This window comes from Bos taurus, chromosome 2 (genome assembly GCF_002263795.3).
Source record: "Bos taurus isolate L1 Dominette 01449 registration number 42190680 breed Hereford chromosome 2, ARS-UCD2.0, whole genome shotgun sequence".
In the NCBI taxonomy this organism is placed as follows: Eukaryota; Metazoa; Chordata; class Mammalia; order Artiodactyla; family Bovidae; genus Bos; species Bos taurus.
Genome location: NC_037329.1, coordinates 4451097 through 4594806, shown reverse-complemented (window position 1 = coordinate 4594806; position 143710 = coordinate 4451097). Strand labels below are relative to the sequence as shown.

The 143710-nt window shown below is 41.8% G+C and overlaps 1 protein-coding gene across 12 annotated transcripts; it reads right to left on the bottom strand.

Moving 5' to 3' along the window:
- Positions 1 to 41891: 41891 nt before the first annotated feature.
- Positions 41892 to 141687, bottom strand: SAP130 (Sin3A associated protein 130). 12 transcript variants are annotated; one of them, XM_024979521.2, is made up of 21 exons: positions 141567 to 141687; positions 139816 to 139933; positions 130527 to 130762; positions 129656 to 129814; positions 128335 to 128446; positions 127188 to 127312; positions 125388 to 125512; positions 117227 to 117386; positions 116982 to 117072; positions 116673 to 116777; positions 112100 to 112241; positions 109823 to 109944; positions 104471 to 104773; positions 103486 to 103663; positions 96662 to 96766; positions 84268 to 84626; positions 77681 to 77929; positions 77372 to 77497; positions 66296 to 66399; positions 65098 to 65211; positions 41892 to 64871 (listed from the first exon to the last, which is right to left on the bottom strand). In XM_024979521.2, the coding sequence occupies exons 2-21, from the start codon at positions 139925 to 139927 to the stop codon at positions 64713 to 64715; spliced, it is 3186 nt and encodes a 1061-aa protein (XP_024835289.1). In that variant the 5' UTR covers positions 139928 to 139933; positions 141567 to 141687; the 3' UTR covers positions 41892 to 64712. The 12 variants fall into 12 exon arrangements, with proteins under 12 accessions (XP_024835289.1, XP_024835291.1, XP_024835297.1 ...); XM_024979523.2 differs by having other exon boundaries at positions 103486 to 103660; XM_024979529.2 differs by having other exon boundaries at positions 117239 to 117386.
- Positions 141688 to 143710: the final 2023 nt, after the last annotated feature.

Below are 143710 nucleotides of genomic sequence, written 5' to 3'. Positions count from 1 at the left end.
AAAGTGGAAGCAGTGACAGATTTTATCTTCTTGGACTCCAGAATCACTGTGGACAGTGACTGCAGGCATGAAATTAAAAGATGCTTGCTCCTTGAAAGGAAAGCTACAACAAACCTAGACAGCATATTAAAAAGCAGAGACCTCACTTTGGCAACAAAGGTCCATATAGTCAAAGCTACGGTTTTCCCAGTAGTCATGTACAGTATGAGAATTGGACCATAAAGAAGGCTGAGTGCTGAAGACTTGACGCTTCTGAATTGTGGTGCTGGAGAAAACTCTTGAGAGTCCCTTAGAATGCAAGGAGATCAAACCAGTCAATCCTAAAGGAAATCAATCCTGAATATTCATTGGAAGGATTGCTGCTGCAGATGAAGCTCCCGTACTTTGGCCAACTGATACGAAGAGCCAATTCATTGGAAAAGACTCTGATTCTGGGAAAGATTGAACGCAAAAAGAGAAGAGGGCAGCAGAAGATGAGATGGTTAGTTAGATAGCATCACTGACTCACTGGACATGAATTTGAGCAAACTCTGGGAGATAGAGAAGGACGGGGAAGCCTGACGTGCTTATGTTCATGGGGTCCCAAAGAGTTGGAAACGACTCAGCGACTGAACAACAGTTATAGATTTCATTTGTCCCATTTTCCAGACTGACATGAGACTGGTCTTGGTAGTAGATACAGAATCTGCATCTGTGCTCTGGCCTCCACAAACGTGTCTGTGTATCTTCTGTATACTCTTGTGTATCCTTCGAAGGGTGAGTTCTTTTGGGTACTTAAGAGCAATGTTGAGGGGGCTTTCCTGGTGGTCCAGTGGTTAGGACTCTGTGCTTTCATTGCAGGGGGTATGAGTTCCATCCCTGGTTGAGTAACTGGAATCCTGCATGCTGCAGCTTGGCAAAAAAATTTTTTTTAATTTTTACTAAATAAGAAAACTTGAGAGATGTGACCACTAAATATAACCTGATCCTAGACTGAATCCTGGAGCAGGAAAAAAGTTTAAAAAAAAAAAAAAAAAGAGCCCCACAGCAAGAGAAGCCCCCACAGTGAGAAGTCTGCACACCACAACTGGACGGTATCCCCTGCTTGCTGCAACCAGAGAAAGCCCATGCACAGCAATGGAGATCCAGCACAACCAAAGGTAAAAATTAACCAAAGGTAAAAAATTAAATTACTTTTTTAAAAAGATGAATACTTACATGATTCAAATAAATCTTTATATATACAAGTGTGTATGTGAGTTGAATATTTTCAGATATATGAAGTAGTGTAAATAAACTAAGTCCCACAGTGTTTTCTTTGTGTTAGAATTAAATCACATTACTCTTGAGAAGATAAGCTTTTAAACTTTAATGTGTCACTTTGGTACAGGGCTTCCCTGGTGGCTCAGAGGTTAAAGCATCTGCCTGCAATGCAGGAGACCTGGGTTTGATCCCTGGGTTGGGAAGATACCCTGGAGAAGGAAATGGCAACCCACTCCAGTGTTCCTGCCCGAAGAATCCCATGGAGAGAGGAGCCTGGTAGGCTATAGTCCATGGAGTCTGAAAGAGTTGGACATGACTGAGCGACTTCACTTTCTTTCACTTTCACTTTGATACAGTTCATCAAAGACTTCCTAAACTTCTACTAATATTATTGATGAAATAAATGAAACTAGGTTGGAAAGCTCAAGTTGTTCTTGTTGTTCAGTCCCCTGTGACCCGTTGGACTGCAGCATGCCAGGCCTCCCTGTCCCTCACCATCTCCCAGAGTTTGCCCAAGTTCACGTTCATTGCATTGGTGATGTGGTGGAGCCATCCCTCCTCTGACGCCCTCTTTTCTTCCTGCCCTCAATCTTTCCCAGCATTAGGGACTTTTCCAATGAGTCATCTGTTCACATCAGATGACCAAAATACTGGAGCTTCAGCATCAGTCCTTCCAGTGAGTATTCAGGGTTGATCTCCCTTAAGATCGACTGGTTTGATCTCCTTGCCATCCGAGGGATTTTCAGAAGTCTTCTCCAGCACCACAGTTCAAAGGCATCAATTCTTCGGCACTCTGCCTTTTTTATGGTCCAGCTCTCACAACTGTATGTGACCACTGGGAAGACCATAGCCTTGACTATACAGACCTTTGTTGGCAGAGTAATATCTCTGCTTTTCAACACCCTGTCTAGGTTTGTCATTGCTTTCCTGCCAAGAAGCAATCGTCTTCTGGTTTCATAGCTGCAGTCACTGTCAGCTGTGATTTTGGAGCCCAAGAAGAGGAAATCTGTCACTACTTCCACCTTTTCCCCTTCTGTTTACCATGCAGTAGCTCAAGTTACACATCTGTTTATTTTATAAATACTTTTAATGTCTTATCTGTACTGAGAGTTTTGTATTGCTTTTTTATTGAGAGATACACATGTAGAATGTGCAACTCATAAGTGTACAGCTCAGCAAATTCTTACTGGATGTAAATTCTCAGTACACATCCATGTAACAACCATCCTAATTAAGACGTAGAAATTTCCAGCAGCTCAGAACGCTTCTATGTGTCTCCACCCGTATTAATCTCTCTTCAAAAGCTAACCATTATTCTGACTGCTATCACCTTGGAATAGTTTTCCTTGTTCTTGAATGTTGTAAAAATTGCTTCATACAGTGAATTCTTTTGTGTCTGGTTTCTTTTGCTCAGTGTTATGTCCTAGGAGTTCATCTCTGGTTCTCTGCAGCTAGAGTTCACTATTTTTCTTTGCTTCATAAACTACTATGTCATTCAATACATATTGGATGAATATGCCACAGTTTGTCTATCCAGGTTTATTTTAAAACAATTTTCTGTCACGTGGTGCTACCAAAAAAATAGGAAAAAAGAAAAATCATTCCTTTCTCTGAATCTAGAGATTTTAAGATTTTCCCCCAAAATATCCTGTTTTTTTGGCAGCCTCAGCATAGTTCATCCTCAAATGCATATCCTAAAAAGGGCTGCTGTATCATCAGGACCCAGGCAGGAAGGAGGTGTGGCAGCAATAGATCTTCAGTTGTCTAGCCTCAGGCTTATGTCACCTCTCCTTCCCACTGCCGTCACTGTGCCAGCAGAGAGCTGAATCTTCCTGACGTTCCCCAGAACATCACCCTGATCATTACGTTCATGACATCTTCCTGCATAGACCGAGGAACAGGAAGGGCAGGTACCTCAGATGCATTAGAAAGTTGAATATGTTCCAGGAGGTCGAAAATAACTCCTGATCTTGGTAGCACGTATCCTATCAGCTAAGATCTAGGAAATAGAAACTTTTGTTTGAAATGCAGGAGGTGTTTCAGACGAAATGGATGGGCCACCACAGGCTGGTGCTGGATTGAGAGACTTGCATGTCTGGTGCTGAGATCTCTAAGAGAGTCTGTAGGGAGCCCTTGAGGAGAGCCACAGGAGCCGAAGATGAGAGGGGCTGCCTTCTTTACCATCTTCCAGTCTCCCACCAGCACTTCTCATTGGCAGAACCTGAAAAGAAATTAGATGGCAAGGGCTTCTAGGAAATATAGTCTACAGATTCCAGTCCTAGCATCAAAGAGCAGAATAGAGAAAGGTAGGCTTGGCCTGAGCAGTAAAAGGTAAATAATGGTACAGCCATCAGCTCAAGGTTCCTCCAAAGTAAGATTGCCCTCTGTGTTAATAGGAATATGCCAGTAGCATATCCTTCAGGTTTGGGTTGAAATCTTTGAAGTTTGAGGCCTTATTCCAATAATGTTGAAAGCTGGCACCATCCCTGAACTGTCTAGCACCTTAAGGCTTGCTGACTTCCTGAACTTCTAGCTCCTAAAGCTGCATTGTTCAGATACACATGAGGGGAAGGAAAGGCCCAGAGGTCAGACACACTTTCCTTTCTTTGCCCTCTCTGAGGTCAGTGGGCACATTACAAAAATCCAGCCTTACATGGAACTTCCTAGGTAGTCCAGTGGCTAAGACTCTGCACTCCCAATGCAGGGGGCCTGGGTTCGATTCCTGATCAGGGAACTAAATCCTGCATGCCATAACTAAGATCCAGCACAGCCACAGAAATTAATTTTAAAAAGTAAATGCCTTACAAATATAAGAAGGAGTCTTTTAATATAATTACTTTGTGTTTCTCAGAGGTGGAAACCAAAAAGAGTAATTGAAGACATCTATTTTTCCTTCACTGTTCTGTTTTGAGATCTTTATGTGCAGACATGATGGGGGGAAATAAGACTGAATAAGCAGCTAATGTCTAACCAATACAGAAGGAAGGGCAGGAGACAGGGCCCCAGAAGGAAGGAGCTAGTGAGAAGCCACAAACCCAGAGATTTATTCATGTTCAGGAGGATTACAATTAGCTTGGGGATTGCTCAGGAAAACAGAAGTAACCACGTTGAACAGAAATCACTGAACAGACAGAGAACAACAGAAAACATTGAATCACTGAGAGTACACACCAAGGCAGAGTAAAAGCAGCTCAATATGCCTGAAAACGTCTTTGCTCACTGACCTCTGTCATGAAGGCTTTCCAGTTGAATTCATGAAGGCTTTCCAGTTGAAGCCACGCAATTCGTATGTTGAATACGTCAAAGCATGAAATACCACATAACTACAGCACTGGGCACACAAACATGTCCGTCCAAAAGAGGGAATATGTGAGTGAATTTCAAAGGCTAGGAGTATTTTCTTACTTCTCAGGGCAAGGATCTTAACTGATGGAAAAGCTCTAAGCTTTAGAGCCTTAGAACCATGGCACACATTTCTCCAGAGAAGCAGAGAGCCCAGACATCTCAATCTCATGATTATTTTTCTTCCAACCACAAAGCTGTAGGAAGGAGGATGCGAAGAGAACAAGCAGAAAGGGCCCAGGATGGGGAGGGGAAGCACGTCTCTGCTCGGGGAGGCAGAAGAGGGCAGACCTGTGAACAGGTGGACATGCCGCTAGGCCTCTGCTCCCTGTGTCGACTGGAGAGTGAATCTGGGTATTTTTGACGCTGTACCTTGACAGGACGACAACAGCTGCACTTCTGCCAGCAGCTCAGTTTAGACACAAGACCTCCGCTATATAGTTCTATCTCTTGCCTACTCAGAGAGGACTTAAAAATCCCCCTTGAGAACTGAATTTTCTCCTTTTCATTTTCTTTATACAGCTGGAACCTTAAAGAAGTGAGGTTTTGGATCTTCTGGATTGCATTATCCACTGTGCTGGGAGGAAGAGCTGCTCCCAAGCTGGGTGCTGGGAATGACTGGGGCCTCTCCCCGGGTTTCCATGCCCCCCAGTCCCCCTTGCCCAGACTAGCAGGGGGGCAGAGGTGGAGGAGACACAGGCTCCTTTGAACAACCGCTGTGCCTGTACCTGTAGCTTTCCTCACCCTCTCGGATGCCGGTCCCTCCCAGGAGGTTTACTGGTATCTCCTTGTCTTTTTCTCTCTCTGGAATGAGAGCTTTTCCAAAACAGAACTGGCTACTTTTCACTTCTATCTCCTTAGCTTGCAGCATACAGGTGGGCACATAGCGTGTGCACAATAAATATTCAACAGGTGGATTAAAAATAAACACGCTGAAGATGGCTTAGGAGAAGAAAAACTATTGTTAGCCAAAAACAGGGTTTTAAAAAGTGAAGTATATATTTACACAGTGCTGGAAATTTTAAGCAGCACAATATAGCAAGAAAGGGAAATAAAAGGATACAGGTTGGAAGGCAATAAAGAAAACTGCCTCCATTTGTAGATGACATGATTGTCTATGTAGAACATCCCTAGGGGACTACGAAAAACTACTAGAACTAATAAATGAGTTAAGCAAGGCCACAGGATAAAAGAAATCAATACACAAAAATCAATCATACTTCCATATCCGAGCAATAAAAGCTGAAATTAAAAATATATACCAGTTAGGGATTTCCATGGTGGTCAGTGGTTAAGACTGCATACTCTCACTTCAGGGGGCCTGGGTTTGACCTCTCGTCAGGGATCTAGGTCCCATATGCCATGACTAAGCGCCTGTATGCTTCAAGGAAGAGCCTGCGTCTAGTAACTGACTCGACACAGCCAAATATTAATAAAATATATAATATATAAAAATTATATGTTGTAAAAACATATATATATTTTGTATATGTATATATCAGTTACAATTCCCCCCCCCCAAAATCAAACACTTAGGTATAAATCTAATAAAATATGTAAAGGCTTGTATCAATATAATGAAAACTATAAAATGCTTATGAAAGAAGTAAAAAAAAAATCTAAAAAAACAAAAAGACATAGTGTGTTCATGGATTGGAAGAATCAATATAATAAAGATATTGATTCTCCCCAAGTTAATCTATATAAATAAAGATTAAATGCAATTCCTTTAAAAATTCTACCAAGGGTTTTTGTAGACATAGAAAATCTTAATTTGAAATTTATATGGAAAGGAATAGGAACTAGAATATCTATAGCAATTTTGAAAAAGAAAGGTAAAATGGGATGACTCAGTCTACCTGATACTAAGCCTTCCTTATATAGCTACAGTAATCAAGGGCTGTGGTATTGAATAGACATTTTTCCAAAGAAAATATATGGAAGGCCAACAGTTATTGAAAAGATACTCAGCATCACTAGTTGTTAGGGAAATGCAAATTAAAATCACAGTGATGACTTCCCTGCTGCAGTGGTCTGATGCAAAGATCCCACATGCCTTGGAGCAACGAACCCAACACACCACAATCATGCACCACTGAAAACTACCCTGCTCAGTGCAGCTGGAGAAAGCCCATGTGCAGCCAACAAATAAATAGGTAAATTTAAAAACCATAATAGCTAAAAAAAAATAAACTCCACAATGAGTTAACATACCCGTTAGAATGGCCATCATAACAACCCTAAAAAAAAAAAAAAAGAGAAAACAATTGCTAAGGAGGATGGAGAAGAGAACCTTTGTGAACTAAGGATTGGATTATAAATGGGTCCTTAGCTGCTATGGAAAACAATATGGAAGGTCCTCAAAAAAATTAAAAATAGAATTACCATTGTTTAGTCACTAACTTGTGTCCAACTCTTTTCGATCCCCTTGACTGTAGCCTGCCAGGCTCCTCTGTCCATGGGATTTCCCAAGCTAGAATGCTGGAATGGGTTACCATTTTCTTTTCCAGGTAGTCTTCCTGACCCAGGGATCAAACCCATGTCTCCTGCATTGGCAGGCAGATTCTTTCCCAGAGCTACCATAGAAGCCCAGAATTACCATATGATCCAGCAATTCCATTCATGAGACTGTATCTAAAGGAACCAAAAACACTAACTTGAAAATATGTCTGTACCCCCATGTTTATAGCAGTGTTATTTATAGTAGCCAAGACATGAAAACAATCTAAGTATCCATAGATGGATAATTGAATAAAGCAGTTCTGTTGTATGTAGACAACGGAATATTATTCAGTCATAAAATATGAAGAAATCCTACCACTTGGGACAACACCAGTGAACCTTGAGAGCATTATGCTAAGTAAAGCAAGTCAGACAGAGAAAGACAAACCCTGTATAATCTCACTGATACGTGGAAGTTAAAAATAAGCAAACAAAAGAACTCATAGAAAAATAGACCAGACTTGTGGTTACCAGAGGCAAAGGGTATGAGAAGGGGGAATTGGAGGAAGGTGGTCAAAAAGTATAAACCTCCAGCTATACGACAAATAAGTACTAGAGATATTATGCACAGTGTGGTGACTATAGTTAACACTTTATACATGGTTGACATAAAGGAACAATGTTAAAAGTAAGTCCTAAGAGCGCTCATCTCAAAGAGAACCTCTTTTCCCTTTTTACCCCTCTTTTTATTGTATCTATATGAGATGATGAGTGTTAGCTGAACCTATTGTGGTGGTCATTTCACAATATATGCAAATCAAACCATCTGCTCTGTACCTTAAACTTATACAATGATGTATGTCAGTTATTTCTCAGTGAAACTGGGAGAAAAGAGACCGTGGTATTGGCTAAGAGACAAACAAATAGATTACAGAATAGAGAAAGCAGAGATGGCCTACAGAAGTACAGCCAACTGTTTTCTTTCAAAAAGATGAGAAAGCAGTTCAGTGGAAGAAAAGAGAATCTTTTTAACAAATGGTGCTAGAGTAATTAGACATCCTTAGGCAAACAAAACAAAAACAAGAAAAGAAAAAGAAAAACAAATCTTGGCATAAGCTCGCAAATTTTACCTGACATGAAGGCTTTTTCACTTGATGTTTACTCAAGATGAATCATAGACTTTACAATGTAGAACTATAAAACTTTTAGAAAAAAAAAAACAGCAGAAAATCTTCAGAATCTAAGGCTTGGCAAACAGTTCTCAGACATGACAAAAATACCATCCATAAGAGAATAAAAGTGATAGATTTCACAAAATTTTTTTCTCTCTGTGAAAGACCTTCTCAAAAAGGATAAAAAGACAAACTACAGAAAGGAAGAAAAATTTTGCAGGTTACATATTCAATGAAGGACTCATATCTAGAATACAGAAAGAACTCTCAGAACTGCACGGTAAAGAACATACTATCCAATTAGGAAATGGTCAAAATGAAATTAATAAACATTTCATTGAAGATGATATATGGAAGGAAAATAAGCACATGAAAAGATATTCAGTATCACTGGGCAAATTAAGACCGTACTGGAATGTTCTTACATAACTGTCAGAAGAGCTGAAGTAAAAAGTAGTAGTTATACAAAATACTGGTAAAGATCCAGAGACAGTGGGTCCCTCATACAGTGTTGATGTGAATGTAAAATGGTACAATCATTTTGAAAATTGTTCAACAGTTTCTTAAAAACTAAATGTATACTTTCCATAGTGGTGGTGGTTTAGTTGCTAAGTCATGTCCAACTCTTTGCAACCCCATGGACTGTAGCACATCAGGCTCCTCAGTCCGTGGGATTTCCCAGGTGAGAATATTGGAGTGGGTAGTCATTTCCTTCTCCAGGGGATCTTCCCAACCCACGGATCAAACCTGTGTCTCCTGCATTGGCAGGCAGATCATCACTGAGCCACCTGGAAGCCCAATAGGACCCAACAATTGCACCAGCGGATATTTATTGTAGAGAAATGAAAAGTTATGTCTTCACAAAAACCTTTATATAACTGTCACAGCAGCTTCATTTGTACTAGTCTAAAACTAGAATACTGCTCAGTCAAAAAATGAACCAACTCTTGCTGACCTGGCCAGAGGGAGCTCAAGGGTGAAGACTAGGGTAGTGTATTGTGAGATCCCCAGGAACGTACCTTTACCACACTTTTGCCCAGCCCTCAGGTTGGCTCAGCTTTGTTCTTCACTGTAAGGACAGGCTGGGACAAGGTCTGACATCTCATCCTTCTCATCCTAGTGAGTGGTCAGGCCTGACTCCATGACCTATTTCAGGCCAAAGACAGTTGCTAAGCAAGAGTGGCAGCTTACCTTTCTCTTGGCACTGCTGGCTGGGGTCATGGCACCTTGTAGCTCATGACCTTGGAGGAGCTGGAGAGAAACCATGTTGACTGTATTGTTTGAAACAGTTCATGCCTGGAGGTAGGAGCTACCTCCAGACTCATCATTTATGTGTGCCAATAGATGATGTCTTCTATTAAAAGAAATAACAAGGGGCTTCCCTGGTGGCTCAGCGGTAGAATCCACCTTCCAGTGCAGGAGACACAGGTTCATTAGATCCCTGGTCTGGAAAGATTTCACATACAGCAGAGCAACTAAGCCCATCCATCACAGCTATTGAACCTGTCCTCTAAAGCCCAAGAACTGCAACTATTGAGCCCACATGCTGCAGCTACTGAAGCCCACCCACCCTAGAACCTGTGTTTTGCAACAAGAGAAGCCACTGCAATGAAAAGACCACAAACTGCAACAATGGGTAGCCCCCCCGCCCCCCGCCAACTCTGAAACTAAAGAAAAGCCTGCACAGCAACGAAAAAGCCAAAAATAAATAAATAAAATTATTATTATTTTTTAAAAGGACACTATAAAGTGTCCTTGGAACAGTTCAAATGACAGCAGGCAACAAAAATGCCTCTGAGAGAGTTGCTGAAACCCTAAAGTCTACAGAAAGAGGGAGTGTGCTAGGGAAGAATTATTCTGTCTTCCCTGAGCCCCATCTTCCATCCTCACAAAAACAGAAGATCCTAAAGAAATCAGATTTCTGCAGGAGCAGTCACCCAGTTTTCTGATCCTGTTTTGTATCAATCTCATTAAGGAATAACTCTCCAGTTCCATCTATGGAGCCAGAACCAGATTCTTTTGATTCTAAAGCTGCTGCTACTAAGTCACTTCAGTCCTGTACAACTCTGTGTGGCCCCGTGGACTGTAGCCCGTCAGGCTCCTCTGTCAATGGGGATTCTCCAGGCAAGAGTACTGGAGTGGGTTGTCCTGCCCTCCTCCAGGGCATCTTCCCGACCCAGGGATCCAACCTGCATCTCTTATGTCTCCTGCTTTGGCAGTCAGGTTCTTTACCACTAGCACCACCTGGGAAACCCCTTGACTCTAAAGAGAAAGACTCAAAATACAGGTGACCCAACAAGCAAGGTGTAATGTTTTCTTTGTTCCTGAGAGCCAGGACTGGGGCATGGCGGGGTGGGTGTCAGTTTCCCACATCCCAGACTTCGTGGAGAAGGGACATGAATGCAGTTTTAGCAGCTTCAAGGAAACTGGTCCTTCTTTGTTAGCCTTCATTTCTCTTGGCAGGTGCAAAGGAGGCAGCAGGTTTCAGGGGCCTGGTTATTGTTCCTGTTTCTCTGAAGGGTGAGCGATTGTGTCTTCCCTGGGACAGGTCCCTGATCTGATCCTGATATTTAGCAAGAAGAATGAGACATTGAGGAGGTGGGGCCAGGTTAAGGTATAAGTAACACATCAATCATCCAAGCTCAAAGTCAGTCACCTCACCCATGGGAAACTTAGTACTGGCTCTGAATTTCACATCATGGTATATTATGTGAGTGTGTGCTAAGTTGCTTCAGTCTGTCCGACTCTTTGTGACCCTATGCACCATAGTCTGCCAGGCTCTCAGGTCCATGGGATTCTCCACGCAAGAATACTGGAATGGGTTGCCATGCCCTCCTCCTGGGAATCTTCCCATCCCAGGGATCCAAGCTGCCTCTCTTAAGTCTATTGCATTGGCAAGCAAGTTCTTTACCACTAGCGCCACCTGGGAAACCCCAAGGTATTATAACTAGCTGTATTAGCCAATTTTATCATTAAGGCCCAGAGACTTCAACTATTTTGATGGAAAATTACTCCCAAATTCTCATCACAAAGTGACACTTTTTGTGAGATATTTCAAGAATCTTGGCAGGAAGCAAGGACTGCCTCAAGATATCCAAACTAAACACCTTTTCAAATAATTGTGAAGGCAGTGATGTTTAAAAATAAATTACCATACAAGAGGTGTGGTAGAGTGACTGTGTCTCTCCAAAATCCATTCATGGAAGCTCTGCTCATGCATTCCCTCATGCATTGCCCTTTGCACTTTCCATCTGGCTGTCCCTTAGATGTAGCCTTTTTAATAAACCAGTAAATGTGAGTAAAGTGTTTTCCTGAGTTCTGTAAGTCATTCTCAGTTCAGCTCAGTTCAGTTGCTCAGTTGTGCCTGACTCTTTGCAACCCCATGGACTGCAGCATGCCAGGTTTCCCTGTCCATTACCAACTCCCAGAACTTGCTCAAACTCATGTCCATTGAGTCAGTGATGCCATCCAACCACCTCATCCTCTGTCATCCCCTTCTCCTCCTGCCTTCGGTTTTTTCCAGCATCAGGGTCTTTTCCAGTGAGTCAGTTCTTCGCATCAGATGGCCAAAGTATTAGAGCTTCAGCTTCAGCATCAGTCCTTCCAATGAATATTCAGGACTGATTTCCTTTAAGATGGACTGGTTGGATCTCCTTGCAGTTCTAGTGAATTACTAAAACTGAGGAGGAGGTGGGGGAACCCTTAATCTGTAGCTGATCTGTCAGAATTAGGGGTGGACCCCCCAGGACTTGCAATTTATATCTGAAGTTGGGGTTGTCTTGTGGAAATGACTTCATAAACCTGTGGGGTCTGCCCCTAACCATGAGTAGGTAGTGTCCAAACTGGATTGAATTGAATTTTTGGACATCTAGTTGGTGTCAGAACCACCATTACAGGACTTCCCTGGTGGTACAGTGGGTAAGAATCTGCCTGCCAATGCAGGTGACATGGGTTTGATCCCCAGTCTGGGAAGATTCCACATAATGCAGAGCAACTAAGTCAGTGGTCCACAGCTACTGAGCCCAAGTGCTCCAACTACTGAAGACCACGCATGGACAGCCTGTGCTCTGCAACAAGAGAAGTCACTAAAGTGAGAATCCTGTGCACCACAATGAAGACCCAGCACAACCAGAAATAAAGGAAATAAATAATTTAAAAAAGAACCACAATTATAGGTGGCCTTTCCTCTGGCTCCAAAAGGAACCATCCATGGGAATGGAGCCAGTGTGGACAGGCCTGATTGTGTATCTGGTACATATCAGATGCTCAATACCTGTAAAAGAAATGTGGATTTAAAATAAGTATTGGTGGGTCTTCCCTGGTGGTCCCATGGCTAAGACTTTGCATTCCCAGTACAGGGGGCCTGGGTTCTATCCCTGGTGGAGGGACTAGATCCCAAGACTGTGCTGCAACTAGAAGATCCTGCGTGTCGCAACTAGGACCTGGTGCAGCCAAATCAATAAATAAAATACTAAAGTAAATAAAATAAGTACTGCTGAAATGCCTTGCAATATGGGACACTCAAGGTATTTTAGTAAAAGTAGTAGGACGTTTACCAAAGAGTCTCATTTGAAATTATGATCTGTGCCTTTCACTTTGAAGTTAGTCCTATGTGACAGGAGAGGCCTAACTTGCCGATTTCATTCTGAGTTTATAAGATACAAAACCTGTCCTTTTTTTTTTTAGTGCCATTTCCTTAATTATTTGCAACCCTCTATGAATCAGACCCCCAAATCCTCATTTGAGCTGCACGGAGATGCATGTGTTAGCCAGAAAGAGAGTGGACTGGCAGGAGGGAGGAAGGGAGGAAAGACATATTGTTCTGATTCTTGATCAGCCATGATTACACAAGTGTGTTCATTTTGTGAAAATCACTGGGCTGTGTACTTCAGATGTGTGCACTTTTCTATATTGACTTGCTACTTAAAAAATAAATGATAATATTCAAACAAAAAGTTCAAAGGTAATTACTTCTTAGAACTGTGAAGTTTAAGCGATCATATGTGTAGGGCACCTGACAATTTCTAGCATACAGGACACACTTGTCAGATTTATGAGCCAACTCAGCTCATCAGATGAAAGGCCAGGTAAGTATGCAGATGAACTGAGTGGGTGAGGAAAGGATCGCCAGTCCATGACTAAGAGTAGGATGCTGCACGGAGCAAACTGCACAGATTTGTGGTTTGAATTCAGCTCCTCCACCTACCAGGCAGGTCACTTTACCTCTCTGAGCCTTAGCTTTTCATCTGATTAGTAACTGTCCAACAGTGGCCAGGTTAAATGACATACATAAAGGCCTTGTCCTAGAGCTCGATCTGTGCACACATAGTCACACTCAGTAAGCGGTAAGCATGATGGTGATTGCTACCAACTCCAAGCGCATACTGCTGCCTGCACAACAGGCCAAAAAATTGAGATTCAGGTTGTTGGGGCCAGGAAGGGAGACTTTGCGAGCCAGGAGACAGAGAAGATGATAGACTCATGTCCCAGAGAATCATCTTTCCTGGGTTAGAATTCAGACTCCTTTTATACTAAAAGGGGAGAAATTAAAGTCAGACACTTCCTGGTTCCCATCAGCCTCTGGAGGGGATGTGTTAATTGCTTCCTCTCTCCAGTCATCATGTCACAGGAGTGGGCCTGATCCTGTGAGCAAAACAAAGATATTTTAGCTAATTACCTGGGAGGTAGGGTTCTCAAAGATGGGCCATTATGTACAATTTAAGCTTATGGAAACATTTCTTTAGTGATTAATTTGTCATAGGGATAAAAGGTTCCTCCCTATTACATGATGAATAGGAAACCTTGCCCAGCCAAGCCCTCACACTACTGCAGTCTACAAAATGAATGAACAGGCAGCTTGAGATACAGATTCTCCAGTGGCCATGAACCCCTAAGCTTTTCTATTTTAAAAAATACTTTATTTGTTTATTTGGCTGCATCAGGTCTTACTTGTGGCCTGTGGGCTTAATTTAATGGCTCCACAGCATGGGGGATCTTAGTTCCTCAACCAGGGATCAAACCCATGTCCCCTGCAGAGCAAGCCGGATTCTTAACCACTGGACCACCAGGGAAGTCCCCATCCTAAGCTTTTATTAGCTGAAGCTTTCAACTTTGCTCTGGAAAGTGAAGCTTTCCAAGAAAAGCTGTTCACAATCTACCTTCAAGGAAATCATTTGCAGGTCCAGTTGCCATGTCCTCACATTAAGCTTCTTGCTGACAATAACTGTGCCAAGACTGTTGTGCCAAATACAGTCTTCCTGAGTGACCTTAAAAAATTAAGCTAATGGCAATTTATTGTTTTACGGAAGCTCTTTCTGTCTATTCATTGCCAACAAGAGACAACCCTGGCCTTTCCTACATCTCAGCCTGGACATTTTAGGAAACTCGGTAAGAAATTGTATCAGTGCATATTAAAATTGTGCTTGGCTATATTGTGAATTTCAGGAGGTAAAGTCATATAACTAAGTTTCTATGGAAACATGATGTTAACTGTATACTGACATGCACAGTATTAATTGCCACCACTTGCTCAGGCCCTGCTATAAGACACATGATGGTAGGCATATCCACATGTTATGCCCATAACGGCAATTTCCAGGATTTATTTAACACTGCCGGGAGAAATATCAATAACCTCAGATATGCAGATGCCACCACCCTTATGGCAGAAAGTGAAGAGGAACTCAAAAGCCTCTTGATGAAAGTGAAGAGGACAGTGAAGAAGTTCGCTTAAAGCTCAACATTCAGAAAACGAAGATCATGGCATCTGGTCCCATCACTTCATGGGAAATAGATGGGGAAACAGTGGAAACAGTGTCAGACTTTATTTTTTGGGCTCCAAAATCACTGCAGATGGTGACTGCAAGCCATGAAATTAAAAGATGCTTACTCCTTGGAAGAAAAGTTATGACCAACCTAGATAGCATATTGAAAAGCAGAGACATTACTTTGCCAACAAAGGTCCGTCTAGTCAAGGCTATGGTTTTTCCAGTGGTCATGTATGCATGTGAGAGTTGGACTGTGAAGAAGGCTGAGTGCTGAAGAATTGATGCTTTTGAACTGTGGTGTTGGAGAAGACTCTTGAGAGTCCCTTGGGCTGCAAGGAGATCCAACCAGTCCATTCTGAAGGAGATCAGCCCTGGGATTTCTTTGGAAGGAATGATGCTAAAGCTGAAACTCCAGTACTTTGGCCACCTCATGCAAAGAGTTGGCTCATTGGAAAAGACTCTGATGCTGGGAGGGATTGGGGGCAGGAGGAAAAGGGGGCGACAGAGGATGAGATGGCTGGATGGCATCACTGACTCGGTGGACGTGAGTCTGAGTGAACTCCGGGAGTTGGTGATGGACAGGGAGGCCTGGCGTTCTGTGATTCATAGGGTCGCAAAGAGTCAGACATGACCGATCAACTGAACTGAACTGAACTGAAGGTGAAATGGGCTTCCCTGGTAGCTCAGCTGGTAAAGAATCTGCTTGCAATGTGGGAAACCTGGGTTCAATCCCTGGGATGGGAATATCCCCTGGAAGAGGGTATGGCAACCCACTCCAGCATTCTTGCCTGAAGAATCCCCAAGGATAGAAGTGCCTGGTGAGCTGCAGTCCATGGGGTTACACAGAGTCAGACACAACTGAGCAACTAAGCACACAGCACAGCACACTGGTGAGACGAAATCTCATCTCCTATAGCCCCCCTTGGGGCTTTCCTTGGTGGCTCAGTTGGTAAAGAATCTGCCTGCAATGCAAGAAACCCAGGTTCGATCCCTAGGTCGGGAAGATCCCCCTGGAGAAAGAAATGGCAACCCACTCCAGTATTCCTGCCTGAGAAATCCTGTGGACTGAGGAGCCTGGTGGGCTATATAGTCCATGGGGTCACAAGAGTTGGACACAACTTAGCAACTAAACCACTATAGCCCCAATTCTCTCCCATGTCACTTTGGCCCTGCATGGACTAAAATACCACACATCATTGTGTCCTAGGTATAAGAGGTTGACATAGCACACTCATAGCATCTATACATCAAAGATATCAAGAATAAGCAGATGTGTCTAAGGCTAAGAGCTAGACAAATGCTTTGTAGAGAGTGCAATCTGAGTGCTGCCTATGGATGCCTGCATTCTGTCTTTGCAGACCTGCTCTTTGGTTTTTTATTTATTTGTTTTTTGGCTGTGCCTGGTCTTTGTTGTGGTGCTTGGGCACATGGACTCAGTAGTTGCAGTGCGAGGGCTTCTCTAGTTGCAGATGTGGGTTCTCTAGTTGAGGTGCACAGGTTTAGTTGCCTCATAGCATGTAGGATCTTAGTTCCCTAAGTAAGGGATCAAAACCACATCCTCTGCACTGGGAGGTGGATTCTTAATCACTGGACCACCAGGGAAGTCCCCAGAGCTGTTCTTTGAAAGGTAGAGGATCTGCAGACTGGGAAGTTCAGAATAAATGTTCCTGAATGATCAAGGAGAAAAGATTGTCTGGTTAACTTCCTAGCCAAGCCAATGTTAACTTGCATGAATGTTTCACATCCAGGCATAAGAGAACTTAGTGTAGAAAAGAGGGCAAATGAGAAGCTTAGTTTTTGTTTGTTTTGTTTTATCTTATACAGAGATGGTAACATCAAGGCATTAGTAAATGCTTACTAACACGATGGTGAATGAAAGGAAATGAGTAAAGTTGTTAGACAAATAAAGCTAAAGAGAAAGTTTTATACTAAGAAAAACACTTTCAACATTCTTCATGTCAAAAAGTTAATACCTGGGAATAGAAGGACATGCAATGGTATCTTCTCCTGTGAGAGCACCAAAATCACGACAGTTGACAGGAGGATGCTGGAACCTACCAAAAAAAGATACCCCACATTCAAAAACAAAGAAGCTGAATCGAGGTGGTAGGAGGGACACAATCATGATAGAATCAAATCCAATACCCACTGGGTGGGTGACCCACAAACTGGAAAACAATAATACCAAAGAAGTTCTCCCACTATTGTGAAGGTTCTGAACCCCACTTCAGGCTTCCCAGCCTAGGGATCTGACAAAGGGACTGGGAATCCCCAGGGAACCTGATCTCAAAGGCCAGTAGGATTTGATTACAAGACTTCTACAGGACTGGGGGAAAGAGAGACTCTAAACAGAAGCAGTCTTGGAGGACACAAACAAAACCTTGCACACTCCAAGACCCAGAGGAAGGAGCAGTGACCTCACAAGAGACTGAACCAAAACCACCTGCTGGTGTTGGAGGGCCTCCTGTGGAGGTGTGAGTCAGCAGGCTATGGTGGCTTAGCAGTAAGTCATGTCCGACTCTTGCGACCCCATGGACTATAATCCACCAGGCTCTGCTGTCCTCTATCCATGGGATTTCCCAGAGATGGGGGCAATGGCAGCAGCAGTCTGGGAAGGTCCCCCTTGGAGTAAACCCTCTTGGAAGTTACCATTAACCCTATCATAGAGCCTGTAGACTGGCAGGCTGGTTTGCCTCAGGCTGAAAAACTACCAGGGAGTGAGTGCAACCCTACCCAATAGCAGATAATTGGATTAAAGCTTTATTGAGCAAGGCCCTGCCCACCAGAGCAAGACTCAGTTTTTCTCACTACCAGTCCCTCCCATCAGAAAGCTTACACAAGCTTCTTAGCCTCATCCATCAGAAGGCAGAAACAAGAAGCAAGAAGAAGTAAAGTCTTACAGCAGCTAAAACAAAAACCATATTACAGAAAGTTAATCAGCATGAAAAAGCAGAAAGTTATGTCCCAGATGAAGGGACAAGATAAAATCCCAGAAAACCAACTAAATAATGTTGAGACAGGCGACCTTCCAGAAAGAGAATTCAGAATAATGATAGTGAAGATGATCCAGGATCTTGGGAAAAGAATGGAGGCAAAGATTGAAAAGATGCAAGAAATGTTAACCAAAGATCTAGAAGAACTAAAAAACAAACAAACAAACAGATGGTACACTAGAAGGTATCAATAGCAAAATAACTGAGGCAGAAGGAAGGATAAATGACCTGGAGGACAGAATGGTGGAAATCACTGCCACAGAATAGAATATAGAGAAAAGAATGAAAAGAAATGAAGACAGCCTTAGAGACCTCAGGAGGGCCGAGAGGAGCTACTCCACGTTCAAGGTCAGAAGGGGCGGCAGGGAGGAGATACCCCTCATCCAAGGTAAGGAGCAGTGGCTGCACTTTGCTGGAGCAGCCGTGAAGAGATATCCCATGCCCAAGGTAAGAGAAACCCAAGTAAGACAGTAGGTGTTGCAAGAGGGCATCAGAGGGCAGACACACTGAAACCATACTCACAGAAAACTAGTCAATCTAGTCACACAGACCACAGCCTTGTCTAACTCAATGAAACTAAGCCATGCCATGTGGGGCCACCCAAGACGGGCGGGTCATGGTGGAGAGATCTGACAGAATGTGGTCCACTGGAGAAGGGAATGGCAAACCACTTCAGTATTCTTGCCTTGAGAACCCCATGAACAGTATGAAAAGGCAAAATGATAATGATACTGAAAGAGGAACTCCCCAGGTCAGTAGGTGCCCAATATGCTACTGGAGATCAGTGGAGAAATAACTCCAGAAAGAATGAAGGGATGGACCCAAAGCAAAAACAACACCCAGCTGTGGATGTGACTGGTGATAGAAGCAAGGTCTGATGCTGTAAAGAGCAATACTGCATAGGAACCTGGAATGTTAGGTCCATGAATCAAGGCAAATTGGAAGTGGTCAAACAGAAGATGGCAAGAGTGAACATTGACATTCTAGGAATCAGCGAACTAAAATGGACTGGAATGGGTGAATTTAACTCAGATGACCATTATATCTACTACTGTGGGCAAGAATCCCTTCAAAGAAATGGAGTAGCCATCATGGTCAACAAAAGAGTCTGAAATGCAGTACTTGGATGCAATCTCAAAAACGACAGAATGCTCTCTGTTTGTTTCCAAGGCAAACCATTCAATATCACAGTAATCCAAGTCTATGTTGAACGGTTCTATGAAGACCTATAAGACCTTTTAGAACTAACACCCAAAAAAGATGTCCTTTTCATTATAGGGGACTGGAATGCAAAAGTAGGAAGTCAAGAAACACCTGGGGTAACAGGCAAATTTGGCCTTGGAATACAGAATGAAGCAGGGCAAAAGCTAATAGAGTTTTGCTAAGAGAACGCACTGGTCATAGCAAACACCCTCTTCCAACAACACAAGAGAAGACTCTACACATGGACATCACCAGATGGTCAACACCGAAATCAGATTGATTATATTCTTTGCAGCCAAAATTGGAAAAGCTCTATACAGTCAGCAAAAACAAGACCGGGAGCTGACTGTGGCTCAGATCATGAACTCCTTATTGCCAAATTCAGACTTAAATTGAATTTAAGTCGGCAGCAACTTGAGAGGAATCCCGACGGGCCCCTCGCAACTCGAAAAGAGACCTGACTTCTCTGAGGCAACACGAGCCGGTCCCTGAGATCCCCGTTGCAACTCAAGAGGAGCCCCGAGGCAACCACCATCCCTCCCACCACCCTCCCATTTATCTTCCCACCACCTTCCCAACCACCTTCCCATCCATCCTCCCATCCATCCACTCACATCCTCTCACATCCTCTCATTCATCCTCCCATCTACCTTCCCACCATCCTCCCACCACCCTCCACCACCCTCCCACCATCCTCCCATCCACCCTCCCATCCACCCCCCATCCACCCTCCCACCATCCTCTCACCCATCCTCCCATCTCTCCTATCCACCCACACTCTCATCATCCCTCTCATCTACTTTGCTTCCCTCCCTTCTTGTCTTTCCTTCCATGTAGTATTTATTGAGGGTCTACTGTGGGATGCAGTAGACCCTGGTGATGCAATAATGAACACGGCACAGTGACCCTTTTTCCAGAGGGGTGCAGATAGGGAAGCCATATGGTGTCCCTCTATCTTTCTTTGGATGAAATCTCACCCAGAATCACAACACAGAAAGCCAATAAATCCTAGATACCCTAGAGCTCCAAAAGGTCAAGTTTATAAACCACAGATGAGCTAGATCCTCCCATTTTATGTATAAGAAAACTGGTTCATCCTACTCCATCCTCCTCCACAGGGGTGGGAAAATGAATGGGAGGGTGGATTAGAGGCTGGGAGGGTGCTGGGAGGCTGATGGGAGGGTGCTGGGAGGATGATGGGAAGGTGGTGGGAAAAATGAAGAAAGTAGGGAAAACCACTAGACCACTCAGGTATGACCTAAATCAAATCCCTTATGATTATACAGTGGAAGTGAGAAATAGATTTAAGGGACTAGATCTGATAGAGTGCCTGATGAACTATGGAAGGAGGTTCATGACACTGTACAGGAGACAGGGATCAAGACCATCCCCATGGAAAAGAAATACAAAAAAGCAAAATGGCTGTCTGGGGAGGCCTTACAAATAGCTGTAAAAAGAAGAGAAGCAAAAAGCAAAGGAGAAAAGGAAAGATATAAGCATCTGAATGCAGAGTTCCAAAGAATAGCAAGAAGAGATAAGAAAGCATTCCTCAGCAATCAATGCAAAGAAACAGAGGAAAACAACAGAATGGGAAAGACTAGAGATCTCTTCAAGAAAATTAGAGAAACCAAGGGAACATTTCATGCAAAGATGGGCTTGATAAAGGACAGAAATGGTATGGACCTAACAGAAGCAGAAGATATTAAGAAGAGGTGGCAAGAATACACAGAAGAACTGTACAAAAAAGATCTTCATGACCCAGATAATCACTATGGTGTGATCACTGACCCAGAGCCAGACATCCTGGAATGTGAAGTCAAGTGGGCCTTAGAAAGCATCACTACAAACAAAGCTAGTGGAGGTGATGGAATTCCAGTTGAGCTATTTCAAATCCTGAAAGATGATGCTGTGAAAGTGCTGCACTCAATATGCCAGCACATTTGGAAAAGTCAGCAGTGGCCACAGGACTGGAAAAGGTCAGTTTTCATTCCAATCCCAAAGAAAGGCAATGCCAAAGAATGCTCAAACTACCGCACAATTGCACTCATCTCACACGCTAGTAAAGTAATGCTCAAAATTCTCCAAGCCAGGCTTCAGCAATATGTGAACCGTGAACTTCCAGATGTTCAAGCAGGTTTTAGAAAAGGCAGAGGAACCAGAGATCAAATTGCCAACATCCGCTGGATCATAGAAAAAGGAAGAGAGTCTCAGAAAAATATCTATTTCTGTTTTATTGACTATGCCGAAGCCTTTGACTGTGTGGATCACAATAAACTATGGAAAATTCTGAAAGAGATGGGAATACCAGAGCACCTGACCTGCCTCTTGAGAAACCTATATGCAGGTCAGGAAACAACAGTTAGAACTGGATATGGAACAACAGACTGGCTCCAAATAGGAAAAGGAGAATGTCAAGGCTGTATATTGTCACCCTGCTTATTTAACTTCTATGCAGAGTACATCATGAGAAACTCTGGGCTGGAAGAAGCACAAGCTGGAATCAAGATTGCTGGGAGGAATATCAATAACCTCAGATATGCAGATGATACCACCCTTATGGCAGAAAGTGAGAGGAACTAAAGAGCCTCTTGATGACGGTGAAAGATGAGAGTGAAAAAGTTGGCTTAAAGCTCAACATTCAGAAAATGAAGATCATGGCATCTGGTCCCATCACTTCATGGGAAACAGTGTCAGACTTTATTTTGGGGGGCTCCAAAATCACTGCAGATGGTGACTGTAGCCATGAAATTCAAAGACGCTTACTCCTTAGAAGGAAAGTTATGACCAACCTAGATAGCATATTGAAAAGCAGAGACATTACTTTGCCAACAAAGGTCCGTCTAGTCAAGGCTATGTTTTCTCCAGTGGTCATGTACAGATGTGAGAGTAGGACTGTGAAGAAAGCTGAGCGCCGAAGAATTGATGCTTTTGAACTGTGGTGTTGGAGATGACTCTTGAGAGTCTCTTAGACTGCAAGGAGATCCAACCAGTCCATCATAAAGGAGATCGGTCCTGGGTGTTCTTTGGAAGGAATGATGCTAAAGCTGAAACTCCAGCACTTTGGCCACCTCATGTGAAGAGTTAACTCATTGGAAAAGACTGATGCTGGGAGGGATTGGGGGCAGGAGGAGAAGGGGACAACAGAGGATGAGATGGCTGGATGGCATAACCGACTCAATGGATGTGAGTCTGAGGGAACTCCGGGAGTTGGTGATGGACAGGGAGGCCTGGCGTGCTGCGATTCATGGGGTCATAAAAACTCGGACACGACTGAGCGACTGAACTGACTGAACTCAGTGACTGATTATAGACTGGTACAATATAGTACTATTGCCACTTGTCAGTGTTGGGGAGTGTGGATAAGTGGGGAGTTGTGTTGTAGCCTTTTGGGAAACTGATTTGGCAGTGGTCTCGGGGCATGGGGGTGATGTGGCTGAAAGCCAGACCTTGGTCCTTATCTTCTTTCTTTTTTAATATTTGTTAAATGTAGATCATTTTAAAAGTCTTTATTGAATTTGGTACAGTATTGCTTCTGTTTTATGTTTCGGTTTTTGTTTTTTGGCTGTGAGGCACATAGGATCTTAGCTCCTCAACCAGGTATCGAACCTGCACCCCCTGCAGTGGAAAGCAAGTCTTAACCATTGGACAGCCAGGGAAATCCTGGTCCTTGTCTTCTTTGAAGAAAGAATTCAGCAGACACAGATTATGAACTAGATTACAGTCTGAGTATGTGTGGAAGAGCACACAGCAAGCTCAGGGTGAGTTGTATGTAACAGGGGTGCTTAGACTGCTTATACATGGATAGTCTTCTGGGTGGTCTCTGGCCAATCATCCTGCTTGTGTCCGTATTTGCTTTGAGTCAGTGTCCTTCCTGGTGGTACATGTGCATCTCTCAGTCAAGATGGATTCCAGCATGAAAGTTTCTGGGGTTGGCAGGACATATTATGGGCTGGTGGTTCCTGTCTTCCTTGTTCTCTCCCCTAGAGTGAAGACCATCTCTGTACACGTCAGGCTGGGAAATCCACTTGACCGCAAGAATGAGGAAAATGTGGTCGCTTTGTCTTCCACTCACTCAGGGCCCAGCGCTCCTGCTAGTATCTTATCTTGAAGCGTCAACAGGAGGTTGGTTGCAGCTGTTCATCTGTCTCTCTCCTACCTCAGCAGCACACACCAAAATCCAACCTTAGTCCTGTTTTCATTAACATACAGACTCTGTGATATATTTCTATATATGCATGTATTTCTCCGTATGCTTGTTTATTTGCATGCCACTGCCTGGAAAACAAGACTAAAAGGATATATAGCAACTGTTAGCAGTTTCCTCTGGCTAACTATGTTTTGTCACAAAATGCTTTCCAAGAGTTCGTCAAATCCTGAAGCACAGATTTTTATGCTGCAGGAATAAACAAACTTATTTCTCGTTGGCAAAAATGTGTTGATTGTAATGGCTCCTATTTTAATTAACATGTGTTTAAGTCTAGTTATAATGATTTAAAATTCACAGTTTGAAACCGCAATTATTCTGCAATTATTCTGCACCAACTTATTCTTAATTCCTGGGAATTCCTAGGCAGTCCAGTGGTTAGGACTCTGTGCTTCTACTGCCAGGGGCCCAGGTTAAACCTCTCATTGGGGAGTTAAGATCCCACAAATCATATAGCCAAAAAAAAGTATTACTAATATAAGTTAATATGAAAAAGTTAATATAAGTTAATTGATATCAATTGGAATTGATATTAATGTTTATTAAAATAAGGAAATAGAAATATTTATAAAGGAGAGAAGGAAATGCAATGTTTGAATATTGGTCTTATTAGCTACTGGTGTCTATTCCAGAAAAGAAATGTAACCCAAGAGTTAGAAATTATACAGTCCAAACATTTCACTTTACAGACAAGGAAGCTGAGGCCCCAAAGGCAGAGCAACCTGTCCTGCCACAACAGAGCTGCCAGCCCCATTAGGAGTACCATTAAAATCTCCACACCACCAGGCCAGTGCTGTTCCAAGGTATGAGAAGCTGTCTTTGCTAAAAAGCAGCATCTTTTAGCCATAGGCAGTCCGCCCAACCACGTGGAATGGCTGTGATATGATACATTGCAGAGACCTTGCTGCGAGTTGAGATTAGACCCTTCAGCAGAGCCTTCAGAAAATCCCATGGATGGAGGAGCCTGGTAGGCTCCAATCCATGGGGTTGCTAAGAGTCGGGCACGACTGAGCGACTTCACTTTCACTTTTCACTTTCATGCATTGGAGAAGGAAATGGCAACCCACTCTAGTGTTCTTGACTGGAGAATCCCAGGGACAGAGGAGCCTAGTGGGCTGCCGTCTACGGGGTCGCACAGAGTTGGGACACGACTGAAGTGACTTAGCAGCAGCAGCAGAGCCTTCAGAGTTGGTGGGGAGAAGGGAGCCCTGAGGGCATGTGCCCCTCCCATCACATCCTGAAACTGCAGGTCACACGGGGGCAGTGGTTGCACGGGGGTTTGAGGTCCCTGGACACATTTGTAGGTCAGCGTGCTTAGGCTCTCACTTCGGTCTTTGGAAAATGCTTCTTCGAGAGAGAGACAGACCTGGGCAGGGCAGTGAAGCACTGAATCAGTTTAATAGGATTTAGGCTCGAATAGGGATTCCCAGGGGGCTCAGATGGTAAAATGTCTGTCTGCAAGGCAGGAGACCTGGGTTCGATCCCTGGGTTGGGAAGATCCCCTGGAGAAGGAAAAGGCACCCCACTCCAGTACTCTTGCCTGGAAAATCCCATGGGCGGAGGAGCCTGGTAGGCTACAGTCCATGGGGCCGCCAACTGTCGGACACGACTGAGCGACTTCACTTTTCACTTAGGCTCCAATGTTATTCCCCAAGGCAAAACTTAACTACCTGTTACTGGCAAGAGGGTGATCTCTTTTCTTCCCACACGGTCACTTTCAATAACTGAAAATGAGATTAATAAACTTGTTCAAATCTTTAAAAAAATTTGAGCGAAATAGTTGTTTGTTTTATGTGTACTTTAAAAAAATAAGTTTTAAAGAGATATAATTCATAGGCCACAAAACTGACTTTTTTACAGTGTACAATCTCATGGTTACTAGTATATTCAGCATTGTACACACATAAAAATTCACTTTAGGACCTTTTCACCACCCAAGCAAACTCCACATCCTTTACTACCACTTCCCATTCTTTCCCCACCCACCCAAACTCCCCACCCCAAGGTCCTGGTAACCACTGAGCGACTTTCTGTCACTATAGAGTTGCCTCTTCTGGATGGGACAATTTATATGAACAGAATTATACAATCTGTAGTCTTTGTGATCAACTTCTTTCATTTTGCCTGATGTTCTCAGGGTCCCTCCCTGTATCAGTACTCTGTTCTTTTCTTCAGTCGAATAATAATCCATTGTATGGATATACTGCATTCTGTTTATCCACTCACCAGTTGATGGACATCTGAATAATTTCCCCCTCCTGGCTATTATGAGTAAGGATGCTGTGAACAGTTGCGTGCCAGTATTTTTGTGGACATGTGTTTTCATTTCTCCTGGCTATATACCTGGAGAGGAATTGCTGTTTCATATGGTAACTCTTAGGTTTAGCATTTTGAGGAGCTGCCAGACTGTTTTCCAGAATGGCTGCACCGTTTTATACTCTCGCAAACAATGTATGAGCCCTGCAATTAATCCACATCCTCAACGATACTTGTTATTGTCTCTATTTTTAAATGACAGGCATCCTACTTGGGTGTGAAGTGGTATCTTACTGTGGTTTTGATTTGCATTCCTGTAATATTTTTAATGTGTATATTTTTGATTTGCAGATCTTTTTCGGAGAAATATCTATACAGATCTTTTGCCCGTATTTTAATTGAGTTGTCTTTCTTATTGTGAGTTGTAAGTATTCTTTATATACCCTGGATACAAGTCAGATATGTGATTTGCAAATATTCTCTCCCAGTCTGTGGGTTGTAGACACCCTTTTTATAGCGAGAAACTGCTTGGCACCTCACTTTCTTTCACAAAATTGTTTGGCAGTTATCTGTAGTTTAGTACTCGAGAAGCTATTCCTATCTTTCAGCCTGAAGTGCTGGCAGAGCTACAGGTGGTGCTCAATTACGGATAGAAGAAACAGCCCAAGTCCTCAGTTTTGAGAAAGAAATGGGGCTTGTGTGGATGTGTCCTTACGTATTTGCTGCTGCTGCTGCTAAGTCGCTTCTTTCGTGTCCAACTCTGTGCGACCCCATAGACGGCAGCCCACCAGGCTCCCCCGTCCCTGGGATTCTCCAGGCAAGAACACTGGAGTGGGTTGCCATTTCCTCCTCCAATGCAATAAAGTGCAAGTGAAGTCGCTCAGTCGTGTCCGACTCTTAGGATGCATTATTTCTTTTAAAGGAAATAGAGGTCTCAGAAAAGCCAGACTATCAGGGGTAATTCTGGCAGGGGATCCATTTGGGGGCTGGGGGTGAAATCTTTTATGCCCAGCCCAGAAATCAGGCTTTTCTATCATGGGACTTACCCATTCGACACAGAACAAGTTGATGAGAATGGGCCGTTTTCCCAGACATCTAACTGCCATCTCCATAACAGTACCCTGTCAGTAAGTGCTCTCTATTTCAAGCAACAAAAATCCACCCGGGCTGCTTTGAGAAAGTGAAAATTTTGTCGAAAGACATGGATTTCTTTGGAAAGGAGCAGCTGGGTTTCCCAGGCTGTGCAGGGAACACCACAGTCATATAGCTTCTTACAGGGTCTGAGAGGATGGCAAGGCTGCCACTGACTGGTCCGAGACCCCAAGGCTCACCCAGGGTCAGGGCTTCAGGAGCTGGCACCCCAGGAAAGGGAAGACTTCCAAAAACACCAGAGGTGCAAGACAATTTGAACGGCGCTTGAAACTTCTAGTCCAATTCTGAGACTATAAAGAAATACAATGTTGTAAAAAACAAAAACAGGAAGTTAACAAGTGATACAGTAGTTAATAAAATATAGATTTTGTTCAAATTTCACAAACTTTTATGCTAATGTCCCTAATTTGTTTTCATCCCTTATTCAAGACTCCACATTGTAGTTAATTGCATTGAGCAACTTTAGCTGCATGCAACAATTCTGGCAAATTCTCTTTTCTGTTTTATTCTATTACAGATATTTTCTAATTTCCCATGTTATGTCATGTTAGATACATCAATCATTTAAAAGTGGATATTTAATTTCCAAATACATGGGATTTTGTTTAAAGTATTTTTTCATGTTAATCTCTCATTTTGATACTAACTTTTCATTTAAATGCTTTTTTCTCTGAAATCTCTCTGTGTGTTTTTTTTTTTTTTTAGTCTAACTTTATTAAGGCTTTCGGTGACTAAGTTGAAGATCTCTCTTGGTAAATGGCTCACTGCCCTTGAAAATACGTGAGTTATTTTCAAATATCTTTTGATACTGATTTCTAACATAATTCCACAATGATAAGAGAACAGACTCTGTGATTTCAGCACTTTTAGGCCATGAAATTTTTGCACCTTGTTTAATGTCCCTGGATATGTTCTAGAATCTCCTAGTTTTTTATTTATTTATTTATTTTTGGCTATGCTGGGTCTTCATTGCTGCGCAGGTTTTCTCTAGTTGTGGCCAGTGGGAGCTACTCTCCAGTTTCAATGCTCAGACTTCTCACTTCAGTAGCTTCTTCTTGTGGTTCCCAGGCTCCAGAGCACAGGCTCTGTTGCAGTGTGGGGGCTTAGTTGCCCTGTTGGCTGTGGAATTTCCCAGACGAGGGATCAAACCCACGTGCCCTGCACTGGCAGGCAGATTCATAACCACTGAATCACTAGGAAAGCCCTTAGTGTCTCCTAGTTTACAGTCTATGGGAACGTGAATGGAATTTGTGTCCTACAGTTGTATAAAAACTGTATAAATCTTAATTATGCTGAATTGGTTCACAGTGCTTTTCAGGTCTGTTATATTCTACTTCTCTGTATATTCATTCTATTAATTTTTGAGGGTTAATATTGAAACGCCAACTAAAAGTCTTTTACAGTGGAACTATAAGTAACCTTGTTCTATATTTTCCAAGTCTCCTGTAAATGTGTTATCTTACTTTCATAATTAAAAAACAAGAACACTAGAGATGCAGGAGTCTCTGCCACCCCTGACTCTTTGCATCTCAGTGATATCTTCAAGGCCACAGATGACCCTTCTAGAGCCTGCCTGAATCCAGTCTGAATCCTGAATCCTGCCTGAATCCTCTCTGCCAGGAACATCTGAAATTATGCCCTCCTGGGAGTCAAAGTGATAGGGGTCACTTCTGGTGAATTTCATTAAGTTTCAGAGCCTGTGTGAGCCTCACTCGGCAGCGTACTCCCTGGAGTGTTGACAGTTAGGGCCAGGTGTCCCCAGTGCTGAGGCTACAGGACAGTGACCCTCGGTTAGTCTGTGTCTCTAGGTGACAGTGTGAAGCCAAGCCCCAGGACAACAAGTGTTGGGTGTGGAAAGTCCGCACCTCTGCATACCTGCATCGCTGAGCCATTAAAATGACACAGTTGTTTGTTTCTGAAAGACAGTCCAACCTAGAGGCTCTGCTCACCACCTTAGAAATACATACACATTAATAAAGTCAAATCTGCCTGCATGCAGGGGATTCAGGTTCGATCCCTGGGTGGGAAGATCCCCTGGAGTAGACCATGGGATAGCAGAGTTGGACATGACTGAGGTGACTGAGCATGCTCACATGCAGTAATGTCAAAAGGCAGAAGGAGGGGAAGAGGAAGGAAGTTTAACATTTTTCTCATCATCTCTAAAAGACAGGAGTCCATGATCTTCCTTTGTTTGGGACCTGGGACCCTTTGCTGCAGTGCTTGCACCTGTACAAACCTCTGCAAGAGCAAAGAAATACAAAGAAACTCTAAGGGACTAAAAATAACCGCATGCATACACAGCCGGGACAAATTCTGAACAATGAGCTACAGAGAGCAAATATCCCCACTGCCACTTCTGAGGATCCGGGAGCAAAAGCAGAGTACTGAGCATGCCCCGTGCATCTAACACTATTTAATGGTGTTATAAGCCACCTAAGCCACCCCTCCAGTCTGACCCCTGGACACATCCTAACATCACCCCATATTAGGATGAAGTTTGAACTTCACTCCCTCCCCAAGTGAGCAAGCAAGCAGGGGAAGCTGTTAACTTGTTTTCGCTCCTCTTGCTGCAGCAGAGCCCTCCATAAAGCCTTGCCTGAACTTCTTGTATGACCTGTAATCAGTTTCTACTGATTGAGTAGGCCAAGAACTCTGGTTGGTGACATTTATGTTTTATTTCAAATCATGCTTTCCACATTGTTTAATCTTGGTCCTGTATTTTCCCAGCCTGATTTACTTCTATACTTTTTTGTGTGGAGGATAATTGCTTTCATGTTTTGTTGGTTTCCGCCCTACAACAATGCAAATTAGCTCTAAGCATATATGTATATAAATGGGTTTCCCAGGTGGTGCTGGTGGTAAAGAACCCGCCAGATAGTGCAGGAGACATAAGAGATGCAAGTTCGATCCCTGGGTGGGGAAGATTCCCTGGAGGAGGGCATGGCAACCCACTCCAGTATTCTTGCCTGGAGAATCCCATGGACAGAGGAGACTGGTGGGCTACAGTCCAGAGAGTCACAAAGAGTTGGACAGGACTGAAGTGACTGAGCATGTATGCATGCAATATATATATCCTTTCCTTCTTGAGCCTCCCTCCTGCCCCCATTCCCCATGCCAGTCTTTGGTTCTATATTTAACTTGATTCCATTTTCACCTCCAATATTTTTACCTTGACTTCTCTGTTGTTGAATTCTTTCACTTGAATCTTTCTTATTTGGGTAGATTTCGTTTTGGGTAGCTTTTCCAGCAGCCTTTCTGTTGCTTTTGTATTTGAAGAGATATCTTAGCTGTGTATACTATTCACATGTCAATCTTTCCCTTAGACTTTTGTAGACATTGCCCTATAGTTTTCTGTTATCAAATTTGGCATGGAGAAGTCTTTGTTTTATTTTTTGGCCATTCGGCTTGTGAGATCTTAATTCCCCAGCAGGGTTCGAACCTGTGCCCCCTGCAGTCGAAGCACTAGAGAAGTCCTGAAACTTGCTTTTTTTTTTCTTTTTCTTGGGGAAAAAAAAAAAACCAAACCTGCTTTATTGAGATATAGTTTACATGCCATACAATTCACCTGTTTAAAGTGTACAATTTAATGGATTTTAATATTTACAGAGTTTTGCAACCATTACCGTAATCTGCTTTCAGAACATTTTTATTGCTCCAAAGAGAAACCTCCCATCCATTCGGAGTCACTCATTTCCTTCTCCCCTAGGTCCTGTGGCAACTGTTTATCTATGGTGGATTTGTCTATTCTGGACACTTCATATGTATTAATACATGGACTCATGCAGTGTGTGGGCTTTTGTCTCTGCCTTCTTTCATGTCGCATGATCTTTTGAAGGTTCATCAATGTGTGGCATGTGTCAGTCCCACTTTAAATTCAAATAATATTTCACTGTATGAACGGCTGTATCACATTCTGTTCATCTATTCATCAGTTGATGGATATGTGGGTTGTTTCAACTTTCAGGTTATTATGAATATGCTGCTATGAACTTTCACTTGCAAGGTTTTGTGTGGACATGTATTTCAATCCTTCAGAGTATGCACCTAGAATTGGAATTGCTGGGTCACATGGTGGCTGGTGGTTTTGTCACCAAGTCATGTCCTCCTCGTAATGGAATAATGTCCAGAACTATGATCACCATAAGTTAACACTGATTTTTTTCCTAAGTGGTAGAATTTCAGGAGAGTCACTAATTTCTTCTTTGTACCTCTTTGAGTTTGAATATTTTTTAAATAATGAGAATATATAATTTTATATTAAATTCATTATGGCTTTAACAAGTTTTCACTTTCAGTTTTTCAAATACTTTTAAACACGTTTAAAAGTGACTTCATTCCTTAATATCGTTCGAGAACACTTGACCAAAACCACCTGCCTCGGCCAGACCCTGGCGCCTGAGTTGTCTTACAACAGGAGGTCCCAACAGGGAACGTGGTGCTGTTGCCAAAAACTAACTAGGAGAATTCGGGAGGGGCCAAAAGACGGAGGAGATGACCAACCTCCCAGAACCCTTCACGCTGGAATCCATCTTGACGGATAGATGAGCCAGGAAGGACTTTGGGTCAGACTATGGGCCAAGCAAGGTCACTGGCCAGAGACGGCCCAGAAACTAACCCCATCGCCATAAAACCCGAGACCGCAAGCCACAGGGCAGAGCAGTCTCCCTGGGTGCCCTCACCCTGCTGCTCTCTGCCCAGTCAGCCCTTCCCAGTGCAGTCTCATGCTTTGTCAGCACGTGTGTCTCCCCTGACAACTCATTTCCGAATGTTAGACGAGAATCTACGTAGCCTCAGGCCCTGGAAGGGGTCTCCCTCCCTGCAAAAACATCACTGCAATGTTACACTTTACTATTTTTTCCTCCAGCTTTGTTGAAATGTAATTGACATGTAATATTGCAGGAGTTTCAGGTGTACAGCATAATGATTAGATATATGTAAATATTACAAAATGAACACTACAAAAGGTCTAGTAAACATCCATCACCATAGGCAGTTACATTTTTTCCCTTGTGATGAGAATTTTTAAAATCTACTTTCTTAGCAACTTTCAAATATATTAAGCAGTATTGTTAACTATAGTCACCATGCTGTAAAGTTACATCCCCAGGACTTATCTCTTTTTTTTTTTTTTAATTCTTGACTGCAGTGGGTCTTTGCTGCAAAGCACAGGCTCTCGGCATGCGCCCTTCAGCAGTTGTGGCTCACGGGCTCTACAGCATGGGCTCAGTAATTGTAGTGAGCAGGCTTAACTGCCCCATGTCATGCGGGATCTTACCCCATCTTCCACCAGGGATCCAACCTGTGTCCCCTACACTGGCGGGCGGATTCTTAACCACTAGACTACCAGGGAAGTCCCAGGACTTAATGGATGTTTATACCTTTTAACCCTCTTCACCCAATTTCCCCTCTCCCAACACTTTACTAATTTTTGACCTAAAGATTCTTCATCTATGACCAAAGTAGCTAAATACTCATCGCTGTCAGAATATTGGCCTTTTGGAACTATCAAGGCTTTGCACAGAATATTCCATTAATTGTCTCATCAACACCTCAGTAATAGAAACTACTATTATCCCAGCTAAACAGATGTGACAACTGAGGCTTAGAGACATTAATCGGCCTTCCCAGGGGTAATTGAAGAAAAATGCAGGAAACAAAATCATGCTTTGTGCCTTTATTGCTCTCCACTTCCTCTCCAAGCCCCTTGAAGAATTCCCATGACTCTTATGGATAAGTGAAAATTAAGTAGCAAGGTGCACAAGACCCCGAGGCTTGGTCTTCTCTCTCGTCACTCCTTCTCCTTGCACCCTGCCCCTTCAGCTTTGCCATTTCTTGTTTCTCCCCTTTTCTGCAGACTATCCTTGACAATTTATGGGGTTTCTCCCCTATGTATTCTACCTCGAGTCTACCAATTTTTAACCTGCCCACTCTCATTTGGTTCAATATTTGTCTCTCCCTCCAGGCTACATATTCCTGGAAGGCAGAGACTGTCTGATTCATCTTTCTACCCTCATACAGTCACTCAGGGCTTAATAAATATTTGTTCAATTCAATTTCAAGATCTAGTTCAAGTGTTAACCTCATTCTGTCACTTCTATCCTGTGTTGACTTCCTTCTCTAAACCCTGAAAGCACTTTTATTTTATACACCTGATCTACTGCTTAGCATATGCTGCTGTCTGTTGCTGCTTTTCTTTTTGATATACATAGTCTGCGATAAAACAGCCAGAAAATACAAACACACTTTGCTCTATCTGTCCTCAGACTTAGTCCTTAGACCTTGTTCACATTAGAAACTCAAGACCAAAGAAAGCAACATATTTTCCAAAATGCAGTTTGGTTATATACTTAAATTTTTTTTTAAAGTCAACTTGTGGGACTTCCCTAGTAATCCAGCAGCTAAGATTCCCAGCTACCAATGCAGAGGGCCTGGGTTTGATCCCTGGTCAGGGAACTAGATACCACATGCCTCAACTAAGACTCAGCACAAATTAATTAATTAATTTAAAAAATCAACTTGTGTTAGGTAGAAGTCTAGGATGGCCCCCAAGTTTCCTTCCCCTTGGTGTGTATGCCCCTTATAATCTTCTCCCCATAAGTGTGGCTGGGATTTGTGTATATGATGGGATTTTACGTTCATAATTTTTTTTTTTTACATTCATAATTTGATTTCATCATATGGCAAACGTAAAGGGCTTTGCTGATGTGATTCAGTTCAGTTCAGTTCATTTCAGTTCAGGCGCTCAGTCGTGTCCGACTCTTTGCAACCCCATGAATCGCAGCATGCCAGGCCTCCCTGTCCATCACCAACTCCCGAAGTTCACTCAGACTCACGTCCATCGAATCAGTGATGCCATCCAGCCATCTCATCCTTTGTCGTCCCCTTCTCCTCCTGCCTACAATCCCTCCCAGCATCAGAGTCTTTTCCAATGAGCCAACTCTTGGCATCAGGTGGCCAAAGTATTGGAGTTTCAGCTTTAGCATCATTCCTTCCAAAGAATACCCAGGGCTGATCTCCTTTAGAATGGACTGGTTGGATCTCCTTGCAGTCCAAGGGACTCTCAAGAGTCTTTTCCAACACCACAGTTCAAAAGCATCAATTCTTCAGCACTCAGCTTTCTTCACAGTCCAACTCTCACATCCATACATGACCACTGGAAAAACCATAGCCTTGACTAGACGAACCTTTGTTGGCAAAGTAATGTCTCTGCTTTTGAATATGCTATCTAGGTTGGTCATAACTTTTTTTCCAAGGAGTAAGCGTCTTTTAATTTCATGGCTACAGTCACCATCTTCAGTGATTTTGGAGCCCCCCAAAATAAAGTCTGACACTGTTTCCCCTGTTTCCCCATCTATTTCCCATGAAGTGATGGGACCAGATACCATGATCTTTGTTTTCTGAATGTTGAGCTTTAAGCCAACTTTTTCACTCTCGTCTTTCACCTTCATCAAGAGGCTCTTTAGTTCCTCTTCACTTTCTGCCATAAGGGTGGTATCATCTGCATATCTGAGGTTATTGATATTTCTCCCGGCAATCTTGATTCCAGCTTGTGCTTCTTCCAGCCCAGGGTTTCTCATGATGTACTCTACATAGAAGTTAAATAAGCAGGGTGACAATATACAGCCTTGACATGCTCCTTTTCCTATTTGGAACCAGTCTGTTGTTCCACGTCCAGTTCTAACTGACCTGCATATAGGTTTCTCAAGAGGCAGGTCAGGTGCTCTGGTATTCCCATCTCTTTCAGAATTTTCCACAGTTTATTGTGATCCATACAGTCAAAGGCTTTGGCATAGTCAATAAAGCAGAAATAGATGTTTTTCTGGACCTCTCTTGCTTTTTCGATGATCCAGCAGATGTTGACAATTTGGTCTCTGGTTCCTCTGCCTTTTCTAAAACCAGCTTGAACATCTGGAAGTTCACGGTTCACGTATTGCTGAAGCCTAGCTTGCAGAATTTTCAGCATTACTTTACTAGCATGTGAGATGAGTGCAATTGTGCAGTAGTTTGAGCCTTCTCTGGCATTGCCTTTCTTTGGAATTGGAATGAAAACTGACCTTTTCCAGTCCTGTGGCCACTGCTGACTTTTCCAAATGTGCTGGCATATTGAGTGCAGCACTTTCACAGCATCATCTTTCAGGATTTGAAATAGCTCAACTGGAATTCCATCACCTCCACTAACTTTTTTCGTAGTGATGCTTTCTAAGGCCCACTTGAATTCACATTCCAGGATGTCTGGCTCTAGGTGAGTGAGCACACCATTGTGATTATCTGGGTCGTGAAGATCTTTTTTGTACAGTTCTTCTGTGTATTCTTGCCACCTCTTCTTAATATCTTCTGCTTCTGTTAGGTCCATACCATTTCTGTCCTTTATCGAGCCCATCTTTGCATGAAATGTTCCCTTGGTATCTCTAATTTTCTTGAAGAGATCTCTAGTCTTTCCCATTCTGTTGTTTTCCTCTATTTCTTTGCATTGATTGCTGAAGAAGGCTTTCTTATCTCTCCTTGCTATTCTTTGGAACTCTGCATTCAGATGCTTATATCTTTCCTTTTCTCCTTTGCTTTTCGCGTCTCTTGATTGATTAAGGTCCTTAAACAATCAACTTTAGGTTAATGAAAAGGGGGATCATCCTGGGTGGTCCTAACCTAATCAGGGAGCCCTTTAAGACAAGGGTCTGCAACCCCTGGGCCACCAACAAGTACCAGTCTGTGGCCTGTTAGGAACTGGGCTGCACAGCAAGAGGTGAGCGGTGGGTGAGTGAGTGAAGCTTCGTCTGTATTTACAGCCACTCCCTGTTGCTTGCATTACTGCCTGAGCTCTGCCTCCTGTCAGATCAGTGGCAGCATCGGATTCTCATAGGAGCGAGAGCCCTACTGTGCTTGCATCATCCTGAAACCACCCCCCACCTTTTGTCTGTGGGAAAACTGTCTTCCACGAAACCAGCCCCTGGTGCTGAAACAGCTGGAGACCAGCACTTTACGAGGGGCTCAGGAGACAGCTTTGGGCCTCGAAGAGACAAATCACCGGGAGGTCAGTCCCTGGTGCCAGAACGGCTGGAGACCCGTGCTTTAGGAGGCTCAGGACACGCCTTTCGGCCTCGAAGAGACAAGTCACCGGGAGTTCAGCAGGGATGAATTCTGCCCAAAAAAGGGAGCCTGGCAGAGGACTCAGAGGAGATCCCAGCCCTGGATGATAGCATGATTGTTGCCTTTGAGACTCTGATCAGGCTCCCAGTTATGCGTCCTGAGCTCCTCAATCATGGAAACTGTATGTATCAGTACTTGTATGTGTGTGGTTGTAGAAGGTATTTATAGCTGCCTTCTTCTACGATCCATTCTGTATTCACTTTGCCTTCAGTGAGAACCTCAGCTGGTCCTGGTTCTTTACCTGTTGAGGTGACTCAAACCTTCATTCCTGAAGGGTCTGGGCCATAAGTAGTCATGCCTGGATTGAGTTATAGTTTTCCATTGACCTTAATCACAAGGCATGGAAATACTGAGATGTCCTAAGAGGACTCCTGTATTCCAGATACATAATTCCTTACCTCCGTCATGGAGTAGTAGTCCGATTTCCTCTGGGCTGTTAGGATCAATCCGTACAGTAACTTTCTGCCTCGCCAGTTGATTCAGAGTAACGAGGAATGCAGAGATCAGGTGGCAGTCTTCACTTTCAGTTCAGTGGAGCCATTGCTGTCTCTCCTGACGTAAGCATTCCTCCTGCTGAAACCAAGACCTCTAAGCCAGCAGGGCAAAGTCACAGGAATTGAAAGCAAAAGCATTGCTAGCAGGTCACTAAGGGTAGCAGTGAGTGGGGCCACTTCCATTTCTACCCCTTGACCCCTAGGCCTGTGAGTCTGAGCTGTCAGAGAGATAGCATCATATACTGGACACTAATTCAGGGAAGACTGACACAGTCTTTGGAGAACCTGGACCTAGCCCTGAAAAGTATTGCCATAGCCAGGGCTGTAACTGAGTCTTCAAACAGCCATTCCAAATGCAACTAGAGATGATCACACTAAATGAAGTTAGTCAGAAAGAGAAAGACACATCCCGTATGATATCACTTATGTGTGGGATCTAAAATATGACACAAATAAATCTATTTACAAAACAGAAACAGACTCACAGGCATAGAGAACAGACTTCTGGTTGCCAAGGGGGAGGGAGTTGGGGAAGGGATGAACTGGGAGATTGGGGTTAGCAGGTGTAGGCGATTACATATAGAATGGATAAACAACAGGTCCTACTGTAAGGCACAGGAAATTATATTCAATATCCTATCATAAACCATAATGGAAAAGGATATTAAAAAAGAATGTGTGTGTTTGTATATATATATATATATATATATAACTGAATCACTTTGTTAGGTGGCAGAAATTAACACATGGCAAGTCAACTATGCTTCAATTTAAAAAAAAATATAAATAAAAGGGCATTCCACCATTCTATCAAGCTAGCTGCTTCAGGTTAGTGGAAGATTTGGTAAGACTGGTGACTTATGGAAGCATGGGCCCATTGCCACACTTACTTTGCCATAAAGTGAATTACTTGATCTGAAGCAATGCTGTATAGAACATGGTAACAGTGTACAAGGCCTTCTGTAAGCCCACGGATGGCAGTTTTGGCAGAAGCATTGCATACAGGAAAGGCAAATCTGTATCCAGAATATCTACTACAGTAAGAACAAAATGCTACTCCTTCCACTGTACAGTCTAATGTAATCAACCTGTCACCACGTGGCTGGCCAGTCATCCCAGGGGATGGTGCCACTTGGGGGCTCAATGTTGATCCCTGATGCTAGGAGCAGAGCGAGGTCGGCCTTGATGAGTGGAAGCCCATGCACAAAGTTCATCCCTGCCATCATGGCCACTTTGTTCATGAGCTCGTTGGGAGACAATAGTCTCCCCAGTCTCATTGGGGAGAGAGACTGACTGGTATCCATAAAACAGATCTCCCCAGTCTCACTGGGGAGAGAGACTGACTGGTATCCATAAAACAGATCTGCTGCTGCTGCTGCTCGGTCACTTCAGTCCTGTCCGACTCTGTGCGACACCATAGACGGCAGCCCACCAGGCTCCCCCATCCCTGGGATTCTCCAGGCAAGAACACTGGAGTGGGTTGCCATTTCCTTCTCCAATGCATGAAAGTAAAAAGTGAAAGTGAAGTCGCTCAGTCGTGTCCGACTCTTAGCAACCCCATGGACTACAGCCTACCAGGCTCCTCCGTCCATGGATTTTCCAGGCAAGAGTACTGGAGTGGGATGCCATTGCCTTCTCCGAAAACAGATCTATAGAAGTCTGTTTACATACATCCTCCCCAAATTTCTTAGTCACCAATTTTCTAATCATATGCCTTCCAAGTCCCTGATATCCAACCGAATCATTGGCCACAGCCATAAGTGGGTATGTAATCACACATCTGGCCGTTTCTCCTCCCAGGCAAAGTGGAGCAGCCAGGTGCACTATCTGAAGTTCTGGGAGGATTTACCATCCCCACTGTCCTCCAGGGATGTTCCATAAAGGGACTATCATACATCTGTCCACTTTCAGGTGGTGCCTGCAAGTCATATAGAACCATCTTTAGCTCAGGCCTGAGACTTTTTCCTGTCAACTGATTGTAGGAAACAGTTCATGAGGCCAAGAGAGAGGTGGCCGTGAAAGGGAAGGCAATGTAAGAGGGGTGGGGACCATTGGCATTTGGGCGACTTATTCATGCAACTTATTTTTGCCTTCAGGGTCTACCCAGGCCCAATCACATAGATACAGCACTTTCATTTGATGATGGAGTGCTGTGTGCACACCCAACTTTATGGTTTGGTGTGTCAGATAACACTCAGTTCATGAGGTGTAGCTCAGGTCATATAGTAATTTGGTGACCCATGATCAAGCATTCAGTTTCTACTAAGGCCCACCAGGCAGGCCAAGAGCTATGTCTCAAAAGGAGTGTTTTTATCCATGGAGGATGGGAGGGTCTTGCTCCAAAATCCTAAAGGCCTATGATGTATTTCACATACTAGTGCCTGCCAAAGGCTCCAGACAGCATCCCTGTCCACTTTTGACATTCGAGCATCACTGGTTGTGATGGATCATAGGCCAAGTGGCAGAGTAGCTTAGCAGCCTGGACCTGTTGTAGAACTTTCTCTTGTTCTGGGCCCCACTCAAAGCCAGCAGCTTTGGGGTCACTCAGTAAATGGGTTAGAGGAAAAGACCCCGATGCTGGGAAAGGTTGAAGGCAAAAGGAGAAGAGGGCAACAGAGGAAGAGATGGTTAGATATTATCATCAACTCAATGGACATGAATTTGAGCAAACTCTGGGAGATGATGGAGGACAGAGGATTCTGGCATGCTACAGTTCATGGGGTCACAAAGAGTCAGACATGACTTAGTGACTAGTCATCAAAAACAACAGACCCAAATGAGAACTACGTTGCTTCCGAAGGCTAACTGGTCATTGCCTCTTTCTTGGTTATAGCAGAGGCTTTATTCTTTAATGTAGAAAGGGTATCTTGACATTCTGCATGCAACTGGATTCCTAACAATGTCACTGAGGTAGAAGGATACTGGATTTTAATTGGCTATATTTATCCTCTGACACACGTCTCACCAATACGTCTAGAGTAGTGCCTACACCTGTGCATGTGTTCTCAGTTGCATCCAACTCTTTGCAACCCCATGGACTGCAGCCTGCCAGGCTCCTCTGTTCAGGGGAATCTCCAGGCAAAAATATTGGAGTGGGTTGCCACTTCTTCCTCCAGGGAATCTTCCCAACCCAAGGACTGAACCCGTGTCTCATGTGTTACAGGAGGATTCTTTACCACTGAGCCACCTGAGAAGTCTGAATAGTGCCTACTTCCTACTTACTAGGTCTAAAGAGCACAGTGTTGTCAATGTAATGGCCCAGTGTGATATCATCTGGAAGGGAAAGGTGATCAAGATCCCTTGGACTAAACTGTGACACAGGGCAAAGAATTGATATACCCCTGCGGTAGGACAGTGGAGGCTGAAAGCAAGCTGCTCTGACAAGCATTATGGACAGAGGGAGAGAAAAAGGCATCTGCCAGGCCACAAGTTTCATATCAGGTACCAAGGGACGTGTTAATTTGCTCAAGCAATGTGACCACATCCACTGTGCAGCTTCAGTTTGAGTCATCACTTAGTTAAGCTTGTGATAATCCTCTTTCATTCTCCAAGATGCATCTGTCTTCAGCACAGGCCACATGGGAGAACTGAATGGGGATATAGTGGGAGTCATCACCCCTTCAACTTTCAAGTCCTTAGTCATGGTACAGATCTCTGCAATCCCTGCTCGGATGTGGCATTGTTTTAATTTACCATTTTCTTAGGGTGAAAGTGAAAGTGAAAGTTGCTCAGTCATGTCCGACTCTTTGCAACCTCATAGACTATACAGTCCATGGGATTCTCCAGGCCAGAATACTGGAGTGGGTAGCCTTTCCCTTCTCTAGGGGATCTTCCCAATCCAGGGATCGAACCCAGGTCTCCCACATTACAGGTGGATTCTTTAGCAGCTGAGCCACAAGGGAAGCTTCCTAGGATGAGGCAGTTCTAATTTGGCCTTTCCTACTATAATAGCCCTCACTCTGAAGGTCAGGGAACCAAAGTGGGTATTCTGCCAGCTGCTAAGTATGTCTATTCCAATTCTGCATTCTGGAGCTGAGTAAGTAACCACAGGATGGGCTTAAGGACTTACCGGGCCCACTGTGAGATGGACCTGAGTTAAAACTCCATTGATGTCCAGAACCCCATAAGCTTCTAATTTGGCTGGAGGGCACATGACATTTTGGGTCTCTTGAAATCAATGCCTATTCATAGCCAGTGTCCCTGAAAGGTCTGATTATTTCCTTTTCGTCAATGCATAGATGATCTGGTAAAAGACTGTAGGTCCCTTTGGGAAAGCTGGGAGTAAGATTAACAGTATATGTTTTTGGTGGTGTACTGGGGTTCTTCCTCAAGGGGTCTTGCTTCACCTTCATTCAAAAGATTCTGGGTCTGTCAACTGGCTCATTTGGGAATTGATTAAGTGGGTGTGACTCTACTTTATGACTTGAGCTAGACCTTCTTTCACTTGACTTAGAACTTTTCTTTTTAATTAAAAATTTTATTTATTTTTGGCTGTGCTAGGTCTTTGTTGCTGTACGCAGGCTTTCTCTAGTTGCAGTGAATGGGCTTCTCATTACGGTGGTTTCTCTTGTTGCTGAGCATGGGCTCGAGGGCACTAGGGTTTCAAGCAGCACACAGGCTCAGTGGTTGCAGCTTGAAGGCTCTAGAACTCGGGCTCAGTAGCTCTAGCACTCAGCTTTGTTGCTCAGGAACACGTGGGATCTTCCTGCACCCAGGACTGAACTGCATCCCCTGCGCTGGCAGGTGTATTTCTAACCACTGGACTACTGGGGAAGTCCAGAACTTTCCTGCTTATACAGATCAATTAAGAATGTAGTAGGTTTCCTACCTATTTCAATGTTCAGTAACCCCATGATTAACAAGCAAATGCCACAGATTTGTGCACTAGAGTGAGTCAAACTATAAAGATTGTTTCTTTGTCTCTGTTGTCTACTGAGGTAACTATGCCTACCTGGCTTCTGGAGTTATGAGGCCAGAAAAGCCCGCCTTTGGAGCAAGCCATCGTGAGTTCAGTAGAAAACGAATTTTACCAAAAAACCACATGAGACTGAAAGAGGACTCAGATGATATCTACCCCTGGTGGATACCATGACTACAGCCTCATGAGGCCCTAACCAGGCCCTATAGGGTTGCAGCTATATACTCTGCTGGGTCCCTGAGCATGGACACTGAAATAATACTGCTTTTAAATGTTTGTGGCAATTTATCATGCGCCATGAAAAACTATGAAAGTGTGTACAAATGTAATGAGAAGAAAAAGCAGGGATGATTCACATCCTGAATGCAATAACTGTAGCACCCTGATAGCCACACATCCCTGAGAACACTTTAAAAGCACCAATCACATGCTATTAAAATGGTAGAAGTTAACTGATAAGTAAGCCTTTTAAAACACTTTTATGCTAGTTTGAATGAAAAGACTATATACGCGTTCCTTGTAAAGTTTCCATTTCCCCTTTGTAAAACAAAAAGGCAAGCTGTATGTGAATCAAGAATTTTATTAAAATCAGTCAGACCAACAGTCAATCACAAAAGGTGTGGACAAAATTACTGATATACACAAAACTGAAGGAATATTGTACCTTGAGTCCTTCCTGAGGAACTCATTAGAGAACAAGTTTCAGACAACAAAATGAAAAAAGACGTTGACATAAGGACTGGAGGTAAGCACTAAATGCATAGTTACTGAACTAATACTGATGTTTACAGGGAGAGTGTAGTATGCCCCCTGCTGTTGATGTGCTCTGACAAGGCAGGAAGAGCACAGCTATTTAAAAAATGAGGGGAGACCCCTCAAGGAGCTGGAGCTTAGTCCCTCATCCCTTGAATGTGGGCTATACTTAGGGACTTGTTTCCAAAAAGTGGCTAATGAAAAGGAGGTGGGGCTAACTTTACAATTACACACTACACATAAAACATGTGTTTGTATACCTGTCTACTTAAAAAGTCCTAAAGACAATCACATACTCAATAGCAATAATCACCCCACTGCCTAGATTGTGATGTTTAAGCACCACTTTCCAGAAACTGAAACCAGGGACTCAGAGAAATGACCAGTTTGAGAAGCAGGAAATATACAAGATGTATTGGGAATATTTTGCCATACCAGAGAGCAAAATGATAACAAAGAGTTAGGAGTCAACCTGAAGATACTCCTACTGCCTGCTAACATTATAAAAAGAGATAAAATTAGGCAGTAAGTAACTCCTATGGAGAGAATACAACACTGCACATAGTCCTACCAAAATAAAAATTCAAATATGATGTGACCAAGATTCTGGATCCAGAAAATAGAGAATCATGTCTTACTATACTATTAAGCATAACTGGCAAAAATTAGACTATGGAAAACTAAAAATTAAAGAATTGAGTCCCTTAAACAAATTGTAAGAAAAAAAGAACAGAAAGCCCATCTATAGATTGAAGATTTAAAAGGCATTTCAAAGACAATAAGAATATAAGCAAGATAAACTGTAATGTTTAGATAGACAAAATTTATTAAAACCATAAACAAATGCAAAACTGTGATTAGTATAAATGTCAAGATAGAGGAGTCCATTAATAGCAGAGTTGATTTACTAAGATAAATCACATTCTGGGCCATAAAACACATGTTAGCAAATGTAACAGAACAGAAACCATATAAAGAACATTTTCAAACTACAGTAAAATTAAAATAGAAATCAATAACGGAAAGTGAAAGTCACTCAGTCATGTCTGACTCTGTGACACCATGGACTATACAGTCCATGGACTTCTCTAGGGCAGAATACTGGAGTGGGTAGCCTTTCCCTTCTCCAGGGGATCTTCCCAACCCAGCGATCAAACCCAGGTCTCCCGCATTGCAGGATTCTTTACCAGCTGAGCCACAAGGGAAGCCCAAGAATACTGAAAATTCCAAAATATTTTGAGATTAAACAATGTACTTCTAAACAACACATGGGTCAAAGAAATTTCAAGAGAAGTTAAATATTTTTGAACTAAATGAAAATGAAATACAAATTTTCAAAATTTGCAAGATTAAATGAAAATGGTGTTTAGAAGGAAATGTATGGCTCTAAATACATGTAGTAAAAAAAGAAAAGAAAGATTGAAGATCAATAATCTAAGTTTCCACTTTAAGGAACCAGAGAAAGAAAAGCTATTTAAACCTAAATTAAGCAGTAGAAATTATAAAAATAACAACAGAAATCAATGAAATTGAAAACAAGAAATCAACAGGGAAAAACCAACAAAACCAAAAATTGTTTAAGAATAGATATGTAAGAAATAAAATTTGAATTAACAATCAAAGAACTTTCCTCAAAGAAAATCACAGGACCAGATGACTTCACTGGTGTATTTTAAAAAATGTTAAGGAAGAATAAATAGAAGTCCTTTACAAATTCTTCCACAAGGAAGGAGAGTGGGGAACAACTTCCCAACTCATTCTGAGGCCTCTATTTCCCTGATACCAAAATAGACAAACAAAAAAAGTACAGAACAATATCTTTAATGAATATATAATAAAAACCTTAAAAAATTAATAAATCACATCATGATCATCTCAATAAATGTAGAAAGAGAATTTGACAAAATGTAACACCCTTTCATGATTAAAAAAAAAAACTCAACAAACTTAGAAGGGAACTTAATTTTTTAAATGGCATCTATGAAAAATCCACATTAAACACCATACATAATGGTAAAAGACTAAACGCTTTACCCCTAAGATCAGGAACAAGACAAGGATGTTCTCTCTCACCACATTTATTCAATAGTTACTGAAAGTTATAGCTAGGACAATCAGACAAAAAAATAAAAAATAAAAAAAGAAAGAAAGGTGTCCATTGGAAAAGGAAGGAAAATGATCTTTCTTTGGATATGACATGATCTTGTATATATAAAATCCTAAGGAAACCAAGGAGAAGGCAATGGCACCCCACTCCAGTACTGTTGCCTGGAAAATCCCATGGATGGAGGAGCCTGGTAGGCTGCAGTCCATGGGGTCGCTAAGAGTCGGACACGACTGAGCTACTTCACTTTCACTTTCCACTTTCATGCATTGAGAAGGAAACGGCAACCCACTCCAGTGTTCTTGCCTGGAGAATCCCATGGACGGAGAAGCCTGGTGGGCTGCAGTCCATGGGGTCGCACAGAGTCGGACACAACTGAAGCGACTTAGCAGCAGCAAGGAAAGCAATGAAAATTGTTAAGACAAATAAACAAGTTTAGTAAGTTCGTAGGACACAAGATCAATATACAAACTGTATATAGATAAATACAAATTGTGTTGTGGGTGATATTCAGGAAGACGGCAGAGTAGGAAGCTCTAGGAATCTATCCCTCCACTGACCCAACCATCAAATTGCCAGGAACTGTCTGAAGCAACTCCCTTATAGAGTTGCTGCAAGTACAGCACTTGTAGCATCCAAGAGAGAGCTGGATGAAGAGGCTGGTAGTTTTTGTCAATTTCAGCTTTAATGACATGGTGGCTACTATTACTCATTCTTAAGCCCTGGAGTAGGCAGTGATGGAAAATAGCCCACCCAAACTCCTGGTATGGCTTGCTGGACCCAGAGTGGGTAATAAAGGCTTTGTCCTCCAAAACTTGGAGTTGTCGGTTCTGACTGTTGTTTTTGATCAGTGATTGGCAGCCATGGAGGCTGAATGTTGTTTCAACCCTCAGGCTGAAGTGCCTCCCCGACATGAGAGAATCTGAAGAAACATTTTCTCTCTCTTTCTCTCTGAGAATCATTTAAGGAAATCTTTGTCAGGACACTGGCTGACTGTAGAGACAACAGAAGGGAAACTGCAGTGAACACACACAACAAAGGATATATACTTTGCAAAATATAGTATGGAAAAGCTACAAAAGGATGGCTCCAGCCATGAATGAAGGAAACTCCAGCAAATCACTGGTGAGTGGGAAAATCAGATTTCCAGAAAGTTACCACAGCATGACGCTCAGAGTATCTACTTCTCAGCAAAAACTAGAAAATGTATGAAGAAATAGATCAGTATGTTCCAGTCTTGGGAAATAAAGAGCTTGACAGAAACTATTCCTGGGGAAGTCCAGATATTAGAACTATTAGTCAAAGATGTTACAGTGACTGTCTTAAATGTTAATCAGCTACAGGAAACCATGAACAAAGAACCAAAGGAAATTAGTAAGGTGATATCTGAACAAAATGAGAGTATCAATAAAGAGATGGAAACTATACAGGGTAGTCAAAAAGAAATTCCGAAGCTGAAAAGTACAATAAGTGAAAAACTCACAGAGGGATTCAACAGTAGATCTGAGCAAGTAAAAGAAAAATCAATGAATTTCAAGGTAAGACATTAAGAAATTACCTAATCCGAGAAGAAAGAAAAAAAGGAATGAAGAAAAGTGAACATAGTCTAAGGGACCTGTGGATACTAGCAACAGAACAATATATACATTATAGGAATTCCAGAAAGAGAAGATACAAATGGGCAGAAGAAATATTTGAAGAAATAATGGCCAAAACTTCCTAAATCAGATGAAAGACATGAATACATACATCCAAGAAGCTCAACAAACCCCAAACAGGGTAAATTTAATGAAATGCGTACCTTTGTAAGGGATACATTATAGTCAAATTGCTAAAACTCAAAAACAAAGAGAGAATCTTGAAAGCGGCAAGACAGAAGTGACTCCTAATGTACAAAGCATCTTCAATAAGGTTAACAGCAGATTTCTCGCCTGAAGCCATAAAGGTGAAAAGGCAATGAGAAGACATTCTTTAAGTGCTGAAATAAAAACCTGTCACCTAAGAATTCTATATCTGGCCAAACTATCCTTCAAGAATGAAGGAGAAAATAAGGCATTATCAGATTAAAAAAAAAGCCGAGGATGTTCATTACCAGTAATTTGCCCTACAAGAAATTCTAAAATGAATTATTCAGACTGAAATGAAAGAACACTAGAGAGTAACTCAAAGACATAAGAAAATATTAAAAAACACCAGTGAAGGTAAAACTTCATAGGTAAAGAAAGAAAGCCAGCGTTATTGTACTTTTGGTTTAGTTTATATTTACAGTGTCTCCATTTTCATGTGATTTAAAAGAAACATGCATAAAATAATTATAAATACATGACAATGGGTATATAATATATAAAGATGTAATCTGTGACAATAGCAACATAGCAACATAGAGAGGGAGGAGAGGAGATGTATAGGAGCAGAGTGTATACTATTATAATAGAACTATTATTCAAAACATATTACAATTTATGTTAATTGTAATCCCCATGGCAATTCCTAAGAAAATAACTTTAACAATATGCAGAAAAAGAAAGAAGGGAATCAAAATCGAACACTGAAAAAAACTTACTACAAAAAAGGCAGTAATGGAGGAAATGATGAACAAAAAACATAGAAGAAACACAGAAAACAGTAAACCCTTTATATCAGTAATCATCAGAGAAGGCAATGGCACCCCACTCCAGTACTCTTGCCTGGAAAATCCATGGATGGAGGAGCCTGGTAGGCTGCAGTCCATGGGGTCGCTAAGAGTCAGACACGACTGAGCAACTTCACTTTCACTTTTCACTTTCATGCATTGGAAAAGGAAATGGCAACCCACTCCAGTGTTCTTGCCTTGAGAATCCCGGGACGGGGGAGCCTGGTGGGCTGCTGTCTATGGGGTCGCACAGAATCGGACATGACTGAAGCGACTTAGCAGCATATTAAATGTAAGAGCTTTAGATTGGATGTTTGTGTCCTCCCCAAACTTGTATGTTGAAATTCTACCCTCTAATGTGATGGAGAAGGAAATGGCAACCCGATCCAGCGTTCTTGCCGGGAGAATCCCAGGGACGGGGGAGCCTAGTGGGCTGCCGTCTATGGGGTCACACAGAGTTGGACACGACTGAAGTGACTTAGCAAGCAAGCAAGCAATGTGATGGTATTAGGAGGTAGGGCCTTTCAGAGGTAATTAGGTCATAAAGTGGAGTCCTCATGAATGGGATTAGTGTCCTTATCTCCATGAGAGAGAGCTTGCTTCCTCTTTCTCTGCTTTCCCCCATGTGAGGATAGAACAAGAAGTCATCGGCAAGCCAGGAAGAGTGGTCTCACCAAGACATCAGGCATGCTGGCACCCTGATCTTGGACTCAGCCTTCAGAACTATGAGAAATAAAAGTTTGTTGTTTAAGCCATCCAGTTTAGGGTATGTGTTACAGCAGCCCAAATTAAGATAGCATGTAAGTGGTGAGGAGACTGAATTAGTAATGAAAAACCTCACAACAAAGAAAATCCCAGAAACAGATGACTTTACTGGAAAATTATACCAAATGTTTAAAGAAGACTCAATATCGATTATTCACAAATTCTTCAAACAAATTGAAGAAGAGGAAACATTTCTGAAACTCACTCTACGAGGCTAGCATTACTTTGATACTAGAACTATACAGAGGCACTACAGGAAAGAAACAACAGATGAAAATCTTTATGAATACAGATGCAAATATCCAACAAAATACTAGCAAGCCAAATTCAGCAGCATTTGAAAAGGATCATCCCAGGATCAAGTGGAATTTATTTCTGAAATGAAAGTATGGTTTGATATATTAAAATTAACCAATACAGTAAATCACACGATTAGAAAGAAGGAACAAACCCACATGATCGTCCTGGTTGTTGCAGAAACAGCATTTAATAAAACTTAATGTAAAAACAATAAACGAGGAATAGTAGGGAAATTCCTCAACATGATAAAAGCCATATGTGGAAAACTCACAGATAACATCATACTCAACTGTGAAAGACTGAGAGCTTTCCCTCCAAGATCACGGACAAAGCAACAGTGCCAAGTTTCACCACTTTGATTCAACACAGTTCTGGAAGTTCAAACCAGAACGACTAGTCAAGAAAAACAAATAAAAGGTATGGAAAGGATGAAGTAAAGTTCTCTCTCATATCATGTCATACAAATGACATGATATGACATATTGAAAAACCTAATGACTTCACAAAAATCTGTTAGAGCTAATACTAATAAATTAAGCAAATCTCTAGGATACAAAACTAACACACAAAAATCAGTTTTGTTTCTATATACTTGCAACGAACAAGTCAAAAGTAAATTGTAAAAGCAATTCCATTTACAATAGCTTCAAAAAGAATAAAATACTTAGTTAATAATGTAAAATGATACAGCCACTGTGGAAACTAGTTTAGTGGTTCCTCAGAAAGCTAATGCCAGAATCATCATACAATTCATAAATTCCTCTCCTAAATAAATATCCAGAGGAACTGCAACCAGGCATTGAACAGAGACTTTTACATCAATTTTCATTACAGCATTATTTATAACAGGCAAAATTTGTAAATGATTCAAGTGTTCACCAATAGACAAGTGGACAGAATAAAATGTGTTATGTATATTTAACAGAATATTTTACAGACATAAAAAGGAAAGAACTTCTGATGCCTGCTACAACCTTGATGACCCTTGAAAAACTCATGTTAAGCAAAATAATGCAGACACAAAAAGACAAATATTTTACAGTTCCATTTATATGATGGCTTCCCCAGTGGCTTAGGGATAAAGAATCTGCCTGCCAGTACAGGAGACACAGGAGATGTGGGCTCAATCCCTGGGTCAGGAAGATCATGTTGGGGAGGAAATGGCAACCCACTCCAGTATTCTTGTCTGGAAAATCTCAAGGACAGACGAGCCTGGAGGACTCCATGGGGTTGCAGAGTCGGATACGACTGAGCATGCAAGCACACACTTAAAACAGGCAAAACCACAAAGACAGAAAATACTTTAGGGATTACCAGGGGCTGGGGAAGGGGGACTGAAGAGTTATCACTTAAGGCTGACAAAAGGGTAAAGAAAATATTTTGGAAATAGGGGTGAAGTTTGCATAACATTGTGAATGTAATTAATGCCACTGAATTGTATCTTAAAATGGCAAGTTTTATGCTATATATTACTTACTACAATTTAAAAATTAATAATTTAATATATAAACAATGAATTATACACTGAGTGAATTGTATGGTATGTGAATTATATTTGTCAAGCTGTTCCAAACTAAATAAGTAAGTACAATATCTAAAAATCAATTGTATCTGTATAGCAGCAATGAGCAATCAAAAAATGAAATTAAGGAAGTAGTTCTAACTATTCCCATTTGCAACAACATGGATGGACTTGGAGGGTATCATGTGTATTGAAATATGCCAGACAGAGAAAGATAAAAACCGTATGATACAACTTACATGTGGAACCTAAAAATTAAAACTAGTAAATACGACAACAAAAAAGACACACTCACAGATATAGAGAGCAAACTAGTGGTTACCACTGGGGAGAGGGAAGAAGAGGCAAGATAGAAGCGGGGGGTTAGGAAACAGAAACTATTATTTATAAAATAAATAAGTTACCAGGATATATTGTACAACACAGGAATATAGCAAGTGTTTTATAACTATAAATTAAGAATAACTTCTAAAATTGTGAATCATAATACAGTATACCTAAAACATATAATATTGTAAATCAACTATACCTAAATAAAAATGATAAAATAAAAAAAATGTTGTTGTTACTGTTCAGTCACTCAGCTGTGTCCAACTTTTTGTGACCCAATGGACTGCAGCAAGCCAGGCTTCCCTGTCCTTCACCATCTCCGGGACCTTGCTCAAACTCATGTTGACTGAGTCGGTGATGCCATCCAACCATCTCGTCCTCTGTAATCCCCTTCACCTCCTGCGTTCAATCTTTCCCAGCATCAGGGTCTTTTCAAATGAGTCAGTTCTTTGCATCAGATGGCCAAAGTACTGGAGCTTCAGCTTCAGCATCAGTCCTTCTGATGAATATTCAGGACTGATTTCCTTTAGGATTGACTGGTTGGATTTCCTTGTGGTCCAAGGGACTCTCAAGAGTCTTCTCCAACACCACAGTTTAAAAGCATCAATTCTTCAGAACTCAGCCTTCTTTATGGTCCAACTCTTACATCCATACATGACTACTGAAAAAACCATAGCTTTGACTCTATGGACTTTTGTTGTAAAAGTAACATCTCTGCTTTTTAATATGCTGTCTAGGTTTGTCACAGCTTTTCTTCCAAAGAACGAGTCTTTTAACTTCATGGCTGCAGTCATCATCTGTGGTGATTTTGGAGCCCAAGAAAATAAAGTCTGTCACTGTTTTTATTGTTTCTCCACCTATTTGCCATGAAGTGATGGGACCGGATGCCGTGATCTTCTTCATTTTAATGTTGAGTTTTAAACCAGCTTTTTCACTCTCCTCTTTCACCTTCATCAAGGGGCTCTTTAGTTCCTCTTCACTTTCTGCCATAAGGATGGTGTCATCTGCATATCTGAGGTTATTGATATTACTCACAGCAATCTTGATTCCAGCTCGTGTTTCATCCAGCTGGCGTTTCTCATGATGTACTCTGCATATAAGTTAAACGAGCAGGGTGACATTATATAGTCTTGACGTACTCCTTTCCCATTTTGGAACCAGTCCTTTTTTCCATGTCTAACTGTTACTTCTTGACCTGCATACAGATTTCTCAGGAGGCAAGTAAGGTGTTCTGAAGAATTTTCCACAGTTTGTTGTGATCCACACAGTCAAAGGCTTTAGCATAGTCAGTGAAGCAGAAGTAGAGGTTTTACTGGAATTCTCTTGCTTTTTCTATGATCCGACAGATGTTGGCAATTTGATTTCTGGTTCCTCTGCCTTTTCTACTCCACCATCTTTAAGTCATAAAATAAAAAAATAAAACTAATTGAAGGGGCCTGCCACAAATATTTCTGCTATATGGAACAGATCACATTTTTCCTATACTTACTGATGTCAGCAATTATATGTCAGGGCAGAAAGCTGCAATGATATGAAGTCTCCTATGAAAAGGATTGTATCTTAGACTATAATTTCATCTGAATGTGTTAAATGAGTTGTATAATAAGTAGTTAACATTTTTTAAAAAAGCTATTCCATTTATAGTAGGATGAAAAGAATATGTTAGGAATGAGTTTGACAACTGAAAAACTTTTACTCTGAACGTTACAGAACTGAAAGAAATTAAATTAGAACTAAATAAATGGAAAAACAGTCCATGTTCATAGATTGAAAGGCTTAATATGAAGGGGAAAATTTTTCCAAATTTATCTATAGATTCAATACAATACCTACCAAAATCCTAGATGATTTCCTTGTAGAAATTGACAGTCTGTTTCTAAATTCACCTGGGAATTCAAGGGACTCAGGACAGCCAGGACAATCTTAAAAAATAATTGCTAAATGTAGAACGCACGCTTTCCAATTTCAAAACTTATTGTAAAGTTTTAGTAAATCAGACACATGTGCTAGTGGCCTAAGGCTAGATCAGTGGAATAGACTCAAGTGTCAAGAAATAAGCCTTTACAAATACAACTCACTTACCTTTGACATATTTCCAGGACAATTCAAAGAAGTTCGGTTCAGTTCAGCCACTCAGTTGTGTCCATCTCTTTGTGACCGTACGGACTACAGCATGCGAAGCTTCCCAGTCCATCACCAACTTTCAGAGCTTGCTCAAACTCCTGTCCATCGAGACGATGATGCCATTCAACCATATCATCCTCTGTCATCATCTTTTCCTCCTGCCTTCAATCTTTCCCAGCATCGGTCATTTCCAATGAGTCAGTTATTCTCATCAGATGACCAAAATATTGGAGCTTCAGCTTCAGTATCTGTCCTTCCAATGAATATTCAGGACTGATTTCCTTTAGGATTGACTGGTTTGATCTTGCAGTCCAAGGGACTCTCAACAGTCTTCTCCAACATCACAGTTCAAAAGCATCAATTCTTCAGAACTCAGCTATCTTTATGGTCCAACTCTTACATCCATACATGACTACTGGAAAAACCATAGCTTTGATATGAACCTTTGTCAGCAAAGTAATGTCTCTGTTTTTTGTCATACTATCTAGGTTTGTCATAAGATTTTCTTCCAAAGAGCAAGTGTCTTTTAATTTCATGGCTGCAGTCACCATCGGCAGTGATTTTGCCCAGGAAAATAAAGTCTGTGACTTTTTCCTTTGTTTCCCATCTATTTGCCATGAAGTGATGGGACCAGATGCCATGATCTTATTTGTTTTTTTAATGTTGAGTTTTAAACCAGCATTTTCACTCTCCTCTTTCATCAAGAGGCTTTTTAGTTCCTCTTCACTTTCTGCCATAAGGGTGGTGTCATCTGCATATCTGAGGTTATTGATATTTCTCCCTGCAATCTTGATTCCAGCTTGTGCTTCATCCAGCCCAGTGTTTCTCATGATGTACTCTGCATATAAGTTAAATAACCAGGCTGACAATATATGTCCTTGATATATAAAGGAGTACAATATATGTACTCCGTTCCTAATTATGAACCAGTCTGTTGTTCCATGTCCAGTTCTAACTGTTGCTTCCTGACCTGCATACAGACTTCTCAGGAAGCAAGTAAGGTGGTCTGGTATTCTCACCTCTAAGAATTTTCCACAGTGTGATCACAGTCAAAGGCTTTGGCATAGTCAATAAAGCAGAAGTAGATGTTTTTCTGGAACTCTCTTGCTTTTTCAATGATCCAACAGATGTTGGCAATTTGATTTCTGGTTCCTCTGCCTTTTTTAAATCCAGCTATGTGAACACCTGGAAGTTCTCGGTTCACGTACTACTGAAGTCTGGCTTGGAGAATTTTGAGCATTACTTTGCTAGCGTGTGAGATGAATGCAATTGTGCAGTAGTTTGAACATTCTTTGGCACTGCCTTTCTTTGGGATTGGAATGAAAACTGAACTGTTCCAGTCCTGTGGCCACTGCTGAGTTTTCCAAATTTGCTGGCATACTGAGTGCAGCACTTTCACAGCATCATCTTTTAGGATTTGAAAGAGCTCAACTGGAATTCCATCACCTCTACTAGCTTTGTTCATAGTGATGCTTCCTAAGGATCACTTGACTTTGCATTCCAGGATGTCTGGTTCTAGGTGAGTGATCACAGCCTGTTGGTTATCTGGGTCATGAAGATCTTTTTTGTCTAGTCCTTCTCTGTATTCTTGCCACCTCTTCTAAATATCTTCTGCTTCTGTTAAATCCATACCATTTCTGTCCTTTATCGAGCCCATCTTTGCATGAAATGTTCCCTTGGTATCTCTAATTTTCTTGAAGAGATCTCTAGTCTTTCCCATTCTATTGTTTTCCTCTATTTCTCTGCATTGATCACCAAGGAAGGCTTTCTTGTCTCTTTTTGTTCTTTGGAACTCTGCATTTAAATGGGTATTCCTTTCCTTTTCTAGTTTGCCTTTCACTTCTTTTCTCAGCTATTTGTAAGCCCTCCTCAGAGAATCATTTTGCCTTTTTGCATTTCTCTTTCTTGGGGATGGTTTTGATTATCATCTCCTGTACAATGTCACAAACCTTTGTCCATAGTTCTTTAGGCACTCTAACAGATCTAATCCCTTGAATCTATGTGTCACTTCCACTGTATAATCATAAGGGATTTGACTTAGGTCATACCTGAATGGTCTAGTGGTTTTCCCTACTTTCTTCAATGTAAGTCTGAATTTGGCAGTAAGGAGTTCATGATCTGAGCCACAGTCAGCTTCCAGCCTTGTTTTTGCTGATTGTATAGAGCCTTCTTCATCTTCAGCTGCAAAGAATATAATCAATCTGATTTTGGTATTGACCATCTGGTGATGTCCACATGTAGTCTTCTCTTATGTTGTTGGAAGAGGGTGTTTGCTATGACCAGTGTCAAAACTCCGTTAGCCTTTGTCCTGCTTCATTTTGTACTCCAAGGCAAACTTGCTTGTTACTCCAGGTTATCTCTTGACTTCCTACTTTTGCATTCCAGTCCCTTATAATGAAAAGGACATCTTTTCGGTGTTAGTTCTAGAAGGTCTTGTAGGTTTTCATAGAACCATTCAACTTTAGCTTCTTCCACATTAGTGGTTGGGACACAGACTTGCATTACTGTGATATTGAATGGTTTGCCTTGGAAACAAACAGAAATCATTCTGTTGTTTTGGAGATTCCACTCAAGTACTGCATTTTGGACTCTTTTGACTGTGAGGGCTAATCCATTTCTTCTAAGGGATTCTTGCCTGCAGTAGTAGATATAATGTCATCTGAATTAAATTCTCCCATTCCAGTCCATTTTAGTTTGCTGATTCCTAAAATGGTGATGTTTACTCTTGACATCTCCTGTTTGACCACTTCCAATTTACCTTGATTCATGGACATTGCATTCCAGGTTCCCATGCAATATTGCTCTTTACAGCATCTGACTTCACTTCCATCACCAGTCACATCCACTACTGGGTGTTGTTTTCACTTTGGCTCTGTCTCTTCATTCTTTCTGGAGTTATTTCTCCACTGATCTCCAGCAGCATATTGGGCACCTACTGATCTGTGGAGTTCATCTTTCAGTGTCATATCTTTTTGCCTTTTCATACTGTTCATGGGGTTCTCAAGGCAGGAATACTGAGGTGGTCTGTCATTCCCTTCTCCAGTGGACCATGTTTTGTCAGAACTCTCTAATGGTGAATGAATAGTCTTTTTGGAGGGTGGGGGAGGGATAAATAGGGAGATTGGGATTGACATATGCACACTAACATATAAAATGGATAACTAATTAGGACCTATGGTATAGCATAGGGAATTCTTCTCAATTCTCTGTAATGACCTCTATGGACAGGGAAATAAGGAAAGGAACCTAAGAAAGAGGGAAAGGATTTTCCTGATGGTTCAGTGGTTAAGATTCTGCACTTCCACTGCTGGGGGCACAAGTTTGAACCCTGGTTGGAGAACTAAGGTCCCACATGCCATGTGGTGTGACCAAAACAAACAAAAAAGAGTGGATATAGGTATATAGAGAACTGATTCACTTTAGTGTACAGCAGAAAGTAACACATTACAAATCAATTATACTCCAATAAAAAGTTAAAATATGACAAATAAATCCTCCATAAATTAACCTAAAAAAAAGAAAAGAATAGTCTTTTCAACAAATGGCAGTGGGACAACTGGCTGGGTATGTGCAAAAGAATAAAGTTCGATAAAATCCCTAGAAGAGAATAGAGGCAAAACATTCTCCAACATAAATGGTACCAGTGTTTTCTTAGGTCAGTCTTCGAAAGCAACAGAAATAAAAGCAAAAATAAACCAATAAGATCTAATCAAACTTCTTTGTACAGCAAAAGAAACCATAAACAAAATGAAAAGACAACCTATGGACTAGGAGAAAATATTTGTGAATGAAGCCACTGACAAGGACTTAATTTCCAAAATATACAAACAGCTCATACAATTCAATAATAATAAAAAAAAAACTCTATCAAAAAATGGGCAAAAGACCTAAATAGGCATTTCTCCAAAGCAGACATACAGATGGCCATTAGGCGCATAAAAAGATGATCAACATCACTAATTATTGTGTGTGTGCCAAGTCACTTCAGTACTGTCTGACTCTTGGCAACCTTTATGGACTGTAGACCGCCAGGCTCCTCTGTCGGTGTGATTCTCCAGGCAAGAATACTGGAGTGGGTTGCCGTGCCCTCCTCCAGGGGATCTGCCTGACCTGGAGATCAAACCCATGTCTCTTATGTCTCCTGTATTGGCAGGCGAGTTCTTTACCATTAGCACCATCTGGGAAGCCCCACTAATTATTAGAGAAATTAACATCAAAACTACAGTGAGGTACCACCTCACACTGCTCAGAATGGCCATCATTACAAAGTCTACAAATAACAAATACTGGAAAGGATGTGGAGGGTGTGGGTGTGTATACTTTTGGGAGAGAATGTAAATTGGTGTAGCCACTATGGATAATAGTATGGAAGTCCTCAAAAAAGTAGAGTCACCATATGATCCTGAAATCCCACTCCTGGGCATACTGGAGGAAACTATAATTCAAAAAGATATATACACTCCAATGTTCACAGCAGCACTGTTTACAAAATCTGAGACCTGGAAATGACCTAGATGTCCACTGACAGATGAATGGATAAAAATGATTTGGTATACATATACAATGGAATGGACTTCTCTGGTGGCTCAGATGGTAAAGAGTCTGTCTGCAGTACAGAAGACCTGAGTTCAATACTTGGGTCAGGAAGATCCCCTGCAGAAGGGAATGGCAATGCACTCCAGTATTCTTGCCAGGAGAATTCCATGGAAAGATGAGCCTGGTGGGTTACAGTCCATGGAGTCGCAAAGGGTCGGTCACAACCGAGCAATTTTCACTCATCCAGTGGAATATTCCTCAGCCCTCAAAAAGAATGAAATAATGTCATTTGCAGCAACATGAATAGACCTAGACATTATCATACTAAGTCAGAAAGAGAAAGCCAAATACCACGTGACATCACTTATATGTGGAATGTAAGATATGACACAAATGAACTTATCTATGAAAGAGAAACAGATTAACAGTCATAGAGAACAGAATTGTGGTTGCCAAGGGGGAGGGGGTTGGAGGAAAAATGAATTGGGAGTTTGGGGATTAGCAGATGCAAATTACTATATACAGTATAATATACAGTATACTTGAATAAACAAGTCCTACAGTATAACACAGGGAACTGTATTCAATATTCTGTGACAGGAATATGAAAAAGAGTATATATAAATGAATCACTTTCCTCTACAGAAGAAATTAACATATCATTGTAACTTAATTAACATAATACTATAAATCAACTATACTTCAATTTTAAAAAAAGGAATGAAGCTGGACCCCCTACTTCATTTCATACATAAAAATTAACTCCAAACAGATTAAACACCTCAATAGGAGTAATGGTTACAGGCTGCAGGGCTTGTTTGGGGGGCAATGAAAATATTCTAAAACTGATTATGGTGATGCCTGCACAACTCTGTGAATATAGCAAAAGTCACTGTATTTCACACTTCAAGTAGGTGAATTGCATGTTATGTGAGTTTTATCTTAATACACATTTTAAAAAATGAAACCAAAGATTATCACTACTGTTCCCATAGACAAGGAAAGAATAATTAAGGAATACCAGGAACACCTCTATGCCCACAAATTTAATAACTTAGATGCAATGCTCCAATTCCTGGAAAGATAGAAACTACCAAAGCTCACACAAGGAGAGATGATCTGAATAGGCCTATGTCTATTTTAAAAATTGGATCAATAATTAACAAATTCCCCCCAAAGAGAGTATACCAGGGCCAGATGCTTTCACTGCTGAGTTTGACCAAACATTTGAGGAAGAAATTGTATCAATTCTCTGCAATCCTCTCCTGAAAACAGAAGAGAGAGAACATTCCCTAACTCATTCTATTACCAAGACATTAATATAAGACTAAGACGTACAAAAAAGAAGCACAAACCAGTCCTTCTCGTGAACACAGATGCAATGAATTGTTGGCAAATTGAATCTAACTATGTATAAAAAGAATTATACACCATAACCAAGTGGGATTTATTTCAAGTATGCCAGTTTGGCTGGTTCAATAGTAAAAAATTAATTAATGTAATCTAAGATACCAACATGATAAAGAAGATAACTCATATGATCATATTAGTGATGCAGAAAAGAATGACAAAATCCAACATTCATTTTATAACTGAAAACTTTCAGCAAACTAGGAACAGGGAATAACTTCAACCTGATAAAGAACATCTACTAAAAAACCCTACAGCTAATCTTATACTTAGTGGTGAGAAACTGGACCTTTACCCTATGACTGAGAACAAGGCAAGCATATCCCCTTTTACCACTCCTACTCAAGACCTCACTGGAAGACCTCCTGGAAGGAGGGCATGGCAACCCATCCAGTATTCTTGTCTAGAGAATCCCCATGAACAGAGGAGCCTGGAAGGTTCATAGGGTCACAGAGTTGGACATGACTGAAGCGAACTAGCACAGCACAGCAGAGTATAATGAAATAAAAACTATACAAACAGAGAAAGAAGAAATAAAGCTGTATTTGTTCAGAGACAGAATCACTGTTTATGTAGAAAGTTCTGAAGAATCAACAAAAAAAATCTGTGAACATAGCAACATCACAGCACACAAGGTTGCTGCCACTGCTAAGTCGCTTCAGTCCTGTCCGACTCTGTGTGACCCCATAGACGACAGCCCACCAGGCTCCCCCGTCCCTGGGATTCTCCAGGCAATAACACTGAAGTGGGTTGCCATTTCCTTCTCTAATGCATGAAAGTGAAAAGTGAAAGTGAAGTCGCTCAATCGTGTCTGACTCTTAGCAATCCCATGGACCGCAGCCTTCCAGGCTCCTCCATCCATGGGATTTTCCAGGCACGAGTACTGGAGTGAGGTGCCATTGCCTTCTCCGGCACACAAGGTTAATAGTAGATAAATGTGGACCGCTCTCGCATATACCACCAGAGAACAATTAAAATCTGAAACAGAGAATTCCCTGGAGGCCAAATGTTTAGGACTCTGTGCTTTTACTGCCAAGGGCCTGGGTTCAATCCTAAGCTGGGGAACTAACATCCCACAAGCCATCCCACTGATATCCCACAAGTGTGGCATAGCCCCCCCCCCCAAAAAAAAGTGAAATAAAAAATACAGCACCATTTACAAAAGCACACACACAAATGAAATACTTAGGTATAAATCTAATGAAATATGTACAGGCTGTACATGAGGAAAACTACAAAAGTGATTAAAGAAATCAAAGATCTAAATAAATGAGGAGATAGCCCAAGTTCACGGACCAGAACATTCAACATTATTAAGACAGCAATTCCTTCCCAACTTGATCTATAGAGTCATGTAATACTAGTCACAATTTCAGCAAGCTTTTTGTAGGTATTAACAGATTCTAAGGTTTATACGCAAAGACAAAAGACCTAGAATAGCCAATGCGATACTGAAGAACAAAGTTGGAGAACTGATATTTCCCACTTTAAAACTAACTGTAAAGCTACAGTAATCAAAACAGAGTGGCACTGGCAAAGGAACAGACACATAGGCCAATGGGACCGAATACAGAACCGAGGAAAAACCTCCACAGTTACAGTCAACTGACCTCTGGCAAAGGAACAGGGGCAATTTAATTAAGAACAGTCTTTTCAAGAAATGGTTATGGAACAATTGGACATCCATGTGCACCCCCCATACCCAAACCAAAAAACTCCACACAGATCTTACAAATTTCACAAAAATTATCTCAAAATGGATCATGATAGCCTAAATGTAAAACACAAAACTATAAAACTACTATATCAAAACACAGGAGAAAATCTAGGTGACTGTGGGTTTGGCGATGAGTCTAGATATAACCCAAAAGCACAATTCATAAAAGAAAAAACTGATGTTGTACAGCATTAACATTAAAAACTGCTCTTCAAAAGGTACTATTAAGTAAATGGCAACATAAGCCACAGACAGGGAGAAAATACTTGCAAAACACTTACCTGAAAGAGGACTGGTATCCAAAATACACAAAAAAACCCCTTAGAATTCCATCAGAAAACAAAGAAGCTAGTTAAAATACAGGTAAAGATGTGAACAAATACTTCATCAAAAATGATATAAAGGTGGAAAATGAGCATTTGAAAAAAATGCTCAACATCATGTCATGAGAGATCACTACACACCTGTTCGAATGGCTAAAATGCAAACAGTGACAACACTAAACGTTGGTGAGGACGTGAAACAACAGCAACTCTTACTCTGCTGCTGGGAATGTAAAGTGGTACAGCTCCTTCAGAAGATAGTTTGGCAGTTTCTTATAAAACTAAACATAGTTTTACTTTATGACCCAGCAATCACATTTCTAGGTTTTTACCCAACTGATCTGAACACTTATTTCCACATGAGAACCTGAATTTGAATGCTCACAGCAGCTTTACTCATAATAGTCAAGAGCTTGAAGCACCAAGACGTCCTTCAGTGGGATAACAGGTAAACAGACTGCGGCCTAGTCACACAGCAAACAACTCAGGATACACTTAGCAGATGGAAGAACCTCAAATTATGTTGATCAAATTAGCCAGATACAAATAAGTACATGCTGTATGATACCATTTACATGAAGTTCAAGAACAGACAAAACCAATATATGACAAGGGGCAGCAGATCAGTGTTTACCTTGGGGGTTGGGGGTGGGTGCAGAAGTGCATGGACTACAAAGGAGCACTCTTTCTACAGTTATACAGTAATGCCATGGCTCTTTATTTGGATCTTTGCCATGGTTTAATGTATGTGTCAAAATACACAAAACTGTAAATTTAAGATGCGGGTATTTAACTCTCTGTAATTATACCACAATAAAGTTGATTATTTTGGAGTAAAAGTTAAGATGGTTATTTTAGAGGGAAGAAGAGGGCTGTGATTGGGATACAGCAGTTTGTGACTAGCAAACTTATATTTCTTACCCTGGGGGATCATTTCAAAGTTGTTGATCTTACAAGGCTATATATTTGTTTCCCGTACTTTTATCTATGCTGTCAAAGTGAAAATGAAGTCGCTCAGTCGTGTCCGACTCTTTGCGACCCCATGGACTGCAGCCTACCAGGCTCCTCCATACATGGGATTTTCCAGGCAAGAATACTGGAGTGCATTGCCATTTCCTTGTCCAGGGAATCTTCCAGACCCAGGGATCGAACCCAGGTCTCCTGCATTGTAGGCAGACACTTTACTGTCAGCCACCAGGGAGAATTTTATAATAAAAAAGTACATCCTTTCAAAGGTGTCCCTTTCATCACAGATTAGGTTGGACTATATAACCTCTAAAGTAACTTTAAACTCTCAAACTGTGACTTTTAATTACTATGATTAAAAAAATAAGGTATTCTCTAGTTAAAGATCTTTTTTAATACTCAGGTTTTAAAAAATAATATGATAAACTTGTGAGTAATAGTTTTCTCGACCATGAGCCACTGGGTGTCTGGACTTATCAGCACCATCTCTTGGTCATAAATCCCTGGAAAATACAACTGAGATAAAATCACCAGTTAAGTTGTATACCAAAATTTGTTCATACATCTGTAATAATGAAAATCTAACAACCTGAATGTCTTTCTACAGATGGACAGAGAAGCAACTTGTGGAAGGAATATACATATTCAGATGACAAAATGCTTGCCCTTTAGCAATAAAAAGCAACGAACTATTGAAATAAGCCATAGGAGTAAATTTCAGCATAAATTTCCACCATACTAAGTAAAAGAAGCCAGACTCCCTCCCTCAAAAAATAATGTATGATTTCACTCATATAAAATAACAGAAAATGCACACTAGAATGGCAGAAAGCAGATTAGTGTTTGCCTGGAGAGGGGTGGAGGGCAGGTAGGGGTGAGAGGCAAGATGTCACAGAGGCACAAGAAAACTTTTGGGTCTGATTTCTTCCCTCTCTTGACTGTGGTGAATGTTTCATGGGTATTTACATAGACTAAATCTTATCAAGTTGTATCCTTTAAGGTGCTTAGTATGTCAATCGGTGCTCCATAAAGCTGTTTTTAAGTAAGTGTATACATAGATGATTCACTCCCTCCTCCATCCCTTTCCACTTTCTGATCACAGTCCTCATCAGGTGAGGGAAGACAGAAAACACCACTGTTCTCATCTGCCCTGACATCAAAGCTTGCACTGACAAGCTTCCTTTGACCAGGGTTATTGAATTATTGAAGTTTTGTTTAAACAGAAGTTAACATTCCAGCCATGAAATTAAAAGACACTTATTCCTTGGAAGGGAAGTTACGACCAATCTAGATAGCATATTCAAAAGCAGAGACATTACTTTGCCAACAAAGGTCCGTCTAGTCAAGGCTATGGTTTTTCCTGTGGTCATGTATGGATGGGAGAGTTGGACTGTGAAGAAGGCTGAGCGCCGAAGAATTGATGCTTTTGAACCGTGGTGTTGGAGAAGACTCTTGAGAGTCCCTTGGACTGCAAGGAGATCCAACCAGTCCATCCTAAAGGAGATCAGTCCTGGGTGTTCATTGGAAGGACTGATGCTGAGGCTGAAACTCCAATACTTTGGCCACCTCATGTGAAGAGTTGAGTCATTGGAAAAGACCCTGATGCTGGGAGGGATTGGGGGCAGGAGAAGGGGACAGAGGATGAGATCGCTGGATGGCATCACCGACTCGATGCACATGAGTTTGGGTGAACTCTGGGAGTTGGTGATGGAGAGGGAGGCCTGGTGTGCTGCGACTCATGGGGTCGCAGAGTCGGATACGACTGAGCGACTGAACTCAACTGAAATGAACAAGTCCTTGGGGTGGCAAAGAATCGGACACAACTGAGTGATTGAGCACACACACAATACTTGTAGAGAGACGAGATCTCTGATATAGGATCCCAAATACCTGGGTCCTGTCCTTCACAAGCCAGTGCACCAAGCATCGCTAGGCAACATATACAATGAGAAACAGAGGCAAAGAAGCCCTGTTCTAACATCGTCACTGGATTACATAGAACACTACTCTGGAGTCTAGCACACATCAGCAACGGCTTCAGGTCAGAACACTCTAGTGAAGCAGCCTTGACTGTTCTGAGGACCTCGTTAGCCTAGACTATGCAGACCATGCGGCCACACCGGAAGAAGGCAGAAAGCCTGCTTCGTTTCTCTTCCCCAGTCCTATACCAGATGAGAGTTTACCACTCCAGTTCAAGGAAAGGCTGTCTCAGGAGAGCCAGACTCCAGTTGTGGTGCACAGGCTTAGCTGCCCTGTGATAGGTGGGATCTTAGTTCCCCTGCCAGGGTTCTAGAGATTGTGCATCTCAATGAAGATCCCCCGTGCTACAAGCAAGACCTGACTCAGCCAAAAAAAGAAGCAAGCAAGCCTAGGCTACCTTCCCACTCCAGCGAGTTCACAGAAGGTAACCTCGTAAAGAAAATCCACTCTCCTGTAAGTCCTTCCCCCATTACCACAGCCTTAACTCCTATAATATGACCAATTTATAACATTGGTTCCAAAGACTGGATCAAATTTGGCATAGACTCTCAGATTTGTTTAGGACAAGGCAAAAAGCCAGCCTGGGGACTTTACTGGTGGTCTAGTGATTAGGAGTCTGCCTTCCACTCCAGGGGATGCAGGTCAGGTCCCTGGCTGGGGAACTAAGATCCCACATGCCACAGGGCAACTAAGCCTGTGCACCACGACTAGACTCTGTGTACGACAACTAGAGATCCCCCGTAACAGAGCCCCCGTGCTACAACTCAGACCCGACGCAGACGAAAAAGGGGAAAGCAAGCCTGGGCTACCTTCCCACTCCAGCGAGGTCACAGAAGGCAACCTCGCAAAGAAAATCCACTCTCCTGGAAGTCCTTCCCCCGTCACCACAGCCGTATTTTTTGTACTATAAAATGACCAATGTATATTTGCAATGAGGTACAATGTAGTCTCATATTTAAGATAATCAAAAGCCCACAGGCTTCACCATCTGCGACATCTTCAAGATACCAAGGTAAGTGGAACCTGTGTGGAGCAACCAAACTGTCAGAGTAGACTCAACAACGTGAGAGAAAGGCCAGAAGGGTAAACACTCAAGTGATGTGCAGTGCAGCACAATGAGCTTCATAAAATGATGCAAACTGCTTATGTACAAAACCTCTTTGAGTCCTTTATTAACATTTGGGGATGTGCCATACGTATAATTAACAGCATCACACCAGCTACAGAAGTACAGATAACCAAGAATGTACTTCGGAACAAGGATCTCAGAGCAACTTACGGTGTTGCCTGCTCTGCACCTCCACAAAAACCCAACTCTGACACACGCAGGACAGACAATATAACAATTTCACTTTGAAATGGTTCTTTAGAAAATGACAAGAATTGGCAGTTCAAACCCTTTAGAGTGAGATGTGGCAGGTCTTTCAAGTGCCATGGCACTGCTTTAGAAGGCCAGCGTGGGCATCTGAAGGTCAGACAGAGTAAGAACCGACTAGGGCGAGGGGAAGAGGTTTGATTTTCAGTGTACAGAGAGAACAGATGGTCCAAGTGGATACTTTCAGTTCAGGCTCAGTATGGGTCCTGCAGGAATCCATCAGATAAATAGTTTATCAACTGGAAGGCTGAAAAACGCCAGCCTGTCACCTGTGTCACTGATTCCAACCGGGAGACCCTGTTGCAACAGAAGTCAGGCACGATGCAGTAAGCATAAGAGGGAGACGCCTGAAAGAAGACTGGAGTCCACTGTCGGATCAGTTCTGACCCTTCCACATCACTGGATGTTCTGTGTCCCTCTGCTTTCACGTGTGAACTAAGGAACGCTTTCCTTCATCTCAATGTTCCACTTTGAAAATAACCAACCCTTCCCCCACCCCCAACATCATTCTCCATAAATTCTTTTTCCAAAGTCCTGATTCGGGGTCTAGACTTTTTCCTTTCGCTTCAATTTTGACACCTTCTTGACAGTCCCATTCTTGTTTAGAAGCTTCAGGACACGATCTTTATGATCTAAAACTTTAAGCATGGAGTCTCTGGCCTCACTGATTTGATCCATCACAAGTTTACACCTCTGCATATTTCCCTGAAACAAAAGACATGACACCATCCATCAGCAATCTTCAAGACAGCGTGGCTTTTAAAGAGCTTCTCACCTTTGAACTGAGCCATTTTGAGGCTTTCACATAGGGAAAAAAACACTTTACTGTTTCTGGATAATGCAGGCTGAAGAAAATAATCGGTTTTTACCAAAGATATTAGTGGAGAGAGGGGAAGGGAGAAATAAGGGGAGGGAAAGGGCTCTTTCAAACCTGTATTAGTTCATTTATTCGGTGTAAATCATCATCAGTTGCTGCTTTTTTCTTTGGGATAATCCCTTCCTGCAGGTTGGTGAGTCTTTCGTAAACATCATGTTCTAGATTTGTCTGCAACAAACAAGAAGGAGGGAATCATGACCTCAGAAATACTTTTCTTCATCAAACGCAGGCAAAAAACCCACCTTGAATCACCTGTGTAAACTGGTATCAGGTCTGTCTGGGTTATAAAATCATTTCTCCCAATGACTAAGATACAGTACAGTAAGGAAAGTTAATCAACAATTTACATCACAATTGGCCATAATTCAGAGTATCTTCTAGGATAACTCTTTTTTTGGCTGCACCACGCAGCATGTGGGATCTTAGTTCCCTAATATATCCAACCTGACCTCCTTGCAGTGGAAGCTCAGAGTCTTAACCACTGCACCACCACGGAAGTCCAAGGATGGCTTTTAAATTCTCCCCTAAATTCCCAATTTCTCTGAAAAACATGTCCATAAGTTCCATAAAAATATGCTTTTATGCTAAATTTAAACCTAGCCATGGCACTACTTAAAAAAAAAAAAAGACCATGTTCTTCAGATCATGGCTACTCCAAAGACAGAAAGACTTCGTGAGATTATTTTGCTCGGCTCCTCTTTACCTTGCTGAAGGAAGGAGTCTTGCCCAGGGGTTATGGAAAGGGCTGAACACAGAGCGCACTGGACAGATGAGATCAACAGCAGTTTACTCTTCAGTATGCTCGCGGCCCAGGGGAGGAGGACACTGCATGTCATGCTGAACCACAGTGGGGTGCCCTCCATGACAGAGAGAGCAAGAGGGAACAGGTAGGGGCTGCAGGAGGCAGGCTCCGTAGTGCAAGAGTACGTGGCGCCCCCTGGTGCCCCCAGGAGGACATCACTGGCTTATCTGAGTGTCTCGAGCTGGAGGAGAACTGAAGCCCACTGCTTAGGGAGAAGTGCTAATATGCCTTACTCCCACAGTGAGGAGCAGTCAGAACGGGTTGACAGGCCCCCTCTGTTTCAGATGTCACAGCAACACATAATATGAACCTTAACTGTAGGTCTTGCACGCATAAAAACTCCACCATGATCCATGTTAACTGGGAACGCTTCACAATCACCCCTAAAGAAAATGCTCTATGAACTCAGATGTCCTCAGCAGGACTAACAACTGCTAGAGTGCCACCTACCAGCTGTAGCAACTGGGCTGCACAGAGGTGAACCTTCCAGCCTTGAGCACGACACGATACTCCTTTCTGATTAGCTATTTCCTGCAGCATAGCTTTCTTCTCCTCTGGAACCATAAAAAAATAAATAAATAAAAGTCACTGAGAATGTAAGTCACAATATCAATAAAAGCTCTTTTGGTTCACTCCAGCAAAATAAGACTTACTTTGCTAATCTAATGAGTTCAAAAGAGAGTAAGCTAATACTCTAAGGTTTTAAGTGAGGGAAACAGTTTTTAGTGGGTTGGAGCCTTGCTCATGCGTGATGTCTCCAAGCATGTGGAGAGTCTGGGCATTAAGCTTAAAAGCTCTGTGGTGTTATCTAGATCTTGGAAGAAATCATAGGACTCCAACTTGAGTAACATTTAAATTCAGGTGAAAAAGTCCACAAATCAGCACTGTAGTAAAATAAATATGAACTTTATCATTTAGACTGGGGAAAGACAAACTAGGACTGAGGGGCACCTGTCAGAGGTGAGTTTAGACATATCTGTGAAGTTTTAACATTACTGCTCACCAGGACTTAAAATGGATTTACACATTACATGGATAATCACAAACTATTTTTAAAAAAATTACCTTATTGAAAAAATCAATATTGTTTTCTGTTTAAAATTTTGGCTGCACTGGATCTTTGCTGTGGCACTCAGACTTTCTCTAGTCGCAGAGCATGGGCTCTAGAATGCGTGGGCTCGGCTGTCGTGCTATGTGGGATCTCAGTTCCCCACTAGGGACTGAACCCTCATCCCCTGCATTGGAAGGTAGATTCTTGACCGCTGGTCCACCAGGGAAGTCCCTAAAAAATTAATCTTGACAAAATCCTATCTATATATTTGTCAAATGCATAAGACCAAGACTGAACCTTAATGTAAATGATAAACTCCGGGTGATGATTATTTCAGTGTAGGCTCACCAAATGTGCCACTGCGGTGAGGGACGCTGAGAGTGAGGGAGGCTGTGCGTGTGTGGGGACAGGGGATGGGGGGCAGACACGGGACATCTCTTTACCTCCCGTTCAATTCTGCTGTGAACCTAAAACTGATTAACTTTACTTCCTAGAATAATTAACAACAACACAAAACCCCCAAACTTATCTGGTAGGCAAAGATTAGCAAGAAAGTAATTTAAAAATCTTAAACTTTTTGAGATAATTATTGATTCATATGCAATTGTAAGAAATAATACAGAGAGGTCCTATGTATTCTTTATCTGGTTTCCCTCAGTGGTAGTATCTGGCAAAACCGCAGTGTAACATCACAACCATGCTACTGACAAAGTCCACTGACTCTCTTCAGCTTTCATCAGTTTTACATGGTCTTGTGTCTGTTGTTACGAGCATTATAAAAAAACTTTTCAGCTCAAAATAATTAGATTCACAGAAGCTGCAAAGATAGTATAGAGATATATCTGGTAAGAGACCTGTATTTAGAACATAGGAAGAATTCTTACCACTCAACAATAAAGACAAATGAATTAAAAAGGACAAAATATCTAAACACACATTTTTCCAAAAAACATATACAAATTGCCAACAAACATGAAGATATTCAACATCATGAGGCATTGCTGCTGCTGGTGCTAAGTCACTTCAGTTGTGTCCGACTCTGTGCAACCCCATAGACGGCAGCCCACCAGGCTTCCCGGTCCGTGGGATTCTCCAGGCAAGAACACTGGAGTGGGTTGCCATTTCCTGTTTCAATGCATTTAAGTGAAAAGTGAAAGTGAAGTCGCTCAGTCATGTCCGACTCTTAGCGACCCCATGGACTGCAGCCTATCAGGCTCCTCCGTCCATGGATTTTCCAGGCAAGAGTACTGGAGTGGGGTGCCATCGCCTTCTCCGTCATTAGGCGTTAGGGAAATGCAAATAAAAACTGCAGTAAGTACCATTTCAAACCCCTTAAGATGCCATAATAATAATAAAAAAAGAGTAAGTGTTGGTGAGGATGTGGAAAAATCAGAAGTCGTATGCATTCCTGGTGGGAAAGTAAAATGTATTTGCTTTGGAAAATACTCTCAGAGTTCCTAGAATGTTAAACATAGTTACCAAACAGCCCAGAAATTCCATTCTTAGGTGTATGTACAAGAGAAATGAAAACAAATGTTCCCACAAAAATGTAGACACAGATGACCATAGGAACAGTATTCATGATCAAAAAGTGGAAACAACCCAAATGCCTACTGAGTGATGAATGGATAAATAATATGTGGTATACATCCATAAAATAGAGTATTATTTGGCAGGAAAATTGACTGAAGTCCTGATACATACCATACGGATGACTCTTGAAAACATTAAATTAAGTGAAATAAACCTGTCACAGAAGACTGCATGGTATATGATTCTGTTCATAGGAAATGTCCAGCAACGGGAAATTTAAAGAGATGGCAAGTAGATAAAAGAGGTTCCTAGGGTTGGGGGTAGAGAGGAGTGAAGACGGCAGGACTGGTGATGACAGCTAAGGGTTGTACTAATAGTTAAGGGTTATACTTGTTGGGCTAATGAAAATGTTTTAAAATTAAATGTAGAGATAAACACGCAACTTTGTGAATACACTAAGAATCACTGAATTGTACATTTTAATAGGTTAATTGCATGCTACATGAATTATAGCTCACTAAAGCTTTTGTTGGGGAAAAAAGATAGTAACAAGAGGTCCAGTATTCCCCTTTACCCAGTTTTCCCTCACTGTTTACATCTTAGTAACTGTAGTACAGTTATCACACCCAGGAAATTGCCACTGATGTAAAGTGAGTATATGTCATATATCACGTGTACATTTATGTAACTGCTATGTCAATCGAGGTTTAGAGCTACTCACCACCACGAGAGACCTCCTGTGCCACACCTTCATGGTCACACCACCCCTTGCTTACGATTAACCCTTGATCCACTCATTTCTTCTCTATGTGTATAACTTTGTCACTCTGAGATTATATAAACAGAGTCGCACGGTATGTGTCTTTTTTCCGGGGAAGGGAGAGGGTGCATGTTTTGAAAATTGATTTCCCCGTAAGCCTAAGCACAATGCCTAAGCTGCTGCATAATCAATAGTTCTTTCCTGTCCATTGCTGACAAGAGTCAACGGCTCGTTTGTTTAACTGTTTGATACTATCTGTGTTGTTTCCAGCTCTTGGCTATTACCAGAGATGCTGCTATGAACACCTCTATCCAGATTTCTGTGTGGACAGAGGGTTTTCATTTTTCTGGGATAAATGCCCAGGAGGGCAACTGTCGGGTTATATGGTAAGTGTATGTTTAGTTTTTATGAAACTGCCAAACTGTTTTCCAGGGTAGCTCAGTAATGTGTAAAAGACAGCTGAATTGCAATACGACAATGTTCTGCTAAGCAGCTTCCCCAGTGGAACTGGAGAAATTAAAAAAAACCCTTTAAACCTCTGGAAAAAGGTCCTAAGGGCAAACAGCAAGGCAGAAACATCTATTCAAACAAATCTACTAAAAGGTGAAAGACCAGTAGGTCTGTGGCATTTGAACCAAGACTGATCCCTATCTCCTTCTCCCTCTAGCTTGGAAGGTGGAGACTCTGTTCCAGATTGCTATAGCCCCAAGCACAGGGTTCCCTCTTCCCCAGTTCCCAAAAGGAACAGGGCATTTCCCATCCTGCTCCCTGTTGCTGAGGCTAAGTCTCAGGTCCTGAGTCTAGTCGACATGTGGGGGTTCCCTTCTTTTGCTTAATCCCCACTTGTAGAAGGGAGACTGTACCTTAGGCAAGGTGAGCTGAGAACACTGGGGCCCAGGAGCCCTTCTCCTGGCTTGTGAAGTGGTGCATCACCCTAGGAGAGGCAGGCCACGTGGAAGACAGGCTGCTCCCCATCTCCCCTCCAACGAGCACTCACCTGCTAAGTTGCCATTGGCCCACCCCCACCTCCAGAACCCTAGGCTCAGACATTCTGCCTGGAGAAACAAACAGGCCATAAAACAGGAAGCTTCTAATCTCTTCCCAAAGGAGCTGGCTCCAATTTCAACAGAGTGTGAAGTTCAAACCTAAAGGTGCTCCCATGAGCAGTGGAGGGTGTAGGTAAGGCAAGTGGGAGGAAATGTGCAGACACAGTGAAGACACAGCCTAGACTGTGGGCTGACCCATTTGCAGGAGAGAACAAAGAGCAAGAGAGCTGGCAGGAGCTCTCCTTGGGGTCAGAATGATTATCAAACACTGACCTCAGAAACCATTCTGGCAAGGAGCTACAATACGACTGGATTAGTTTGCAGAGGAATTTGTGTTTAAGGGCAAATTCCAGCACTGTGTTCTTAATAGACCAAATGGCAAGCAATAAGTGGGGTTATCAGTTGAACGTGGTCAGGGGAACAGGAGGAGAGAAGCCTGCCCATGCCACTGTCCTCCCACGGTGGCTGTGGGTATACTCAAAGCTCTGTCTCCCAAGGAGTAACATCAGAGGCTTACCACTTGGTGGTGCTGGTGGGGTGGAGCTGATCAGACTTCACTAAAAGAATCCAGCCAGTCACTAAACAGCTAAAAATGCAAATAACTATAGCGGGTCTTTGAGGAGGCAGCGAGACCAGTACCTGGAGTCGCTACATTATCTAAAATGTCCAGTTTCCAACAAAAATTATGAGGCATTCAAACAAACAGGGAAGTATGACCCATACATGGGGAAAAAGAAATAGGCAGCAGAAAATGCTCGATAAGAGTGACCAGATGTCATATTTAAAAGATTTCAAAGTAGCCATTATGAATAAATTCACAGAATGAAAAGAAAGTATGAGTGAAGAAGTAAAAGAAGGGATGATAATCATGTCACATTAAACAGAGTATCAACATAGAGACAGAAATTGTACACCGTTAAGAGCACCAACAGACTGGTTCCAAATAGGAAAAGGAGTACATCAAGGCTGTATATTGTCACCCTGCTTATTTAACTTCTGTGCAGAGTACATCATGAGAAACGCTGGGCTGGAAGAAGCACAAGCTGGAATCAAGATTCCCAGGAGAAATATCAATAACCTGAGATATGAAGATGACACCATCCTTATGGCAGAAAGTGAAGAGGAACTAAAAAGCCTTTTGATGAAAGTGAAAGTGGAGAGTGAAAAAGTTGGCTTAAAGCTCAACATTCAGAAAACGAAGATCATGGCATCCGGTCCCATCACTTCATGGGAAATAGATGGGGAAACAGTGGAAACAGTGTCAGACTTTATTTTTTTGGGCTCCCAAATCACTGCAGATGGTGACTGCAGCCATGAAATTAAAAGACGCTTACTCCTTGGAAGGAAAGCTATGACCAACCTAGATAGCATATTCAAAAGCAGAGACTTTACTTTGCCAACAAAGGTCTGTCTAGTCAAGGCTATGGTTTTTCCTGTGGTCATGTATGGATGTGAGTTGGACTGTGAAGGCGGCTGAGCGCTGAAGAACTGATGCTTTTGAACTGTGGTGTTGGAGAAGACTCTTGAGAGTCCCTTGGACTGCGAGGAGATCCAACCAGTCCATTCTGAAGGAGATGAGCCCTGGGATTTCTTTGGAGGGAATGATGCTGAAGCTGAAACTCCAGTACTTTGGCCACCTCACCTCATGCGAAGAGTCGACTCATTGGAAAAGACTCTGATGCTGGGAGGGATTGGGGGCAAGAGAAGGGGACGACAGAGGATGAGATGGCTGGATGGCATCACTGACTGGATAGACATGAGTTTGAGTGAACTTCGGGAGTTGGTGATGGACAGGGAGGCCTGGCGTGCTGCGATTCATGGGGTCGCAAAGAGTCAGACACGACTGCGTGACTGAACTGAACTGAACTGAAGAGCACCAATGCATGTATAATGGGGTACCAAAAGGAAAAGAGATAAAGGAGAAGAAATATTCAAAGAAAAAATGACTTAAGATTTCTCACATTTACTGAAAAACAGTAATGTATATATCAGGAAGCTCAAGGCTAACTCCAAAGAAGATACATGCATACAGATGTATCAAAGTAAAAATGTTGAAAGTCAAAGCTAAAAATATCTTCAAAGAAGTAAGATAAAACATGATGCATCACTTACAATATAATCCCATTAAAATCAACAGCTGACTTCTCAGGAGAATCAGTGGAGTCTAGAAGGCAGTGGCGTAACAATCAAAATGCTCAAAGGAATGTATAAGAAATTTAGTTTCTCTACATCCTCAGCAGCATGTGGCATTATTAGTATTTCTAATACTGTATTTCCTTATTGATTTTGTCTGGATGATCTGTCCATTGATGAAAGATGAGTGTTAAAGTCTCCCACTATTATTGTGTTCCTGTCAATTTCTCCCTTTATGGCTGTTAGTATTTGCCTTATATATTGAGGTGTTCTATGTCGGGTGCATGTATCATTTACAATTGTTACACCTTCTTGGATTGATCCTTTGATGATTATGTAGTGTCCTTTGTTTTCTGTAAGTCTAATTTTGCCTGGTATGAGTACTGGTACTCCAGCTTTCTTTTGATTTCCATTTGCACAGAATACCTTTTTCCATTCTTTCACTTTCAGTCTGTATGTGTCCCTAGATCTGAAGTGGTTCTCTTACAGACAGCAAACTCAGGGGCCTTGTTTTTGTATCCATTCACCAGTCTACGTCTTTTGGTTGAAGCATTTAACCCGTTTACATTTAAGGTAATCATTGATATGTATGTTCTTACTGCCACTTTGTTGTTTTGGATTGTTTTCCTAGTCTTTTTTCTTCACAGGTCTTCTCGCAGGTCTTCTTTTGTTCTCTTGTCATTTAGTGACTAGCGTTGTGTTTGGATCCCTCTTCTAAGCGTGTATCTACTGTCGACTTTGTGGTTATCCTGAGGTTTTGATACAGCAGTCTATATACAGACAAGATTGTTAATAAGCTGCTGGTTTTTAAATTTCAAATGCATTTCCAATATCCTGTATTTGTGGTCTCCTCACAACTGCTGGTTGTGATATAATATTTGTGTGGATGTGATTTCCTACCTTTATTGTACATTTGCCTTTGCCAGTGAACTTTTCCATTAGCAATTTTCTTATTTTTAGTTGTGGTCTTTTCCACTTAGAGAAGTTCCTTTAGAATTCGTTGCAAAGCTAGTCTGGTGGTGCTGAATTTTCTCAGCCTTTACCTGTATGTAAAGCTTTTGATTTCTCCATTGAATCTGAATGAAAGCCTTGCTGGGTAGAGTATTCTTGGTTGTAGGTTCTTTCCTCCTACACTTTAAATATATTGCACCATTCCCTTCTGGCCTGCAAAGTTTCTGCTGAGAAATCAGCTGATAACTTTATGGGAATTCCCATGTATGTTACCTGTTGTTTTCCCCTTGTTGCTTTTAATGTTTTATTTTTGTCTTTTTGACAAAAATTACTATGTCTTGGTGTGTTCCTCCTTGGGTTTTTCTTGCCTGGGACTCTGCTTTCTGGAGTTGGGTGACTATTTCCCTTCCCATGTTAGGGCAGTTCTCAGCTATTATGTCTTCAAGTATCTTCTCAGGTCCTTTCCCTCTCTCTTCTGGGACCCCTCTAATGTGAGTGTTGGTACATTTAATGTTGTCTTGAGCTCTCTCAGATTGTTTTAATTTCTCTTCACTCGGTTTTCTTTCTCCTGTTTTACGGCAGTGATTCCCACCGTTCTGTCTTCTAGATCACTCATATGTTTTCCTGCTTCAGTTATTCTGCTATTGATTCCTTCTAGTGTAGTTTTCATTTTAGTTACTGTGTTGTTCATCTTTGTTCTTTAGTTCTTCTAGGTCTTTGTAAAACATCTCTTGTATCTTCTTAATCTATGCCTCTGTATTTTTTCTGTGCTGGATCTTCTTTACTATCATTATTTCAAACTCTTTTTCTGGTAGGCTGCCTGTCTCCACTTCACTTGGTTGTTCTGGGGTTTTATCTTGTTCCTCCGTCTGGGACATGTCCCTCTGCTGTCTCATTTTGTCTAGCTTCCTGTGATTGTGGTTTCCATTCTGCAGGCTGCAGTACTGTGGTTGTTGCTTCTGCTATGTGCTCGCTGGTGGATGAGGCTAAGAGGTTTGTGCAGATTTCCTAATGGGAGGGCCTGGTTCCTGCCAAGGGGTGGGTGGAGCTGGGTTCTGTCTCTCTGGTGGTCAGGGCAGTGCTCAGAGACTTAAGCTGTCTGCTGGTTGGCACTAGTGGTAAAGAACCTGCCTGCCAATGCAGAAGATGCAAGAGAGTCAGGTTTGATTCCTGGGTCAGGAAGATCCTCTGGAGTAGGAAATGGCAACCAAATTTAGCATTCTTGCCTTGAGAATCCCATGGACAGAAGAGCTTGGAGGGCTATACTCCATCAGATCACAGACAGGACTGAAATGACTTAGCACAAGCATGAGCTGGTGGGTGGAGCTGTGTTCCTGCCCTGTTGGTTATCTGGCTTGAGGCATTCCAGCACTGGAGCCTAGAGGTTGCTGGGGGTAGCTAATGGCAGCTTCTGGGAGGGCTATCCCAATGAGTACTCCCCAGAACTGCTGCCGCCAGTATCTTTGTCCCTATAGTGAACCACGGCCATCCCCATGTTTAATTCCCATGGGTTGAAGGTTTTTCTGTTATCTGTTATTGGTTTCTAGTTTGAGTCTATCATGGCCAATGAAGATACTCTGCTGCTGCTGCTGCCAAGTTGCTTCAGTCATGTCTGACTCTGGGCAACCCCATAGATGGCAGCCCACTAGGCTCTGCCGTCCCTGGGATTCTCCAGGCAAGAACACCAGAGTGGGTTGCCATTTCCTTCTCCAATACATGAAAGTGAAAAGTGAAAGTAAAGTCACTCAGTCGTGTCCGACTTTTCACAACCGCATGGACTGCAGCCTACCAGGCTCCTCCATCCATGGGATTTTCCAGGCAAGAGTACTGGAGTGGGGTGCCATTGCCTTCACTGAAGATGCTCTACATGATTTCAACTCTCTCCAAATTGTTGAGGTTTATGATCCTAAATGGAGAAGGCAGTGGCACCCCACTCCAGTACTCTTGCCTGGAAAATCCCATGGATGGAGGAGCCTGGTGGGCTGCAGTCCATGGGGTCCCAAAGAGTCGTACATGACTGAGTGACTTCATTTTCACTTTTCACTTTCATGCATTGGAGAAGGAAATGGCAACCCACTCCGGTGTTCTTGCCTGGAGAATCCCAGGGATGGCGGGGCCTGGTGGGCTGCCGTCTCTGGGGTCGCACAGAGTCGGACACGACTGAAGTGACTTAGCAGCGGCAGCAGCAGCATGATCCTAAATAAGGTCTATGTGCATCTTGAGAGAATATGTATTCTGCTGCAGTTCAAGTGTCCTATAAATGTCTACTAAATGTTGGTTTGTGGTATTCACTTCTTGCATATTCTTGCTGATTCTCTATCAAGTGCTTCTATCAATTGCTGAGACGAGTATGTTGATGTTCTAACTATAACCACATATTTGCCTACTATTTCTTTCAGCTGTTTTTGCTTCATATTTCTGAAGCTCTTGGGTTTTGCTGACTATTTTTTAAATCAGTATGTAATGCCTTTCTTCATTTCTGGTAATTTTCTTTCCTCTGAAGTCTATTTTATTCGATATTAATATAACCACTCTTTTAAAATCAACGTTTGCAACGTTTGGTCTTCCATCCTTTTACTGTCACTCTATGATACACTGTATCTGAAGCTTCTTACGGACAGAATATGGTTGCATCTTTTTTTCATTCTCTCTGCCAATCTGTGTGTTAATTGATATGTTAGATTATTTACACTTAAGATAATTACTGATATGTAAGGCTAAGTCTGCCAGGTTATTATTTGTTTTCTGTTTGCTTCCTGTGCTTCTTGCCATTTCTTTTTTTCCTTTTCTTCAAGTGAATTACCTGTTTTCAGTATTCTGTCTTTACTTGTTTATACGAATATGACTTTACAGCTTAGGCAAAACAGTTCAATTAAAGTTTAATAGTCAAGAGACTTGGCACAAAATGATTAATACATACATATTTGAACAGCAGATTTAGGAATCATCAATATTTTCAGCTGTCAAATTACCTTGAGATAGCTTATGAAGAGTGAATTCCAATAAGCAATAGGTATTTTCTTATAAGCCTTAAAATGTTACTAGGGAAACTGTAAATATTTTCCTGCTACAATATGGAATTCTGTGATGTGAAGAAATGTTTGGTGGCTCATATCCTACTTTCACCAAAGGCCCACAGCCTCTGATTTCTCTTTGGAAGTCTCACCCTCTTTTCTAAACTCAGGGTACACTCACGAGGAAGAAAAGCAGGGCAGTGCAGCCACCTCTGTGCTCCCATTCAGAGACTGAACTGTCAGGATCTTCACTCCTGCTCATGGGCTTTAGTCTGCACCATCTAACTTGGACTCATCTTGAGGCTTCAAGGGAACCCTCGGAGAAGCTTCTAAATACAATTTATTTGAGGGAATAGGAAATATGGCCAATTCTCTGAAAACTCACACTTCTCTATGCAATGATTATATTTGAGACTAATAACACTTAAAGTCTATCCACAGAAATATTTGCAGATTCAAGCAAACTGCTATCATCCATTTTCACTGTAAGTGTGTTTATTAGAATGTTATTCTCAAGTTCAACAACCACAAAAACATTTACTGTGTGCTCACACTAGATCATCCCACATATGTTTGAACAAATGTTGAACAAAAGATCTTTTGTTTCACATATGTTAAACAAAAGGCCTTTTGGAAAATACACTTTCTAGGGCTTATGCTGAATGTACATCTGAGCAGCCCGGGACTACTGTGGTCTATGTCCCATAACAATCTAGTATAGCTCCTCCTCAACTACTTTAGGGGCTAAGGAGGTCATCTGTCACTACCTGGGGAGTGGCAACACAGTAGTCTTATTCATTAGACTGTGTTCTCAGTAAAGTACATATAACTTTCTACAGCAAAGGATAATTCTCCAAATTTTATGCTCAACTGTATATTATGCTTAAGAGTAAACAATAAATTTATAACAAAACTGACGGGGTTCTTTTTGAAGCTGGAAAACTGTGATTCTGTCTTTTCATTCTACTGTGACTTTAACACAGCTGAATGAAAAACCAACTGCATGAGTCAACACTAACCATTTCTGGCAAAACTGACCTTTGACCCGGACATCACTGTACCGCTGAAAGTGGTGGTAAGCAGCTTTCCAGGGGTTCCGATAGTGACGGAGCAAAGTAATGGGAGGTCTTGGACGCACTGGGACATACCTTACACCTTCTTCATCTATTTAAACGAGAAGAAAAAGAAAACATTATATAGCTTACTATATATTTGCAACAATATTTCCTGGTACAATTTCTGCAGATGAGCTGTAAGTGAAATAGTTACTGTAAACAGCCTCAGGGATAAACTCCTAGCTTAAGTGGGAAGCTTTCCATGACCAAAGTTAACTCAAGTGAGCATTACCAATATACTCCTTGGGAGGAGACTTGCGCTTCTCTGCCTTCACCAGAAGACTCTTGGCAGTGGACTTCTCGTCATCAGTGCTGTTTGTCTCCATCATATCCCCTTCTTCTGTTGAAATCACATGCTGCTGCTTCCGAGGCTTTTTCCTTGGCGAAGCACCAGGGGGTAAGTCACTTGTAGGCATGGACAGGTTGTTAGCCAGCAATGCAAGAGACGGAGACATGGTGTTGGTAGCCAGAGGAGGAACTGCTGTCATAGGAAACAGGGTGCACGTGTATGAGAACCCAAACACGGTGGAGAGTGTCAGCTGACTTCCATCAGAGAGAGCGTTAACAAAGACAGAAAAGACAGCCAATATCTACACGTGCCCAGGACGCTGCTAAAGCACGCTAACTGCGGCAGAGGTTGCCCGCTGCTCTCTGACGCCTCACACCTTCATCTCCCTTAGTACAAGGTGCTCCTCACCCTGAAATGGGCACACTGCCACTCAGCTGAAAGACTATATTTACTAGTTTCTCTTACGGTATGGTATGGCTATTTGAAATGAAAATTCTAGTGCTTTGCAGAAATTTTAAGAACTTTCCTTAAAAGAACGAAGGCTTTACCCACTCCGTGTCTTCTTCCTGTGACCCTGGAACTCAGATGGGATAGCTAGAGTTCCAGCAGCTATCTTGAGTCAAGAGCATTAGGGTCAAATTCTAGGGGTGGTAGAAGGCTGGATCCCTAAAGATTTTATGGAATCCACATAACATGGCTGGACTGTCTGCCCCAGGATTCACTTCAAGAGAAACAATAAAAACTTACATGTTCAAGCCACTATTTTTCAAGTCTTTCAACAGTAATTTCTAGGAGATAACCCATCACCTCATATAGGCTTCAATAATAATCTGGGTAAGCGGACAGTATTGCCCCTCAACTTAATGATGGGAAATGCGGCACACACCGCACAGAGAGTGATGGAGAGCTGGGTGGTGAGAGAGGCGGTCTGGCTTCAGAGCACAGCCAGTCCAGTGCCTCCAGACAAAGAGCATGCTAAGCACAAAGCCAACAGCGTTTGTTTGGGCTTGTATGGGTCATATATCTGGTGACTTGCAATTCATGATAAAAGCTCACCTCAACTCTTCTACTGTATCCTTGGTCCGTCCTTTCCTTCTACCATTCCTCAGCCATCCATTCCCAACAGTCACAGCTTCAACTCTGTCATCTAATCTCAATCTCTAACATCTGACTTTCCAGTCAAAAGCAACTCTCTTTCCAGGTCATTTCTCTTAGCAACTCACCTCCAACAATTCTTATACACCATTAAGAACTATTTTCCATTAACCATAGTAGTTTTTTTGCTGTCATTCATCCCTGTAATATCTTCTCTTTCTGATCATCGGGTTTTAGCTCTCCTATCAATTTTATTTATTCACTTACTGTCCCTTCTCATGCTATACTGCACTCACTGAACAAAAAGCACAGCAGGTTAAACCCAACTCTCCAACTAAGTCTACACCTATGCAGCTGAGGGCAGCCAGAGGAAAACACACAGCAATGCAAACAGGCCTCCTGACAGCAGGCCGGCACTGCTGCTGGAAGATCCTCCCGCATCTGCCAGGTCCATTTGCCCTCCACACTTCCCATACTGCCCTTTCCCTCAGCTAATGCCTATGCTTTCTATTTGACAGAAAAACACAGAAATCATCAGAAGGAAACGTCCATAAATTCCCACCACATATACCCACTCACTTGCACGGTGACCAGGCACTTCCTTTCTCTCTGTGCTTTCAGGAAAGGCAGATTCCTTCACTTTCAAGGTAGGTCCCACCCACTCTCATCTCCTCAGACATCGCCGCAAGAATTCATCTTTTTCCTGCATCATCAGTTCTTTCCTCTTTATTGGCTCATTCCCATTAACATACAAAACTCATTTGTCCTGTCTTAAAAATAACTTTGGGGCTTCCCTGGTGGCCCAGTGGTTAAGAATCCACCTGCCAATGCAGGGGACATGAATTCGATCCCTGGTCTGGGAAAATCCCACCTGCCACAACTACTGAAGCATACACGCTTAAAGCCTGTGCTCCACAAGAGAAACCACCACAGTGAGAAGTCTGGGCACCATAATGAAGAACAGCAACCAGAGAAAGCCCACGTGCAGCAACGAAGACCCAGTGTAGCCAAAAAGAAAACTTGGCATCATTTCCCTTCAGTTATTGGCCTTCCTTTTTCTGGTGCTTTATAACAAGTGCCTCAAGTGCTGTTTATACTCAATGTCTCTCACAGTTATCTCCCAGCTTTCTCCTGAACCCACACCCCACCATGCTGTGGCCCAATATGATTACGTGGCAAATGCTCTTCTCAAGATCTGCATGACCTTCATGTTGTTATACCCAATGGTCGCTGCTCAGTGCTTACCTTACTCTCTCTCTCAGCAGCTGTAACCCTTGTCCTGGCTTTCCAGGACATCACACACTCCACGTTTTATTCCTATCACTCCAGCCTGTCCATTTAGTCTTCTTTGCTGGTTTTGGACTCCTCCCTTCTGAAAATGGTGCAGTGCCCCAGGGTTCAATTTACAACTACTTCTGTTTCTTATCAGCACTCATTCCTCAGATGATCCTATCCATTACCCAGCCAGGCTCATGGCTTTAAACATAATTCATACATATAATGGCAACTCCCCAATTTACACCGGCAACTTAATTTTCTTCTAAAAGCTAGGCTTACAGATCAGACTACTTGATGTCCACTTGAAAGTCTAACTCAAACTCACCAGAGCAAAAACTAACTCCTAATCTCTCCCTACACAATGGAGTCCCCCTGCTGTACTGAAAATGAGGGTTTCCAGTTTTGTGTTTGTACTCGGTCTCTCAGTCATGTCTGACTCTTTTGAGACTCCACGGACTGCAGCCTGCCAGGCTCCTTTGACCATGGAATTTTCCACACAAGAATACTGGAGTGGGGTGCCATTTCCTACTCCAGGGGATCTTCCTGACCCAGGGATCGAACCTGTGTCTCTTGCGCTTCCTGCAGTGGCATGTGGATTCTTCACCACTGTGCCATCTGGGAAGTCCTATGCTTCTAGTTACTAAGATCAAATCTTTAGTTTCCTCTGATGCTGTTCCTCATGCACAATATCCCTATTTAAAGAAATCCTCTCAGTTCTTCAATAAAATATCTATACTCTCACCACGTCACACCACTGGTACTGCTACTTCCTTGGCTGAAACCTTCACTGGTCCCTGCTGTTAAAGCAGTAGCCTCTAAACACATCTCCCTAATTCTAATCTTGTTCCCAGTCTTTTTTTCTACAGAGTAACCAGAGTGGTCTATTAAAAACAGAAGTGAACTCAAGTTCCTCCTCTCCTCAGAACCCTCTCATAGCTCCCAGCTCCCTCAGCAAAGTTAAAGTCCTTCCAGAGGCTCCTAAGCTCTCACAGTCCTGACCCGTATCTCTGGCCTTCTCTCTCCCACTGCCCTCGCTTACTCAGCTCCATCTGTCAATGCCTCTGTGCTGTGTTGAGCACAAGAGGCACATTACTATCTTAGGCTTTTACATTTACTGCTTTCTTAGTCTGAAATGCTTTTTTTCCAGATACTCTCATGGCCAGCACTTCATCTCTTCAATGTCTCTACTCAAAGATCATTTCTTCAGTAAAGCTTTCCCTTTAAAACTCTTAAAAAAAATCACACCTCCAGCCCTAACTTTCCCTTACATTTTGTCCTTTATTTTACTTTTTACCACAATAAACTGTGGAAAATTCTGAAAGAGATGAGAATACCAGACCACCTGATCTGCCTCTTGAGAAACCTGTATACAGGTCAGAAGCAATAGTTAGAACTGGATGTGGAACAACAGACTGGTTCCAAATAGGAAAAGGAGTACGTCAAGGCTGTATATTGTCACCCTGCTTATTTAACTTATATGCAGAGTACATCATGAGAAATGCTGGGCTGGAAGAAGCACAAGCTGGAATCAAGATTGCCGGGAGAAATATCAATAACCTCAGATATGTAGATGACATCACCCTTATGGCAGAAAATGAAGAAGAACTAAAGAGCCTCTTGGTAAAAGTGAAAGAAGAGAGTGAAAAAGTTGGCTTAAAGCTCAACATTCAGAAAACGAAGATCATGGCATCTGGTCCCATCACTTCATGGCAGATAGACGGGGAAACAGTGGAAACAGTGGCTGACTTTATTTTTCTGGGCTCCAAAATCACTGCGGATAGTGATTGCAGCCATGACATTAAAAGATGCTTGCTCCTTGGAAGCAAAGTTATGACCAACCTAGATAGCATATTCAAAAGCAAAGACATTACTTTGCCAACACAGGTCTGTCTAGTCAAGGCTATGGTTTTTCCAGTGGTCATGTATCGATGTGAGAGTTGGACTGTAAAGAAAGCTGAGTGCAGAAGAATTGATGCTTCTGAACTGTGGTGTTGGAGAAGACTCTTGAGAGTCCCTTGGACTGCAAGGAGATCCAACCAGTCCACACTAAAGGAGATCAGTCCTGGGTGTTCATTGGAAGGACTGATGTTGAAGCTGAGGCCACCTGATGCGGAGAGCTGATTCATTTGAGAAGACCCTGATCTGGGAAAGACTGAAGGCAGAAGGAGAAGGGGACGACAGAGAATGAGATGCTGGATGGCATCATTGACTCGATGGACAGGAGTTTGAGTGAACTCCGGGAGTTGGTGATGGACAGGGACACCTGGTTTGCTGCAGTCCGTGGGATCGCAAAGAGTTGGACGTGACTGAGCGACTGAACTGAACTCTTACTAGAATGTAATCTTCAAGAAGATGGGAGATGTGCATGATCTGTACAAAGTGCTTGGTGAAAAGCCTGACAGAACCAAGGCTGGTGCTGAGCCCTACAATTTGAGGAAGAACTAGGGTCAGATTCCTAGTATGGGAAGGTAAGAGGAACTGTCTAGAAGGGTGACAGAGCAGATGAACAGCATTTCATTTCCCCTCCGGGGTGACCCATAGCATCTTTCAACAGAAGTGCTGAAGTATCATAGGGTGTTACCATAGGATGTTTCATGGCATTATAAATGAAAATAAATAAGCAAATAAATACACAGCAGATTTACAAACTGTAGGCACAGTATGACTACGCCTCTTAACTGAATGAATGTTATGGGAGGTGGGGGCCTTCATGCCAAAATGGTAGAGGGTAATAGTAGGTAACTACAGCACAAAGTGACTTGCTTTTCACTTTGGCTTTGTCTGTATTACATAAATTTCATACACTGAATGTTACTTTTATAGTCAGGAAAAATAAGACTCCACAATAAATTATGAAAAAAACAGAAAACAGGGACTTCCCTGGTGGTCCAGTGGTTAAGAACCTGCCTTCCAATGCAGGGGACATGGGTTTGGTTCCCTTGGCAAGGAGCTAAGAGTCCACATGTCACGGGGCAACTAGGCCATGTGCTTTAATGAAAGATCTGGCAGGCAACAATGAAGACCCTGAGTGCCACAACAGAGATCTCATATGCCTAACCAAGGGTCACAGCCAAAAACCCGCCCCAAAACAACAAAGAACCCAACAAACAAACAAATGCCTGGAAAATCAAGCAAACAGAAAGCAAGCCTCTCAAGTGACCTGCCTTTCTACAAACTGGAAGTTTAGAGTTGAGAAGAAAACAAAAAGGGATAGTGGTACTTTTGAGATTTTACTAATCATAAATGTTTATCAAGAGACTAATTTTAACAATGCAAATCTTACTTTATTGCATAAACAAAGGCAAAGCATACTGGGAGGTAATCAATCATAAATTAACCAGCATTTAGCTATAATCACACTGAGAAATGGAGTATCATCTGCCTTATCAATCAACAAGGATGTCACACTCACCTAGCTCTCCAAGATAACCAGGAAGGAGAACTGTATCTGTGGTTTGGCAGCCGTTAGGCTGCAGCCACTCCCTGTGGTGAGCACTGAGGAAAAATGAAGGATCCTGGCCAGAGAGAGCTGAGATACGTATGAAAGGAACGATTTCAGTGAGCCCAGACTCTCTGATCTTCCTACACATAGAAAAGCGCTAAATTCCTTAACTTGAGATATCTGGTTTTCTTCAATTCACAAAAATATTTTCACAGTTCAGACCACCTGTCCCGTGTTGCAAACTTCTATATAACCCGATTCCTCCCCCTGCCTCCTTAGAGCAGTTCTTTAAGGGTCACTTGAGATGCTGTCTCCCAGGCTAAAAGTCCTAAAAATTTCCACTGAATAAAACATAACTCTCAATTTTTAGATTATGACTATTTTTTAAGTTGACAGTATTGTGATCCTCTTTATATGGTAATACTTCCTTAATGAATATAAGAAGCTATGTTTAAAAATACTCTTGGGGAAACAATCTTTTCATTGATTTGGGTGAGGAATAAAATTAGTTACAAAAATGGCAGCAATATGGTTTTAAGTTTGGAAAAGGATGCTTTCTTCTATTTATTAAAAACTAATGAAATGGAAATTTCAAGTGGGAATCTAGGAGTCAGGCTTCCAGACTGAGGGTCATACAAGAGTTTGGACTCTCGAGGAGAGTAAGAAAAGGGGAAGAAGCAATTGCCAGCAAAGAGTATCCTACAAATGAACTTACCAGAAACTGGCCTCATGATGTCCATTGGTTCCACTTCTTCTTTAACTTTTATCTCTGGTACAGGAGGGCCCAAAACAGAAGATAGACTGCCACCCACGGCTGCTGACGGTGGAGGGGCAGCGGCAATGGTAGTGATGGGTGGAGTGATGGGAACTGCTCCAGGAATGGTTGGAAGGGCGACCGCTGGTTGTGACGGGGGACTAGCTGCTGCAATCATAGTTGGAATGGCTGGTGGAGGCTGCTGAGTGGTGGGTGGGACTGCAATGGTGGGCTGATCACTATTTTGACTGGACATGGTCTCCATAGACACAGTGACTGGAGTGGCCATTGATACGTGGATTTCTGACTTGGGTTTGGCACTGAAAAATAAAAGCAAAGATGATGTAGCAAACAACAGAAAATTTACTTAACCTGGATTATCTCAGACGTGAATATTTGTCCAACACACAGTACAACTAAAACTCTATTCCTTGATTTTAGAAGTTGAACTTTAAGGTAACTTTTACAGGGAATTCAAGTTTTAGAACCATTGCCATCAAGTTTTTATAGGCAGTAATAAAATTAACTTAGAAAACAAAGAGCAGTTTAAACAAATTACTGAAAGTCACTTCACTGAAAGGCATTCAGTTTTCATCAAGGTAGTGTATTTTTCCCTCCAAGAATTTGTTACTGTGTATGTTGCCTTGGGAGCTTCAAAAATTGAGTAGATGCAAAACAATACAAATTGAGAATAACTTCCCTCCACTTTGCATACCCAGCCCTCTACCCACAGGCACCACTCTTATAACCTTCCAGTATATGTTTCATCAGAGATACTTCAGACATCTACAAATATACTGTTCAAAAATGTATTGATTTTTGTCAGCTTTATACGACAAAATTAATGTCCTTACAAATTCTTCTCAAACATTTTTTTAAGTCAAATATTTCATTTAACAGCTGTAAAAGTTTGCCTATTTATATTACTACTACTGAAAATGCAAAAGTATCAAAAGCAACACAAGATAATACACTCAAGCTCAAGGCCAAAAACAATTGGACTTGTATAGGCAAAAAATTCAATATTGACTGAGACCTCAAAAAATGAACTAAACAGGAATCAGAAATCTAAATGCAAAAATGTAAAACCATGAAACTTTCATGATCAGAGTTCTTAGACATGATACTAAAAGCATAATTCATAGAAGAAAAAAAAACCAGATAAATTGGGCATCATCAAAATTCAAAAAGTCTGCTATGCTAAAGACCATTACAAAAGGTTGAAAAAACTAGGCACAGATTGAAAAAAAAAAATACCAAAAAACCATCTGAGGGGTGCATTTCAGGACACTGCATTAAGTACAATAAGCCAATCACAAAGACAAAGACAGTTGGCACTCTATATACCTGGCAGGCTCCACATCTGCGGACTCAACCAGCAGGAAATGGAAAATATTCAGGGAAAAAAAATTCCACAAAGCAAAACTTGAACTTGCTGCATACTCGCTATGACTTACGCAGCAACGACACTGTATGTATTTAAGTAATCCAGAGATGCATAGGTTACATGCAAAGACTGTGCCATTTTATATAAGGGGCTTGAGCTTCTATGGATTTTGGTATCTGCAGTGGTGTGGGTTATGGAAACAATGCCCCAGGGATATCGAGGGGTGATTGTACTGTAGGACTCCATTTATATGAGGTACCTAGAGTAGTCAAATTCATTGTAAAAGAAAGCAGAATGGTGATTTCCAAATGTGCACTCATCTCCTGGGGGAACACCAAAATCACAACTAGCTGCTGAACAACCACTGACAAGAGGACGTTTGCATCAAAAAAACGATACCCCATGTCCAAGGACAAAGGAGAAGCTGCAGCGAGACGACAGGAGGGGCGCAATCATGATAAAATCAAATCCCATACCTGCTGGGTGGGTGACCCACAGACTGGAGACCCACAATACCAAAGAAGTTCTCCCACTGCAAAGGATCTAGGCCCCACGTCAGACTTCCCAACCTGGGAATTTGGCAAAGGGATGGAATCCCCAGGGAATCCGACTTTGAAGGAAAGTGGGATTTGATTACACAACTTCCATAGGACTGGTGAAAACGGAGATGCTTGTAGGGCACAAACAAAACAATGTGCGCACCAGGACCCAGGGGAAAGGAACAGTGACCCCACAGGAGACTCGAGTCAGACCTGCCTGTGAGTATCTGAGGGTCTCCTGCAGAGGCATGCATTGGCAGTGGCCTGCCGCAGGGACAGGGCACTGGCAGCAGCAGTCCTGGGAGGTATATGTTGGGGCAGATCCTTTGGAAGGTAGCCTTTAGCCTTACCATAGAGCCTGTCTGACTCCAGGACTGGCCCGCCTCAGGCCAAACAACTAACAGGAAGGGAGCACAGCCCCACCCACTAGCAGACATTGGATTAAAGATTTAATGAGCATTGTCTTGCCCATCAGAGTAAGACCTAGTTTTCAGGAAGGTTGCACAAGCCTCTTATCCTTATCCATCAGAGGGCAGACAGAAGAATCAAGTGCCACAATACCACACCTTGCAGAACAAAAACCACATCACAAAAAGCTAACAAAAATGATCACAAAGATCACAGCGTTGTCTAACCCAATGAAGCAATGAGCCATGACATCCATGCAGGGCCAACCAAGGTGGAGAGGTCATGGTGGAGAGTTCTGACAAAACATAGTCCACTGGAGAAGGCAACAGCAAACTACTTCAGTATTCTTGCTTCGAGAACCCAATGAACAGTATGTAAAGGCAAAAAGATACGACACAGGAAGATGTGTGTGTGTGTATATATATATATACACCCCAGGTTGGTAGGTGTCCAATATGCTACTGTGGAAGAGCAGAGAAACAGCTCCAGAGAGAATGAAGAGGCTTGGCCAAAACAGAAATGGCACTCAGTTGTGGATGTGTTTGGTGGTGAAAGTAAAGTCTGATGCTGTAAAGAACTATACTGCATAGGAACCTGGAATGTCAGGGTCATAAATCAAGGTAAACTGGACATGTCAAGCAGGAGATGGACCAGAATGGGCAAATTTAATTCAGATGACCATGATATCTATTACTGTGGGAAAGAATCCCTTAGAAGAAATGAAGTAGCCCTCATAGTCAATAAGAATCTGAAATTCAGTACTTGGGTGCAATCTCAAAAATGACAGAATGATCTTGTCTAATATCCTTGGTTATATCACTGCTGGTGCTTTAATTTTGCTTCTCATAATCATTCTTCCTTGTATTGTCAGGATTCTTCGGCAGAACATTCAGAAGCTCATGACTGAGCTGCATCTGGCTGTTTTAAAAAATAAAAAAGGGGGAAATGCCGGTGGAGCTGGCGGTGAGGAGCTCCACTCATGGCAATGGTCATGAGGAAGGAGGCTCGGCATATGCAAAGGCGGGATCAAGCCTCAGGAGTTCCCCCCTGGAAATTCTCGAGCATCTACCCCCCAAAACCAGAGTCTGCCTACTTTCTGCTTTGTGCTCTCACCTACACCTCTGACTTTATGGGGGGCTGTCCCCCACTACCTCTCTCTGAGGTCAACTTATAGCTCCAGTTAATAAAGTTCCTGGGTGTGATAGTGTTTCAACCTATAAACTCCTTTGGAAGTCCTCTAGCCTGCATGAATAGGTTTTTCTGGCCACATGTGATTGTTCGGAGCCTCCCAACTGTGAGAGGCATGAGATGTTCTAAACTGTCTAAATACAGATTCCTTTGAGCAGTTAAAAGATTGATTAGAAATTGTATTGGTGAAGGGTTTTTCACTTGTTGGGCCAATGTTTGCTGCTAAGTTTCCATATCCCTTACCTGCTGTGTCCCTGGCAGTGTATTGATTTTGGTGTAAGTAGTAGCTTTAATGTTTGTGACCTTGGACCCTTGAGTTAATTCTTTTCTTGTTATAGCCCACCACACCTTTGCCCTGTTATAGCCCACCACACCAATGCTTTTGGAGGGTGGTGCTTGAATTAGTCAAGCACCTTTAGAGAAAAATAAGTTTTCTGAAGAAAGGGTCTTAAAATCTTAACAGGCCTCTGGGCCAGAAGATGATGCAAATCACCTAAACTTGTGCATATGTTAAGTTTGCAGGAAGAAAGCCTGGCATACTGCATGACTCTACCCCTTCCCCCATTATCCTCTATGCATAACTTAAGGTATAAAAACTACTTTGGAAAATAAAGTGCGGGCCTTGTTCACCGAAACTTGGTCTCCCCATGTCGTTCTTTCTCTCACCTTCTGGCAGAATTATTCAGCCTCTTTTCTCCACTGAATTTCCTCACTGAGCTATCCTTATTTAACCACTCTTTATATCTTTAATTAACATTTAAGTAAGCTATTGTTTCCTGATTGCCGAAGCCGTCTCCCCTTCGAAACCCCTGGATCCACCGGGGCTGGACCCCGGCAGTAAACCATTCAATATCACAGTAATCCAAGTCTATGCCCCAAATACTAATGCTGAAGAAGTGAAGCTGTACAGTTCTACAAAGATCTACAAGACCTTTTAGAACTAACACCCCCCCAAAAGTCTTTTCATTGTAGGGGATTTGAATGCAAAAGGAGGTAGCCAAGAGATACCTGGAATAACAGGAGCTTGGCCCTGGAGTATAAAATGAGGCAGGGCAAAGGCTAACAGAGTTTTGCCAAGAAAAAACACTGGTCATAACAAACACCCTCTTCCGTCAACACAAGAGGTGACTACACATGGACATCACCAGATGGTCAATACTGAAATTAGACTGATAATATTCTTTGCAGTCAAAGATGGAGAAACTCTATACACTCAGCAAAAACAAGACATGGAGCTGTCTGTGGTTCCAATCATGAGCTCCTTATTGAACAATTCAGGTTTAAATTGAAGAAAGTAGGGAAAAACCACTAAACCATTCAGTTCAGTTCAGTTTCAGTTCAGTCGCTCAGTCGTGTCTGACTCCTTGTGACCCCACGAATCACAGCATGCCAGGCCTCCCTGTCCATCACTAACTCCCGGAGTTCACTCAGACTCACGTCCATCGAGTCAATGATGCCATCCAGCCATCTCATCCTCTGTCATCCCCTTCTCCTCTTGCCCCCAATCCATCCCAGCATCAGAGTCTTTTCCAATGAGTCAACTCTTCACATGAGGTGGCCAAAGTACTGGAGTTTCAGCTTTAGCATCATTCCTTCCAAAGAAATCCCAGGGCTGATCTCCTTTAGAATGGACTGGTTGGATATCCTTGCAGTCCAAGGGACTCTCAAGAGTCTTCTCCAACACCACAGTTCAAAAGCATCAATTCTTTGGCGTATGACCTAAATCAAATCCCTTATGATTATACAATGGAGGTGACAAAGAGATTCAAGGGATTAGACTTGACAGACAGACTGCCTGAAGGACAGACTGCCTGAAGAACTATTGATGGAGGTTTGTAACCAGGTACAATAGGTGGCGACCAAACCATCCCAAAGAAAAAGAAGTACAAGAAGGCAAACTGGTTGAGGTCTTATAAATAGCTGAAAATAGAAGAGAAGTGAAAGGTAAAGGGGAAAGTGAAAGATACACCCAACTGAATGCAGAGTTCCAGAGAATAGCAAAGAGAGATAAGAAAGCCTTAAGTGAACAATGCAAAGAAACAGAGGAAAACAATAGAATGGGAAAGACTAGAGATCTCTTCAAGAAAATTAGAGATAGCAAGGGAACATTTCATATAAAGATGGGCACAATAAAGGACAGAAAGGCAAGGACCTAACAGAAGCAAAGAGATTAAGAAAAGGTGGCACAAATACACAGAAGAACTATACAAAAAAGGTCTTTAATGACCTGGATAACCATGATGGTGTGATCACTCACCTAGATCTAGGCATCTTGAAGTGTGAAGTCAAGTGAGTCTTAGGAAGCATTACTATGAACAAAGCTAGTTCAGGTGATGAAATTTCAGCTGAGCTATTTTAAATCCTAAAATACCATGCTGTTAAAAAGTGTTGCACTCAATATACCAGCAGATTTGGAAAACTCAGCAGTGGTCACAGGACTGGAAAAGATCAGTTTTCATTCTAATCCCAAAGAAAGAAAATGCCAAAAATGTTCAAACCACCATACAATTGCACTCATTTCACATGCTAGCAAAGTAATACTCAAAATCCTTCAAGCTAGGCGTCAACACCACATAAATCAAGAATTTCCAGATGTACAAGCTAGATTTAGAAAAGATAGAGGAACCAGAGATCAAATTGGCAACATATGCTGGATCACAGAAAATGCAAGGGAATTCCAAAAAAAAGTACTTCTGCTTCACTGACAATGCTAAAGCCTTTGGCTGTGTGGATCACAACAAACTATGGAAAATTCTTAAAGAATACCAGACCACTACACTTGTCTCCTGAGAAACCTATTTGCAGGTCAAGAAGCAACACTTAGAAATGGACATGGAACAATGGACGTTCAAATTTGGGAAATGAGTACATAAAGGATGTATAATGTCACCCTGCTATTTAACTTATAGGCAGAGTACATCGTGCAAAATGCTGGGCTGGATGAATACCAAGCTGGAATCAAGATCGCTGGGAGAAATACCTCACATATGCAGATAATATCACTCCAATGGCAGAAAGTGAAGAAGAACTAAAGACCCTCTTGATGGAGGTGAAAGAAGAGAGTGAAAGAGCTGGCTTAAAACTCAACATTCAAAATATTAAGATCATGGCATCAGGTCCCATCACTTCATGGCAAACAGAGGGGGAGAAAGTGGAAAATAGTGGCACAGTTTATTTTCCTGGGCTCCCAAAATCACTGAGGACAGTGACTGCAGCCACAAAATTTAAAGACACTTGTTCTTAGAAGGACAGCTGTGACAAACCTAGACAGTATATTAAAAAGCAAAGGCATCACTTTGCCGACAAAGGTCAGTATAGGCAAAGCTATGGTTTTTCCAGTAGTTATGTATGGATTTAAGAGTTGGACCATACAGAAGGCTGACACCGAAGAACTGATGCCTTCAAAATATGGTGCTGGAGAAGATTCCTGAGAGTTCCTTGGACTGCAAGGAGATCAAACCAGTGAATCCTAAAGGAAATCAACCCTGAATATTCACTGGAGGGACTGGTGCTGAAGCTGAAGCTCCAATGCTTTGGCCACCGGATGCAAAGAACTGACTCATTTGAAAAGACCCTGACGCTGGGAAAGACTGAAGGTGGGAGGAGAAGGGGATGACAGAGGATGAGATGGTTGGATGGCATCACCGACTCAATGGGACATGAATCTGAGTAAACTCTGGGAGTTGGTGATGGACAGGGAGGCCTGGAATGTTGCATTCCATCGTGTTTCAAGAAGTCAGACAAGACTTAGCTACTGAACCAACAATAGAATCATATATATTGATAATTGCCTTAGAGTAAATGGATTAAATGCACCAACCAAAAGACAAAAGCCTGGTTGGATGAAAATAAAAACAAGACCCATGTGAGACCTAGGGACACTTACAGACTGAAATTAAGGAGATGGCAAAAAGTATTCCATGCAAATGGGAATCATAAGAAAGGTGGAGTAACAATATTTGTATCAGACAAACTTTAAAACAAATATTGTTATAAGAGAAAAAGAAGGACACTGCATAATGTTCAAGGGTTCAGTCCAAGAAGACAATAGAACAACTATAAATACATATGCACTCAACATAGGAACACCTCAGTATGTAAGGCAAATACCAACAACTATAAAAGGGATAAATCGACAGTAACACAACAATAGTGGGGTAGTTTAAAACCCCACTTTCAACAACGGACAGATTATCTGGTAGAAAATTAATAAAGAAACTCAGGCTTTAAACGACACGTTAGATCAGATGGACTTAATTAATATTCATAGAACATTCCAACCAAAAGCAGCAGATACACATTCTTCTCAAGTGCACATGGAACATTCTTCAGGACTGACCACTTGCTGGATCACAAGGTGAGCCTTGGTAAATTTATGAAAACTGAAATCATATCAAACATCTTTTCTGATCACAACTGCTATGAAATCAGAAATAAAGTACAAGAAAAGAACTATAAAAAACACAAACACATGGCAGCTAAACAACATGCTACTAAACAAGCAATGGGATCACTGAGGAAATTTAGAGAAAATAAAATAATACTTAGAGACAAATGCAAACTAAAGCATAAAACTTACGGGATGCAGCAAAAGGAGCTCTAAGAGGGAAGTTTATAGCAGTATAATGTTACCTCACAAAAAAAGAATAATCTCAAATAAACTACATAACCTTACACCTAAAACCCCTAGAGAAAGAAGAACAAACAAAATCTGAAGTTAGCAGAAGGAAAAAATCATAAAGATCATAGCAGAAATAAATGAAATAGAGACAAAACAATCGCAAACATCAATGAAATTAAAAGTTGGTTCTTTGAAAAGATAAAATCGATAAACTTTTAGTAGGACTCATGAAGATAAAAAGGGAGAGGACTTACATTAATAAAATTAGAAATGAAAAAGGAGACTTTACAACTGACTCCACAGAAATACCGAGAATCATGAGACTACTATGAGAAACAGTGTGCCAACAAAACGGACAACCTGGAAGAAAAGGACAAACCAATCAAAAGCAACGAAATTGAAATTGTGATTAAAAACCCCCCAATAAATGAAAGTTCAGGACCTGATTGCTTCACAGGCAAATTTAATCAAACATTTAGAGAAAAGTTAACATCTATCCTTCTGAAACTGTTTCCAAAAACTGCAGAGGAAGGAACACTTTCAAACTCATTTTTGAGGTCACCATCACACCCTAATACCAAAACCAGAAAGTGGGCAAAGAGGGTACATATCTTAACATGCTGCTGCTGCTAAGTCACTTCAGTCATGTCCGACTCTGTGTGACCCCATAGACGGCAGCCCACCAGGCTCCCCGTCCCTGGGATTCTCCAGGCAAGAACACTGGAGTGGGCTGCCATTTCCTTCTCCAATGCACAAAAGTGAAAAGTAAAAGTGAAAAGTGAAAGTGAAGTCGCTCAGTCGTGTCTGACCCTCAGCGACCCCATGGACTGCAGCCTATCAGGCTCCTCCGTCCATGGGATTTTCCAGGCAAGAGTACTGGAGTGGGGTGCCATTGCCTTCTCCGATATCTTAACATAATAAAGGCCATATACGACAAACCTACAGCTAGCATCATATTCAGTGGTGAAAAGCTGAAAGCATTCCCTCTAAAACCAGGAATAAGACAAGGATTCTACTCTCACTTCTTTTATTCAACATAATTTTGGGAGTCTTAGCTACAGTAATCAGGAAAGAAAAGGAAGTAAAGGGAATCCAAATTGGAAAAGAGGTTGTTAAACTGTCACTGTTGACAAAATGACATGATACTATACACAGAAGATCCTAAAGATGCTACCAGAAAACTACTAGAACTCATCAATGAATCTGGTAAACTTGCAGGTTACAAAATTAACACGCAGCAATCTGCTGCATTTCTATACACTAACAACAAAAGATTAGAAAGAGAAAATTCAGGAAACAATTCCATTTACCACCACCTCATAAAGAATGAAATACCTATGAATAAACCCACCTAAGGAAACAAAAGTATAAGTACTCGGAAAAGTATAAGATGTTGAGGAAAGAAACTGAAGAAGACATAAACAGATGGAAAGATATACCATGATCGTGGATTGGAAGAATCAATATCGTCAAAATGACTGAACTACTCTAGGCAATTTACAGATTCAATGCAATCCCTATCAAATTAGCAATGGCATTTTTCACAGAACTAGAACAAAAATCTCAAAATTTGTTTGGAGACACAAAAGACCCCGAATAGCCAAAGCAATCTTGAGAAAGAAAATGGAGCCAGAGGAATCAAACTCCCGACTTCAGATTATACTACAAAACTAGTCATCCAAACAGTAAGGTCCTGGCACAAAAACAGAATTACAGATCAATGGATCAGGACAGAAACCCAAAAATAAGGTCACGCACCTGTGGTCAATTAACCTATGACAAAGGAGGCAAGAGTGCACAACGTTGGAAAGACAGTCTCTTCAACAAACGGTGCTGGGAAAACAGTGACACACATGTTTAAAACATGAAATTAGATCATTCCTTAACTCCATACACAAAAATAAGCTCAAAATAGGTTAAAGACCTAAATGTGAAACTGGACACTATGTAACTCCTAGAGGAAAACATAGGCAGAACACTCTCTGACATAAATCACAGCATTATCTTATTTGATCTGTCTCCCACAGTAATGGAAGTAAAAACAAAAATATACAAATGGGATCTACTTAAACCCAAAAGTTTCTGCACAGCAAAGGAAACAACAAACAAAATGAAAAGACAACCCTCAGACTGGGAGAAAATATTTGCAAACGATGCGACTGATACATCGCAAAATTTACTAACAGCTCAAAACACCTAACAGCCTAAATACACATTTCTCCAAAGAGAAATCTTTATCTGCACTAGCAAGGATAAAGATGCTACTATGAAATGTGCACAAAGATTCCAAGGATTAGTTAAGGTAGATAAGCTATCCCTGTAAGTGATACTGGCAAAAACCTCACATTAAAGGAACTCATGGAGAAAATTTACAATAATGAAAATACAAAAGATAAAATGTCAGGGCAGATCCAAATTTAGAAAGCAATATGACAATTCACTAAAGCATAGGACTCTTGCACAAATTATATAATGTGAATAAGGCAAGCACTGTTCCAATTAAGTTGAGTTCCAATTAAGTCCCTTAGTACTCATCCCCCAGGGGATATGAAAATCCAGATACCAAACTTGTGGATGCTCAGCATGTGTTTATACCCTCGGATACAGAGGGTGAACTCTTGATGAGTTTTTACAAAGAAATAAAACATTTTAATGTTCTAATGTCTCAGTGCTTCTGATGTTCAAATTACAGTGTACTAAGTAAATTTTAGTTTTATTATTATTTTTTTTTCTATTTCCCTATATATTATAGGCTTCTCTGGATGGCATCACTGACTCGATGGACATGAGTCTGAGTGAACTCCGGGAGTTGGTGACGGACAGGGAGGCCTGGCGTGCTGCGATTCACGGGGTCGCAAAGAGCTGGACACGACTGAGCAACTGAACTGAACTGAACTGAACCAGTGGCTCAGATGGTAAAGAAGCTGCCTGCAACACAAGAGACCCAGGTTTGATCCCTAGGCCACAGAGATTCCCTAGAGAAATAGGAAGAGCGTTTTTAATATTTTCACAAATGTTTTTAAGGTCACAAAAAAATTATAAGTAACCATGTACAGTTTCTGATTACATGGTTATTTGTACATTTTTGCACTAATGTACAAAATGGTGACTGCAAGTACTCCTACATCAAAGACCAGGTCTCGGCTCTTTCCTCTGCCCAACACAGTCTTACATCAGGGAACACGTGGCTCTTAAAACCTATGCTCAGAGAAGCCTTCCTGTAAGTCATCACCCCTTCTCCCATCACTTATATTCCTTTTACATTGGTTTCTTTTTCTTCACATATTTATTACTTCTCTACATTCACTAGACGGCAAGCTTAAGGAATGGACCCTTTGTTTCAGTCACTTTTACTTCCCTGGATTCTGAAATGATACTTAGTACACACACGGCATTCATAATTTTTTGAATGAGTTTTATGAAGAAGTAGATCTAAATATATTAACACAGTAAGATATTACTGATATAAGTAAAAAATGCCATATAATAAACAATCAATAAAATCTTATTTTTAAGAACTTATCAGCCTATCTACACACGTATGTGGAAAGATACTTAACAAAACTTTAACCAATTAATATTACTCTGGGGGTGCTTTCCAGGTGGCTCAGTGTTAAAGAATCTGCCTGCCAATGCAGGAGATGCAGGTTCAATCCCTGGGATGGGAAGATCCCCTGGAGAAGGAAATGGCAACCCCACTCCACTATTCCTGCCTGGAAAATCCCACGGACAGAGGAACCTGGCAGGCTATATAGTCCATGGGGTTGCAAAGACTCAGAGGCTAAAACAGTAACAAATTACTCTGGGGAGTGGGACTAGAGAGGTGAGTGGAGAATGGGACAAAGATTTTTACTTTATACTTAATTTTTATATTGTCTCATTTTCTTTTCCAAAATACTACTTTTAGAATTAAGAAGATAAATAAAATAGCATGTATTAACTGTCGTCTTAATGCCATTTTTGATAGCAACAGGAACTGGGTGCTTACTATGAGGCAGGCTCTATTCTAAGTGCTGTGAATACACAGGAATCCTATGAGGAAGATGTTATAAGTATGCCCATTTCATAAATAAGGAAATTAAGGACCAGAGAGGTTGAGAAATGTGTCCAGATCACACAGCTTAGAAAATGGGTTTTTCAGATGCACACAGACAAATTATGTGAAGTTTGTCGCATGTTACTAGACTGTCCTGTCCTCAATTATGTGCTCACCCTGCAGGCCTGGGCGACCCAGACGTACTCCGCATAGAGCTCTCCACGCGAGGGCTGGCCACGTCAGGAGGCTGAGGGGGAATGAGGGTTTTCCGCACTGCCATTCTAGAAGAGACAAGAGACAAACCCAGAATACAAGAGTCTGAGGGCATTCGAAGGATAAGAATGACACATCTGCTACATGGATCTACGGTAAAATTAAAGCACTATGTTGTCAGGTACTTTTTAATGGATTGAAAAGTTTTGTCAATGTAGTAAAGGCACATTATTTAAAAAGTCAAATAGTACTAAAGAGCTTTTAACAAAACACAGCCGATCTCTTTCCCATCCTTCATCACTTCCTGCCTGTCTCTCTTCAGGAAGCAACTATTTTGATTCTTACCTACTTCTTCTACTTTCTACCTACACATTTCCTTTGTACTTAAAATTTAAATTCGTTTAGTATTCACAATCATTATTACACCTATGTATTCATACTGACCTAAGCAAGTTAATGGAAGCTGAGTGAAAAAAGTCAATTAAGATAGTTAGTGATCAAATGTGTAATGTAGTAGAGAGGCCACATGCGGCTCAGACCAGAGCTTAGTGCTATGGAAATCATCAATGATCCTGATGTGTAATTCTGGCAGAGTGGTAGAAGCAAATGCTAGAAGAGAATTGGTTTGAGAGAACACGTCTAGAATGAGAACATACCATTCTGCAATGCAATGAATTCAGATAATGATCATCAAGACTGTTAATATCTCAAAAAAGGGTGAACGGCAGACAGCATATTTCTCCTGGTATAATACTAACACCAGGCTTCCCAGGTGGCCAGGGACAAAGATCCACCTGTACACAGGATATGTGGATTTCATTCCTGGGTCGGGAAGATCCTCTGGAGAAGGAAATGGCAACCTATTCCAGTATTTTTGCTTAGGAAAATCCATGGACAGAGGAGCCTGGTGGGCAACAGTCCATTGGGTTACAAAAATAGTTGGATGTGACTTAGCAACTAAACAACAAAACACTAAACTGCCAACTTATAAAGGAATTTTGCTAAACGGGGGGAAAAACCAAGCCTTTAGATTAAAGTAACAACTTGGAAAACGCGGAGGAGAATAAGTGAAACTAGCGATGGGAGAGGGGGGCATGGACTGTGTTCCCTAAAATGAGCCACTGGAGTCCTAATTCCTGGTGCTTGTGAATATAAAAACATAGGGTCTTTGCAAATGTAACTAAGTTAGGGATCTTGACATAAGATCATTCTAGACTTAGAGTCTTTTAGAAAAGACCCTGATGCTGGGTAAGACTGTAGGTCAAAGGAGAAGGGGGAACAGAGGATGGGATGGTTAGGTGGCATCACCTACTCAATGGACATGAATTTGAGCAAACTCCGGGAGACAGTGGATGTCAGAGGAGTCTTGCGTGCTGCAGTCCACAGGGTCACAAACAGTAGGACACAACTTGGCGACTGAACAACAAAAAAGTTATAGGGCTGGTCCTAAATCCAATGACTGATGTAACAGAAAGGAGATGGAGATCTGAGACAGACAAAGGCAAGGGCATGTGAATATGGAAACAGAGACTGGAGTGGTGCATCCACAGGCAAAGCAACGCAGAGGCCTGCCAACCGCCAGCAGACAATGGGAAGAGGCAGAGTGGATTTCCCTGAGAAGGGACTTCTAGGCATCGTGCTGTGAGAATAAACTTGCGTTGTTTCAAACCACCAAACTTGTGATAATTTGTTATAGCAGCCCTAAGGAAACTAATACAATGGGGATACAACTGACAAATTCAGGGAAAGAGATGGCGGGGGAAAGGGAAAACTCCATGGGACAAAAGAGCCGGTAAAAAAGGGAGTGGATAGGCATACAGATGAAACACGGACTAAGTTAATAACTGAAGCTGGATTATGGGAATAAATTCTTATGTTCAAATTTGTATTATGTTTAAACTTTCCACATAAAAATAAAAAAGCAAGACCAACTCCACTCACCCCAGAAAACAAACAACTCCCCCTGCAAACCCATAAAGAGATATACTATAAATGTACAGAATGCCCAAACTTACAAAGGGTGCCAAATAACAAGTGTTGGTGATGACAAAGGCAATGATTCCACTGCTAGTGAGAGTGCAAATGGGTATAAAACCTCAACAAACTGCTGGCGTTACCTGTTAGATCTGAACATGAGCACAGACTGCTGCTGCTACTGCTGCTAAGTCGCTCCAGTTGTGTCTGACTCTGTGCGACCCATAGACGGCAACCTACCAGGCTCCCCCGTCCCTGGGATTCTCCAGGCAAGAACACTGGAGTGGGTTGCCATTTCCTTCTCCAATACATGCAAGTAAAAAGTGAAAGTGAAGTCGCTCAGTTGTGTCCGACCCTCAGCGACCCCACGGACTGCAGCCTTCCAGGCTCCTCTGCCCATGGGATTTTCCAGGCAAGAGTACTGGAGTGGGGTGCCATTGCCTTCTACATCCCAGCAAATCCCTTCTGGGGTACCACATTTATGGACACATCAAAGGTGATGTACAAAGATGTTGGGATAACATTACAGCCCCAAACTGGAAAAAACCCAAAGATCCATGGATAAATGATGCTATTCTTATATAAGGGTATTTTAAACAACAATGAAAAGTTACAATCACATGTAGTAACATGGATGAATTGTCCAAAACCAAGTGAAAGATGACAGAGTCACAAAAATACATATATGATTCTATGGGAACTCAGAAAGAGGCAAAAGAGGGTAAGAAGAGAAACTGCTTAGTAACCTCTGGGAGGAAGTACTGGTAATCACACAGATGTACATTGGGTTCCCTTTGTGCTAAGTCATTACACTGTACATACATTATCTGCACAGTTTCCTATACATCACTGAAAATGCTGAAAGAGAAAGAGAGAGACTGGAAGAAGTAGTGCTGGCAAACAGAGACAACTCCTTTATTTTCATTGCAAACAGGAGAAATAAAATGGGGTAGAGAATGGAGGAAAGTGGCCTAATAGAAGAATTTTTTTTTTAAGATGGAAGAACAGACAGCAAGATTATACTTTTTATGTGAATAACCCACTTGCAAGAAAAAACTGATGAAGGAAGAGAGAGAAGAACTGGAGCTGGAGTAGGTAAGAAAGGTTGTCATCAGAGCTCTGAAGAGGCACCCCTGGAACTCACCTGTACTGGGAAATGGAGGTGGAGCGGGGAAAGAGGCTGGTAGGTGGGATGTGCAAGAAAAAACCAATGAAGGAGGAGAGAGAGAGAAGAGCTGGAGCTGGAAGAGGTGACAAAGGTTGTGACGAGAGCTCTGAAGAGACACCCCTGGGGCCCACCTGTACTGGGAAATGGAGGTGGAGTGGGGAGAAGAGGCTGGCAGGTAGGATGTGACAGCTAGTTTATGAAGTTCTCTTGCGTTTGTTGCCATTTTCTCAAGAAAGTAGGTGGCACTTTCATTAGCTACTAGTGAATGTGGGGAGAAGCTGTGGAAGCCTGGAAAAGAACAGAGATACCTGGTTGTCTGGAAGGGCGGTGGAAGAAAGCAGACAGTGCTGGTCCACCATGAGATCCCAGTGGAAGTGTGTGACGTTAGGCAGGACCAGGCAGTGTGGTGCTCCCTAACACACTGCTGCACATATGCAGGCAGCCTAACACAAATCAGGACTTAACTCTGGTTTTGACAAAGCGAAGAGGGGTAAGGAACCTGAGGATGGATGCAAGGGAATGACTGCAACGGACCACAGACTCTGAACCAGGGAGAGCAGACAAAGATGTCAGGAAAGGCAGTTAGAAGAGTGAAAGGGTGGTTAAGGACCAAGAGGCTGCAGGCTCCCAGCTGGGTCTTGTTGAGTCACAGTTCTGCTGCCAGGGGCGTGGAAGGAGGCAGGCTGTGGGCCACTGGGGTACAGAAAATGCTGCTAAACTTCTGAGCTGTGGAATGCTTGCGCTCCTGGGGGTGCTCTGCTACGGAAGGGTGGATGCAAGGGACATATTCAAGCAACGGAGAGGCCACAGAGCTGGGAAATGTCAAATTTCTCTTTATGTTAAAGAAAGTATGACAGCCAGCCAGTAGGTACCTTCTGAAGGACACACACAGTCTCTAAATCAAACCTGACTCTGTCCCAACAAGGTGGCTGCCAGTCACATGGGGCCACTAAACACTTGAAAGGCAGTAAATGCAAGTGACCAGCAGGACTTTAAGAAAGTTTCATTTGGGGCTTCCCTGGCGGCTCAGACGGTAAAGAATGTTTCACTGAAGTTAATTTGAATTTAAAAGCTGGTATTTGACTAGAACAGTCAAATTCACAGAGTTAGAAAGTACACTGGTAATGCCAGGGGCCAGGAGGTGAAGGCACTGTAAGGGTGAAGGGACAGGGGGAATGGGGAGTTAGTATTTAGTGGAGACAGCTTCAGTTTAAGAAGGTGAAAATCTGGGAGGTGGATAATGGTGAGAGCTGCACAACAATGTGAATGTATTTAATGCCACTGAAATGTACGTTAAATATGGTTAAAATAGTATGTTTTGTATTATGTGACTTTTACCACAATAAAAGAAACATTTAAAAAAACATAAAAATTTAAAACTGGTATTTGATCCACTTATTGGAAAACTTTTCAGTGTGTCTAGATGAACTTGGTTATGTGAAACTACTTTTTCAATAGCAAATTTTATGAAATTTAAATACAGACCAGGAAGCATATCTGCTGATGAGGAGGAGTGGACTGAGGGTGGCGACGAGGCGCCAAGAGGACCGTCACCCCATCTCCAGGCACAGCGAGCGACAGGGAGGGATGGGGAGGAAGAGACAGCCACCACTCTGGGGAGAGTTGAGGAAAAGGCCACTGAGACCCCAGAGAAGAGCCAGGACCCAGTTAGAGCAAAAAGCCACGTTCAGAGAAGCCAGGCCGCAGGGGGCTTGGATGGTAACAGGTCATCACGGAAGGTGCAGAAGAAGGGCCTTTGGACACGACGAAGCGTGGGAGAAAGGCAGGTCTCCTGCGTCCCGTGTTATGAAGCTTCTAAATATTTTATCCTGGAGCCAGTGTGTGTCTACTGCACATACCGCGCCAAGCATTTTGTGGTTTGTTAAATCAGGAAACGCTTACTCTTCAGTTCTGGTAATTTACTATGATCCCTCCTCTTCCAAGGCAGGATTCTCCTCAACTGGTGCTTTAATTTTTTGGTATTTTCTCCCCTTTTGTCTTTCTGTTCTACTGAGAGATCTCCTCAGTTTTACATTTCAACTTCTCTACTGAGTTTTCAATTTCTGCTCTCACACTTCTAAGTTCAGGACACACTCTTGTTCTCTGACTGTTACCTTTGAGAATCATGGCCTTCCCGTCTGATGGATGCAGTTTTTTTTTGTCCTTTGAAGATGGCACTGACGGTGTCTGTCTCTGTTCATGCTTTCTTAAGTTTTTAGTTTTATTCTCTTTGCCTAGCCTTTGCATCTTTCAAACTGTCTTTTTCAGTGGTTTCTATCTTGTATTGTTAGAATCCCCAGCAGGCACCTCATATGCTGGGCTGCATGCTCATGATGGAGGAGGACTAAAAAGCTGATGGGATGCTCTGAGCTTGTGGCAGGGTTTGTCTACCTTAAGGGTGACCTGATCCCTGTCTGAAGGGTCCTTAAACCCCTAGTGTAGGTATTTTTAGATCCTTCCCATCGGGCTGATGGGCCCTAGGAGAGTAGAGTCCTCGTCTCAATTTCTCTTTAATTGCCAGGGTTGTGGCAGCCAAATGGGAGAAGTGGACAGGCAGTCTCAACACGCCATGCTGTCCAGGCCATCTAGTCTGCTTCTGGTACAGTGCCCTGTCCTCTGCTGCGCTGGCTGATCCTAGCGGGCCACCTGCAGAGTTCCCCGGGGCGGGGGGGCGGGGGGGCGGGGGGGGGGGGGCTGGGGAGGACGCACAGCACAGATCTGTTGTGTGGGCAGACAAGGCAGGGCCCTAACCACTTTTCAGAAGATTTCAGCCGAGCTTCCTTTCACCCTCAGTTCTTCCTGTTTCTGGTTCTTCTGAAGATTTACAATTTAAATGAGGATGGTTCTCAATTGTTCTCTGCAGACTTAACATCCACCATTCTCACTGCTAAGGGAGTGAGTGAGTGCTTGCCTATCTGCTTTCTAGCCTCCAAGTCTTATTGCTGTTGAGTCTTCTCCTATTCTCCCCATCCCTATATATTTATGATCTTTTAAAAAAGCCTCTTTACTAAAAGTTCTGTGGGGTTTTGACAGGAGGAGAAATTAAGAAGAGCATGTTCAATCTGCCATCTTCATTACAGGCTCTGCCTTGCATTTTCCTTGATAAGGTTACTTTATCATGAACAGACTTAGTATTTATTAAAAGACAAAGACTTGGATCTCTGTTTCACAGCAGAGCACGTATCTTCTCGCCGACGACCCATCAACTCAGAAGCTTCTATGACAACAGGGAACACTATCTGCTACTAAATCTGACCCTTAATACACTTACTTGGAACACTGCTTGCCTGAAGCTACAATTCATTTAGGATAACGAGGAAAAAACAGACAGCACACATTACTGTGCCTAACTAGATAGGCCCGAAAAATTCAGTACAAGCTAGGGGTTCCAGCATTAAACTCTCAGAACCACAGAGAACTCTCAAAGTAATTAATATGCAACAGATGTTTACAAACTGACACCCAACTGAACCCTGGATTCTTACCATCTTACAGTCTGAGCTCAGTAAGGCTCTACTGAACAACCTGGTCGGCAAGTTATTTTGGCAGAAATTGAGTTTGCTACAGCACTGGATTAGTGCCTACGGTTTATACCAATGATATCCAGAACTAGAGGTGTCATTTGACACTTCTGAGTCTACTCACCCATCTGTGGCAGGTTTCTTTCGGAGTATGCTTGGCCGTGGGGATGAGCCCTGGGCTGGAGCGTTGGTGCTCACGCTCTGGCTGTGAGTCTGCACCACAGTTGTTGCTGCTGGAGCAGCACTGAATGGGTTGCTGATAGGGTTGGCTACAATTGTGGCTCCATCCGCCAACACCACTGCTAGAGGACACAGAGGGGGCAGGAGAGAACAAGGAGAAGAAGGAAACAGAAGTAACATTACTAAAATGTCACACAAGACAAAGAACAATGATTAGACTACCACACTGAAGAGTACCCATGTTAGGACTTTCCAATTTCAAGCAGAGGGATAAGAACAAAAGCAGATGGCAAAATGGGAGAAGTTATAAAGCCTACTGATCAAAAACCACTTTTCTTTGCTCTACAATCATAATTACTAATAAATAAGATACATAAAGTACATACCATACTTCAAGAAATGTTCTCCTATAGATTTTTTGTAAAATATCACTGCTTCTCAATTCCTTAAGGGTACTAACATTCCAGTCTATCTTAACTTTATGCTTTACAAACAACTCCAAAAACAATCTTAGGAAATTCCTTGGCTGTCTAGCGGTTAGGACTCTGTGCTTCTAATGCTAGGGCCTGAATTCAATCCCTGGTTGAAGAACTAGATCCCACAAGCTACGCAGTGACCCAAAAAAATTAAAATGAAAAAGAAAATCCTAAAATGGAATGTAAATACTACCTTTGTAAGGGTGAATGTACCCTCTCAACTAAGAGCGCTTCTCCCCCCATGTAAATGCGTATTAAGCTATTTACATATGTAGTTTCTAATGCTTACAATGATCCTGACAGGTAAGTTCTAAGCAACTCACATTCCAAAGAGGAAACTAAGATTTAGTGAGGTTACTTGAGACCACAAAACCAGCAAGTGGCAGAACCATGATATAAACCCTATGTATCTTTTCTCTCCATACCAAATTCCATGTAAAAAATTAAAAGTACCTGAAGTCTTTCCTTCCGGCTGAGGCTGCTGGGTCCCTATTGGTGCAGGCTGAAGTCCTTGGGTGCTGATGGGGGTTGCTGAGTGAATTCCCTGTGTCCCGATGGGGGCTGGCTGGATCCCCGGGGTGCCAATGGGGGCTGGCTGGATCCCCTGTGTACTGATGGGGGCTGGCTGGATCCCTTGGATATGTCGAGCGTGAGATGCATCCACTGTCATCAACTGCATGGGGTTCAGGTGGACTGTGGATGCCACCCCTACTCCAGTCTGAGCTGTGATAGCAGAGTTTGGAGCCTGAGCTGAAACTACAAATGACGCAGAAAGTGACAAGAATGTTAGCTCTGATCGACCTAAGGAGAAAAACACTCAAATCAAAACAATTTTTCCACGTTCAAGATCTAAACTCTCAATTAAAAAAGTGCTATATAAATCTCTAAACACTGACGTTTTCTCCACCTTACTTTCTATTAATTTGAGATGATCTTTCTATAGAAATAGCATTAAAATGAGAAAAAAGCAATCATTTATTAAAAGCCAAATGTGAGCCAGGCAACTATGTGAATAATTAATACAAACTTTTGCGATCTATCCATGCCTCCTAGTCAAGAATCTTTGCTTTAATTGATAGAAGAACCACTATCAGAGGAATTTCTGAAATATAGTAGTTATTAATTTTAAATTCTAAAATATGCACTTAAGAGAACAATCAACCTGTCCTTTTTCAATCATCTACTGTGTACATTAAAAACTGACTCAACAACAAAACTGAAAACACAAACATTCCCAGGAAGAAACAAAAAAAGAAGAGATTTCTCACTATTTGTGGAAAGAAAACAAACAAAAGACTTTTCTTCTCAGAAAACAAATCTGGAAAAAGATATATGTATCTTCCATGTTCCCTGCAGCATTACTCACAATAGCCAAGATATGGAAACAAGCCATGTCCACTAGTGGATGAGTACATCAAGAAGATATGGTATATACACACACTATGGAGTATCACTCAGCTATTAAAAAGGAAAAAATCTGAAATACTGCTATTTGTGACAATATGAATGAATCACAAAGGTATTATGCTTAGTGAAGTCAGTCACACAGAGAATGACAAACATCATCTGATCTCACATACATATGGAATCTAAAATGCAGAAAATCACAAACTGAGCCCCTGGATAGGGAAAACAGACCAGTGGTGCCAGAGGCAAGGGCAGAGGGCAGGTGAGACAGGCTAAAGTAGTGAGAAGGCACGAATTTCCAGTTAAAGATATTAAGTTATGGGGATATTATGCACAGCATAATGATTATAGTTAAATATACAGTATTGTAAATCTGGAAGTTCCTAAGAGTAGATCTTAAAAAGTTCTCATCACAAGAAAAAAACCAATCTGGAACTGTATAGTGACAGATGCCAGCTAGACCTGTGGTGATTATTCTGCAATATAGATAAGTAATGAATCATTATGCTGTACATGTGAAACTAAGGTATGTCAATTACATCTCAATTTTGGAATTTTAGAATTTCTTGGCAGAAAAGCTACAACAAATCTAGACAGCATATTAGAAAGCAGAGACAACACTTTGCTGACAAAGGTCCATCTAGTCAAAGCTGTGGTTTTTCCAGTAGACATGTACAGATGTGAGAGAGTTGGACCATAAAGAAGGCTGAGTTCCGAAGAACTGATGCTTTGAAACTGGTGTTGGAAAAGACTCTTGAGAATCCCTTTGACAGCAAGGAGATCAAACCAGTCCATCCTAATGGAAATCAATCCTGAATATTCACTGGAAGGACTGATGCTGAAGCTCTAATACTCTGGCCTCCTGATGTGAAGAGCTGACTCACTGGAAAAGACCCTGATATTAGGAAAGATTGAGGGAAGGCAGAGAAGGGGATGATAGAGGATGAGATTGTTGGATGGCTCAATGGACATGAGTTTGAGCAAATTCTGGGCAATAGTGAAGGCCAGGGAAGCATGGCATGGCAGTCCATGGGGTGGCAAAGTGTCAGACACGATTTAGTGACTGAACAACAAATACTTCAATTTTAATAATATAATTAAAAATGTTTTATAAATGACAAATAAAAAGGTAAATTATTATTATGCATTAAGAATAATGAAGTGATAGAACATGTAAACTTAGAAGTCACTGTTATAGTACCATTCTTCCTTTGTAGAATACACACATACACAATTTCCAGAGCATTACAGTTTCTTCCTGAGAAGTGTACCCATGTTATTTCTGTTACACAATAGTTCTTTGGTCATTTGCCTGCTGTAGAACCTGTAGTCTAGTTACTACTACAAGCCTTTTTAAGACCCAATCTTATTTCACACTTTATATTCTCACCCACACCATGTGTGCATGCGTGCTCAGTCGTGTTCGACTCTCTGCGACCCTATGGGCTATAGCCTGTGACCCTATGGGCTATAGCCTGTCAGGCTCCTCTAATCATGCGTTTCTCCAGGAAAGAATACTGGAGTGGGCTGCCATTTTTCCTCCTCCAGGGGATCTTCCCAACTCAGGGATTGATCCTGTGTCTCCTGCATGGGCATTAAGGTTCTTCAGTACTGAGCGAGATCTAATCTTATTCCACACTTTGCATTCTTACTCACACTATGCTTCCACCAAAACAAAACCACTCTGGTTTTTCAAGCACATATTTTAGTTAATACTTTATTCACAGACAGAAATGTGCTTTTCTCCAGTCCTACCATGGCTCTGCCCTATCCATTCTGAAAGATGCTTCCCAAATGTCATTTCTTTTAGGAAATCATTCCTGACCTCCAACCCGACTTCTCAAGTAGAAGTAACCTCTTACCTCAGAAACAGCGTGGCTTTGCTCAAGTCTCTCTTGTGAGCTTGAGCATATTACAGTATCTTTTCACATCTCATCTCCTTACTAGACTCTCAGCTTGTTGAAAGCAACATCTGTTTATAAGTCAATTTTAAAACAGAGCTAGCATAGGATCTTACATAGAATTTCAATAAATATTTGTGGAATTAATAAATGCATGAATGAATAAACGAATGAATGAAATGGAAAACACCTCTACAACAAGTGAATTTTCAGGAACAATATGAGAGGGATCAATTCCTTGCAAAATATATAGATTATGTACCTATAGTCACACACATATATATACAGTTACATATATGTGCCGTCACTTCAATCATGTCCTAATCTTTGCAACCCTATGCACTGTAGCCCTCCAGGCTCCTCAATCCATGGGATTCTCCAGGTAAAAATACTGGAGTGGGTTGCCATACCCTCCTTCAGGGGATCTTCCCAGCCCAGGGACTGAACCTGATCTCTGGCAATGCAGGCAGATTCTTTACCACTGAGCCACTGGGGAAGCCCTATAGTTACATATAGTTATATATCTAGACTTATATATTCATCTTTCCACCTAACTTATAATAGACCAAAAAGATCTCATCTGTAAAAGCAACCAAGACCATGAACAACTGTTCTAATTACTATAAACTATACAGTAAAGTGATCCATATTTGGCAAGATCAGAGGCTATTATATACAAATTTTCCTGTTCTGTTCTTGACTTAAAAATATCTGTTTTAAAATAAGCTAATAAATTCACGGTCCTTGAAAACAGGATACTGTCAGCTGGTTTCTAAATGACTTATTCATCTGTGTCCATCCATGTGCAGACTTACACGTTTGACAAATACTACACTACCTCGCATCTGCACCAACAAGGATGGTTTGATACTGGAAGAAACAAAGTACTGATTGTGCTATTTATTTTTCTGTGTTAGTGTCCATCAAGGCTACTGCAGGGGTGAAAAAAGAATAATGTAGACACAGATGACTGGCAGGTTCCCCAATACTTCAGACAGTGTTCTTATGAAGGATTTTTACAATAAAAGTTTATACATAAGTGATAGTGTCTGCATAGTCAGCTCTAGCTCAAGAGAGCCTGCATGCTCTTTTCCGTTGGTTAGCGTTCAGAGAAATATATAGTGGTCATGAATGATTGATGCCTTCTCCAGAAACGTGAAACAACCACACTGTTAGGGAAGTATCAATGGGCTGAGCTAGTGGATGAAGGAAGGAACCTGAAGGCAAGTGATATTACTGATAAAGAGACTCAAAGTTTTCAGCAATCAGTGTAACACACAGACATGCTTCTACAATACTTTTAGCATTCCACTTGTGGCAACAATCAATTAAACAAGATTTTACTTTATAAGATTGCTAATAAAGAACAGTCATGAATTCCTTTTAAAAAGAAAATTTTTAAAAACAAACATTTCCTCCCCCACCCTCAGCAAAAAAAAAAAAATCAAAGCACACAAAAAATGTAGAGGTGGAGGAACCTGTTTTCAAAGCTGTTTAAACATCACAGTGTTTGAAAGCTTTAGATTAGCGCTGTCCAACAAAAATATAAGTAATACACGCAATTTTAGATTTTCCAGTAGCCACATTAATAAAATATAGGCCAAATTAATTTTTATGACACATCTCGTTTAACTCAATATGTCCAAAAAATGATAATTTTAAAATAACAATCTTACTAAGGGTTATTAGTAACGTGTTATAAATTCTCTTTTCCATATGTTTTCAAAATTCAGGGTATATTTTACTCTCAAATCACATTTCAATTCAGAGACTAAATTTTTATCAGAAATACTTGATTTCTATTTTGATTCCATAAAATCAGCAATTTTGCAAAAAGTAGCTTCATACTGCTAAGTTGTTCCAAACATATTTGAAATTTCTCTCATTTTAATTTAAAACAAAAAATTCAGTTCTTCATTTGTGCCAGGTCGGCTTCAAATGCCCAATGGCCACAGGCGGCCCTGGCTGCAGCCCCAGAGGCACATGAGAAGGACAACGGCCATAGTCTGACAACCTGGCTTTCTCAGGCCTAAAGTGAGCAGAGGGTCTCACGGCAAAAGATTATACAAACCTTGCAGTTTAAGCATTGTTTACTTTGGATTGGCAAAAAGAACGCTATTAACAAGACTGGATGGTGAATGTTGAGCATAACTGGGCTAACATTAAAAATACAACAAATAACCCATGAAACAGATGACCCATAAGAGTACAGCTTTATTCATTTTTAACTGCACTACCATTTTAAGGGATAACAAAACTTACCATAATTATCCTCAGGGTGGGATAAAATCATGCTAATATCACTAATAAGTAACAACCTTTTACAGTCATAGAAATAGTGATTTACAACCTTAAAGCTTTAGATTTCAGCCTTATCTGACTCTGAAAATTGAAGCTAGAATCATTAAATTCATACTAGTAATACCCACTGATCAATTTCTATCTCATTGCTTGCAAAAACTAAAATGTTAAGTCACCGTAACAGTGGGGTTCATACCTGGATACTGTCGAATGGTGGACACAGAGCTGGTGATTGGGGTGTAGGTGTGAGCAGCCAGTGGGTATGCAGAAGGTGGGTACGTTGGGAGAAAGTACTGGAACTGAACAGGAACAGATGGTCTACAGACGGAACACAGATAATATGAACCAAAATGGTCTACTTCCTTCTTTCCCTTCAAATGGTCCTGTTGCCTACAAACTCTTCATACTTTTAACTGCCTTACCAACATTTCTCAAGTTGTGTCCCCAAACAATTATATCAAAGGACACAGACCTAGAGAAAGTAGTATTTTAACATTGATGGACCTAGAGATTATCAATATTAAGTGAAGCAAGTCAGAGAAGACCAATGTCATGTATCATCGATATTTGGGATCTAAAATGATACAAAGGAGCAAAACAGAAATAGGCTCACAGAGGCAGAAAACAAACCTGTGGTTACAAAAGGGGCAAGGGGTGAGGAGATGTAAACTGGGAGTTTGGCATTAGCAGATACCAACTACTATATACAAAATAAACAACATGGCCCTACTATGCAGTGTAGGGAAACATATTCAGTATTCTATAATAAACCATAATGGAAAATATGGGAAAAAATGTATACATACACATATAACTGAATCACTTTGCTATATACCAGAAACTAACACAACACCGTAAATCAACCATACCTTGATAAAAACAAACAAAATATCCCCAAGCTGATAAGCGTTTCTAGGGGTGGGATGGGGAGGGAGGTGGGAGGGAGGTTCAAGAGGGAGGGGACATATGTATGCCTATGGCTGATACATGCTGATGTTTGCTGGAAACCAACACAATATTGTAAAGCAATTATCCTTCAACTAAAAATACAAAAATTTAAAATATAAAAAAATAAGCATTTCTATACACCATAATAATCAAACACGAGTATTTAAAAAGGATCCAATCATGAAATCACTGCATACACACTCTGCCTGGTTTTCACTGTGAGGCAGGAGACGTGAACCACAAATACAGAACGTGGGAGGCAGTGGGGTTGAACCAGAGGCACCCGGATGCACTCGTGTTAAAAATGCTATCTACTTCCTACCTCTCCTGCTAAAGGGCCTAGAAGAAATGACAATCCAGTCAAGATAAAAAGATCTAATGCCTAGATCTTGGTTCTAAATGATGAAAAGGAATCAGGGCTCAGAGAGATCAAGTTCAAGAGGAGCTACAAGTATTTTGTTGTGGTGAGAAGTAAGGAAGGGCTAGAATGACCAGGACAGTAAAACCCACAGGAACTAGTCCGAAGGGGCTCCCAAGGACCAACCTGGAGACAATTTGAGCATTAATACAGGTGACAGTAATGGATTATAATTATGATAAACAAAACCAAGTCCATGAGCCCATGTGGATTTTTAAAAAATAAAATACAAAACAAAAGAAATAAATGAGGATTGATAAAATTTCTCTACATGAGGATGCCAATCGATAAACATAAAGGAAATGATAGAAAAAAAAATCACTATCTTGCAACCATCATATTGCAAGCATCAACACATCCAGCCAATAATCAACAGAAGCAAAGACTACCGTGTAAAAGTTTACTGGGGAGTAGGATGTCTATAGTCTCAAGGTATTTCCACACAAATTAGTTATTTACAAAGAAGAAAGATATACCTTTACAGTAGAAAAATCTGACAAACATCAACTTCATGAAACAGTGTTGACACAACCAATGATGGGAGAACAGGAGAGCATGAGCCCTGTGGTATACAGCAACGAGAAGAGCTTATCCCCTAACGGCATTCAGCCCCAAACGCACAGGCTGAATCTAACCATGCGGAACAATCCAACAAGCGCAAACTGAAGAATATTCTGCAAAAACAACTAGCCAATCCATACTCTTCTAAAATGTCAATGTATGAAAGAGACTGGAATGCTAAAGGATCATTTCCGATGCCCATACTGTGGTTAAATAAGAACAGTTTTGTTCTCTGGAGGAAAATGGGAAATTACACTTAGGTATAAAAGGGTCATGATGCTGTCACCCTTACATTCAAAATGGCTCAAAATAAATTAAACCGAGAAATACACAAGGCAAAAAAAACAACAATACTAGAACATTCATCAGAAGGAGAATGAGTAAATACAGCACAGCTTCATTCATAAAATTAAAGAAATCATATACTGTATTGGATTTTCAGGGGTAAATTTGAAAATAAGGAAATATATGCCATATTTGTGGGATAATTTGTTTTACTGAAAAATCAAAACAATTGGTGACATGATGGGGTACATTCCCTCCTACCTATTATCACTGCGGGTTTCCATGGCCACAGGATTTGGAGAGGCTCGATGTCCTGAAATGGGAATCAGGCTACTCCTCTCTGCAGGGTAGTCAGGCTGGATCCGAGGAGACGTGTGTGTGATTTGCTGAGGCACCACCTTAGCTACAAAAAAGTATCATCCAATTACATTACTACTCAAATGCTTCTACTGGCATGCTGAAACATTCTCGGTCAGGAACAATCTTAAGAATGCAAATGTTAATAAGAAGCCTAGATACTTAATCAAAATAAAAAATGAAAAGATGAGTACCTATGGGTTCAACTGAATTATTTCAATCTGATAATACACTGATACATTCACAACTGTTACTTGTCAAAGCAGGGTTCAATATTAATCAGATCAGATCAGATCAGTCACTCAGTCGTGTCCGACTCTTTGCGACCCCATGAATTGCAGCACACCAGGCCTCCCTGTCCATCACCAACTCCTGGAGTTCACTCAGACTCACATCCATCGAGTCAGTGATGCCATCCAGCCATCTCATCCTCTGTCATCCCCTTCTCCTCCTGCCCCTAATACCTCCCAGCATCAGAGTCTTTTCCAATGAGTCAACTCTTCACATGAGGTGGCCAAAGTACTGGAGTTTCAGCTTTAGCATCATTCCTTCCAAAGAAATCCCAGGGCTGATCTCCTTCAGAATGGACTGGTTGGATCTCCTTGCAGTCCAAGGGACCCTCAAGAGTCTTCTCCAACACCACAGTTCAAAAGCATCAATTCTTCGGCACTCAGCCTTCTTCACAGTCCAACTCTCACATCCATACATGACCACAGGAAAAACCATAGCCTTGACTAGACGAACCTTTGTTGGCAAAGTAATGTCTCTGCTTTTGAATATGCTATCTGGTTGGTCATAACTTTCCTTCCAAGGGGTAAGCGTCTTTTAATTTCATGGCTGCAGTCACCATCTGTAGTGATTTTGGAGCCCAGAAATATTAATACTTTATTACAAACATCGGCAAGCGGGCCCTTTCCCCCTGACTTGGCTTCCTGGAAACTTTTTTTTTTTTAAAGGAGAAGACTTAAAAAAAAAAAAAAGTGAATACAGAAATGGCAAATACTTTTGATTCTTCTCCAGGGCCCTTAACCAATTAGTAATAATGTAGCTAATTAGTAATGAGATTATTTCAAGCTCAGTTTTCTCATCTATGAGGAAGTCTTCTTTAGATGACCACTTTATTTTTAAAGTCTCTTTGAGTGTCCTGTGATTTTGCATATTTTATGGCAAAAATAAAAATAATAGTTTTCAAATTTAATTCCACCTGTATAAAGACCCAACCACAGCAATGACAGGCACACAAACAGCGGAGACTGGGCTGGCATCAGCACATCACCCAAAGAACAGCACACTAAGCACCAGCTCCCCACCCCCGCACCCATGCCCAACTAGCTTCCAAGGAAGGCAGCTGGGGAGTCTCTGCAGGAAGACGGTGGGATGCCCAAGTTCACCACTGAGGATGGCCCTGATGTCTAATGCAGACAGAAGTTGGCACGATGCGCTTTTCATCAGTAATAAGTAGAGTCTGTGCTGAGTAAAAAGCAATTAAGCCTTGTTTTGTCAGTATGCCCATAAAAGGGAGGAGAAAAAATAATGCTTCCAATAGGGAAGTACCTGTCATTTGGTAGAGTAGCTAAGCAGAGGTTGGTTACCACAAACACACACATGAAAAATATTTTTACTTTTTCCTAATTAAAAATGTCTTCAATTATTTAAAAAAAAAAAGAAAAAGAAAAACCCTTCAGGAAAATCACAATGCAGAATTCATAAATTGGGGCTATTTTCAAAGATGATTCCTGTTTTCTGAACACCATGATCACCTAATCTGAGACGACTGTCATGTGTAGAGAAAAATAAGGATGTCATTCCACTGGAAACAGGCATTTATGGCAGGAAGGAACCCTATGCTTACGGTTAATCAGACTTTTTCCCCTGATCCAATACTTTCCTAGTAATAACAATGGCTGAATCCAATACTTAATCTCACCTGGAGAAAGCAAGTGACACAGAAAACACTCAGGTGGCTTTAATACACCTCTTATGCCCCTAACTTGAAAATCAATACTCCGAGGGTTCTTATCAGGTATCCCTTCTGAATCGAGACACTTCTATACACGGATCCTATTATGATGTAACAAATATTTGGATTATTACACAAGAGGAAAACAAAACTAGAGCAAAAATCCTGATGGAACTTAGACAAAATCACATTAAGTGGCAGATGTTTAAATCTGTTTGGACACGTCTGTCAAATGATTTTCATATCTAGAATTTAGTAAATGGTGAAACATCGAAGATAAATGAGCTAGAGAATATAACCACAGACTACAGTTAGAGAATGTAACTGCAAATACTCAGAAGAGGCAGAATTGGTAGGTTCAGCCAAATGAATGAAATTTGTCTCCTAGTACTTTTGGTGAGTTTACTTCCACAATATTACTCTTAGGAAGATAGAGTGACATTAATAAAAACTGATCTCTAAGTAATTCTTCACAGAGAGGGTTCAAGACACAACCAGAGAGCCCCTCCAGGGTACACAGCTCCTCTTTACTGGTCTGATTTTCTTCATAGCTACACATTCCCTAGTGAGACTCTCGACTATAAAATGAAAAGAAAGGGCTTGGCTCTGACTTTATACAGTGCTGAGGATGACTGATGACACTGTTAGGTGCAGCCAGAAAATAATCTGAAATGGCAACATGGAACAGTCAGCGATCTTCTTCAACATAAGCGCTTTAATGCTAGATACGCCACCCCCAAACTTCACAGAAGTGATGTTAAATTCAGAGGGGTGGGAAAGAAGTTTGGGCTCTCTAATGCCAAGCCACAGTGAGCAGGAGCGTGAGAAAGACCACAGTATCCTCTCGCTAAGAGCGTGCTGTGGGGCTGAGCACCAGTTTAGGGGCTGGCACTCTGGCTTCTCTGAAAAACGGAGCAAGTTTCCTGGGTCCTACCGATATTCTGGAAATGTGCCCTCAAAGTTTGCTACGAGGGCTGTGGAAGCTCTAGCCTGTCACATGCACAAAGGAAGGACGCGGGGAGGGAGGGCCAACCTCAGAGCTGGGACACAGCAGGCTAGGGAGTCACACTTGTGTGTCTGGTCACCAGGTCTCTACTTTGAAAAGCACAGCATGTTATAAATACAGCAGCTGTCTCGTATCTTTAGGAGTGAAGGAAGTAAGACGGCACACTCACTGTTACAGAACCAGGGCACAGTCAACACTACCAACCTGAAACCTGTGACTTGTGGGTTAAAGAGGGGCGTGTTCTGCCGCACACACCACAGTTTCTGCTTTGGAAGCTCTGAAGTGAGCTATCAGCTCTGAGGACCGGTGTTGGCAACTCGCGGGCCAAACCTTGCTGTTGCCTGTTTTGGCCCATGAACGAACAATGGGTCTACATTTTTAAACGGTTGGGGGAAAATTAAACAGAAGAATATTTTGTGACAGGTGAAAATGATATGATATTCAAATTTCCATGCCCATTAAACGTCTTACTGAAACACAACCACACTCTTTTGTTTACCTAGGTGGCTTAGACGGTAAAGCGTCTGCCTGCAATGTGGGAGGCCCGGGTTCGATTTCTGGGTCAGGAAGATCCCCTGGAGAAGGAAATGGCAATCCACTCCAGCACTCTTGCCTGGAAAACCCCATGGACGGAGGAGCCTGATAGGCTACAGTCCATGGGGTGGCAAAGAATCGGATACGACTGAGCGACTTCACTTTCACTTGTCTATAGCTAGGTGGCTGTACACACCTATGAGGCCTGCAGAACCTGAGGCATTTATGATCTGGCCCTATGGAAAAAGCCTGCCAATCTCTTCTCTCCATCACTCAAGTCTGGCTGCCAAAACCTTAACAGATGTTTTTCCTGGCCACACTGAATGGCTTACAGGATCTTGATTTCCTGACCAGGGATCCAACCCAAGCCCTGAGAGTGAAAGTGCTGAGTCCTAACCACGAGACCACCAGGGAAATCGCTCAAAGATTCTTAATAATGAAAATATACACATATTTAAAGGGGGAATAAACAAAGCCTGGAAGGAATTTTAGGGTGGTCATGAAGTACTCTGGGTGTCACTCAAGACAAGAATCTTGGGGAAGTGACTTGAGGTTTACCATTCTTCCCACTGTTGCATCACCCAGAGATTTTCCCCGAACAACCTATTAGTGTACAAGTTCCTTCCATTCCTGATTTTTGCTTCTTTCTTGCTTTTCCTATTGTTCCTCTCAAACTTTTACCAGTGAAGTTAATTTATTTTTTAAAAGGTACACATAGAAGAGGCAAAGTTTGATGAGGAAGTCCACAGTGGAGTTAAAATAGTTTATTTTGAGCTCTCAAAGACTGTTACCTTTTCTTGCTCTACCATCAAAATGCCAAATCTGTATGTCAAATAATATTCAAAGTTAAAAGTCAGCGTTGCTTTGAAAATTAACAATAAAAAAAAAAGTCAACACTAACCATCTATATGAAGACCCAGTCAGATGGACTGAAAAATTCCTTGTAAGCGTCTGTCTGCACATTGCATGACACTTACCAACTGGTATGTTTGAGGTGGTCACGGCAGTAGCATGTGACGAATGTGAAGGCATTGTCATGGTAACAATTGTACTTGTTGGAGCTTGTGTGTGTGATACTGATCCTGGAACAAGAGAGAAAGGGAAATTCTTCAACAATGGCCTCTGTGCATTTATTACATACTCTCAAAATCCCAAGATTTTGGGAAAAGTTAAGAGAATTTTTCTAGCCTAATTCTCATTCTCTGCCTGAAACTGAGAAGTAAAAATGGAACCCACAACTTATGCCTCCTCCTTACCTGGCAGAAAGAGCAGGGTTGCTGACTTACCGGCCGTGGTTGCAGAAGGAATGGTGTTGGTTGCCAAAATAGGAGCTACTGTTGCTGCAGCCACTGGTGTGCCAGTACTGAAGATCGTTTTCTGTGTGTGGAACAGCCCACAACACAATTATAAACAAGAACTTCTCCCACTCAATCTCCTTTAAAAGCAACCATTCCCTTCAATATTGCCAGGCTTTAAGCCAGACTTGCACAATTCTGGTTTTAACCCACAGAGTATACAGATGGCTCTTCACCTCTGGTTTTACCTGCGCCATGGTATGCAGCTGCTGTTTTGGTGTTCCCAGCGCAGGGTGAGATGGCAGTGTGATTCTTGTTGTCACATCCCGTGACTGGGCAGGACGCTGAATACTAATTGCTGCAGACGGTGGATGCTGGAGAGACAGAGTTGGCCGACTGGGAAGACAGAAAAGACATGACAATCTATGACTTTTCTCCAGACATAATGCAGGCAGTCTTGTGTAAGATCAGTCAGAGTTTTACTTTTTCACATGTCTATGAAGTCCACAGGTGAACCAATAAACTTAACTGTCCATCGATTTTCTCTCTTTAAACTGCCATAACCTTTCATCTGGAAAGGTATCAAGATGTGTGCGATCTAAGTCGCTTCAGTCGTGTCCGACTTTTTGCAATGCTATAGACTGTAGCCCGCCAGGCTCCTCCGTCCATGGGACTCTCCAGGCTAGAATACTGCACTCAGTTGCCATGCCCTCCCTCCAGGGGATCTTCCCCCTCCCAGTAACCAAACCCATATCTTTTATGTCTCCTGCACTGGCAGGTGGGTTCTTTACCACTACCACCACCTGGGAAGCCCACGAACCAAATAAATTAATCCTTAATCATCTGAGTATCTTCAACATTAATAATCAACACTCTCTGACAACCTCGAGCAAGTATTATTATAATAAACACACTTCACTCTGTGAACAAAGTGAAGATAAGGTTCTAACTGTTATGAGAGAAGATTACAGAAAACCCTGATTAAAAGTTTAACCTTGATCCCTGAAGCACTTCTTTCTTCCCCCAGTTTTATATCATCCCTTACCACATGATAAAGTTACAGTTATGAATACCTAATTGAAAAGGATATCAACACAGACAGCATGTCCAATTAAGTGGCAGCAAGCTACTGAAATTACAAAAATGGTAAGATAATTGAAGCTGAATTCCAATTAGAGAGAGGGAGAATGGGCTATTTAATAAATGATGCTGGGAAGACTATGTAGTCATTTGAAAAAAATAAGACTGAATCCCTACCTTCACACAATACACCAGGATAAATACGAAAATAATGAAAGGTTTAATGGAAAAAAAACATACACATGAAAAAAATATAGAATTTTTTTATAGCCTTGGAGTTGGGGAGAGCTTTCTAACAATCTAACAAAAATTTGAGATTTTTGGTCTCAAAATCCAAAAGCTATAAAAGATCAATGAACTTAACTCTAAACAAATAAGCAAACCTCCTAAAACACACTACAAGCAAAGTATCATAAAGACTCATAGATGAAAGTGTAATCTTAATATACTAACAACTCCTAGAAATCCAAGAGAAAAATAACAGTCCAATAAAAAAAGAGGCCAAGGATATGAGTAGGCAGTTTGCTAAAAAGAAAACAAAAATGGCCCCTTAACAAAGTGCAAAGACTCTAAGTCTTAATCAGAGGAAGAGAAATGTAATTTAAAAGACACTGATATAGCATCATTCACCTATCAGATTGGCAAAAATCCTCAAAACTCACAGTGTACTCTGTTGTTTAAGCTGTAAGGGAACAGGAAATTTTAAATATTCTAGAGGCAGTGTGAATTGGTACAAACCCTAAGGAAGGCAATTAAGACAGAGGTATCAAAATTACAATCACATTCACCTTGTGATCACTTTTGGGAATTTATCCTACAGATTTCTTGCACACATGCATTAGGACCTAAGTATAAAGTTATTCACTGTAATATTATTTATGATAGTATAGGACAGGAAACAAACCTCAAATCCTTTTATACAATGGATCATCATATTGGTCCTAAAAGAACAATGAAATTCCACATACTGAAAAAAAGTTTCAATATATGTTGCCATAAATATATATATATATATATATATAAAAACCAACCCAAAGAGGAATATATGAATTATGAGACTCACACGCAGCTAGCTGCAGTAAGAGAGCAGCTTAGGAATCCATGAATTATACAATTTTGGGGGTAAAAGGATAAAAGTTAAGAACTGCATTTGAGTTCAACTGCAGTTATGAAACACTAGAAGGATACCCCCAAAGCTATTAACATGTTACCTTACAAAGGCAAAGGGAAAGGATCACAGGAACCTAGCAGATGGGGGATAGAGGAGTGATACTCCTTACTGCACACCTTTTTATGCTTTTGGAACCATGTGAATATAGATTAGGAGGAAGAAAACACGAAAATTTAAGCTGTAAAGGTGATGTGACTGGGATCTCATGTATCCAAACTAAGCAATGGTTTCACCATAGGGATCCTCTCTCAAAATGCTTTAAAATCAGACCTGGTGGGATATTAGTGAATGGGTTTACAAACTGAATTTAAGAGATAAGATCCAGTATAGTTCTTCAAAGTGAGGAGTATACTCTGACCCAGTAAACCAAAATGGTCTGTAATAGTGGGAGATGACATTAAAGTAGAACCTGGACCCTGACCAGTTTCAAGATCCAAGAGGCAAGGCATGAACTAGGACTTGCACAGATACAGATAAGCTCCACAGGGCAACTGTGTGGTGAAACTCAGGAAGAGAGAAACTGCCATTTTCAGCAGTGTATTTTCATTGGCAAGAGAGAAGTAATGGCCAAAACCCCTCAAAACAGCATCCCGAGTCTTCAGGAAAACTTCTAACCCAGTACAGAGCTTGCCTATAAGAACCAACTACAGACGGTTGGTTGGTCCAGAGTAAGTTCATTCAAAGATTAGGATTCAGAAAAGCAGCAGCACAGTATCTACTTAAAGATGGTGCAAGAAAAAAGGTGGACAGAAGTGAGGGTGTCCACTGTAAATGTTCTCACCAGGCAGATGGAAACTGTGCCATGAATTAAGGAAGTGAATGACATACCTGCTACTATGGAATGAAAACGCAAAGCAGAGACCTAGGAGCTCACTGGAAGTGACGACGAGACAACAGAAGACAAAATAAAAGGGCAGCACTTGAGAGAGAACCAGAAAAAAAACATTCAGCTGTGTCAGGAATGAAGGCAGAATTAGCAGTAGAGCTTGAGACACAGTGCTGAGGGTTTGGTAAGGGGCAGAAAAACCATGAGAAGAGGAAGCAGTCAAGAGAGGAAAAAAATAGTTTAAAAGGGTTAGACAAGGAAGTCATGCAAAAAGATCCAACAAGCACATCATCAGATGTTCCTCCCCACCCCAAAAAATAGAACAAAATTGAATAAATATAAAAAGATACAATTCACAAAAACTTTCATAAATACAGTGTTATGGTGTAGATTAAAAAGGCACATCATATTCCAGAACAAACCGATACATAATGGTAATGGTGAAACATGTCCTAATAAAGTTCTTGAAATTCAAAGACAAACAAGGTTAAAAAAAAATCAGGCTATAGACTACGCAGCTCTAGAAAGCAGAGGGAAAATATCTCATGAAAATACTCATGGAAAAAAATACAGAAACCAGGACTTCCCTGGTGGTCCAGTGGTTAAGAATCTGCCTGCCACTGCATGAGAAACAGGTTCAACCTCCGCTTTGGGAAGACTGTACATGCTGCAGGGCACCCAAGCGCATCTGCCACAACTACTGAGCTCACACTCTAGAGCCCAAGAGCCGTAACTACTGCAGCCCGCACGCTCCAAAGCCTGTGCTCGACAACAAGAAAACCCACAGCAACGGGAAGCCTGTGCACCCCAACTAGCGAGTAGCCTCTGTTAGCCCCAACTAGACAAAGTCCATGTGTAACAATGAAGACCCAGTACAGCCAAAATGAATAAACAAGTAAATAAAATTTAAAAGAAAAAATAACACAGGAACCAAAAAAGTTCTTTATCTGCCAAACTATTTTTTAAGTGTAAGGATATTCATCTGGGAAACAATTTAGAGCATGTGAAAATTCAAAATATTGGATCTACAGATACAATATCCTTTCGGCCCTTGGCAAAAGAGAATAAATTTTGTTCCAGTAAGTGATGAAGAACAACAAAAAAATGATCAAAGAACTGGCAGACAGGACTGAATTTATTTAACAGATGAAGACATACCACTTAAATTTCTTTGGAAATTTCCTTTCTTTTTCCAGTTCTTGAACTAATTTAATTATCTTCTGTTTATTGGATCTTTTAGAGTACGGTAGAGTTCAATGAAATCATCTGGGCCAGGTGATTTTCTGGGAGATAGTGCTTTGAAATTTTCTATGTTTTTCTATGGAAATCGGTCTGTTTAAACTTTCTGTCTCTAGAATTTAAGTTTATTTGGCTGAGTCGGGTCTTAGCTGGGGCACGTGGGCCCTTCATTGCATCATGTGGATCTTTCATTGCCTAGTTATGGCACACAGGCTCAACAGTTGTGCTGTGCAGGCTTAGCTGCTCTGAAGCATGTAGGCTTCTAGGTCCCTGACCAGGGCTCAAACGTGCATCCCCTGCATGGCAAGATGAGTTTTTAACACTGGACCACCAGGGAAGTCCACCATCTATCTCTAGAATTTAAAGGGAATTAGACATTAGAATTGGTTTTACAAAAGGCAGAGGAACCAGAGATCAAATTGCCAATATCCGTTGGATCATCGAAAAAGCAAGACAGTTTCAGAAAAACATCTGTTTCTGCTTTATTGACTATGCCAAAGCCTCTGACTGTGTAGATAACAATAAACTGTGGAAAATTCTGAAAAAGATGGGAATACCAGACCATCTGACCTGCCTCTTGAGAAATCTGTATTCTGGTCAGGAAGCAACAGTTAGAACTGGACATGGAACAACAGACTGGTTCCAAATAGGAAAAGGAGTACGTCAAGGCTGTATATGTCACCCTGCTTATTTAACTTATATGCAGAGTACATCATGAGAAACACTGGGCTGGAAGAAGCACAAGCTGGAATCAAGATTGCCAGGAGAAATATCAATAACCTCAGATATGCAGATGACACCACCCTTATGGCAGAAGGTGAAGAGGAACTCAAAAGCCTCTTGATGAAAGTGAAAGAGGAGAGTGAGAAAGTTGGCTTAAAACTCAACATTCAGAAAACTAAGATCATGGCATCTGGTCCCATCACTTCATGGCAAATAGATGGGGAAACAGTGGAAACAGTGGCTGACTTTATTTTTGGGGCTCCAAAATCACTGCAGATGGTGACTGCAGCCATGAAATTAAAAGATGCTTGCTCCTTGGAAGGAAAGTGATGACCAACCTAGACATATGAAAAAGCAACCGAGACATTGATTTGCTAACAAAGGTCCGTCTGGCCAAGGCTATGGTTTTTCCAGTGGTCATGTATGGATGTGAGAGTTGGACTATAAAGAAAGCTGAGCGCTGAAGAACTGATGCTTTTGAACTGTGGTGTTGGAGAAGACTCTTTAGAGTCCCTTGGATTGCAAGGAGATCCAACCAGTCCATCCTAAAGGAGATAAGTCCTGGGTGTTCATTGGAGGGACTGATGTTGAAGCTGAAACTCCAATACTTAGGCCACCTGATGTGAACAGCTGACTTATTAGAAAAGACCCTGATGCTGGGAAAGATTGAGGGCAGGAGGAGAAGGGGACGACAGAGGATGAGATGGTTGGATGGCATCACTGACTCAATGGACACGGGTTTGGGTGGACTCCGGGAGTCGGTGATAGATAGGGAAGCCTGGCATGCTGCAGTTCATGGGGTCGCAAAGAGTCGGACATGATTGAGTGATTGAACTGAACTGAGACATTTGAAATTTATCATAGTTATGGATCATTTAAACAGAAAAAAATCATTTGATCATTACAGTTTATGTCTGTTTAACTCCCTAGTGCATTTCTAATGCCTAGAGTAGTGACTGGCTCAGAGGGGGTATACAACACATATTTGTTTTATGAGTGAAGAGATAGTGTTATATGCTGAAAATATACCTGACAAAGTTCAACATCCATTTTTTTAGTAAAAACACAATACACTGGAAAAGACAGATAATTCAACATAGTTTGAAGAAAAAAATCTAACCCTGAATTTCATCACACCATCTGAATGTATTAATTTTTTAAAGGTGCTATAAAGTTAACATGAATAACACATAGTCTATTTTATAGTGGGCAATTATATCTCTTTGTACCTCAGACAATATAGTCTATTACCAAAAAGTAAAGTGTCTTCATTTTATTGAAAAGGAGACTAAGGATTAGATTAACTTTAAAACTTGCTGAAGGTTACACATGGAGAAGGAAATGGCAATCCGCTCCAGTGTTCTTGCCTGGAGAATCCCATGGACAGAGGAGCCTGGTGGGCTACGGTCCATGGGGTCACAAAGAGTCAGACACGACTAGTGACTGACACAGAAGTCACTAGTAAATGACACAACTAGCAAATGACAGAGCTAGTGGTTGAAGTTAAGTCCTAGGCACTTTCCTGCATTTAAGTGTCACTGTCTTCAGAGTTCTATTCCAGGCCCTCTTCTCATTGTATTTATTCCCCCTGGATAGACTCAGTTACCTAAAGCTTCACTACAGCCTGTATTAATGACGTCAAAATCCTGTATCTCAGGCAAAGACATCTCTTCAATAACCTATTGCCACAGCCGCTTGATTAATCATTTCACAGATAAACTCAGTATCCCAAAACTCAACCTTCTCTCTAAAATCTGCTTTCTTTCCCTTGCCTCCTTTTCATTTACTTGGTCAAACAAGGAAGAAACCAAGAAGGCACCTCAAACTGTTTCCAACTGATAGACAAGTCTTACAGATGGTCTCTAGTTCTTGACATCTCTGCTCTACACGTCCACTACCCCTTCTTTTGTTCAGCGAATCATTTCTTGTTTACACTGCCGAAAGCCCCTTCCCTGGCACCCACATAAGCAATGGCAAGAATCAAGAAAGACCACTAGAATTCTGCATGCTCCCGGGAAGACTCACCCTGCTGCCTTCCCCCATGGCCCTCCAAGCATATTAATGGTGAAGGCTGTGAGGACAAATAACATCGTGTCTTATCCCTACTGAGTCATTCACAAAAAACACTGGTGGGCATCCCTCACTGACCAGACTCTTTCCCGTATGGTCTGTAAATCAACTGTACTATCTTCATTTTTCAAACATTCAATCTTTCCGCTATACCCTCTGGACTCACAATTGGTCTTTAGCGAAATCCCCTATATCCTCAACCTGTTCTGTGAATATATCCCCTATCTTCCTGCCCTAATGAATCTTGGTCTTCCTTTGAGAACACCGCCTCCCTCAAAAGACCTCTCAACTGGAAGCCATTTTCTCTCTCAAAAACTTCTTCCTTATCCACGCTTTCTTCCTAAATTATATCGTCCAGAACTCTTCCATGGACCCCAGATTCACATGTTAACTTTTCTCAACATCTCCACTTGGGGGGCTCAGAAGTCAGCACAAATGTAAAATGCCCCAAATCAAAGTCTGGAATTCCTGCCCCAAACCTGCTCCTCACATTGCTTCTCATCTCAAGTTAAGGCAACTCCACTCTCCCAGCTGCAGAGCCAACCAGTGCTGCCATAATCCTGACTGTTCTCATTCTCCCATAACCCCATACGTAATTCCTCAGAAACCCTCTTGACTACCTGCAGAATTCTATTCAGAATCTAACTATGTCTTCTCACCTCCAACGATCATCTCTCTGGATTCCTGCCATCCCCTTCTAAACAATGTTTCTAACTTGGCCTCCTCGCAGCCTACTCTCTCCAGCAACCAGGCTGATCCAACTAATTCAGATTATGGTGATGCTTTGCTCCAAACTCTGCTAAGGCTTCCCTGTGCTGTCTCAGGGCCTTTGCTTTTACTGCTCCCACTGCCTAGAACACTCTTATCCCAGACGGCTCATTTACTGTATCTTTCCATTTTCTGTTCAAATGTATCCCTATCAACAAAGCCCTCCCTGATCACCTTATATGAAATAGTAAGCCCCTTTGCACTGCCTACCTGTCACTCCAAATCCCATTTGCCTTACCTAATTTTTCCCCAAAGCACTCTCTGCCACCTGAAAAAACATATATTTTTCAGTTGCATGTCTCCAGTCACAGTTTCAAAAAGAGAAACTCTATAAGGGCAGGAATTTCTTTTTATTTGTTCATGGCTTTAACCTCAGTATGGAGAACACTACCATGGCTCATTAAAAAAAAAAAGCACTCAATAAATATTGAGTAGAATGAAGGAACGAAAAAAGGAAGAGAAAAGAGGAGATAAGAAGGGAAGATGACAAGATGGCTGATCTTCAGATCCCCAAATATACCTAAGTGTGGAATCAGTGGCATGGGCTGCTGTCGTAGTAATGACTGGAGACTGAGCTCTGGTGGCTGACACGGTTGCTACCACAGCAGGAGGGATGGTATTAGAGGTGGTCACAGGTGGACGAGACTACCAAGAGAAGAGAAAAAAAAATACTTCACTTAAAAAGCGAAATAAAGTATGCCAAACACTACAAGTATAATGTGAACCCTGGGCCTCTAATAAGTGTGTTTATATCCAAATGAAAGTAAACTCTAACCATTCTCATTAAGGAACTCTTTTTAAGAGATAGGCTGTTAGAAGGCGAACAGTCAGAATTGTCCAAAAAAACCCAATTCTGACTGGACAGTACACAAGTCCCTCCTTTTCCAATATGACCAGATTCAAAATTCTGTCCTACTATTAGTACAAACTGGAAGCTAACCCTTCAGCTCTGGTTACCACAGATCTGGTGCTGGTCCGAGAGTAGACACTTTTCATGACTATGCAATCCTTCACAGAACTAGATGGAACTGCTGGCTCGCACGCTAAAAGTGAGTACCTGGAAACAGCATTCTTTACCCGAGGAAGATGCAGGTCCCAGATGCTCTCATGTGGATATACTTCCCTTACTCCTACGTCCGAGTGTCAAATCTTCACCTGCAGACTAATTCCACGCTGGACTGCCCTTGTCTGCTGTCAGCTCCATCAGCTGAGCTCTAGAGCAGTCCCTCTCTCCTGATCCTGACACGTGCAGGCAGCCAGGCAGGCTCTGTCCACTCCTGCTCTGCTCCTCACCTGCAGACCTCTGCCCACTGCCCTGCTCTTACGGTCTGTCGTCTCACACTGGGTCTGCTGCACTGTCTTCTCACTCCTGCTCTGCTCCTCACCTACAGGCCTGCGCCCACCGCCCTGCTCTTACCGTCTGTCGTCTCACACTGGGTCTGCTGCATTGTCTTCCTCACTAGCGAGCGCCTTACCTTGGTTCTCTTCTTTTTCCAATCCTTCCTAACATATACTTCTGGGGCCCTAGTCTAGTCTCCAAATGTTTTTCATTAGCCAGCAAGACCTTTTGTTTTAATGTGAATGCTCTAGGCTAGATATCGCTTACCCCACCTTCTAATCAGCACTTTCCTGCACTATCTTAAAGCTGTTTCACACATGCTGCCAGCCTTGCCCCTAAAGGCACTGAACTTCCATGTTCTGTATATAGTTCAGCCAGATTAAACTTTCAGAGATATTTCTTTGATCATCTATCACTGTATTTAAAAAATGAAGTAGCTCTCTACCGTGTAAAAAACCAAGTTTATACTCTTAAGAGTCTCAAATTTAGAGACATGGTACCACACAGTATATTTCAGTAGTACTGAGGCCACAGATTTCCTTGAAAAAAGTGGAAAGGCATGGACCGTCTTCTTCAAAACAGATACGTATGTGCATAAAAATGTGCTTAAAAAGTTTACAGGTTCACATATCCCTATCCAAATTAGAATTACTTAGTTCTAACTAGTGTTTACTCCACACTGTGTACAACCAACCACCAGCTTTCTTGCCTTGTTCAGAACACTGCTCCCTTCACTCCCTCTTCACTTCTCTGAATCCCCACTGCCACACCCATCCCAACAGAAAGCCTGGCCTCCCTACCTCTCTCCTAAATTCTCACAGCAGACCACATGACACTGTATATAATTCAGCCTGCTCTACATCCTGGCAACTAGATCGAAAGTCACTTAAAGTTTAAGGACTCATGCAGTGCCCAGCAGAGCGAATAGCTCAGAGCAGGCCCTTAACACTTGCTGGCTGACTCCCCGCAGCCCCGGCGTGCCTGGATGGGCTGGTGGATGATGTGCTGCACTGCTGGCTGAGCTGCAGCAGCGTTTGGCAGCTGCGAAGTGGGTCTCAGGACCGTGGTCACTTTAGAACTGGACATCACTGCAGCAGCAGCTGCACCTGGAGAAAGAGCAGTTTTTCATTAGTATGGCGTCTGGGCTCACAATTTAAACAGCTGCAATTATATCCCCCAGAAGCTCAGTAGGTCAGTATTTTGAGTGTTTTATGTGTATTTCCCATTTCATCACGTAAGAAATTATTAAGAAAATGTGCAGTCAAGGCCCGAAGTTGAGGTTAACAATCTGTATTGCTTCTTTGAGGATGTTCTTCAGTGAAACCGGCTTTTTGGTCTAACTACAGGTGTTCAGCAGTGCAGCACAGCACAGTGCTGCTGCCCTGGTTTAGGCCGAGGCTCCGGCAGGTGCTGCTGCCCTGGTTCAGGCCGAGGCTCCGGCAGGGAAACCACCGGGCAGCTGCATTTGCATGAACCACCACCGCCCTGCACCGTCAGTGCCCACGTCAGCACAGAGAGGGCACATGTATTAGTTTTGACCTCACCAGCCTCCCCTGCAGTATCTGAACTTCATCCTGAGAACCACTAAGGTATGTTAAGAGAGAGCATCCACTAGCATGCTTCTGCCAAAATAATTTCATCCTCTCTCATAGGCGGTGACAATTTCTGACCAAGTAGCTGAAAACTCTCACTAAACTTAATACTGTAGAAACTATTAGAATGTAATGCTAAGAACAAATTCAGCTTATTGCCAGATGAACAAAGAGATCTGAGTAACCATTTCCACTAAACTTCAAAAATGCTCAGTATTAACATTTGTGAGTTATTTATTAAAAAGGAAGACCACATTTAGATTACCATAGCTTTTAGGAGCTCCTCATTACTAAAGGACAATTTTTAGACCATAAAAAACCTGAATTGCTTTAAGTTTACACACAGACACATACTTGTTATTACTATAATAAGCAACTATTAGACCATGCTAAAAATGTGCATTTATCTAAGTTTATTTTTCCTGTCCTGCAGCTTCAAAAAGCTCATTCTGGATATGCTTTGTGTTACCGTATTTTTTACCAAATGTACACCTGTCATTGCCTTTCAAGAGTTTCAACAAAACACGCAGCCTTACCTCGAGGTAAATGAGAAGCTCCAATGTGAAGAGGGGGCCCAGGAGCATTGCTGCGGATAATAGACATCTGTACATTTGTGGTCATGATGTGATGCAGGTTACTGGGGTGTCCCTTCAAAGAACAGGATGGGATGTTATTTCCAAGTGTCTGGTCTTAGCCATGAGTGCTTAGACATTGCTTCTGGGAAGCCAGCTACCTCTAAACATGGGCTGGGTTGCTCCTTGTAGATAGTGAGCACCCAAGGGATAGGACGTTAGCTTTCTTTACACAGCACACTGCACGATGGCCTGGGCCAGCAGGCACGTGGTGACGGGGGACCCATCGGCTGCCTCGGGTCTAGCTGCTGCTACATCCCTGTCACTGATGACACACCTGACCGAATCCCTGCAGACACCCGCGTTGCCAGCAGTAGTCTTTCTCTATTTGTTTTCTCTATCTTGTTCTATCTTCTCTATCTTGGCCAATAGCTTACTTCTTCTTACTCTCACTATTTCCTCTGCATGCCACTAAATTCACGCATTCTTTATGCCAGCCAGGATTTCTAAGTAAATTGAGTCAATATCCAACGGGCATTCCCCTGCGAGTTCTTCAGCTCAACCCTCAGTGTCCCTTCCTCACACTCGCCCAACCCTGATGCCAGTGCTTCTCAGGTGGACGTTTCAACACTTCTGGGAGTATTCAGCAGTGTGACAAAATGAAAAAACCACAGTGCGTCTTTTTGGAATACCGATTTTTTTCTCGTAAACTTTAAGGAGAAGTTCTGAGATTCAGTTTTCATTGGTAATTTAAAATATTTAAAGAAATAAAATGCATATCATGGAGGAGGATTACAATTTTTAAAAATGAAGCTAAATATGAGACTTTAAAATAAATGTTCACGATTGGTAGGCTGCTGAGGGAACCTGTTAGTTCCCCAAAAGATACACATTACGCTCCTCAGAGAATAACCTAGAGAAGCACTGCTACTGTGAGGCTGTTCTTAACCCACTACAGTTCTGTACCTGTAAACCAAGCACAAATGGACTCTGAGCTCAAAGTCATGGGCTGTCTTATCTAGGTTTGTTTCTCACACTGCGGATGGAACCTTCCACAGAGCAGATACTCAATACGTATGGGCTAAATGACAAGACCACTGTGCGTGTTGGCCTTACTCCCTATGCCATCCCTCTCTGTCAATTCTACTCTCGTCCCCTTGCAGATACTGTGACTAGTTAATTTTTTAACTTAGTCCAGGGCCTAATGTACTGCTGGCATTCAATAAATAATGATCAACACTCTGGCATCTCAGTTGGAAAATCAGCAAATTAAGAGGAAGAAAACCTGTTGTCCACTGATTGTTGCCACAGGAATGGCTGAAGCTTGAGGGATGCTACTCTCCATGGTAACGGTAACCTGCCCTGGAACCTTGGGGGGAAGTGACAAGGCAGAAGGTGGAGCAGGAGCAATGGGACGGCTAGGCATGGTGGGCTTCGGGGGCGGCTGCAAACAGAAAACCACACGAAACATATCAATAGCTTTTTACTAGTGATGCGTTTCATTCTATATACGCACACAAATCAAACCTGGAGAATGCCACGAAAGATGCTAGAAGCCTTGTATATTTTATCTCTTAGCATCACAGCCTTTCCATTGAAGTACTACCGTTTCCATTTTACAGATGTGCAAACATACAAAGCAAGGCTAAGTTCCTTGCTCAGAGCCACACAGATGGTAAAAACAAGAAATGGGAATAAAGCCCAGATCTGTATGGCTCACAGCCCACATTCTTTCTTCTATACTGTGCTGCCTCCCCAAGTCTGGATGGAAATAAACAAAATTCCCAGTAACTAAAACATATCCACAAGGTAATACACACAAAGCGATGTTCTCAGATATCCCCAAATTAGCAAATAAAATCTTGGAAAAGAATGCCACTCCAAGATAAAAGCTACACTAGTATGCCCATAACTTGTGAATAAAATTTATGTCAATATGGATACTAGAAAAGATCCTGTGATGCCAACTGCCCTGCAGCAGGGCACTAGGCACTGCAGAACGGCGAAACTCTGAGTTACAGGCAGGAACTGGACTGATGGGTCAACAAGAAAAGGCTACAATCCTAGGCTCTAGCCTAAGACTTTGTGAGCATTGTCAGAAATACTAGCCAGTCTTTAGCTGCGGTTCAGTGTGAAATTTTAAACCTCTCCATTACCTTCATAAGTCCCTCCGAAAATGAGAGTGGCACTGCTGGCGTCAGGTGTGCTGGTGGGGCTGCCACTGTGACAGGCGTGCCCGAGGCGACAGCATGGTGTGTAGACAGCATCTGCACCTGCGGGTAGGGCCTTACCACAACAGGTTCCTGCTTCTCTTCACGGGACTGTAAGGAGCTGCTGGAACCCATGTGCTCCCTGGCAGCGACTTCAGCGTCTCGACTAGATTCATCGTTGACTAGTGAAGACATGAAGGAGAAAGAATGAACTCAAGTAGCTGAAACTGTAATAGGAGACGTAAGACAATTTCATTTAAAATATTTATTTAAAAAGTTATAAAAACTTAATATTAAAAAGATTACTTTAGTTCTTAAGTCTAAGAACATACAATATTTAAAAACAAATTTCCCTACATAGTGAACAAGTAAAGCTCTACTGTTACTATAATGCATGCACTCTTTGAGATTCAACATTTCAACTTGTAGGGATGTATCTTTTTTTTTTTTGGGTAGAGGGCATGAATATTTAATATATGGTATATTCTGAAATAACTACTACAGTGAAGATAGTTAACATATTTATTAATTTACATAGCTATCATTTTGAGTGTGCATACCATGAAACAAACATATCTTATAGATATAGAACATATATATAAAATGAATTGCTGCTGCTGCTAAGTCGCTTCAGTCGTGTCTGACTCTGTGCGACCCCACAGACGGCAGCCCACCAGGCTCCCCTGTCCCTGGGATTCTCCAGGCAAGAACATTGGAGTGGGATGCCATTTCCTTCATCCAATGCATGAAAGTGAGAAGTGCAAAGTCGTGTCCTACTCTTAGGGACCCCATGGACTGCAGCCCACCAGGCTACTCCGCCCATGGGATTTTCCAGGCAACAGTACTGGAGTGGGTTGCCGGGTACAAGTTATTTGTTTCAACATTTTTATACCAGGAAAGAAATTGAAAAAACCTAAATGTCCATCAACAGTGATCTGGTTATATAAATTATGACATAGTCACACACTACACTAGCATGCAAATATAAAAACAAAGCAGGAAAACTTTTTAGGTACTTTTATGGAAAAAATGTATAATATCTATTATGAAAAAGATACATGAAAATAGCCAGGTATAGCACAGAGAAGAAATAAAATACACACAAACATGAACACATTTATATTTGAACAGTGATCATGTACCTCAGCAAGCAGTGAGTGGGGGACAGGGAGAAGAGATACTCTTTAGTGTGTACTCTTTTTCTTTTGGAATTTTGGACCATGAGAACTTGTAACGTATTTAAAAGTTAAAACAAAATCAAGGAACTAAAGTAAATGAAAGAGGAGAGACCGTGAAGATATTAATTTGCACTAACATTTTCCTAAAATAATGCTGTTTTTCTGAATATAAAGATTACACTTAAAATTTTTTTTTAATTATTTGGAAAACTATACAGAAAGTAAAACTGCTCCCAAAGTCTATCCCCTAAAAGCTCCAAGTTACTATTTTGGTAAAACCTCAGACACTCCTCGGCTCTTTAATTTTAGGTGGGTTTTTATTTATTTTTGGTGTGCTGCACTGCATGTGGGATATTAGTTCCCTAAGCAGTGACTGAACCCGTGAACCCTGAAGTGGAAAACAGATCTTAGGCACTGTGCTGCCAAGGAAGTCCTTATTTAACTACAACCTTCATAAGACAAGTGTACAAATACTAATGTTATAGCTTAGTGAACTTTCACAAACTGAACACACTTGAGTTACCAGCACCTAGATCAACCAGCAGAATCCTACTGGTTCCCCAGAAACCCCCTGTTCAGCCCGATTCCAGTCACTGCTCCTCCCAATGATACTTACTATGCTGACTTCTAACACTACACGTTACTGCTATCTTATTTCTGAGCTCTATATAAATACACTTGTACCAAACGGTTGTGTCCTGCCTCTTTCACTTACAGGTATGAGACTTCATCCATGTTACTCCACGTAGCTGTAGATCTTTCTTTCTCAGTACAGTATGCCAATTCTTGAATAAATCACAAATTATCCATTTTACTGCCAGCAGGCAGTTAGTTTTCAGTTCTTTCACTATTGATGAATAGGAGTGCTAGGAATATTCATGTACGTCTTTTGGTGAACATTCATATCATTTCTATTAAATACATATATATACCTAAGAGAGAAATCACTGAGTAATAGACATATACTGTATCATTTTAAAAGGGCTAAATGCCCACTGTATAGTTGTACTATAGTTTTTTAAACCCTTATATCACGGACGAGCTTTTAGGTTATTTCCAAATTTCTGCTATTATCAATGACTATGGAATAAATAACCACATGCACTCTGAGCCCTTATTCGATGACCTGCTCAGGAAAAAATTAGAAATTTTTTTCTTGTAGGAAAAATGTGCTAGGAGAAAAGATTCAGTTCAGTTCAGTCGCTCAGTTGTGTCCGACTCTTTGAGACCCCATGAATCGCAGCACGCCAGGCCTCCCTGTCCATCACCAACTCCTGGAGTTCACCCAGACTCATGCCCATCGAGTCAGTGATGCCATCCAGCCATCTCATCCTCTGTCATCCCCTTCTCCTCCTGCCCCCAATCCATCCCAGCATCAGAGTCTTTTCCAATGAGTCAACTCTTCGCATGAGGTGGCCAAAGGACTGGAGTTTCAGCTTCTGCATCATTCCTTCCAAAGAAATCCCAGGGCTGATCTCCTTCAGAATGGACTTGTTGGTTCTCCTTGCAGTTCAAGGGACTCTCAAGAGTCTTCTCCAACACCACAGTTCAAAAGCATCAATTCTTCAGCGCTCAGCCTTCTTCATAGTCCAACTCTCACATCCATACATGACCACTAGAAAAACCATAGCCTTGACTAGACGGACCTTTGTTGGCAAAGTAATATCTCTGCTTTTGAATATGCTATCTAGGTTGGTCATAACTTTTCTTCCAAGGAGTAAGCATCTTTTAATTTCATGGCTGCAGTCACCATCTGCAGTGATTTTGGAGCCCAAGAAAATAAAGTCTGACACTGTTTCCACTGTTTCCCCATCTATTTCCCATGAAGTGATGGGACCGGATGCCATGATCTTCGTTTTCTGAATGTTGAGCTTTAAGCGAAGTTCTTCACTCTCCACTTTCACTTTCACCAAGAGGCTTTTGAGTTCCTCTTCACTTTCTGCCATAAGGGTGGTGTCATCTGCATATCTGAGGTTATTGATATTTATCCTGGCAATCTTGATTCCAGCTTGTGATTTAAGGGCCTAGATCTGATAGATTAGAGTGCCTGATGAACTATGGAATGAGGTTCGTGACATTGTACAGGAGACAGGGATCAAGACCATCCCCATGGAAAAGAAATGCAAAAAAGCAAAATGGCTGTCTGGGGAGGCCTTACAAATAGCTGTGCAAAGAAGAGAAGTGAAAAGCAAAGGAAAAAGGAAAGATACAAGCATCTGAATGCAGAGTTCCAAAGAATAGCAAGAAGAGATAAGAAAGCCTTCCTCAGCGATCAATGCAAAGAAATAGAGGAAAACAAGAGAATAGCAAAGACTAGAGATCTCTTCAAGACAATTAGAGATACCAAGGGAACATTTCATGCAAAGATGGGCTTGATAAAGGACAGAAATGGTATGGACCTAACAGAAGCAGAAGATATTAAGAAGAGGTGGCAAGAATACACAGAAGAACTGTACAAAAAAGATCTTCATGACCCAGATAATCACGATGGTGTGATCACTGACCTAGAGCCAGACATCCTGGAATGTGAAGTCAAGTGGGCCTTAGAAAGCATCACTACGAACAAAGCTAGTGGAGGTGATGGAATTCCAGTTGAGCTATTTTAAATCCTGAAAGATGATGCTGTGAAAGTGCTGCACTCAATATGCCAGCAAATCTGGAAAACTCAGCAGTGGCCACAGGACTGGAAAAGGTCAGTTTTCATTCCAATCTCAAAGAAAGGCAATGCCAAAGAATGCTCAAACTACCGCACAGCCCCACTCATCTCACACGCTAGTAAAGTAATGCTCAAAATTCTCCAAGCCAGGCTTCAGCAATACGTGAACCGTGAACCTCCTGATGTTCAAGCAGGTTTTAGAAAAGGCAGAGGAACCAGAGATCAAATTGCCAACATCTGCTGGATCATGGAAAAAGCAAGAGAGTTCCAGAAAAACATCTATTTCTGCTTATTGACTATGCCAAAGCCTTTGACTCTGTGGATCACAATAAACTGTGGAAAATTCTGAAAGAGATGGGAATACCAGACCACCTGACCTGCCTCTTGAGAAATTTGTTGCAGGTCAGGAAGCAACAGTTAGAACTGGACATGGAACAACAGACTGGTTTCAAATAGGAAAAGGAGTACATCAAGGCTGTATATTATCACCCTGCTTATTTAACTTATATGCCGAGTACATCATGAGAAACACTGGACTGGAAGAAACACAAGCTGGAATCAAGATTGCTGGGAGAAAAGATTAAAGTATATTTTATATTTTGTTATATATTGATTTTTCTCCTAGATTTTTAAAAATTTTGATTAAAAAAATTTTTTTAAGCATTTTATTGGGGTATAATTTGCATACAATAAAACAGCTATTCTAAGAGAGTTCAGTGTTTTTTTTTTAAACATTCTCACCAACATCTGGTGGCACTAGTGGTAAAGAACCCAGCCGCCAATGCAGGAGATGTAAGAGAAACGGGTTTGATCCCTGGGTCGGAAGATCCTCTGGAGAAAGGCATAGCAACCCACTCTAGTATTCATGCCTGGGGAATCCTATGGGCAGAGGAGCCTGGCAGGCTACAGTCCATAGGGTCGCAAAGACTCAAACACAACTGAAGTGATTTAGCACGCGTTCACCAACAAATCAGCAGATTGGTTAGGTCAAATAGTAAACTTTATACAAAACTGTCAAATTACTTTCCAAAGTGGTTGACTCATCTGAAGTTTCCACCAGCAGCATATTAGTAGTCCAGTTGCTCCTCATCCTCACCAATTCTTGATATGCAGACATTCTAGTGGGTGTGTACTGGGTATCTTATTGTGGTTTTAAGTAACATTTCCATGTTGAAGTTCGTTTTATATGATCATAGGTCATATTTCACAAAGGGAAATATATGTTCATATCTCTAGATCTTTTTTAATCAATCGGCCTTACTGAGGTATAATTTACATATAAAATCTACTAATTTGTTCTATAAAATTAAATGCACATAAACGTATTCAGTACTGTAATCACAACACAATCGCAACATAGAACATTGCCTATTACTCTAACAAGTTCATTCATGCCCCTCTGCAGTCAATTCCCTCCCCGCCCATCCCTACTCCTTAGAAACCACTGATCTGCATTCTATCACTATTATTTGGTCTTTTCTGGAATTTCACATAAATAGAACCACACAATAAGTGGTCCTTTGGGTCTGGCTTCTTTCTTTCAATAAAATGCTTCTGACACTCCTCCATTTTATTACATGTAATGCTAGTTTGCTTCTTTTTATTACTGAGTAGAATTCCACTGTATGGATCAAACCAAACTTTGCTCATCCAGTCACCAGTTGATAAAATCTGGGTTCTTTCCAGTGTTTGGCTATCATGAATAAGGCTTCTATGAACCACTGAGGAGATCACTGTATGTGTGATACATATTTTCATTTATCTTGGGTAAATACCTAGGAATGAGATTGCTGGGTTGTATGGTAAGCTCTTGTTTAATTTTTTAAGACACTGTATCAAACTGTTTTCCAAAGTGGCTAAATTATTTTGCATTCCCACCAATATATGGGTTCTACTTGCTCCACAAACATGTCAAAACTTGGTATTGTCAGTCTTTTTTAGTCATTCTGGTGGGTGTACAGTGGTTTCTATTGTTTTTAATTTGCATTGCCCTGGGATTAATAGTTTAATTTTTTTAATGTGTTTATTTGGCTTTTATACAGCATCTTTGATGAAGTGTCTCTTCAAATATTTTGCCCATTAAAAAAAAAAACCAAACCGGCTGTTTGTCTTTTTGCTTTTGTTGTTACAGGAGTTTTTAACATATTTGGGATGTAAGTTCTTTGTTGACACATTTATCACAAATGTTCTCTCTCATTTGGTGGCTTGTCCTTTTATCTTACTTAATGATGTCTTTTGCAGAGCAGTCATTTTAGTACAACATATTAGTTGTCTCCTTTATAATCAGCATTTTTTGTGTCCTAAGCCATTTTTACTTACTCCAAAGTAACAAGTAGTTTCTTCTATGTTTTCTTTTATAAATTTTAAATTTTATATTTAGGTTCACAATTACACATTGAGTTAATTTATATGCATGGTGGACATAGAGGTCAAGGTTCATTTTCTTTTCATATGAATATTCTAGGGTTCTAATACTATTTTTGTCAATACCCTATTGAATTCTCTATGTACTTTTATCAAAAATCAATTAACTATTATGTGGTTAATAAACCATTGTGGTTTATTTCTGGATCCTCTAGTTAGTTCCAATGATCCAGTGATTTATGCCAATTTAACAATATCTTCATTAGTGCAGCTTTATACCAAGTCTTGAAGTAAGGCAGCAGAGAAAAGGCAACTTTCTTCTTTTTTGTCCAAATTGCTTTGGCTATTCTAGATCCTTTGGTTTCTTCTACATAAATTTTAGATTCAGCTGTCAGTTTTTGGAAAAGTACCTGATGTGAATTTGATTAGGATTTATATGAATCTACAGGTCTCTCTGGGTAAAAGAAAATACTGAGTTTTCCAATCTATAAACGTGACAGATCTTTTCTTTACCTAGATCTTTAATTTCTCTCAGCAATGTTTCATATAGTTTTCTAACCCAAGGTCATACACATATTTTGTTAATTTATTCCTAAGTATTTTTTAGGTTTTTTTTTTAATGCCACTGTCGGAGAAGGCAATGGCACCCCACTCCAGTACTCTTGCCTGGCAAATCCCATGGACAGAGGAGCCTGGTAGGCTGCAGTCCATGGGGTCGCTAGGAGTAGGACACCACTGAGCGACTTCACTTTCACGCACTGGAGAAGGAAATGGCAACCCACTCCAGTGTTCTTGCCTAGAGAATCTCAGGGACGGGGGAGCCTGGTGGGCTGCTGTCTATGGGGTCGCACAGAGTCGGACACGACTGAAGTGACTTAGCAGCAGCAATGCCACTGTAAGTGACATTTTAAAAATTTCACTGTTCATTACTAGTATTTAAAAATATAATGATTTCTGTACACTGAACTTTTATCTTGCAACTTTACTAATTTCACTTATTAGTTCTAACAGCTTTTTAAAACATTCTTTAGTATTTTCTGTATATACGATGACTGTGAATAAAGACCACTTTACTTCTGTCTTTCCATTTTCAATTGATTTTTAACCTTCCTGACTACCCAGATTTTCCTCTAAGTAAAATTTTAAAGAAAATGGACAATTTCATAACTTTCTTCCAAACCTATTTGTCCAGGAAGACTTTGATTTTTAACACTTTCATTAAGTTATAATGCACTGATCATTTTCCATTAAGCTCTTTTTGAAACCATTTATTGTTTCCTTCCAGGCATTTGCAGTTATTTTCATCAGAAAGAAAAAAAAAATTCTTCAAGCAGTAGTTAAGACAACTGATTGTAATCTATACTTTTGAACTGTGAACATGTACTTAAAATCCTGACATGCTTAGGATCCCAAATTACTTCTTTCAATAAATGCAACAGGAACTACAGAAAGATATCTAACCACGTAAGGAAAACTTTTGTTTTCTTTCTTAGACCAATTGAAGGAAAAAAGATACACGTTTCAGAAGTAAAATTACACACAATTTTGGCCTAAGTCAATGATTTCCTTCTCAACAAAATCTGAGGGCAATTATTGCTAATTGATATCCTTCTTAATGAGCAGTATAATTCTTACAAATTGATGTTCAAAACTATTCTCTTCATTATGCTCCTTTAAATTATTCTGGTTCGGGAATTCCCTAGCAGTCCAGTGATTAGGACGTAGTGTATTCACTGCCATGACCCAGGTTAAATTGTTGGTTGGGGAACTAAGATCGCGAAAGCCACACAGCTCGGCAAAAAAAAAAAATTCTGCTGTGAATTTATACCAGAGAAAACACTGTCAAAATATTTGTTAAAGAGTAATAACTTGAGGCAGCTCTATAATAATTTGTTGATGTCTACACTGTAGCAAGAATAGCACATGCAAAGGAATATGGACAGATAAGTCCTGGCTTTCTTTCGAGGAGGAGGTCCTACCCTGAACTGCTTGCTGTGGATGATGAAGTCAGTAAAGACTTCCCAAAGAAGAGTGATATCTGAGATAAAACCTCAGGAAAGAACAAAGAATATCCAGATAAGTAAGTGTGGAGAGGAAAAAGTAAGACTGTAGCCAAAAAAAACCACAAAAAACAAAAAGCACAAAAACCAGACTATGTAAAGTCCCAAGGTCAAGAAAATTGGGAACTTATTGGCTTATTCAGAAAATGTCAGCAGCTACTGTTAAGTAGGAGTAATACCATGATAAGGAGCACAGAAATCAGGCACTAAAGAAAGGAATAGAAAAAGGGAGTACTTTATTTCACTTTGCCAACACAGAAGTAATAATACTTTTTACTTGATATATATAATACACAGATTATTTGAAGGAGTAATCAACTTCAGTACTGCTGATTAGACTGATACTTTGTTGGGGGTGGGGAGGGCTGTCCTGCATAATGTAGGATATTCAACAGCATCATCCAGGGACTCTAAATAAATATCAGATGCCAGTAGCACCCCTACCTGTGACAACTAAAACTGTATCCAGACATTGCCAAACATTCCCTGGCCAGCCGAATCATTACCAGCTGAGGCCACTCACTGATCTACAGCACTCAGAGCATACAGTTAAAACCCAAACTGCATATATGTGTGCATACACATTTTAGAAAAATCTCTTTTCCTAAACAGTAAGTTCCTAAAAGGCAAGTTTCTAAAAGCTAAGTTCCTATAAGTTCCTATGCCTCTGCCCACCCTCATGGCACTATTATTATACTTCTGGGCCTTAGTTAAATAACAACACATTAATACATTTAAAAAATGTATCTTGTAAGCATGCTTTAAGTTTCACCTATACTCTGGCACATGTGAATCAAGTGATTAAAACAGGATGGAAAAAAAGCCTTATGTACATTAGTATTGTAATATATCCTTTCTTCAAATTCAATAACCTAGTATTTACTAAAACCCCACCAAGAATTTGCTAATTTTTAAGTTGGAAAACCTGCAATATTTTAAAAGCAGAAAGCAATGCAGAAAAATATCACACATCTCACCTGTTGCAGCCGGGTTTATCAATCCTGCAGAACCACTGTTGGCTATCTGTGAAGGAGCCTGGCTTAGCCCGGTGGAAGGGGTTCCTAACCGAGGAAACTGTTGAGAACTCATTTCCACCTGCAGTGCATAGTCACATGGTTATTACTGGATTCTGAGATTAGAACCAATAATGAGAAATTAAAACATTTTTAGTACCTATACCTTCTTTTAGGAAAGCAAATGCAGCATCATTGATTGAAAATAATACTTGTGTTCAATATACAGTGCAGAAATGGTCTAAATTGTTTAAGTTTTCCATGTACATAGGTTCAATTAATGGTAAAATCACTTATATGATACTGAGGGATATTATGACTCCCCCCCAAATACTTGTGAATTGCCAAACGTAAAAGTCGACACTACATCGTGCGCAACAGCCACATGACATGTATTAACACAATACATATATTTCTCTGTAAAGTTTCATGACAAATGGCTTGTGCCTTTGAAAGCCAAGCCTCACACCAAGGTGTACAAAACTGTCATCAGTGTGTCAAAGGAGGAATCGGAGGCAGATGCCCTGTCCTAAGAAAGGACCAGAAACCTTACATCAAGACCGGATCCAAAAGGAATTCTCATGTTTTTCTGCACAGGCCTTCAGTGACGGATTTCATCCCACCCCTTTCACAGACGGCCATCGAGCCAAAGGGAACCGAGACCTTCACCACCTTCCCTAAAATCTACCCTCACTTTCCTCTCAGGAGCCAAGCAAGCTCTGCCGATATCCTCGATACACCCGCAATCCTACCCCCACCCAGAAGCCCATAGCTAAGATCGGAGAACATGGGTCTCCAGACACATGGGGTCTCTAAGACTTCTCCGGAGAGGGGTTAGGCATTCTGAGGAGCTCAGGACCAGTACGCCTCTTTACCTGAAGCCGCCGCCCGCCGCCCGCCCCTCCCGATTCCACCTCGCCAGGCTGAGAGGGCCGCGGAGGACCCATCTCGGTGGCAGCGCTGGGGTCCGAGGTCGCCGGGAAGGCTTGCGCCGCAGCGCGCCTCGAGCCCGCCGCTGTCCAGCTCCTCTGGCCCCGCTCACCCGGGCCAGCCGGCCACCGCTCCGCTCCAGTCCTCTTCCCCCGAACCTGCCCCTACCTCCCCAGTCTGCCCATTGGCCCCACGCCGGGCGCGTCACTCCAGTGCCCAGACCAATCCACCGCGGTCTGCCAGCTCTGATCCCGCCCCACCCTCCCGCCGACTGCCAGCCAATCAGGCGCGAGCCTCGCCGGGGCAGCCCAAGGCCCTCGAGGCTGAGCCAATAGCAGAGGAAGACAAGCCCTGCCGGCAAAAGGGGCGGGGAGCTAGGAGGCCCCGCCTCGGTCGGGGTCTGAAAGCGGCGGGCGCAGGGCCCGGATGTGGAGAGTCACTTTAAACTGCTCCAGGAGCCAAACTCCTTGGGCCGCCCGCCCGCCCGCGCTCCCCCGGCCTCTCAGCTTCCCCGCCAAGGCCCACGCCCGCCACGCCCCCACGCCCGGATCAGCCCAGCCCTCCCGACGCCTCTCCTTTCCTTGCCGCAGGACACCGGGCCTTTGCCGCCGGGCCAACTGCCATGCTCAGCTCGCGAAAGAGCCCAGGTCTACGCCGCAGAGACGAGGCACCGCTGCCCTTCCCCGGGGACGCGCAGCGGGACGGACGCTGCAGCCCGGCTCGGCCGCCCCGCCCCCTCGTCTCCTCCCCTCCCCTTCGCTCCTGGGCGCCCGTCCCGCCATTACTTGAGTGCTGCGCCAAGTGGCCGCCGCGCCACTTCGAGCTTGCTTCCGTGCGCTCTCCGCCTGTGGAGCCGACGTCCTCGGGCTCCGGGACCCGCCGCCACCGCCGAGGCGCTAGCACTCTGCCCCCCACCCCTCAACCCAGCGCCGCTGCTTCCGCCGCCGTAACGAGCCCCTCACCCATTGGCTGGATTAGGCCCCGCCCTCCTCCGAGGAAGCCAGTCACCGCGCAGTGTGAGCGGAGAGCGGACCGGCCAGCCCCTCGGGGCCGCTGAGGCCTCTGGGAAATGTAGTCCCTGATGCGTAGAGGGCGGGCCTGGGCGGGGCGTCCTGGTGACCCGGCCGGGCAGCACACCCCTTTGCTGTCTGAAGTCGATTCTAGCCTTTTCCGTGTGCCTAGTAAAAAGGTCCCACCCTTTTGCTTCAGCTGATGGCACCAGGTTTCATTTTCTCGAGGGAGGTGCCTCGCGGGAAAAGAGTAATGGAGGCCGACTACAGTGGGCCGAAGGAGCTGCAGGCAGGGCCGAGGGGTTTTCTAACTGTACTTGATGTTCGCACCGAGGCCATGGCCCGCGAAGCCTTAGCGTCGTGGGAGGATCAGATGCAAGAAACTGGAGCGACTCTGTTGGGTTTACGCTGGACTCTGCGTCAGGAGCTGCTCATCGGGCCGGACCCACCAGAGAGCTGAGCTGAGCACTCTCAGGTTTAAAGCCGGCTCGGAGAGGCGAAGGACTAGGACACGTTGTACCTGCTTGGTTTTTCCAGATTACGAAGAAGCGGAGGGAGTGGTGGTGGTTTGTTGTTTTATTTAGAGTGGAGGGATGGCGTTTATACGGCTGTGCAAGACTTAGACAAAACTGCCGAAGCAAAATCTAAGTCTGATAAATAGAGATCATGTTTCCCTCCTTCCTTCCCAGATGGTAATTTAGGTCTGGAGTTTTGTGTTAAGAAATAAAAAGGGCTCACATCCTTCTTCCTTTCATGCACAGCTATGTTCTTGCCAGGAAGAGCGTAGCTTGTGGCTACAAGAATGAACCTAAAATACCCCTGTCCTTCCTCAAGCCACTTTCGTTTCTCACTCTCTTCCCTTCTCAAATTTCTTCTAAAAGTAACTGATGTGATATACCTTAGCCTCCTCTCCTTAGGCAGTTGATTCTGCTTCTGCCACTGCTTCTCAAACTGCTCCCCCTAAGTTTCCAGTGACCCTCTCACCTCTCAGCTTGTCTAGTTTACCAACAGTAGTTCCTCCTTAAAATCTTCTTCCCTATGGGGAAAGAATCCTGAAGAATAGATACATGTATATGTGTAATTGAATCATCTTGCTGTTCACCTGAGACTAACACAACATTGTAAATCAACTATACTCCAAAAAAAAAAAAAAAAAAATCTGACAACACTGTAAATCAATTATAAACTCCTTTGGTCTCCAGAAACACACTCTTTCCTGATGCTACTTCTGTCTCTATTAAGCTCCTTTACGCCTTGTCTTTTCTCACATGTACAACATTCTCCAAGGCTCCAGCCCTCTATCAATGCTGTGCCATCTTCCTGACTAGTTTAATGCACCCTTACAGTTTCAAATATCATTTTGAAAAATGATTCAGTTTGATTGACCTGGTGACCTCTCTCATGATTTGTACACCTACAGTTCAATAAATATGTCTTACAAACCTCTGAGACTTAACATATTGGACACTTTCGTTGATTTGCCTCACCTCTGTACTCCTCCTGATTTCTGGGTTTGGTTAATGGCAATGGCATCACCATCCATCCTTTCTGCCTTTGGTTTTATTCTTGTTGGTTTCCACTCTTCCATCTTCCAGAGTCAGCCTGTGGATTTCTGTACTTCCTTTCCTGTTGCATTCATAGACTTGGCTCAACGTTTCATTAATTCCTGTCTGGACTTTACTAGTGTTGCCTCCACTTAGATCTCTTCCTACCCCCAACCTGTCCTCCATAGAGTTCTTTTTCTAAAGCATTCCTCTGAATCTGTTATTCCTATCCATGATGTTCCAGTGACTTCAGAATCTATTAATATTCCAAATCCCTAAACCCAAATCAAAGGCTGAGTTTAGTCCCTCCTGCCTCTCACGTATGGTTGAGTACTGTCTCAACCATAATTTCCACTTGTTCTCCACACAGCTTGG

What these genes read in the sequence shown, in the direction of transcription:
- SAP130 (XM_059877670.1), bottom strand. Translation starts at nt 140,798, where the DNA reads ATGGGTCCTCCGCGGCCCTCTCAGCCTGGCGAGGTGGAATCGGGAGGG. An exon ending in GAAACCCGCAGTGATAATAG is followed by an intron (nt 109,945 to 112,099) that starts GTAGGAGGGAAT and finishes TTCCGTCTGTAG; the next exon opens with ACCATCTGTTCCTGTTCAGT. An exon ending in GGGTCGCCCAGGCCTGCAGG is followed by an intron (nt 84,627 to 96,661) that starts GTGAGCACATAA and finishes TTTATTTTTCAG; the next exon opens with TGCCAAACCCAAGTCAGAAA.